At 38.5% G+C, this 121,896-nt stretch overlaps 2 protein-coding genes across 12 annotated transcripts; one reads left to right on the top strand and one right to left on the bottom strand.

Annotated features, from left to right (window-relative positions):
- The first annotated feature begins 384 nt into the window (after window positions 1-384).
- CENPJ (centromere protein J) lies at window positions 385-18,208 on the top strand. 6 transcript variants are annotated; one of them, XM_064645276.1, is made up of 16 exons: window positions 385-1,379; window positions 3,319-3,442; window positions 4,516-4,812; window positions 5,491-5,545; window positions 6,842-6,947; window positions 7,238-8,855; window positions 11,558-11,690; window positions 12,469-12,634; window positions 13,667-13,906; window positions 14,523-14,622; window positions 15,766-15,863; window positions 16,533-16,631; window positions 16,744-16,884; window positions 17,019-17,103; window positions 17,197-17,317; window positions 17,868-18,208. In XM_064645276.1, the coding sequence occupies exons 1-16, from the start codon at window positions 1,002-1,004 to the stop codon at window positions 18,058-18,060; spliced, it is 3,954 nt and encodes a 1,317-aa protein (XP_064501346.1). In that variant the 5' UTR covers window positions 385-1,001; the 3' UTR covers window positions 18,061-18,208. The 6 variants fall into 6 exon arrangements, with proteins under 6 accessions (XP_064501346.1, XP_064501347.1, XP_064501349.1 ...); XM_064645277.1 differs by having other exon boundaries at window positions 386-1,379; window positions 5,401-5,545; window positions 17,197-17,303; XM_064645279.1 differs by having other exon boundaries at window positions 386-1,379; window positions 5,401-5,545; window positions 17,197-17,295; window positions 17,868-18,009.
- A 1,144-nt stretch (window positions 18,209-19,352) lies between these two features.
- Window positions 19,353-61,054, bottom strand: RNF17 (ring finger protein 17). Of its 6 annotated transcripts, none has more exons than XM_064645268.1 (37): window positions 60,980-61,054; window positions 60,278-60,363; window positions 59,551-59,642; window positions 58,862-58,920; window positions 57,806-57,861; window positions 56,410-56,509; window positions 55,241-55,336; window positions 53,763-53,860; window positions 52,771-52,942; window positions 51,354-51,430; window positions 49,037-49,111; window positions 47,921-48,012; window positions 45,033-45,194; window positions 43,935-44,124; window positions 43,325-43,490; window positions 42,070-42,260; window positions 41,398-41,536; window positions 40,777-40,924; window positions 39,961-40,076; window positions 39,371-39,491; window positions 38,515-38,632; window positions 35,075-35,296; window positions 33,986-34,136; window positions 32,820-32,938; window positions 32,105-32,195; window positions 31,130-31,245; window positions 30,508-30,806; window positions 29,106-29,269; window positions 28,222-28,341; window positions 26,542-26,622; window positions 25,750-25,875; window positions 24,247-24,357; window positions 23,542-23,692; window positions 22,430-22,565; window positions 20,855-21,044; window positions 20,381-20,482; window positions 19,353-19,533 (listed from the first exon to the last, which is right to left on the bottom strand). In XM_064645268.1, exons 2-36 carry the CDS (start codon window positions 60,352-60,354, stop codon window positions 20,384-20,386), a joined length of 4,521 nt encoding a protein of 1,506 aa, XP_064501338.1. In that variant the 5' UTR covers window positions 60,355-60,363; window positions 60,980-61,054; the 3' UTR covers window positions 19,353-19,533; window positions 20,381-20,383. The 6 variants fall into 6 exon arrangements, with proteins under 6 accessions (XP_064501338.1, XP_064501343.1, XP_064501337.1 ...); XM_064645273.1 differs by having other exon boundaries at window positions 55,241-55,321; XM_064645267.1 differs by lacking the exon at window positions 60,980-61,054 and adding an exon at window positions 60,575-60,852.
- Between the last annotated feature and the right edge of the window lie 60,842 nt (window positions 61,055-121,896).

The raw sequence follows: 121,896 nt of genomic DNA, 5'->3' as shown, positions 1-121,896 counted from the left end.
AGGAAACTTAAGTGAGAGCTGACATGAACTGATACCTTGGGAACAAGGAAGCTTTATGGAGTTATTTCATGATCACCAGGACTGTTGAGCCTGGGCTGCTGTGGTTGCCTGTCCTTTGTCCCCTGCCCCTTCTTTCCTCTGTGTTTCCCCTGACACACCATATGCACAAGCAGAGGGTTACTTGCCCTGCGGCTAGTTTGAGATAGCAGGGCTAAGTGGCCCGGCTCCTGCTGCCACACTGTCATCGGCAGCAGTTCTGTCTCTTTTTCTTCCTAAGTGAGGAAGTCACTTTGGGTCTCCTCCCTACCTGAATTCATTCATGGTTTATGGTACTTTTAGGATATGTTGCAGTCTTCAAACTTTCTTTTGGATGGATTACAAAAAAAAAAAAAAAAGTAAGTTTTTGGGATAAAGAAGCTAACAGGCAGCATGGTTGTAGAGTTTCCATGAGAAACAAAGGAATACAAAAAAATGATAGAGTTGAATTGAAATATAGGTAGTAAAATGTTTGTATTTAGACGGGCATATTTGAAACTTTGCATTAATATGAATGTCCTGTGGGGGAAATCTTTCAACTCATTACCTGTCTTCTTTTGTTGCAAGTGTTTAAAGGAAATTCTGAATCCTTCTCTGTACTACTGAAGAGAATATTATACACAGCATTGTAATATTTGAAATTATATCAACTGCACTCAAATAAGACGATTAAGAGTTGGATTATGTTTATATTCTGTACAGAAAGTGTTTGTTACTTCTTATCCAAATGCTTTCTATTGATTGTGACGTATTTTTATAAATACACCAGATTGGTTAAAAGAGGGTAACTTACTGGGAATCTGTTATTGTAGATTTCTTATTTTGTTTATCTGCTTAATTTTTAGGTAGATAACTGTCCATACCAAGTACCTGGAACTTTGAAATTTATATTGTCCTAACCCTACATAACGTAACATTGTTATGTTAATGCTAATCAGCAAAGAAAGTGGAGTACCATTTACAAGATGCCAACTGTTGAAAATCCGAGTGGTGAACAGAACTTCATTGCACATTGGATGTTCAATAGTTCCCGTGCTGGAGTCTTGTTAGATCCTAGTTTTACAGGTTTGAACTTCAAGAAAGAAAATTTGTTACCTGGACCTGAAAATATCACAGCTTTACCTGCCGAAGTGTTGCATCTTTCAGACGCCTGTTCTGTAAGTGATGACTCCCTGTGTGAAGAGTCTGGCAGCTCTCATACACTTCAGCAATACAGCACTGGAACATCTTTTCCAGCAGCAGCATGTAATGTGGAAAGCTCTAAACCAGACTTTGTCTGTGGTGAAGTGGATGGTCAGAAAAAATCCGGTAACAGTGACCCACTCTTAAAAAGGCTTGAACAGGTAAAAGTCCTAGAATTCCTTGACGTACACCCATTAAGATTTAGTTTTTTCCTGCAGATGATTTGTCATGTCTGGAAGTAAGCAAACTCCTTGCAATGTATAGACCACAGCAAGCTTAAAGAGCAAGTCCTAAGTTACGGTTACATGCACATAAAAGTTGTTGTCCTCCTCATGATGTGCAGTTACAGAGAGTCTAACTGCCATTGTTTCCAGGTGGTGCGGGTTCCAGTTTAAAGCTAAATTGTTCTCAAAATCATTTTACCTTTAAAGGTGCACACAGTTTTACAATGTCCCATTGTTTCTTCACTTGAAACTGTGGAAATGGGGTGCTGGTCATTACAGTGGTAGTAATACCACAAGTATTCTCAATGTAGTTAAGTTGTATGTTCTTGTATCTATAGCAACATCTTTTGTTAGTTCTCAAAGTAGGTGTGAACACTGATATACCTGGTTCCGTTTAGATAAAGAGAGTTGTTAGTGTTGAATGTGCTAAAGTATCCAAGACATCAGGACAAAAAGATCTGGAATTATAATGCTGTGATGTTACTTACCTTTTTTTTCTAATGCAAGAATGTCAGGTAATCCGCTGTGTCTGTATGTGTGCTTATAGCTCTTCCCAATTACTAGATACAAATTGTGTTAGCTGAAAGTGTTCAGCAGCACTTTAATAGATCTTACTGTTAAGGATTAAGAACTCTCTTACCTCCTTGTCCACTCTGCCAGCAGCTACATCAGCACTAATCTCTGTGTCTGTTCACTTGAGAGAGAGAGAGAGAGAGAGAGAGAGAGTCTCTAGAGTAGAATTCCACAACTTTCTTGGTGCTATAAAAGTTTTGTCCTGTATTTTACATGATAGGAAAATATTTATTCACTTTTTAAATATTGTCAGCAGTATCAGTCAGTGGCTAAATGACAAATATTAGCTGGTTAATTGGTATCTTAAGTTATTGACAATCTCTAACAAAAAAATAATCTGATGCTTGTCACAGCATGAGATTTTTTTCAGTTTGGTTTTCTGAGGATATTATTATCAGAACAGGTATGATTAATTTAGTAAGTGAAGGGGATGGAGATGAGCCTTGGGTGATCTTTGGATCTTGATCACTAGCTCACAACTTCTACTTGCATAGTGCCTTCTGTTTATACTGGGACTACAAGGGAAATTCAAGGGAATTTTTTTTTCTTACCTGTTGAATGACAGTTGTGGTCCAGTTGTTGATCTGTGGAAGGAATTCATCAGACCTTTCCTTTGGAGGAGCTGGAACTAGCACATATGTATGAGTGAGAGATACAAAGATGGACACAGAGGCTCACCACCACCCATTGCTGTGGTTTGGTAGCGTACAGAATGCCCTGCCTTCATATGACCCTCAAAGTTGGTATTGAGGCAGGGCCAGGGACTCCTGCTGCACAAGAAAATGAAGATTGGATTACTGAATTTAATCAGCATTTTAATTCTTTTTTTTTTTGCAAGTAGCTTCATGAGTCTTAATGTTGCTCAGTGCTCTTTCCCCTCTCTTGTTCTTTTGTATCAGTATTGTTCACTGTAACTGAGACTTTTGAGAGAGGAAAGAAAAAAAATCCACTTTTTCTAAAGCTTTAATTATTATGAAGTATTTAATACTTTAATAAAAACACAGCATAGTAGAAGTTGACATTGAAAGAGCAGGATTGAAATGTTTTTCCCATGCAGTAGAAATGAATGTTCTGATTTCTATTTTTTGCAGATTGGTCAATTAAAGACTAGTGGAACTGTTAATCGCGCAAAGTGGAAATAGCATGTGTATTCTTAGATAGAAAAATTCTTAATTTTCTCTGTTACACTGGCCTAATGGAGCATCTTTAAAACAATAAATACCTGCTGTCTTGATGCTGCTAATCCGGTGGCACATTCTAAATAAACCTAGCCTCTAATACATTTATTTTTTTGTTTGAAAAGCTGAAGGAATTGCAACGACAGAAACAGGAACAGCTAAAGAAACAACAGATGGAGCAACTTCAATGGCTAATGGAAGAGCAGCAAAAGCTACTTAGCATGGTATCTGGCCAGACAGCAGCTCTTGGTAAGTTGAGAAAAAAAGCACATGACGTACTTCGAATAAACTGAAAAATTTAATCTCATTTTCCAGTTAAAATCTTAAAGTGTATTCTGTGTTCTTCATCTTAAGATTTGATTAGTCTTCATCTTTGACTTGATTAGTCAAAGATAAATGTTGCATTGCTTCAGTGCCTGAAAAATTGAGTGCTGCTGTCGAAGGAATACCGTCCTGTTTTTATAAAATGCCAACTGTAACTGTAACTTGATCAATATGCACTATGATGTGTAAAACAAAGTTACTTTCCTTTCTGATTAGCTGTTTTTCACAGTACTTTTGATTGCTTTAAACTTTTAATGGCCAGTCTTCGCAAGCGAAGATTTGGGAAAGGTCATAAACCCTTCGAGCCTGCGCAGTGGATTTTTTAGGTGAGACACAGCGTGCGCTGAACTGAGCCCACCCTTTAATCCTGAGGTTCATCTGCCGGGGCTGAGCAAAGCTTGGACAGTGGCAGTGAGGTCCCCAGGACGTAGCTGGATTGCCATTCAAGGCTGACGAGCTCCAGCTGCCCGGGGGGCCGGGAATTGAACCCGGGTCGCAGCGGTGCGAGTCCTGCACTCTAACCACTAGACTACCAGAGGCCCCAATGCTTTAAACTTGCAGTGTAGCCAAATGAAGTTCCCCGTCTTTGTGTTCATGCACATGGTGTTCAGGTAATGATCTGAACTAGACTAGAAAGCTGATCTGTATTTAAAAACAAACACTTGTAACTTGTATCAGTTTTCCAGTCTTGTTTGCTGTGTGCACAGAGAGGGGACAGTTCTTGGCTGGAAAAAGCTTTTAGAGTTGAGCAGTGGTATTTTCTTCTCTTGGCAGTATCAGTCCAACCTGATTTAAATGATTTTCTGAGACAATTCATTTAGGGCTTATCTTAGGACAACAAAAGCAAGATTGCCTAATCACTTATTCTTGATCAGTAATGTTAGAATGGAGGCTGGGTGATCAATCTTGTTCCTCAGTGCCATTTCTTTTCTCCTGTGGAACAGTAGTGTTGTAATACAAATACAATGACACAGCCATTTTTTTCTTCTAATTTTAAGGCTATGCTCCAACAGCTGAAAGTCAAAAGGTAAGACCTGGGCATTCATCAGGCTTAACAACTTTACACCAATTGCCATCATCTGGATATCAGAATATCTTTGAAGACAGAACTCATGCTCCGATTGTTGCTTCATATACACAAGACAATGATTCTTTACCAAAGTTAAACAACAAAGAATGCACCTCATCTTTGAAGAACAGTCTTTCAGAAGTGTCTGCCTGTGAAAAGCCAGGTCCATGTGTGCCTATGAAAAGGCCAAATTGTTTGAACAACAAGGAAGACAAATACATTACTGGTTAGTCATTTATAGAAAGATAAATTGGTGGTGGGTTATTTTCCCCTTGTAGTTACTGAGCATAATTTTATACAGCTTATTTTGAAGATCTTCTGATTTTTGTTGGTTTACTTGATTTATTGGTTGGTTTACTGACAGCTTACAAACCTCAGAGTGTTCCCGTTGTTGTCCATGGGAGCTTTGTTAAAAGCAGTATGAGACAAAAATCACATTCTTCTCAATTTATACATACATATGTGGGAAACAGAAGCTTGATAAGAGAGCTCTTCAGTAGAGCAGACATCAAAATTTGTTCACTTATTTTTTTAAGCCATACATTAACAATAGCAAAGAAGATAAACAATCAGAATGGATTATTTAAAGTCTGTGGAATTTTTTTAATGCATAATTGGATGTTCCCATAAAAAGAAAGTGCAAATTCAAATAAAAATTAATTTGGGGAAATCTTAGGACTATTTTGTGTAGGAATTAAGATGACATTGCCATGAAGCTCCCTTCTGGTTTTAATCTGACCTGAATGCTGGTTAAAGTATGTGCTGAAAACTGATTTGTTGTTGGGACAAAAAGAAAATTCTGTTACTTTCATAGGAAAAAACATGTGGTGTCCAGAAAAAAAGATGGAACTATTAATGGAGAGTGAAGATAATCACATTGATTCTTTATGTGTGGGAATTGCAGATCTCTCTGAAAATTCCAGCGGAGGTGAACATTTGCGGACTAATACAGAGGAAAGGTAATTCAGACCACGCTTACCCAGTTCTTATCAATAACACAAGTTTGGTTGAATTCTGAGTCCTGATTAGAAGATGTGATACTTGCAATTTATGTAGCTTTCTCAACCAAGGATTCAATTTTTCTGGATACTGTGGTGACCTGTAATAAGAAGGGCTCTTGCTTGAAATTGCTTGTGCTGTAAAAGATGTGATGTTGTGTATTGGAGGAAGAGGTGTGTGTGCAACCTGGGGTAATGCCAGCTTAGAAGCATGTTTTAGTATAGCTCAGTATATAAGCAGTTATAATTATTGTTCCCAGTTTATTACAACCTCCTATCCACTGTTAGGTGCTGAAAGTAGTAACATGAAGGAGGAGTGTGACTGTGACTTTTTAGTCAGGAGTTAAGATTGTTTAAAATGTTAAATGCCAGTTTGGATGGAGCCCTGAGCAACCTGGTGTAGTGAAAAGTGTCTCTGCCCATGGCAGGGGGTTGGAACTGAATGATCTTTAAGGTCCTTTCCAACTCAAACCATTTTGTGATTCTGTGAAATGTCTGTATATGGCTAAGAACTAATGACAGTGCTTGTGGCAGAAGCCTTCTCATGTATGTGGCCAGGTTTTGGTAGTGGGGGGCTAAGGGGTGGCTTCTGTGAGAAGCTGCTGGAAGCTTCCCCTATGTCTGGTAGAACCAATGCCATCTGGCTCCAGGATGGACCTGCCACTGGCCAAGGCTGAGCCCATCAAGGATGACAGTGACACCTCTGTGATAATATACTTAAGAAGAAATAAAAAGTTACTGTGCAAATGAAATTGCGGCCAGAGAAGAGTGGAGAACATGTGAACAACAGTATGAACACCAGGGCCAGTGGAGAAGGAGGGGCAGGAGGTGCTCCAGGCACCAGAGTTGAGGTTCCCCTGCAGCCCGTGGTAAAGACAATGGTGCAGCAGCTGTGCCCCTGCAGCCCATGGAGGTCCACAGGGGTGCAGAGATCCACCTACAGCCTGTGGAGGAGAACCATGCTGGAGCAGGTGGATAACTGGAGGAGGCTGTGACCCCGTGGGAGGCCCATGCTGGAGCAGGGTCCTGACAGGGACCTGCAGACCTGTAGAGAGAGGAAAAGTGAAAGAAACCCAAAACCTGCATACAATATATTTTATATATGTGTATTAAATGTTGCAGGGGTTTGATAAACTGTTTCTCAAAAGATAAACATGTAGTGCTAAAATGCATTTCTCAGATTAACCTAATGACTGAAACACCTCATGATTTGTCATCTTTTATACAATTACACTATTTTTTCTTTAATTACACTAGACCTATTAAAGCTGCAATACATGAGAAGAAACAGACCTTTGAAGAATTCTTGGAAGAACAGATACAACTAGAAGAGCAGCGTCTGGAGCAAAACCAGAAGTTGCAGGTTATTTATTAATATTTTTAAAAACTTTATTCTTCTTCCTGTTTTGTGTCAAGATGTGATAGGTGCTTAAAAATGTAAAGGGTACATGCTGGTATTGAAATCTAACATGTTGGATTCCTAAAAATAAAACAGTAAGTGTCAAATACTCCACTTGTTTAAGTCTTTAGAAATCCGGTAGAAATGTACCATCTAAATTCCTACTCTAATGTGAGGTTTATTTGAAGAAATCTTCATACTGTGTGAGGAGCTTTTTAACATTTTGTGGTTTACTTTTCTTTACTCATTTTCAGGAGACAAATGGATCAACTGTTCAAAAACCAGTGACCAAAAGACCCTTCCTGAAAAGAGGAGAAGGCTTAACAAGATTCACTAATGCCAAATCTAAAATTACAAAACTCGGAGAAAACACCTCAAAACTTCAACTAAGGGCTTCAGATGACAGAAATGTTATTAAAGTGGACAGATCACAAACACAGAAGAAAACTATGCCTCCTGGCAAAGAACTGGTTTCTGAAAATCCTTTTGCACCGTGTAAAAAATACAACCACCCCAATAAAGCAAAACATTGCCCTATTCAGAAGATGGTGGTACTCAGGAATCACAATGGAGAAAATATCTTGCCATTAGAAACAAAAATGCAATCAGGAAAAAATTATGATGGACAGATGAGAGATTATTACGCATCAGAAATTAATAACAAAACAGAAAATAAAGAGAACAGAGTAGAATTTGCTAAGTCTAATACTGGCAAAATCAAAGACAAATTGCCTGGCACAGAAAAGTCTCAGTTGTCTCAAGAGCTGGCCAGTGCCTTCTCTAATTCTAAACGTACTATAGGTCACCCTGTAAAAGATTCAGAACTATCTTTTGAAATTTCATTTCAGAATAAGCTGGAGAACTGGGAAAAAGAAAAAGAAAAAGAGACTCTAGAATTAGATGAGTTTTTGTTTCTAGAACAAGCTGCAGATGAATTATCTTTCTCAAGTAATTCCTCATTTGTGCAAAGGGTCTTGGATCGAGATCTGCAAACTTTAAAAGGCCGTAGAATGTCTTCTACCCCTATAAAGGCAAAACAGCAGCAAGTAAAGGTGCTGGCTGTCGAACTCACAAATGAGAAAAATGAAAGGGCAGACTGCATAGCACAGGAAAATATACATAATAGCCCAGTTATGCACTCAGTCTCAAATTCAGGAGCAGATTCTAGAATGAAGGATCCATTGAATAAAACAGACAATGTAATATTTTCAGCTTCTTCTGTGAAGACAGTTCCTGCTTTAAAAAGTAATCACTGGATTGTAAATGAAGATGAGGGCAGCGGCGATACTACTACAGATTCTGAGAGTAGATTTGAGGCCACATTGAAGCATGACAACAAGGATGCTAAGACATCCTTTGTGAACCATAGAGAAAGTGATCCGGAATTTTTTGATTGTGAAAGTTCTGTTACAGACATCAGCAAAGAAAGCATAAATGGAGATGCTGACCTTGGCTTGTCAGACAAAGATTGCAGTGCACTGTCAAAGCAAAAGATTAGAAGAGCTACAGACGATCACAGAAGTGTGTCATGTTTAAGGAGGAGTAAGTTTGAATTTGATGATGAAAGAACATGGAGTGATCTTGATGAAAATTATGTTAGCAGTGATTTACCTGAAAAATACACTAAAATACCTTCGCAGATGGACTTTCCCAGACAGAATGATTCACCTGTCCCAGATAAAGCAATAAAGAGAAAAGTTGCCTCAAAGAAAGCAGATGAAATGTCCAAAGAGCCTGCAGTGGAGAGTGATTCAAATGGACCTCCTGTATCAAACCTGATGATGAAACTGTTTCCTTCACTGAAACCGAAACAGAAGGCAGGCTGTCACTTGGAACGTGAAACCAAATCGAATGTGGAACAGGATCCAGGAGGTGAGAGAGCAGCAACTGGTAGGAAATGTTGAAGAGGACATATATTACAAGTCTTTCCTTCTAGCGCTTAAGCTGCAACCTGACATTGCACCAAAGGGTGTAAGTACAGACTTCTGCTGCAGGGAATGGCCCTATTCTCCCCTTACATCTCTGGTTGCATGTCTGATGCCAGGTCTGATGATTATGCAGATTGCAGAATGACTATAATTTGTGAAAACATTTTATTTTTATTTTATTATTTAGTTTTTCTTTTTTCCCCCTCTGGAGGCTATTTTTTTGTCAGATCAGCTCATTGAAGTAACTTGATCTGGAGCTGCTTGATCACTGTTTCTGAATCAAGGAAAGTGTCAAAGGCAAGCCAAAAACGAAGTGGTACCTCCCTTTCCACTACAGTGTGCATTTACACTACAGTAGGTTAATGCTATGCACTGCTAGGTTAGCTTGTTCCTCTTATAAAATACAAGGAAGTGGCAGCCCTGTCCATATTATCAAAGTGTAGTATAGTATCTAGAGAATTCATGTGGAATATGGGAAATGTGGATTCATTTCTTTGCTTTGCCCAAGTTGATTTCATCTGTATGGTTACAGTCTGTGGAGGACTGCCTCTAAAACTTCCTGTTGAAGCTGTTGTGTTTCTGCTATCATAAAACATGGAATTGTTCAGTGAAAGCATGAAGGCGCAGCCTCCTATTTAAATCTTCGGTCTGTAAGGTTGTGATCTTGGTTTCAAATGCTGCTCCAGTGAATGTTTAGGATTTTGTTTAGGTTTTTATGATAAGCCAGTTGATGTAATCTTTTTGGATTTCAGAAAAGCTTTTGATACCATCTCTCCCAGTATCCTTCTGGACAAAATGTCCAGCACACAGCTGGATAAACATGTCATGTCATGGGTGAGCAATTGGCTTATGAGACAGGCACAAAGGGTAATAGTGAATGGGGTGACATCAGACTGGAGACCTCTCACCAATGGGGTTCTACAGGGCTCCATCTTAGGTGCTGTGCTCTTCAACATCTTCATAAATTACTTGGACATAGGACTTGCAGGTACACTGAGTAAATTTGCCAATGATACTAAATTGGCAGGAACTGTTGATTCCCTCGAAGGCAGGGAGGCCCTGCTGAGAGACCTCAACAAATCAGAGGACTGGGCAATCACCAACTGTATGAATTTTAACAAGGGCAAGTGCCGGATTCTGTACCTGGGATGGGGCAACCCTGGATGTTCGTACAGACTGGGGAATGAGATGCTGGAAAGCAGTGCTGCAAAAAGGGACCTGGGGGTGCTGGTTGACAGCAAGCTGAATATGAGTCAGCAGTGCCCTGGCAGCCAGGAGGGCCAACCCTGTCCTGGGGGGCATCAGGCAAAGCATCGCCAGCTGGTTGAGGGAGGGGATTGTCCCGCTCTGCTCTGCACTGGGGCAGCCTCACCTTGAATATTGTGTGCAGTTTGGGGCACCGCAACACAAGCTATTAGAGAGTGTCCAAAGGAGAGCAACAAAGATGGTGAAGGGCACTGAAGGGAAGCCGTATGAGGAGCGGCTGAGGTCACTTGGTCTGTTCAGCCTGGAGGAGACTGGGGAGAGACCTCATTGTTGTCTACAACTTCCTTGTGAGAGGCACTGATGTCTTCTCTGCAGTGACCAGTGATAGAACCCAAGGGAATGGCCTTGAAGTTGTGTCAGGGGAGGTTTAGGTTGGATACTGGGAATAGGTTCTTCACCCAGAGGGTTGTGGGGCACTGGAACAGGCTCCGCATGGAAATGGTCACAGCACCAAGCCTGACAAAGTTCAAGAAATGTTTGGACAGTGCTCTCAGGAACATGGTGTGATTTTTTGGATTGTCCTGTGCAGGGCCAGGAGTTGGACTCAATGATCCTTGTGGGTCCCTTCCAACTCAGAATATTCTGTGATTCATAGGAAAGCTGCTACTTCTACTTATTGTTTTCTGGAGAATGGATTGTGTAGGGTTGTTTAAAGGTACCTGCTAGATGTTTGCAGGAAGAGGGGTAGGGGTTTTTTTACAGAATTTGAGAGTATTTAAGGATGAACAAGGTAACTATCTACACTGCAACATCAATATTTAGGCTCTTATGTTGCATACTCAGACTATTATAACCCTGGGATTGTTAAGTAGGGACTGAACAGCAAACTGGGATGGCAAAAAAGCCCACAAAAACCCTTCCTATTATCAGCCTCTGCAAGAGATTTCACATCAGTGTTGAGTGTGAGCAGACATTGTTGTAAGTAAAACTTGAAAAAACTTATAACCGTAAACTTTCCTATTTGATATGCCTTCATACTGGTGCATATATATAGTATGTACATGTACATGGTAAATGTGTATGTACATTCATTATACTCTTATGCCTTCATTTTATCTCTCTGGTTTGATGTGAAGCCCTTCACATCCAGTTCCAAATATATGTTAGTTCTATGAAGATGACCGATGTAATCAATACTTAAAAGTACTGTACAGGGATGATAGATCTACTCAATATTTGAGGTACTTCAGTAAATAGTACAGAATGCTCTAAAACGTTAACTTCTGTGTTATTTGAATAGTAGAAGAGTTTACAATGTTACTACTGTCTCTAAAATATTTTTATTTTTTTTTTACAATTTTTAAGCTGGTATGTAATAATTGTTTTCTTCAGTCTTACGGATGCTGCTTAGATAACGTGCATCTGGCTGTGCTTTGACAGGAAATACTGTTCCATCCCAGCTACTGAGAGAGAGACTCACTGAATTGGAAACTGAAATAGAGAGATTCCGAGCTGAAAACACAACTCTAAGTAAACTCCGTGAAGAAAGAGAGCAGGCCTTGGCAAATATCAGGTAATTTTTAAATGAAACATTTTGGTTGCATTCACTTACACAGTATGTTGCAGAGTGTCACGATGTTCAGTTACCAACAGCACAGGTAAACAATTCATGTGTATCAGTTACAGTGGAGATTGGTCAAGAGACTTAGACAGAAATTATAGTATTAAGAATCTCTGCTAGGTTAATATGTTACCATTAAAAGTTATACTTGAGAGAATTTGTGTACTTTTGTTCTGAGGGATAACACAGTCCTAAACTGGTCTTGCAGAACTGATCTTCACACTAACATGACTGATGCTTTTGCTTTGGATTGGATGTTTGTACAAACTGAGAATCTTTTAATTTGTACTGGGGCATTTATAAGCAACATACAGAGTAGAATAATTGCCTCTGATGACTTAAATGTGGCACACCTGTTCCTACCACAGCCATTTTTGTTTGGAAACAGTATTGTGTCTTTGGCTGATGTTTGATTTGTGACCTTCTGCTACTGGCAGATTCTTTTCCCTGGTACTTTTAGAGGAATGGAATATTTAGCCAAATCTTTTCTAAATTCAGGATAACTTTTGTGACTAGAAGATATAAAAATATAAATTGTTGGACTCCAAACACTGTGTGATAATTCTTACTCCTTAAATAAGTAATACCATTTATAGGTAAGTCTTCCTGGAGGTAATAGATGTTGGGTTGGAATCAATGACCACAAAATACTGAGTCTTCATTTTTTTTCTTAAAATTCAGATTTGAAGTAGATTTGGGCTAAAACAACAACTTTGTTTCATAATTATAGGAAAGAAATTGCAGACTTTGAGCAGCAGAAAGCCCAAGAACTGGCTGAAATAGAAGAATATAAAAAAAAGGAAATGAAAAAACTGCAAAAGGAGCGCAAAGTTTTTGAAAAATATACTGCAGAAGCTAGAGCAATTCCAGATAAAAAAGAACGTGATGAAATTCAGGTATAAGAACGTATTATTCTTCTAGTCCACACAGGAACATGGAAATTCAATTAAAGGCAGTCAACAACTATGTTGTAACTTAGTTGAAAGTTTACAAGTGATTCCAAGATGGGAACTGGTAGCAGATATGGGTTAGTGGTGGACTTGGCAGTGCTGGGTTTACAGTTGGATTCCATGATCTTGAAGGCTTTTTCCAATCTAAATCATTCTAATTGAGGAAGAAAACTACAGTCTTCACAAGGTTGTTTGATGGTTTTTAAGGCAAAAACTCCTAACAAGCAAATCTTTTTGTCACATTTCCATAGTAAAAACTGCTCGTGACTGTGATAGAATGATCTTCAATTTTGAAACAAAATTACCAGAGTTAAAATATTAAGTTGTAAGTTTTTATTCATGGTAGTGGATCAAAATGCAAAGTAGAACTGCACAGTTTTATTCTAACTGTTGTACAGTTGATGTAGTAATCTTCTACAATTTTTAGAGTTTCATTTTTCATCTTCTGGTATCAGATTGTTTGTTCCTTCCTTGTCAGGATGTATCACGTATGAGATGTACAGACAAGTCACATTAAGCACCACACAGGGATTTCCCTCGTCCTTCCCTACACATTTTCCTTACTTCAAAAGACTGAACTGGCTGTGCAGATTTACGTGTGTTTTGTGTTACTGTGTCCTCCCTTGTTTTTCCTGTGCCAAGATTTTTGAAGGGCCCTGTCAAGGGTAGCCTTAATGATTTAATGTTTGTCTCAAGTGTATTTGTACTGGCCAATCTATTAAGTGTAAAGGATGCCAAGAGAGCAATAAAAACAATTACTGTGATAGAAGTTGAGCTTATAAAGTTGGTAGTCTAAAGTAAATCTCTTTCAGGGAAGAAAACTTCTGTCTTTCACCCTCTGCACTACTAAGTTAACCTTACTTTTTTGCCACTCTTGTGCCTTTTTTGTGTGCTTGTATTTCTATTAGAAATTAAAAAAATATTTTGATATATTAAAAAATGAAAGCTCTTTAATTTTTAAATGTGCATTTTTCTAAGGCTTTAAAACAACAGATTGCAGAGTTACAGGAAGATTTAAAACGAAAAGAGGCAAAATGGTCAACTACCCATCGGCGCCTGAAAGATCAAATAGAAGCTTTAGTAAATGAGAATTTGGAGCTAAAAGAAGAAGTCAAAATTATGGAGAAGTTCCGTCTAGAAGCCTGGAAGAAAACAGAAGCTGCTGGAAGCAAGAGGAAAATAGAAAACTCTGCGATGGCTTTAAAAAGAGCAGAATCTGTACGTTATTAATTTTGGTGTTTTACATATATCTGTGTGTGTTTTACATATATCATGGGTTTTGTGTCATATACTTGGATTCCAATAGCTACAACTTAGCTGTTTAATTTACTAATGTGGGGACTACAGTAGTGGTGACAGAGAATTTTGCTAATGTCACATTCTTTCCAGATGTGAATGTTCACAATGTGCAACATCCCTTTCGTTGAGGAACTCATCTTAGAAATTCAAAATTATGCAGTTATAAGAGAAAAATCATTGGTGGGGTCTAACCTGTGACCTTCTGCCCCTTAAGGATCAACCACAAAAAGCAGGGAGTTCACAACTGTCTAAAGCAGTTATATTAAAGCAGTTTTTTAACTGTAACTATTATTCTGGATTGCTTGCACCAAATTAACATTCCGTAGTTGTTGGTAGTGAGGGAGCAGATGGAGGAAGAGCTCCAAAGTGCATCTTGGGCTACATCACATAAGCGTTTCTGCTGACCAAGTCTCAAAAATGTATAGTTGGTGAAAAAAGCTTCCACTGACTTTCATGTCATATGGTCAATAAATTTTGTTGATGCTGTATGAACAGTTTTATGTCACATAAACCACAGATACTCCCTTTCTTTTAGTGTCTACCAAATAGAGGCTCCAAAAGTCAAACTGCATCTCTGCTTCTTCCAGTACAGAAGTGCAGCAAAATGAATGGCAAAAGTTATTCACAGGCAAAAGGTAAAAATGTTTTTCTGATCAGAGAATTCTGTTAAGTCTTTAAAACTAATCTGAATTTTTGCTTTGTGGAGTGCATCACCACCTCAAAACTAGTAATGGGCTTGAACATAGGGTAGGATTCTGGAGAAAGCTGTGATGAGACCAATCTCAGAGTGAGAATGCTTCTGGTCATATTTGGTGGTCTGGAGCATAGCAGAAGGTGTTTTCTGTAATCCAAAATGGCATTCATCATTTGTGTTCTCCAAGCTGTTGATTAGATCACAGAATCATAGAACAGTTTGGGTTGGAAGGGACCTCAAAGATCATCTAGTTCCACCGTCTGGCCATGGGCAGGGACACCTTCCACTAGACCAGGTTGCTCAAAGCCCCATCCAACCTGGCCTTGAACACTTCCAGGGGTAGGGCATCCATAGCTTCTCTGGGCAACCTGTTCCAGTGTCTCACCACCCTCCCAGTGAAGAATTTCTTCCTAACTTCTACATGACTGTGTTGAGAGCATTGGAACTACTGTGTCTCTTCTGAATCTTCTGTTATCAGGATCTATAATCATATGGGCAATGCTGTAGCAGGTATTTGTTGTTCACATTTAGGAGTAAAGCCTGTTTGCCTTCCTAATGAATAATCAATGGAAAGTAACTGCAGGGTATTTTTTGACACTTCTGACAGCTCAGCCAACCATCGTGTTACATGTTAGAGGAGTATGTTTCAGAATTGGAGGTGTTTTTATTTTGGTAATTTGACAGGAGAGTCATGGGAAAAGTATGCTGATCAGTTCCTGTTAAAAAGGTTGTATTAATCTTATTTTATTCATTACAAGGCGTAACTAAAAATGTTGTCTAAATTCCTGGGGAGAGGGGAGGGAGTCCTGTGTAAATCTACAGAGATGAAATAGGAGAAGAAAGTGTGTTTACGCCTATTGCAATGATTCTTCAGTTGTAGATTCTTGCTGACACAAGAAGCAAGGGTAGTGACTGATTCTTTTACTGGCACATGCTGATTCTTTTAATAAATATGCTGCTTTCAGTTACTACTGCACTTAAGAAATGTAGGTGTCCTGTACAACTTGACCTCATATATAATTGTAACACTTAAACCATACTTTAATTTCAGTGTCCAATTTAACTGTTACATGTATCTGAGTAGGAAAACTTTCTAGAACACCTGCATCCGGACCTGCTAAGGACAGAAGCAACTCTGAGACAATAACAGCACTAGAAGATTCTTCTAAGACTTTTATGGTAGTAAGTCCTGATTTTTAAGGGAGAGGAAAAAGCCTAAAAGAAAATGTTATTTGTATTTAAATGAGTAGCTGGAGGGTGATGGATAAGGCTGTTGACTCACCTTCTTATGTTCAACTTTTACGGTCATACCAGAAAATGGCTAGTCAATGAAGAGTGCTTTACCTATATCTAGTAGATGCATTATTCTTTGGCTCGGGAAAGAAAATAAACTAATAATTTCTTGCTCTTTTGAATTTTGCAAAATGTTTTACCATTTAAGAAAGTTAAAAAGGATGGGTGTTTATATGCTCCATGTAGGGCAACTGTGCAAGGATCTTGTAAGTAGTTGAATTAATTCTTACATTAATTGCTGTAGGTAACATTCAGGCTTTATGGAACTTCATCATTTCATACCTTAATGTGGATCTCTTAAGGAAACTGAGCACCATGCTACAACACACCATTGAATTCCACTTTAGTTCAGACTACAGCTGACCAGGGTCAACCAATTATTGCTGAGTCTGAGTCTGTTTTACCATTTATATTATACTAGGAGTTGCTTAAACTCCAGGTTGTGGTTATGCCTTCCCACACTTGTCTTCCTCCCACAATGCTCCTTGTTTCCTAAAATACCTGTCAGCCTGGGGAAAAATGTATACAAAGCTTGATTTAGTTTTTTTGTCATCTCAGGACATCTCTCCTAACGAAGCTCATGTGTCACTACCATCTGGTCCTGCATATATGGGCAGTGAAGAGATAGAGAGAGAAACTACTTATCCTGATGGAAAGGTAAAATAAGAGCTTGGCACTTTGAAATTCAGGAAGACAGCTGTTATGAACGATGAATGACAACATAAAGTATGATGGCTCAATACTAACCTCTCTGCAACGTTTTCATTAGGTTGAGCAAGTTTTGAAAAATGGCTGTCACCTCGTATTTTTTCCCAATGGAACATGGAAAAAAGTGGGTTCTGATGGAAAGACTGTAACTATAACATTCTTCAATGGGGATGTGAAGCAGGTTATGCCTGATCAAACAGTGGTATGTATCCTGCATCTTCAGGCTTTTTCAATAAATATTTATTAAACATATATAAAGAAACACTTACTAAATACATGTACACACGTACTTAAAATTTCTTACTAGTTATGTTAAATCTGAACTGTTTTCTGCAGATTTATTATTATGCTGATGCTAAGACTACACATACTACATACTCTGATGGCTTAGAGGTCTTGCAGTTTTCAAATGGACAAATAGGTAAAGAAGACATCCAACCCACCTGTCAGAATTAGTGCCCATAGATATCTATGTATTTATGTAATAAGCATCCTGTCTCAAAATATATTTCAGAGAAGCATTATCCTGATGGCAAGAAGGAAATTACCTTCCCTGATCAAACTATTAAGAACTTATTTACAGATGGACAAGAAGAAAGTATCCTTCCAGACGGTACCATTGTTCGTGTTCAGCCGTAAGCTTTCCCTTCTGGGGTCCCCTGGCCTGGGGATGGGACAGGGGCACTATATGGTGACAGATCTAGTTCTACCAGTTTACATTTGAATGTACTGTACTGTGAACATGTACTTACTGCTTGAGTTTTGAGCTTTTCTTTTGGTAGCCTGGAGGAGACAAAGCCTGAATGCCTGAGCGTATTGTCCCGACCTGGGAGACTTTTCTGATTTGTATGTAATTCTAGAAAACACAGGAGAACAGGACTAGGAAGTGGGTCTGACTGACAGTGCTCAAAACATCCAGTTTTAATCTTTTCTTGGATTGTTGCAGCAATGGATTTAGTGCAGAGAAAGAGCAGAAGAGGCTCACAAGAAGCCATGTCAGTTTTGCAGAAACAGGTTTTTGAGTATGGCCAGCTGCGATGATATTTAACAGATTTTTCCACAAATACTGTATTTCTTAAAATTCTTACTTCATTTAGGCTTGCACAATTGCTGTTCTGAGATTCATCTTAAGCCTATGTCTGATCCTTACAAAGGATTGGTTGTTTTTTTTCCCCTTTAATGCAGAGACGGAAGCAAAACTATAGAGTTCAATAATGGCCAGAGAGAACTACATACATCACAGTTCAAGAGACGGGAATACCCAGATGGTTCTGTCAAGACTGTGTACATGAATGGACAGCAGGAAACAAAGTATGGCTCTGGGAGAGTCAGAGTAAAGGACAAGGATGGAAATATTATCATGGACACTAAGTTGTAGGCAGTGTCAAAACTGCTGAAGTGTTAAGACATCAGCAAAAATAATGTACATTTCTGTAAACAAGAAGCAAAAACCCTTTAAGCTTGTTGTGTATATATAGTGTTTATAGTTTTTACAAAATAAATTTATTTTTAAGTGAGTGCTACAACATCAGAGTTTTGCCAGTTTTTTTTCCCATTCCAACTTTTAAGGAGCAGTTTATTGATTCAGTATTCTGGCATGTGTGGTTTAAAGGCTGTTTTTTAAAATCAGCTGTCAGAGGAAATCTAACAGCTGTAGATTACCTTATTTTAGACATCTAAGAGAAGATTCCTCAATCCAAGTCATGCTGTTTTAACTCCTGCTGTGGTGAAATACAGCAGGTGGCCAGAATTAAGAGCCTGGGTGTCAGTTTACTTACTGCTTGACTTAAAAGAGTAAATGAATAGCAGCACTCCTATTCAGTCAGCCTTAGGCTATTCCTTTTCCTTCGTAATATTTTTTTTTCATCTCTCAGTTAGGAGGCAACAGCATTCACAGACCACAAAAATCTGTTCTATAAACTGCTCATCTATGTTCATAAGGCTAGGACAGGTTGAGACTGGGGGACAAGTTAATTCTCCAAGCTACTCAGAAACACCAGAAAATTAACAAAGGTCATCTCATCCAGTTCTCCCACCTCACAGATGTTTTTAAGCTGACTTGTCTTTTAAAATTCTGCAGTACTTACTCTAGAAAAGGGTTGCTGCCAGGCTGGCTGCTCCAATTCTACTTCTGTGGATGGTGAAAACTTCATTTCATTCTCTTGCACAGTAGAAGGTATTCACTTTCTTCACCTTGTCCCTTCTGCTCCCCCCCCTTTTCTCCTCAGTGAAAGCAAGCTCTGTCCTTACTTTGTCTATGCCATTTTGTACTCATGGGGAAGCAGTGAGAACTGCTTGTCCAGCCTGGTAAGCTGCCTTCACAGCACACCTGGGCACCACTGCTTAAAGTCAGCTTTGTACCCTTGCCTTCTTTCATGGGAGCTTGAGGATACAGATGTGTAAGGATATGTGTGTGTGAGCACAAACTGGAGCACAGGAGGCTCCCTCTGAACAGCAAGAGGCTTTTCTACTGTGAGGGTGACTGGGCACTGCAAGTGGTTGCCTGGAGAGGCTGTGGAGTCTTCATTGTGCATGTGTTTTCCTCCATGATCTAGACAAAACTTTCCACAGGGAGACTGAAAGGGGCTGAGCTTTGCATGTAGAAGATTTAGTACAATAGAGACATCCAAACAAACCTTACGCACTGTAGCAGTAAAGGAAAACAAGCTCTCAGATGCATGCTGAACAAACTTTATTCCCTAAACTCTGAAGTGAAAGAGGTGTAACAACAGAAACAAGAGAACAGCAACAATGCAAACATGGTTCAGAATAAAGACAGTAGTGCTCCCCCACCCAAACTGTTTGCTCCCTATACTAGACTGGTGCTGGAGATGTCTGTCATCAAATAAACCTGAAACACAAGGAGGAGTTATGTCACAATAACAGAACTATCATCTTCCCTTCAAGTCTTCTAACAAGATACTAGAACAACTGTGCCTAGCATCAGCTTTTTATCTGCTTCTTTACCACTGTACATTAGTTCTACCTACTCCTGTGAAAAGGGTATCACAGAACAATACTTAGGACTCCATGGTCAAAAAAGACTGAGATGTGAATATAAAGTTTCACTATTTCAAGATCAAAGGATGTTTGGAACATTATCTGTAAACATCTATTAGAAGAGTGCTTATTAAATGGGAGGGAAAAATACTAGATAAGAGAGTCAGCCAAGAAATCTGAAAATCCAAGTCTCCGCTGTTCTCTATGGATAACATGGTGTAAAGCTCTTAATTAAAAATATTCCATGTTTGACTAGATCTATGGACATCAATATGTCATTCATGGATGTTTGCCTGAGTAACCACTGGCACCTGCCATTGAGATCAAATGCCTAAAATAAAATTAATTTTTATCATATGGGCAGAGCACTCTGCCACACATCTGCAAATTACCTTCTTCAGTTACTGGCAGCAAAAGCTCTTTATGTTGTATCACCTTAGGGCTCTTTGTTTCAGTACTTGCTAGTTCTTAAACCTGTAACTGTGAGTTTCAGTAACAGTATGTAAGTAAAATAATTTTTTTAACAGCTTTTTGTTTTATATTAAGTACTTCATTAACAGAGTGAAAGTGGACAGAAGGGATTTTTTTAAAATAAATTCTAGTTGTCAACATTACTGGCAGTTTATACTTTGCTTTAAACTTCTGAAATCATCCTTCCAGAATAGTATGAATTTGTAGTTCATAGTCACTGTACTTACATGTCACTCATCCAACTCTGCAAGTCCCATTTCTATCAGTTTCAGATGAACTAGTTTTTTGTCATCTCCATACAAAGAAATGGTGACCTCTGGTGAAAGAGTCTGAAAGTTGACAGAGTTGACATTAACAGATTTAAATCTCAAGCTAACCAATACTGAAAGTTATTTTACTGGCTATACTCACTGCTTAAATGGAACTGTGAATATACAGAGAGTACTTAGTTTTTAAGTAAATAAAACTGGTTTTAAAACAGCAAGAATGCTCAAAAACTTTTTGACTGCATGTTTAGAAAGAGCACCACATCATTTTCTCTCTTCATTAGCCTTCCTCCAAAGTAAATGGTTCTCAGTTTTGAATTATGAGGGTAAACAGTAAAATAAATACTTAAAAATTAGAGTGCTAGTAAGAATTTTAGGCTGAGCAAGAGCTAGGAGGGGAAAAAAAAAAAGAAAAAAGAACAAAGTGATTCTCACAAGTATGGAAGCAGAGAGACGTTTTCCTTCCACGCAGTCCACCATAGCCCACAATGCATTCAGGCTCCACTCTGGGGAATAAGGAATTCTTTTCGTGTTTTTGTCATCTGAAGCAGGTTTAAATCCAGCCAAGAGAACTCGTACTGCCTGAACAGGGTACTTCAGGAGACAGTAAGGTATGTGACGCAATCTACAACAAAAAAGAGAAGTGTTTATCCACCTGTCAAGCTCAACTTTCAGTAAGGATGTAAGGATAGACTGCTGAATGGTTCATGCAGTAGGTTTACGGTGTGGAAACTGGGATCAGACTCCCTGCTCTGTGGTAAAATGCCAGCATCAGACTGAACAATTCCTCTGGCAGGCAGGCCCAGGCCTTAGCACAGTAAGGACTTAGCACAGTAACTATCACAAAGCAGTCCAGCATCCTACAGACCTCTCGGCCCACCTGGCATAAACTGCCTCCCCACCACAGCGCTTGGGGAGGAGTCTCCAGTGCCTAACAAAGACCTGAGCACAGAAATCCAAGTGCAAATCATCACAGTGCAGGTTCCACAAACCTTCATGTCATGTACAAAGTGCTTCATGCCTGAATGTGCTCTAGACACACTACTGGAAATAGGTACCTTGGGTCTGTATTATCATCTCCCCATTCTTCTATCTCTCTAACCCAGAAGCAAAGGAATGGGGAAGCAGAGCAGGAAATGCAACCCTGAAATAAAACAACACTATCTCCCACAACCCCAACAGTATGTGAAGCAGGAAACTGTTCAAATCCCATTTTGTCTTCAGCAAGGATTTGTAGATTCCCCAATGAACTCAAGAGCAAGTCAGTGTGAATAAGCAGTGTACATATAAAAAATATGTACATATGTACTATATATATGTATTATATACAGGTGTATGATAGTACTATCTACACACATACATTTATTCATTGTGAGTGTGTATACATATATACGCGTATGTGAGAGATTTAGACAAGCTTAGGGGACCCTAAAAGCCTGAGGTGGTTGATACACTCAGTTGACATCTGTGTGTCAGCACAGGAGCAGTTCTTAGTGTGGCTCAGTACCAAACAGAACAGGGATTTGAACTTCCATTTTCCACGCAAGCAGGGCAGTGTGTGTCCCACTCAGATACTCCCCTATCCTTTTATCTTATTCCCCAGCTATCTTCTGTGCAGACTGCAGTTCTCACAGGATCAGAGGATTTTTTGTGTGCACCTTGTTCTGAGTAAGCTTCTTGGGTGCAGAAGCAGATTATACTCCTGAGCCTACTCACAGGTTAAGCAGAGATAATGGAGAAATCTGATCTTATAATAATGGGTTTTTCAAAACAACCTGAGACAGAAGCAGGTGCACAACCCCACACTCTGCAGACAGAGGTTATTTAACCAGCCAACCCACCTTCTCTGCAACTGAAATCCAACGCTGAATTATAAAGAATATAATACAGTTATATAAAAATAAATAATAATAGATGTAAAATATTTATTTTCAAGTACATATTTAATAATGTAAGTGTATATATACATACACACAGACATTTTACATGCATTTTTTCTTATATACTTACCTGTTTGTTGGGGCAACTAAATAATTACCGTAGTCAACAAACTGAACCAGAATCTGAACAGGGATAAGCTGTATAATAGAGAGGAGCTTTGCCCTATACCATAAGCCATCCACATATTCTGCAAGGCAAGGCAGTTCTGTAAAAAGAAAAAAAGGAACACTGCAAAACACCCCAGAATACTCAATGCAGTACAAACTGAACTTGAAAATCCACTTTACTCTGTGACAGAGACTAAGTTTCCTTTTCTTTCTTAAATTCATGTTATGATTTTGTTCTATGCATCCTCCAATTCTCTCTGAACTCTAATTCACAATCACCAGTATGCAATTTAAGTCAAGCTTCTCTACCTCACATGGCAATGATGAAAAATAACAGCAAATTGCTTGGTAAAGATAGTGATCCAAACAGTTTAATGTTAAAACTTCTCAACTTGGACTCAGTTGCACATTTCAGTTAGTAAAAAGATAGATCTGTAAGAGAATAGACATAAGTCTGCAGGACGTGAGGCAGACACTGCTTAAAACCTGAACCAGAATTTCACTTGTTAGTAGAACCAAGTACTAGCAGTAACTTTTCTTCACCAAGGTTTAGACCCACATACTTTACGCTATTTTAGACCCAACGGTTGTGGACAAGAGAATTAAAGCCCATTTTTTGGCCTAAATGGAGAAATCCAGAATTAAAGTCATGCTCCTTAGGGTGCACGTTAACTTCTAAACCTTGGTTACATCCTTTTCCATACACAACTTTTGTCTTTGGAATATTTAATAGCAAGGTTGTCACAGTTACAGCTTCAGTGACAGGCTCCTTAAGGGAAAAGTTCCATTACTACCAATGCCATCAAAACTCAATTCATAACTTTAACAGTCATCAGAATCGAGTTCTGTCCATCGTTTTCCAGTGGATCAGAATTACACAAAAACCTCAATTTAATGACAAGTAAAAACATTATTATAGTGTATCATATGACTACAGTGCGGTGTTATTCCTTACTCTCAGAAAGTTTTATTTAAAGATGCATAGAAATATAAATATTCCGATTCTTCAAAAAGAAATTCAGGCTTTTGGTACATCCACATGAAACAACAGGGAAAATAAACACATTAATGTACCTTTTTCGAAGTTTGTCAGAAGAGGAAGAGACTCCACAATTTTATTGCACCACTTCAGGGCCGCATCAAGGCTCTCTAAGTCACTGCTGGCAGCTCCCTCTGTGGCAGACTGCTTTGTAAGGTTCTCAGAAGGATCAAGGCAAATATAAACCTACTCCAAGAAAAGGCCCTCATGTTACAATTTTTGCAAATGACTTAGAAACTTCAAATTCCATTGGTGATCAACAATTATCAAAAGATTACTTGTTCCCATGTTTGAAAGGTTCAGCACATCCTTGCTCCCTTTTCTTCTCTATTTCATCACTCAACATTCAAAGTCCACATAGGAATCCTGTGTTTGATCAACACACATTACATTCTGCCTTTTGTCTGGGAGACTACTAGAGCTACAGAAAATTATGTGGGCTTACACAAAAATCACTATTGTTCTGCCAGATTAAAATCCAATGACCTAATTTCTTATTATACAGGGTAAGTATCAGACAGAAGCACAGTAACTCTTAAAGCTCCTTTTTAGAGAAATGATTAGTATTTCTCTGCCCCCACCCATGCAGGTATTTCAATTAAGAGTTCATTCAGATCCTGCCCTGCACAACCACCTGCATCAATAACTCAGGACCATTTTGGAACTTTTCTAATGCTCTGTTAGCCATGTTCACCAGCTTGATGGGACTGCAACATATGCAAGATGTCTACAAGACTTACCTCCTTAGGAGACACCAAATGGGAAACTCTGACAGGAAAGGTATGTCCTGGAACAGGTAGTGGTGGCAACACGTATGAAGGCGAAACATGAGCGTCTCCTGCAAAGAGCACCTAGACCAAGACAGACTTCAGCTGAGCATCACGTTTAGTAACAAAATGGAAACTAGCTTTGGTATGACTTTGGGTACAAAGGAGTTACCTAAGAATGTGTATAATAATAAACAGTGTGTCCTTGATGGAAAAAATATTACTCAACTTTTCCTTTCAACACTTACGAGGCATTTTTTAAAAAGCTTTAGATAAAAGATAAGAGAGCTAGTTAATTAACAGTTTTAAAACAAAAATATATATTTGAAATTATATGAACATACTGACATGGTAACTAGATTGCTGTTAATTTAAAAATGTATTCCATTTAAAGAAAAAAAATTATAAAGAAAAACTAAAATCATAGCAATTAATTAGCATAGGTAATCCTAAATGCCATGCCCCTGTGTTCCTGCAGTTTGCCAGAGCAAGTTATCCCTTAAGAGCAAGGTGAAGAATAAATGAACTCAGCCACCACAATTATCACTCTTTCAAAAAGGCAACAGATATTGCAGAGCAGAGATACATATTTTCTCAGTAGCATAGCATCCTCTTTTAGAACCATATATTTTACAGTCTGAAATTCTACGTGTCATTAATGCATTTGGTTCACAACAAAATAAACCTTGGTGCATTAAATTATGCACATAGCTCAGCTGGATCACAGGCCATGAATGCAGCTCCTATTATGCTCCTATACAGCATAACAAAACGTACAATTTCTGCAGTGACAGCAGCGTTCTCTACTGTAAAATTATCTTCTGAAGCCAAGATGTACGTTGGAAAGAAAAATACACTGGCAGGCTTAAACAGAACTAAGAGAAAAATGAAGTAACGGTCTTAGCAATTTAAATAAACCTGATCCTCAGATTCCAAGAAAAAAATTTAAATAAAATACAGAGAAGTTACTTATGTAGGATTTAGGACAATGACGACAGGTGAAAAACTCAATCTTTCCCTAAAGAACAACAGACATCTGGAATAGAGAACCTAGGTAATTCCCTTAGAAATCACTGGGTTTATGCAGAAATACCTGATTCAATTTAGTTTGAATTATCTCCATCCTTGGATATATTTTTATGAATAACACTAATCCCTTCAAGTGATAAAAATATTAACCTATCCTAGCATTTTAGGTTTTAGAGGAACACAAAAACTAACGGGACTTTAAACAGAAATGCAAAAATTTGTTTTCATTATGGAGTCCAGGAACAAACTCTTGGCAACCCACTATCCCACACAATCTTATCCACATGTTGTATCTACACCTGTTATGCTGCAGACCTGTATATTTGTCTCACTGCTGTTTACATCACAAAACAGTACAGATCAATCCTCAAAGGTCACAAGAAACTGAGTAAGCTTTTTAATGTTGGAATAACAACAGTGAAATAGATGCACACACGCAAGTCTCACCAGCTTTTGTACATCCTGACAGTCTTCAGCAACACAGTACTTCTGGTGTGCCATGAAGGATGAAAGCGAAATCCCACCAAAATACAGCCTGATGGACAATCTGTCCCATGGGTTATCTGGTAATTTCTGTTTACACAAGACAAAATAGGTATATGATAGTAATAGTGTGACTGAGGTTTTAGAAATAGTGACCAGGAAATTCAAACCTCTCATGCTGACATGCACCATATTCATTCATCAAAGATACAAAACAAGTAAGGATGGCTACTAACGTAAGTTATGATACAAATGAGAATATATCTAGCTCTGGAATGGCAGCATCAACTACTCATTTGAACACTGAAATATTATCCCATGTTTGCTCATTCAAACCCTTCTCTTTCACTATTTATTATTAGAAATTAAACTATTTGAAATTGCTCGTTTTCAGGCAATGAAGACGATGTTTCCCTATAAAGTTAAGATAAAAATTTAAGCATGTCCCTACTTAACTATGTCAAAATTTAATCACTTAAAACAGAATTTAGAAGAATTTATGCTGTTGCATAAACTTGTTGCTGTTGCAACACAGAATATAAACAGGATGAAAAAATGTGACTATCTCTAAGGGACACATTTAAGGCCTGAAAACTATAATAAAGGTCAAGTCACAGGAGAAACAAGTTTAGTTTTATTTTTGTCTAAGAAATACATTTACTACTATGTTCCTTCATATATTATTTTTAATATCAGTTAAAAGGGAAAAAAAGTCCTGAAAAACAAGCTTCCACATCTATGAACAAAGCAAGCTACCTCAACATGTATTTCAACCTCTTCATTTGTAAGTAGTTCTTGAAGGCAACCTACTGCATCCTGCTGCCAAAAATTTCCAATCTATTTGGAGAGAAGCAAGAAACCCACACATTAAGATGCTGATAAGTAATATTCTTCCTATTCCTAAACCAGGTGAAAATACATGACTACCATTAAACAAACTTATTTGAAAATACACATCCTTAGTCTGATTTGTCTACAACCATTTAAATATTATCTGCTATTTGGTGCATTAAAACTTATGTGACAACACCAACCCACAATTTTCAGATTGTGGAATGGCTTAGAAAGATGTGGCTTGCCAAGTCTAACCTTTACTATGTACATAATAACGTAAGTGTACACGATGGCCTGAAGCATAATCCAAAGGCACAGAATTAATCTAAAATAAGAGACAGCAAAACACAATACCTGAAATACTTCCTTTAGTTCCCACAGTATCTGTTTGCTTCCCAATCCCAAATGCTTACAAGCCTGTCTTTCACAGAACCATACAATGGTTTTGGTTAGAAAGGACCTTAGAGATCATCTAGCTCCAACCCTCCTGCTGTGAGCAGGGACACCTTCCACTAGACTGGGTTGCTCCAAGCCCCATCCAACCTAGCCTTGAACACTCTGGGGACAGTGCATCTGCAACTTCTCCAGGCAACCTGTTTCAGCATCTCACCACCCTCACAGTGAAGCTTTTCTTTCTGATATCAAATCTAAACCTGCCCTCTGTCAATTTGAAGCCATCCCCCCCTTGTCCTGTCACTGCATGCCCTTGTAAGGAACCTCTTCCCAGCTCTCTTGTAGTCCCCTTTAGATACTGGAAGGTATAAGGTCTCCCTGGTGCCTTCTCATCTCCAGACTGAAGAGCCCCACCTCTCTGTCTCTCTTTATAGGAGAGGTGCTCCAGCCCTCTGATCATCTTTGTTGCCTTCCTCTGGACTTGCTCCAACAGGTGGTGCTCTTCAGATGCTCTCCTGCTGATCCTCAATCCCTCTCCAGGGTTGACAAGCCTATGACCAAAGATGCTCTTGTCCCTCTCTGACAGATGGACCCCATAGGCCTCCAGCAGACCAGGTTTCTCAAAGCAAGTGCCGCTGTGCAAGCAGTCAAACCCCTGGCTGTGGCATCAGTTCCATAACAATTTCTTAACTCACCAGATTGGATTGGCCCTTTCAAATCCCTTCCCTTTCACAGGCACGACAGATGAAAAAACTGCCAGGGCTCCTCCACAGACCTCACTACCGCTAATACCTCTGGTATTAGCTTAGATTGTTTCCTACACAGCAGAGCTCAGAATGACAGAAATACTTTTGCAGGACTTGAAGATCTATGATTTTCTGGCCACTCTGCATTAAGAAATCCAGGCCTTACTTTTTGTTGCTATTACAAAACAAACTGCCACTTCAGAGTATCACCCTGCCAACTACTGCAGTGTCCTGTCTCACAAAGGTCTAACTCCAATGATAGCTGCTTTTGAAGCATGGTCCCTTCATAAAGCCATCTGTCTGTTCCTGATAAAAGGCTGTCTTGCTGAGATGATCCTCATCGGGTCTTCTCTGCATCCGTATAGGCAAGAAAAAATACCAGCAACTAGTCTAAACCTTTCTATGATTAAACAGTGCATTGATGTGAGTAGCTACCTACTAAGACAAATCTGCCATTACTCACCGGTAATGTCTTGTAGAGCTGACATGGGATGCAAAACGGAGGAATATCAGTATAAAAAGTAGTTGGATATAGATGACACTGAGGAATGCTCTCTATGTAACCACGGTCTATGTACTGTACCTATATGAAATGCAAAGTTTAACTTAAAAAAGCAGGAATAATTTCAGTGAAGTTTAATAGGAGGAAGTGTTCATTTACAGCATCCACTTTTTTAGAGAAAAAAAATAATGGTGTGACGGTAAGTAGGTGATGTGACAAAGTGGAAATGAAGGAAAGCATTAAAAACTGGTATGGCAGATTACGAGTTCAGTTTCTAAACTTCTCTTGCAAGAATTTGTGAACTAGGACAGTGTCAAGACTTTGCAAATCTACACTCAAAAAATCATGAGCAGACTCAAGAGGTTAGGTAAGATTAACAACTAATGAGAAAAAGTAGCTCTATATCTGTGCAGCAGAAAGAATTCAAAATAAACAGAGAGCCACTACTTTCTGGGTGGGGACAGGGCAGGGGGATGCTAAACCTAATTGTTTTCAAAGCACTCTGCATGTGGTATGAACAATAAAAGAACCAAAAACTTAAAAGGGATTACTTACAGGTGACCGAAGGTAGCTTTTTACTCAAGAAAGCTTACCATTACTTGGAAAACTATGGGAAAAATGGTGACAACTTGAACAGGTAGACAGAATTCATCTTTAAAATAAATGTAAAATTCAGGAAAGTAATCACACTTTTAAGCAAAATGAGCATCTGCATTGTCAGGTCAGCTGAATGAAAAAGTGTGGGATCCTAAGTTCAGTTTAGGGGATTGGATTATTTGCCTTTTTTTTTTTAAATACATATGCACAGATTCATACACCCTCCTCCCCCATATAATCAAACTTACCTGGAGAGTACTACTGCAGACTTCTACAACTTTACCTCGATACCACATGGTATCCGATCCTCTTACAACACAAGCTTCTCCCTTTTTCCAGCAATAGGGTATCAGAAGACCAAGGCCTTTGAAGGTATTTTGTATTTCAGTCATCAATCTGCTTAGTGCAATTTCTTGGGTGAGGGGGAAATAAAAAAAAATAAATTCAAAATAGTCTATAACATTTATACAAAATATTTTCATCACTAAAACCCAGCGGATTCCGATGAGGACATATATAATCATAAAATACATATGCTGCTACAAAAAATATTTTCCAACACTGATACAATATCTACGTTCAACATCTAGTAAACGGTAACAACTTGCTAGTTAAAATGAAAAGTAAACTGCATTTCTAATTCTGAAGCCCTTAATTCTGGATTCTAATCTCAGAGAAGAAGGGTCTATAAATTTTGTATCCAACACCCTGGCAGGACTAATACAAGAGCCATACAAAAAGCACAAACAAGACAACAGACTCCCAAAGACAGCGGCAGGACACCATGAAACACCACAAAGTAGGTGTCCAGCAGAACCTCTTCTGCTGTGGGTACAGCCTACAGCACCAACTGCAGGAACAACTCAGTCCTGGGCAAGTGGGGTTCCTGTACTTTGAATCTCAAAGTTTTATGGTGTGATCTAGTAGTCAAATGTACTTGTGGAGCAAAAACCATAAATTAATGTTCTTGTATGTAAACATTTTTCTAAAGTATGATATATTATCGTGCTACTGAAGACTGACACTGCATCTGTCAGATAAAAATTAATCCATTTCCAACAGAAAACATAATGAGGTACAGAATCTATCACAATACAAATAAAGAACCCAAGGAACTTGGGTACTGAGCTCAAACTGCAGGAAAATATCCAGTAATATATGAGAACAAGGCTAATTTGTAAGAATCTTTATGACTGTATCTTGGTTACTTTAAGTAAGTTACTTCATTTACTTTAATAGTAAAATGTATCACAATTTCAACATTATAAAACAAAGCACCTGCTGCCTTACCCAATACTGCCTAGAGAAGAAAGGCAAGTAAACTGCCCATCCAAATGCTTGGGTTTTCTGGATTTCTTGGGATGGTGGGAGGACAGGAGAGCTGATTTAAGGACAGAGCAACACCTCCTGGGGATTTGGGTTTCCTCTGCTGGGAAGCTGCAGGACCTCTCCCCATGGGAGAGGGGCACCTGCCCCTCATACTCCATGCCCAAGGACACATCACCTCCCAGTAGCACCCCTCCCAATAGGAATCTTCTAGAACTGTGTTCTGATTCAGCACACGTACACTAGAACATGTATCTGGTATATTCTGATACACCAGACTGCTCAGATTCATAGACAAATGTATTTTCCTCTACGTAAACTTACCATATGATTTAGGTATTATATAAATAGTTCCATCACCTCCAATGCAACTCACTATGGCTTGAAAAACTTTTGCTTCAGGTACAACAGGAAATTTATATGTTTCATCCATTCCTGAATGAGGCAGCGTTTTGAATGGTTTTTGTTCACTCTCTGAAACAGTGATGTTCTCCTCTGGAACAGCTCTGTTTCTTGCACATGCAGGTTTGGAATTATAACCATCCAGTTGCGTGTTCTCTTGCTCTACGTATACTTTAACATGTTCCTTGGAGACTGAGCGTGCCACTCCAGCTGTATCAGTTCTAGCAGATTCAATCAAATCATATTAATATATTAACTGACAAAGAACTTGAGAAGTGCCAAAGCATAAAATAATAGAAATAAAAAAACCAAACACACAAAGGTGACAAATGCTTGTTAAAATACTGTCAACCATCTTGTCTACCAACCTAGAGAACTGAAATGTGCAATGCATACATTAAATAACATTATGCTCAAATAAGTTCACTGAAGATGGAGTTCTCTTGCTACATATCTTGTAGAGGACAATCCAAATTTTTAAATTATTTATTAGCTTATCCCAATGTGAATATCAGAGTCTGCAAGAATATAAAAGCATCCAAACCTTCTGCTTCTAAGCGCCAAACCCCGTTCAATAAGGTATTCAGAAGTATCAATCATTTTTCCTGTTTCATCTTTGTAAAGAATTTTCACAGGCAATGCACATGCCCCATCACTTTCCTGGAAAAAAAATGAGAGAGCTGGACAACATATTACAATATGCATTTCCTCTAAACTACAGGCAGATTTTTCATTTTATTGGTACTGATTGCAAATCAGACATCCTTGAACAACTGACATCCCCATCAGAAGACAAAACTTATTTAATCCATGTGACAGTTCCCAACATTTTATCAACTATTCTGAACATGGCATTAAAAAGAAAGTAACAGAATACAACCTTGCTTTTTTGCCTTGTTTTATTAGAATCAGCTGCCAGACACTTGCTTTCCTCCAGCAGGAGCCTTAAACCCACTCATAAGTAACTTCACTCATCACTGATTTTATTTCCTTACATAACGTAAAACCTCACTGGCAGCTCCAACAGACACTGAAGAAACCAAACCCTTAAATTAATACTTTTTTTTAATAGAGGGGGAAAAGAAATCAATTACTAATGACGTTGATACACCACTGGATTAATTCTTTCCGTCTTTGACGCCTGAAAACTAATATAGTAACTGCTGAAATCATTCTCACCAACAACTTGAGCATCTTGCTTATCTGTCCATAAAGGATGTCAGCACCCAGTGATTCCAAAAATACAGATATTATTCTCCAGTAACTAAATATATTTAAGACTAAGTTCTTTCCACACTAGGTAGCCAAACTGCTCTAATGCTCTGGTGAATAACACAAATAGAGCAGAAAGAAGAAAATACCTTTTCCTATAAAGAAGAATATAGCTTTTTCCCTACAGCAAACAGCTATCTAAGCAAGTTCCACTCAGGACTTTTAAGAGTAAAATATTCAGAGAAAAACTGAATTAACAGACAGCCTGGCAGAAATTTTACAAATACTACTGGTTTTGATTACAAACCTGTATGATTATTTTTACTTGTACTCCAGTTAGGAAACAGGATAAGAATTCACACACTGTTGCTGTCCACTGTGTGCTTCCACCTGTTGGTCTAACACAGAACAAATGATAGTCTCTAGTACAAGAGAAGTTGGTGTCTCCTGAGAGTAACCATAAACCCTCCCCCTTACTGAGAATTTGATTTGGTTGGGGTTTTTTTCCAAACTTCCTGAACTGTCAGGGAAAAAAACCACAATCTCCACTAATCGACAGTAAAATGAAATGATTATTCATTTCTGGATCTTTATGACAGGAAGGATAAAAGAAGTGTAACCCCAAAATTTTAAAGTGAGGAGGACAATGAGTTCCAGAAGTATGACACCTGTCTTAACAGTCTAGAAGAGACCTTCTTGCAGTTTTGTAAGATTTGATTCAACTCAAATTCTGAGCTGAGGGAAAAACAATTCAGTGAAATAAATCTGTTCACTATTTCATAATTCATCCTATAAATACTATTTATTTCTACTGCACAGTTTCTGCTTTACTGCTATGTAGTATAACCCTTAAAAAAAACAACCCAAACCTTTACAAAACAAAATCACAGCCACCAACCCATTTCTTCTTTATTCAAAAAGGAAACCACATCCAAATCTTATATAATCAGTGCTTACACAGGAAAATAAATTATATCATCATTAGTTTCTAACGCTGCAACTCAGTATAAGGGAAAGCCTACCTTATATCTGTCAATGAACACTCTATTGCTAATGTCCTAATTTTCTTCATATTTTCCTCAAGTTTTCTTAGACAGGTGATCTCCACTGTTTTTTCAGCTCCAGAATCGTAAAGTACTACCTATTACAGGCAAGAAACAAAATCAAACAGAAAAAAAGCTCTCAGAGTTATCTGTAAGGAAAGATAATTCAAAGCATGCCTGAAGAGGATAAAAAAATCTCAAACATTGCAAAAGCCATTTGTTGAATCTTGGTAATGAAGTACTTCATCACACAATACAAATGACTACCACAGCATAACAAGGAGATAAACCACACAAATGTGCTCAAAGGGGGTTAAATGAATTTACAGACCTTTTGTAAAACCAAAAATTGCTGAAATCGCTCCCCTTCAACCCCTGTTTTTTATTCTGATGTGGTTAATAGCTTTTTGAGGGCTCTTAGGCTCAGAAAGCAGATGATGCAAATCAGAAGTATAGGAATTCTCACTTCTGCTTCCTACTAAGAAGACCTCTGGGCATAACCCAATGATGGTGTAGAGAACCAATGGTAACCCAGTCCTAGATTATCTGTATGATTACAAAGTCACTCTTATTTTTGAGGCAAGTAAGTATCTAGTCGCAAAATGCTTTTTCTGATGCTCACTATTTTCAAATTGGTGCAACAAAATACGTTTAAAGCAGCACTGTGTGAGAGGTTACTGTGGAAGATGTTATACCTACATGGCCAAGTGCATCACCACCAGCAGTTTAGGGTTCAAGCAACAGCATGACTACATATGTTTCTGTGGTGTTGCACGTCGTTCAACTGGCACCATCTTTTAACAAGGATCGTTAAGTTTGAATTACTGTGATCTTCAGTTTCACACATCTTCTGGAATCTAATCTAAATTATTAAGACTATAGCTAGGGAATCTGAACCATGTTCCAAAATTTAGTGTAAACATACAGGAAGTCTACCTCCTGAGCCTTCTTCAACTACCAGGTTCCCTGCATTTGAGCTCTGATGAGACAGTCAACTTATTTGCAGCAACATACAACTTAACTCTCCAGAAAAGCAAGAGACCATATGAGAAAATATTAACACAGAAGTAAGAAGCAAAGATATGACCTTATTTTAATCAATGAATGCTTACAAGTTTAGAAATGAAAGCATGAAACCTGTTTACCTGTGCACTTGTTTCGGAGACAATCCTATTTATTTGACCTCTTTGCCACTGTCCCACATCACGTACGTAAACAGCACAGTGCATACTACTTTCCCACTTCACAGACTGTGGCTGTGATTCTTTGTAAATGGAAGCCATCTCCTCCTGTAAACTAACATTCAAAAGACACTTTTCTAGTGGTAAAATTTTACAGAATTAATAAAGGGCTTATTGAGTCAATCACTGTTTAACTAGCATACAGTAAAGTTTCAGCAGCTGTTTAACAGACACACAGTATTGTAGTTTTTCTTCATGACACAGATATACATGAAATGGGAGCTAAAAAACACATGCACCCTGATTAGAATTCTGTAAACCTACCATGTTTTCTTAAGCCATGGAATTAATCTGAGAGATCCTGACCACATTATATAGCACTATTTGAAAGATTCAGTGTTCTCTCTTGACAGTTTGAGAGTGTGGTGCTCATTTAGTGTCATGACTAATTAAATGGAACTCTAGGTAGTTAAAACCAAGAAGGTAAAAAGATAAATAAGAAAATAAGCAACTTATGGTAAGCCACAACATATCCACTTAACTGTCTTCAAACAGTAGGCACTACTACCTAAATGTTACCTAAATATCTACCAAAAGATGGCTGATACACTATGTCTAGAAATTTTCTTCAAACTTCCTAACAGTTTACTGGAATCACGATGAAAAAAATTACTACTACTATAGTAATTCTATGACTTAGGATACTGGTATTATTTAACCAGACTTCTAATGAAGGAATGGGAAAGGGAAAAGAAAGAACAAAAAGATTCAATCTTTCTGGACAGTGTTGCATTGGCCCCAATACTTACTACATTAAAACTGATTTGAAATAGAAGTTAGATCACGTACTTAATTCGGAATCAGAAGTATTAATAAACTACAACATAGCACCAACTTGTCTTTTGTTCCTATGCTTTCCTCAACAAAGTAACATAAGTAAGCAGCCTTCAAAAAGTACAGTGTCAAATGCAACTCTATTCAGAATTTGTTCTAACTATACCTCACCACTCTGTAGTAAGAACATCTTAAGAGAAGTTCTTTGAATTTTAGTACCTTTTCAGTATACTTTCTGTTGACAGCAATTGTACAAAAATTTTACTAGGAGACACAATGTGACTAATTCTCCCATGTATCTCTGTGTTAGAAATCAATCTGAAATGTCCTTCATCCACAGGTTCCATGTCTATAGGATTTAAAACTTCAGAGCTTTTAGGATTTTCTTCTAGAGGATCATCCCATATTTCATTGGGCCCTACTGCAGTACTTCTGGTGTACCTGTAAAGAGCACAAAATAATTAGAATGGAAAGTTTAAACACATTTTAAACAAAGTGAAAATCGCTTGATAATCCCATTTTGACATGACAAGAATCATAACTTTAAAAAGCAGAAAAAAATCCCAACAAAACACAAACACTTATAAATGCTATTTATGAAACTCTGACGATAGCAACATTTTTTTTCCTCCTTCGGAAGGTTTCATTGCACGTTTTCATGTCAGATGGAAACACCATGCATTCCAGGCTGCCAGTGAAAGCTGAACCCTAATGTTTATGTTTGGCTTAAAAGATATCAAATTACCAGGATCATGCTTCTCTAAAGCAATGTTGTCTCTGAGTAAAAGCTGCAACATTCAACTCCTACAATGAGTAAATATTCCTTTCAGAAGTAAGGAATATTAACATTAGCAAAACATTTAACTTTCTAGCATTCCCTAAGGATAAAAATACAACATTAACTGGTACGAGCACTTCCCTAAGTAGAGTGTTAGATGAAATACAGTCATGGCAATACCTTGACGAAAACTTGTTTAAATTGTGTGGATTGGATAAAATAAAGCCCAGCAGCAATCAAGAGTTGCCTGCTGTGTATTCTGAGCCACAGCCTACCTTAGTACAAAAGTCTGCATGGATTATGCCACCTAGAGATTGTAACAGACTGCAGTCTGAAGAAGCATCCTTTATTGCAAAAGAACTGGTTTCTTGCAAATATCACTGACTGAAGGAGACAGCAAGCCCGACTTTAACTGCTGACCATTACTGGGCCTCTGAGAGGAAATTATTTTCTCTTTTCAGAGACTTAACTACCTGTCTTCTCCTTCAGGAGAAGAAAGCGAAGTGCTCTGTCAGAGAGAAAATTCCTTTGGATTTAAGTACTGAATCATCCACTACATCGGTAGTTTACGCACATCTTCCCGATGCAGGTATTTGGAAACTGCTGGGTAAAACAGTTAACTTGCAGAACCAGGAAAGAAATGCACACCAAAGCTCAGAAATATGCTTACCTTGTGAACAACTAGTCTGAACTATGAAATGCACGGAGACAATCTGCCACAGAGAGTTCTCCCAAGTGGAATACATGTTACATGCCTTACAACCCCCTTTCTAGTAACTCCACAATGGCATTATAATTGCAGATTCATCAGGAAAAAGACTATCAATTTGGAATGGATTTCAGACTCCAAGGTTTCATTCTGGAATTCTGTATGGTCTACCTCCTATCCCAACACAAGAGTAAGGTCACTGATGTTTGCCTATCAGCAAGTCAGCTTTAACAGAGTACTGTGTTCTCCTGCTTACATTATGCTAGTTTAGAGGAGACTTGGGTATCCCTCAACTGCATTAAACATGGAAGGTAGTCATACCACAAGTGTGACTCTAAATGACCTACAGCAGGTTTACATTATCCGGTCTTGCCTTTTTGCAGACATTCATCTTCACAAATGGGAAATTCAGTGAGAAAGAGGGACAAATGATCTCTGAACAGCTAGATACCCACACACACTGGAAAACAAAGCAAGCCAGAAGTCCCTACAAACCACCCCTTTGCCCCTGCTCCCCAACAGGAACATAATTCCAACCAAAAAACATGGTGCACTGGGTGTTATGTTGGTAGCTGGGAACAGGGGCTGAAGGGGCGACCTGTGACAGGAGAGGCCATGTGCTGCTCCATGGCAGACTCAGCTCTGCAACACCCCCTCCACAGGGCAGGGCTGAGCACTTCCTCCAGTGAAGCTGATGGCACTGCTAATTTAATGAAGAGCAGAAAACACCAAGGAGAGAGAGAGAGAGGAGGAACTGAAGAGACAACATAGGGAACCCCAAGATCCTAAGAACAGAAAGTATTTTGTGAGGCAAGAGGCCCACTCCTGAGGGACAGAGGCCTGTAGAGGGTCCATGCTGCAGCACAGGACGAAAAGAAGGAAGGAGCAACACTGATAAACTGCTGTGCCCTGAACCCAACCCCCTGCACTGCTCACTGCCTCCCTGAAGAGTCTGAGTGTAACCTGAGTGTAGGAGGGGGACAAGAGGTGCTTGGAGTAAATTTGATCCAGGGGAAGGGGGGAGGGTAGGTGCTATAGATGTTTGTCTTTTGTGTACCAATGCCTGAATCAGAAATCAAACAATTATGCTAATTAGTAATAACTAGTTAAATTAATTCTGTTATGCCTGCAACAGTACTTGGTAAGCAATTTCTCTGCCTTCATTTTGACCCATGAGTTTTCTTGCTCCCGCTTCTTTCATTTTCTCCCCAGTCAAACCAAAGGAGAAGTGAGTAAGTGACGAAAAAAATCAACGTTAGTCAAGTTACCACTGTTACACAGCAACTTATGTTAAAATGATATACACTTAATTGAAGGCTGGAAGCAGCCACCTAAGTATAGATGCAACACAACAAAATACCTTAGTGACAGTGACAAAACAACTCAGCTGTTCAGGTTTAAATAAAGCTGCTTAACTTTACAAAAATCTTACTAAAAACTGTGGCTGTGACAAATACAAGAATTAAGTGTTACTACGATTCAGTTGTATTTCTGAGTTAAGAGATGAAAATCCACTTATATGCTTCCTCCTGAAAAAAGTAAATACAGGAATTTCCTTCTGGAATAAAAACTTCCTTTTGAACAATCTATTTCCATCAGTATTCAAATATTTTTAATGGAAGAATAATTGTAGATTTTCATGAATACAGCCCAGGGACTATATCTATAAAAAGCCAGCAATTTAAATGCAGTAGTGTTATATCCTTATGAGCCTCATTATCCCCAACACACTTCCCAACTCTTCCTGTCGCTACCATAGCTGAAGAAACACCTGAATGTTTTTTAGTAACAGACCTTCCAAAGAGATGACTTACCTTAGGTGCAGGTTACAAACATTTCTTTTCTTACTACAGGGGAATGGGAACCTTAACAACGAACACTTTGGGAAGATCTGGCACTTAAGGACAGTACAAGTATGATGAAAACATCTAATCTCCAACTTTTCAATCAATTACAACTTCAACACATTATGTTAGTCAAGACTTAGTTTGAGAATTCAACTATCAAGCTGCAGACTTACACTCTAACTCACACCAGATAAATGTGATTTGTAAATTCAATTATCACAAATGTGGTAAATTCCAGCCACTGGAGGTGACATACAGAGGTCAGTAATTTTGATACATAAATTCAGTATTTCCAAATACTTTAAGTCATGAACAGTGTATTTACCCAGGTATGTAGGATGCTAGGTCTTCTTCAACTAGCTGGCAGTTAATACTAAACTTTCTCCCATTATTAGCAGAGGAATTGAAGAGTTCAACAGATAAGATGCTGTTATCTAAAATTTCTGTGAATTAATAATACAAACATAGTTAGTGCCAATTAGTGACAGTATAAAAACTACTTGTCATTTTAGAGGTACAATAAATGGTACTAGAAGACAGAATTTTGTAAAATTACATTTGATATATAAAATAATTAATTCTGAACATCAACAATATGTAGAGGCTTAGCTCTGCACATATCTAAAATTCACTGAAAATACAACAATCACTACAAAATACTGTTGTACAAAGAAACCAACTGCTACATTTAATTCCATTTATGCTATGAGTTCCCAACCAACATTCCACAGGGGCTGAAAAGTAACAAGCTGCATGTGAACAATAAACAGCATTAATAAAAATCCTACTAAGGCATGTATGTTATCTGAAATTCCTTTTTTTCTGGGGGCAATGTTTTAGAGTGGCAGCATTCACACTCCCAGCTACCAATGATGTTAGGAAGTGTTAAGAATAGCTAGTACTTATGGAAACAAGCCCATCTGAATGCACTAGAATACCTTTATCACCTAATGCTGGCGAGGTGTGTAAGAGAAGACAAACAGAGCTTTTGCCAGAAGTTGTATCTGTTACATCTCCCTCAGTTAGTTCACGTTTAGACATACTCACTCCAGGGTACCTCCAGCATGTATGAACATAAGCATTTCAAATAAATACTATTTTAAATATGAAAGTGCATGTTTCTACATTTAAGTCAACTTAATAATACGTAAAGAAAGATTAATACATTCTTGATAACTTACCAATTACCGAACACAGCATAAGTTTATCTTCAGTAATTTCTTCAAATCTTCTCTTGGCTTCTCTGTTCCACTCATTTGTCCCTTTAAAAGGCTCAATACAAGCCAGCCTACACCTGACTGCCTGAGGAATAACCCAAAATTATGCATCCAATATCACATATGTATCAGGACCATCTCATTACAGCTGAATCACAGACTTTGCTTTGCACTCATACAAGACTGCATGACCTTGGCTTCTGGTTCCACGTTACCACTACATGCTTTAGTAGCGGTAACTCTTCCCAGTAGCTGAGCATGAACCTCAAATTCAGACACATGCTTGCTGAAATAGAAAGAGCTTACTTCTCCTTGCCTTATCAATGCTTACTTGCAACACGATAAAGCTGCAAAAGCAACCTCATTTCTGATACTCTTACCTACTGAATGCTTGCCTTTCCTATCCTGTGTTCATTCATGTTTCAAAGAATTCTAAATCCTTAAAAATTATTTTATTTAAAAAGCAAAGATGTACACCCAAAACATATTAAGTCAGTCACATCATAAACCCCAGCAAAATTTTGAGTGCTTAATCCAGGCAAGCACTTATTTACCTTTTCTGGAAAGCTTAGAAACTCCTCTTTTACTCTGCGTATGTCTTTATGAGGTAAGTTAGCAGTGTTGCCATAGTCAACATACTTTACTGTAACTTCTTGACAACTTGGCAGCCCTTCAAGAAAAATAACCCAAGTTACTAGAACAAAAAAATAGTTCTCTGATGCAAGTTAAAGCACCAGAATTTCAGAGCAAAACTGAAATTTCCCACTATATTATCATTCACACAGTATAATAGTTGAATATAAAATTTTCTTTAAGGGCCAGCCATTTCAGGTTCCTGAAGTGACAGTGTTGGCATTTTGGTTCCCTAACACCTAACCTCTATGAGACACTGGCACACTAAACACATGCCCAATAGACATGTAAGCATACAGACATGCCACGTTGCCCACACAGGCAACACAGAGGTCAGCATAAGCACATCCCCCCCCCCCCCATCCCCTTTGGAATTACTATAGAGAATTATTAACCAACACTACATACACTCATGGGCTTGGCTATAATAGCCAAATCTGTAGTTCAAACTGTAACAGTTAAGTGAAATATTATTTAAAATAATTATATCGTAGAATTTCAACAGTCTCTAGAAAATGAAGTACACTGCTTCTTTTTATTTAAAAAAAAAAAAGCAGATGTATAACCAGTCTATTAATAGCAAAAGAATATGAATGAATACTGCTGACTTTATGAACCTATTAGTACCAGAATCCTTAGAAAAAACAATGGCTATTTGTTACTGTTTATATTCAGTGTGTGACTCTGATTTAGCTGCACAACTGATTTTGCAACTCAGCATTAGAGTGAAAGCTCACCTACAATCTGTGCTCTGTACCAATTCCCATCCTCTTGTTTTGCAATACAAGCTTGGCCTTCAACTGGGCAGAAAATTTCTGAGTCTTCTCCACAGTCATGTTTATATAACTCCTGAATTTTCTCTGGAAAAGATTCCAGGCTCTCTCTCTAAAATAAAATAAAACCCCAAAACATATATGCATTCCCGATGTTCTTTTTTCATGGCATTTTTGCTCTTCAAAGGGATATTTTTTTTTCTAGTAGTGTACTTTCTCGTCTTCCTCACAAAATTAAAAAGTGGTTCTGAATACATGAAGTGAATTAAAGAGCCTAATAATTGCTGAGTATTGCCCTGTTCAATCACCATTCTAAACCGTAAAACACTACATACACACATAGGAATGAACCATGTAACATAGTTGGCAAAAAATGTCAACTTTCCAGGATTCTAAGAACTCCTGGAATTAACCTAGGACCAAACTAGGATTGCAGGAATTAATATTATCTGTTAATTCTAGGAATCCTAACACTGAGTGACAGAACTTAATGGAAGTTACAGCTTATTTAGTGTGGACTACAAGTAGCTCAACATTAAAATGTCTGTTTGGTTTTATTTAAAAAGACTTTATTTCTAAACTTACCAACCGGAGGTAGAAATCACTTGGACTATTAATGTGACAAACTACTACAAAGACTTCTTCTCCTTCTTGTGGAATATTAGGTGGACTGTAGTGCAAGATGGTATTATTTTCTAATTGACTGGGAAGCTGTAGTCTAAACCTAAGGTAAACAAAATGAAATCTGGAATAAATTCAGTTAAAATTAACCGAGAAGGAACCCTTTTACATTCATAAAAAAACCCACAAAATGGTCTTATAAAAGTAACTTGATTCATGTTTATATCTATAGCTTAAACTTTCCTTCTTGAAGTTGGTACAGTCCATTATCTCTATCTTGTCCCATCACAAATGTAACATATAAAAAATGATATATGATATATGGCAGCTGGCTCCTAAAAAGCATTTATTTGGGATGCAGTAGTGTACTATTTACATTGTAAAAGAAAAAAAAGTAAAAGGTGAGATTCCACTACACATTGACAAACCATTTTCTTTCAGATTTCCTTTTCCTCAAAAGAAAAAGCAATTAACTGAGGAATACAAATGCAGTAAAAAATTATCTCCCACTGCTCCAGCCATCATAACTAGTTATGCTCAAAATAAACAACGACCTTTCCCCGTGTGCTTCACTTTGCAAGCATTATTCCATTATCAATTATGGCACAGGAGCATAAACTGAAGGAAAACACGTACCTTGCCAAATCTAAGAAAACTAATGCATCCTTGAGAGACACTGGTATGTTACTGCTTGTTTCACTGAATGGAGGTTTTCTCAAATCCACAATGAGAACACCATCCTCTTCTCTAAATACGATCATTGAAACAACTTTATTATTTACCAGTTCTAAAAATTTTTTCTTTGCTTCCTCTCCCCAACCTTCACCCTGTGTTAGAAAGAAAAAGTTATGAAGATGTCAGAGAATGTTAAAACAAAAAATACAAATAGTAATTAAAAATAAAATACAAGTAAGAAGGCACAGATGAAATACTGAACAAAGTTAGACTGTCTAGTCTATAGCTAGGACAGCACTAAATAGAATTCTTTATGATGGATTAATAAGTGTATTTAACTGTATAAAACTGAGTCAGATCAAAGGCCTCCAGTTTCCAGCATGTTTCCTCCGAAGATTCAAGTTTTAATCCCCTCTGGTTGTTCTGATAGATCAACTAGAATTGTCTTATGCTCTTTCATTTCACAACTTACATTTCTACTCTCCCAATTCACGTGAAAGGTTATTATCTTCTTATGTCTTTACATAAATTTACAATATACTTTAGGCAATTTACACATTCCTCCTCTCCACAACATCCTGGGTGATACTTTGTCTACCTCAAAGCCTGTCAGAATTTATTTCTCTGGGATCAAGTTAATGCATTTCTCATTTGATACTGCAAGTCTGAGACTTTTAGGTGTGAACGAAAATAATTCTGCAATATATATCCTATTCTTTGTAATGGAATAAAGACTGACGGTACTTTACTTGTTATTATACTGAAAGAGAACAACCCCTTTTCAATAGGTGGCAAAAAATTTTAATTAAGAAAAGGACAATCCCTGAAAAGATTCTCTTAAAAATTCTGAAGCCATTTCTTCTCTGGATGATTTTTGTAAGTTACTACTTGCATACCATTATCAGACAGACATGAAATAAAAGTATCAGTTCTGGAATTTGTTTTTAAGTTTGACAAAAGAACACGTCTAAATTAAGAGTAGTGAGATTTAAGCCCAAAACATGTATTTCTAAACCCAGAGCCTTTTTAAGACAGACTGCTATAAGCTCGTTTTCTTTCCAACAAAAGCAATGCAACCCATCTATTTACATCTGTACTCTTAAATTCAATTCTGTTTATAGTGGAATAAAGTAATTTAAAATTATATATTTAAGTTCTTTAGTATAAATCTTAAGGAAAAAAAGCTCCTGAAATACTTCAAGCGGCTTGTACTTACTGTATTTTTGGGAACAACATCCTTCAATGAACACCGTACTGCCAAAGGAGGAACAGCTGCAAGTTCTGCCTCAATACGCTGATCAGACTTCCTTACAAACAGACAAATGTCATCTGTTTCAACAGTTTGCAGAGCAGCAGGATCAGGCCTTTCAGTGGGATCATATCTAATGTTCAATGGGAATAAATGCAGTATGAACTTAAAAAAAAAAAAATCAAACCCGACACCTGAAAAGCCCCAAACCAAACCTCAGATTCACAACAGAGGTCATTATTGCAGCATTTGGCATAATGTTATGTCAATGAAACAGAACTAGAAAGTCTCAATGAAATAATTTTTTTCTTTTTTAAGCATTGAGGACTCACATGCTCTCTTTTACAACACAAGCCTAAGTTAAATATTTCAATGTATGAAGGCTGGTACACTTGTGTAATTAAATACACTGTCACTTTTTCTGTGGGAAATATGTACGTAGAGGATATTAGTGTCATTTGGGTATCTGGTTATCTGTGTGAAGCTGAGGAAGGACTTGTTTCTCAGAAGAGATCTTCCTGAGTAACAACAGTTAAGAACAACAACTGTAGACAAAAACCTCTCTCTGGAAACATACCCTGAGAAAGTTAAAACTATAGAGCTTCCAACATCAATCAGGAATACTTTCAGCAATGCAACATCACACACTTTGTATCTTATTGGACCACAAGGCTTCCTCTGATTTTTACTTTCTAGGGGAATTAGTTCAGTGATAGTTCCGCGGCACCACATTCCAGTTTCCTTACTCTTAATAAAAGTTCTAGCACCTATATGGAAGCAAATAAAAAGGGCTAAATTAAGTATTTTAAAGTATTTCACACTAGAATTATTACTACAGTTATGCACAATATTCCATTGTTCCCATTCTCCACACACATAGTAAAAATGCTATTGTTAAAATAAAGACAAACAGTAAAAACCTTCTCTCAACAGCCACTAGAAATTCCCTCCACCTTCATTTACAGTGTTCATAAGGCTAGGAAGTGTTTGTCTTGTATTAAGGAGTCATTTCTGGCAAACTTTCTTTACCTCCTAGTAAAGTGGCAATAAACCATTGATATATAAGGTTATGATATACTTTTCATCAGTTTTCTAAACACATTCTAGAAGTGGGTAACATTATCAACATGTGGATTAGAAAATAATTTTAGTGATTTAGCAACGTATTATTATCTTTCATTTTTACTCCTAGAATGGTTTCTATTCAGTGAATTTAAAAAAAAAATCATATCCACTAGAAGGGAATGTTGCTTGCACGATAGAAAGCTGATTTACTGAGATAATTAAAGAATTAGGCTCATCATTACAAGCTATATACTGAAAAAGCTACCAGTTAACCATTGCCATCTAATGCTGGAAAACATGAACTTCACAGCCAGGTGTTTCAACTGCTCTGGTTACTCAACGCACTCAGTTTGTTGAGATTGAGAAGAACTGCAGGTTTTTTTAATTCTACTGGTTTTGTTTATAGGTTTCAATAAAAGCCTACTTTACCAAATCATGTGTACAATGTTTCTCTAAAACAACTAATCGTAGATTCCAGAACATATAAGGACTGCTTTACTATGTAAAGGGGCAGGGGAGAGGAGAATAAAAAAAGGAGCATGATACTAAGGAATGCATATTGCAGGGTAGTATTTTAAGCCATGAAGACCTTTAAAAATTAACCATTTACCTAGTTCCAAAATGTCTGAAGGCCAGAGATACGAACTCTTATTACAACAGAAGTTTTCCAATTTCTTCTCTAAAGCCAAAGCTTCTTTCCTCTGTGAGTACCTCCGAATATAGAAATGGCTTGGATTTATAACATGGCTTACCAACACTAATTCTGTCAAACCTGAGTAAGACATAAAATAAGTTATCAAACACCCTCCAAGTGACTCCAACAGGTATCATCAGACATACAATTTGGCTGATGTTGCATTAATCATAACAACATTACCTCAAACAGATTTTAACCTGACAAGTCTGCTCACACTTGTTTCAAACTATTAGCATGTTTCTTTTCTGATGAAATTGCTCTTTTGAACTACCTCCCTCATACTACCCTGCAAAACAAAAGGCTTCTGTCACTGCTCACAAAGTCGTAGCCTGAATTTAAGTAGGTAATTCAGAGTTTGTATTCCAACAGAGAAATAGGAAGCTTCTAGAAAGCAAATTAGAGATTAAGAGTGCTACTTTTAAGAATAGATATAGAGACTTTTGTACAGTTAATCAGTGTTAATGTATGAAGATCAGGGAATGGCCTAAAGCTAGCAAAGAGATGACCCTATGTAAGGCAGTACTTGTGACTAAGCATCCAAATCCTTTGTACTACAGGTACCTCCATCTACTGGTGATACAAAAGACAGATTTCTCTTTCTGAAGCTACTCAAAGATCAGAGGGTTAATGGGTCAAAGGGTTTTAGAAGCCAGCAACCCAATTCTTACAAGAGTATTTTATACCACAAAGCTTCCTGCAAAGGGTGGACATCATAATCTAAATTCAATGTCAGCTGCATGACTGATCAGGGCACACCAGACACATAGATCTGCAGCGTCCTCGAGCACTGCCACCTCTGTGCCTATCTCTGAACTCTTAACAAATCATGGGCAAACGACTATAAAGAGTATGGCACCTGAAACCCTCTGAGCAGGTATGAAGGACTGTGCTTCCAAGTTTAGGAAATGCAGCCTCCAGAACAGATGCAAGATCACTCCTGGGCTTTTCTACTGGATAAGATGGTATCTGAATAAAACATCTGAATTACTTCAAAGATTTCACCAACAGGTACACAAACTGTTCTGGATCACTCGTGGTCACCATCTCTGATGATGTGATGAGTCACTTATCTCGTCTTACATGTAAAATCATAGAATCATAGAATCGATTGGGTTGGAAAAGACCTCCGAGATCATCGAGTCCAACCCTTGGTCCAAATCCAGTCCATTTACTAGATCATGGCACTCAGTGCCACATCCAATCTGCGTTTAAAAATCTCCAGGGATGGTGAATCCACCACCTCTCTGGGCAGCCCATTCCAATGCCTGATCACTCTCTCTGTAAAGAATTTTCTCCTGATATCCAACTTAAATTTCCCCTGGCACAGCTTAAGCCTGTGCCCCCTTGTCCTATTGCTGAGTGCCTGAGAGAAGAGACCAACCCCCACCTGGCTAGAACTTCCCTTCAGGTAGTTATAGACGGTGATGAGGTCACCTCTGAGCCTCCTCTTCTCCAGGCTAAACAACCCCAGCTCCCTCAGCCTCTCCCTATAGGACTTATGCTCCAGTCCCTTCACCAGCCTTGTTGCTCTTCTCTGGACCCGCTCCAGCACCTCAATATCCTTTCTGAACTGAGGGGCCCAGAACTGAACACAATACTCAAGGTGTGGCCTCACCAACGCAGAGTACAGGGGAAGGATCACTTCCCTGCTCCTGCTGGCCACACTATTTTTGATACAGGACAAGATCCCATTGGCCTTCTTGGCCACCTGGGCACACTGTTGGCTCATGTTGAGCTTCCTGTCAATTAGTACCCCCAGGTCCCTTTCTGCCTGGCTGCTCTCCAGCCACTCTGTCCCCAGCCTGTAGCGCTGCAGGGGGTTGTTGTGGCCAAAGTGCAGGACCCGGCACTTGGCTTTATTGAACTTCATCCCATTGGAATCAGCCCATCTCTCAAGTCTATCCAGATCCCTCTGCAGAGCCCTCCTGCCTTCCAGCAGGTCGACACTCCCTCTCAATTTAGTGTCATCAGCAAATTTGCTGATGATACACTCAATCCCCTCATCTAAATCATCAATAAAGATGTTAAACAGGACTGGGCCCAACACTGATCCCTGGGGAACACCACTAGTGACCGGCCGCCAGCTGGATGCAGCTCCATTCACCACCACTCTCTGGGCCCGACCCTCCAGCCAGCTCCTAATCCAAATAAAATCATTATGGTTGGAAAAGACCTCTAACACCCTGAGCACCTCCCGGACACCAGCTTGGTAGGCTCTGTTGGACTCACTCTAATAGGACAGTGATTTTTCAGTACTCCAGTGTCCAATATTGGACACAGTACTCCAGATTCAGTCCCCCAAGAGCCTAACAGATGGGAAAGATCCCTCCATGGACCTGTTAGCTACACTCTAACTAGTACAGTCTGGGGAAAACCTGACAAGTTGAGGAACCTAATTGTTACTGACAGCTAACGTAGGACAATGGCCTGGGAGAAGATTCAGTAACCTGAGAGAACTGGAAAAGAATTCTCCAGGAATTCTCTGATGGAAAAGAATTCTCCAGGAGCCAATGTCAGAAACTCTGAGGGGGACTGCAACAACCACAAGTCAAAAAGAATCATCAAGGAAGATACTGGAACTCATGAGCCCTCTGAGTGAAAACTGAGCAAGTTTTCACTAAGCTAAACAGGAGGACAAAAAAAAAAAAAATAGGTGTTTGCTCAAAGGAACTGAAACAGACATCATTAAAGAATTTGTATGAGCTAAATGTAACTACAAACACACAACATAATACAAGACACAAAAATAACATCATGCTTGGCAATGGAACATTGAAAGCATCACGTATGAAGAAACTTGCCTTCCAAATCATCCTCAAGTATTTCTTCTATTATGACATCAGGCATTTCTTCTTGGTTATCGAGGATAAACGTGTCTCGCCCATTATCTTTGCTATATTTGGGAAAAATTTTATTTAAAGACAAATTAATATAATTCAGTCTGTTTCCAGAAAAGTACGAGTCAAAGCAGAGGTTTTATCAAGAACACATCGCTATGTTAAGAAAACACCTCAAAAGAGCTGCTAAGAATAAACTGCATTTAGTTTTTGAATACCAAGACAACAAAAACAGTGACATGATCTCTGAAACCTAAAAAGAATTGGCACAGACACAGCACATATTCTCAGGTACAGTTCAACTGCATGAGCTAGCCCTGTTTAGATGATCAGAAAGCACAAGTACAAATACAAACTATTTGACAAAATGTTAATAGTGTACAGATACTCTTCATCCTAATTTGTAAAACTTTCAAATATTAGAGTATGCAATAAGCCTTTCTTAACATAATCAGTTTTATCTACAACAGTCCTCTCAGCAACTCTATTTTCAAGTTTTTGTCAAGGACAAAAAAAATAAAGGGGACTAATAAAATAAAAGCAATTTAGACTGTGAATTGAAAATACCACAATTTCAGTATTTGCTGTTCATTTGAGAGATTTATTTACACTTACATGAAATAATTTTCATACGCTGAAGTGATAAACATCTCTATTACATGTATTATGAACATGTAGACATGGCACTTAGGGACATGGTTTAAGGGCTGCCTTGGCATTGCTAGGTTTACAGGTGGACTGAATGATCTCAAAGGTCTTTTCCAACCTAAGTGATTCTATGACTGTATTATTACATGCCAAGCAAAGTTGAAAATCACTCAGCATAAAAAAAATGTGGACAACTTAAGTGATACAGCAAAACATACTTGGTTGAAACACAAGAAAAAACAAAGTGGCAGAACTGAAACACAAATTGGACTAACTGGAACGCTGACCTAAGCATCTAAAGTTTCACTTTGATTCAGTATACTCTTAGAATTCCATAAGCATTTTTTTTAATTTAGTCTCCAATAAATACTTGGTCATTAGAAGAACAAGTAAGTTACTGTACCTATCCTCTTTTATAAGAAAAATACTTACTTCTCTGTCATTTCCCATTTAATCTTGCCCAAATTTTCCAGTGAAGATATCATCTCGTTACTGTTCAGGAACAGGCTCAAGAGAAGAGAACAAGTATTACAGAAGGTGACATCTAAATCACTCTGACAGTTTGAGATCTATGGTATTTTTCAGAACAGTAAGAGGTTAATTACATACTCCGTTTTATTTCTTCCACTCCTATGAACAACAGATTTGGCTGCTCATTTATCTTCACATTCATACTTCAAAATTCTCTTGCCTTTTGCATCCTCCCTCATGCACAAAGTACTGCAATATTCACTTACTGTTTTCACACTTATACTCAGTTTAGTTCAATAAATTTTACTGCACAGAGAAAAAATTTTCTTCCTGAATGAAACCATAACTAAAGTCCAAAATGTATGTTTCTGTTTATTGTTACACTAATAACTATTTTCTCGATCACTGAAAAGTGGAAAAGTCTTTACACTTACATTAAGAGAACTGTAAATATAATTTCAATTAAATCCTTAGCTTTGCTGTCCAGTTTTAAAAACTGACAGTTTATAAAAACTGAAGTGTAAACAGTATTGAACAGCCATCTGTGCTCCTCTCCCACTGCCCCTTCAGGAATGCACTGCACCTACTCTTTGTTCTACAACGTTTTACGTCTACAGAATGTGCCTCAACTTCTGTGTACCTCCTAGCTGTGATTTTTAATGCCTCTGGTGTTATTTTGGAGTGACACAAGGTATGCAAGACCTTTATATTCATCCTTCATCAGGTCCCCTGTTTGGCTGAAGTTCTTAAAAAGTTAACCAATGCAGAAAGATGGGATTTTGTAGTGTTTTAGTTTTCTTCTAAGTTGGGACAGTTTGCCATTGTGCATTTAAACAGGCTTCTGTGAAATTCTGATTCAATGACATTGTGTTCAAAGTAGTGACTTGGTAGATAAGGCCTAAGTTTGGTAAAAGACCATTTTCAAGACTGCTTTATCCATATTCTAACTGAAGAACTCAACTAATGTGACAGGAGTCATCTTAATTTTTGTCTATCATTGGAAAAACCTTCCCAGGGAAGTGGTTGAGTCACCATCCCTGGAGGCATTTTGCTGAGAGTGGGGGATCTTCAGCCTGGAGAGGAGAAGGCGTGTGGGAAGACCTTATAGCACCTTCCAGAAAGAATCACACACAGATTTTCTGATAAGGGCCGTTGCACTCAGACAAGGATAACGGTTTTAAACTAAGAGAACATAGATTCATACTAGATGTAAATTTTTTTACAGCAAGAGTGGGTCAACACCGGAACAGGTTGCCCAGAGAGGTGGTAGATGCCACATCCCTGGAAAGGCCCAAGGTCAGGAGGGATGGGGCTCTGAGCAACCTGATCTCATTCAGGATGTCCTTGCTTGCTGGAAGATGTTTGGACTACATGACCTTTAAAAGGCCTCTTCCAACCCAAATCATTGTGTGATTTAAAATTGTGTGATGCAGACCTTATACTTAGGAACACAGTAAAGGTGAACTTGGTAGTGGTTAGGTTAATGGTTGGACTCAGTGATCTTAGGTGTCTTTTCCAACCTAAATGATTCTAGGATTGTATAACTGCTCATGCATGCAAGTAATCAACTTTGAACAACATTTGCCTGCGCCAGTCAGAATCTGATGGCACACCCTCACTGTATTCCCCAGAGTGATTCCACATCCTGACTTATAACAGGATCCCAAAAATGTTCCAAACTAGTACCACCTTTATTCTTCACCGTTTGCAAATGTGGCCTTTACTGCAGCACTCTGACCAGCCTTATGATCAAAAGCTGCATAAGGTCAGGTGTACCACAGCTATGACCTATTTTCTTACTCACTTCTGGAATAGAAATATCTGTCACTTCCAATGAGGGCTGCATGGCAACTGGGATTTTCCACAAATTTCTTCAGACATCAGTACCCCAAAAAACATATAAATGTTTCCTAAAGGTCAGAAACTGAGTACTTAAAAAAAAAAATTAAGCCATTATTCCCCCAATTTATTTCTACTTATAATGGAAGGAAAAAGTTTTTTTAAAGTGGCAGAAGTCTGTCAAGAATTTTTAAAATGCATGCCTATCTGTTTAGAGGGCAGCAAATCATATGTGCTTTCTCCCTGATGCCTCAGATGAAGGCTATTGCGTATTGTTAGTTAGGAGTTTATACTGATGTCTGAAGTAGTAGCTTTTCAGTAAACTGCAACTGAAGAAGTTCAATTTCTGCTGTTTAACTGTTGCATGAACAGTTTTTGTAATTAAGGTAACTGATGCATCCTTTTGCCCCCCAATATATCTCCTGCTTCAGTCATTTACCTTGAAAATATTTTTTCCTTCAAACTCTTCACTCTTGAGAGCTCAGCCTCAACTGGCAACTTTAAGTCATAAATAACCTGAAATTATGAAATACAATCTTAGGTTCCATTACACAGAAAACAGATTACACAAATTCTCATGACCTACAACATGACAAAGCCAGAATGTGACACCTTTAATTTTATGGAAAAAAACCCAAGAGTTTAGCTGATAGCCAACTCTCCAATAGATCTTCTTACCTTGCCAAGAATTAATGGCTGGTATGCTGTAATGTTAGCATGTAAACAGAAGCAGAAATCAGACACTCCTTTTGTTTCAACAGAAGAAAGTGATTTCTAAGTAAGAAGACAGGCCTATGGGAGGACAGTGGCGGGTGCCAGTTCAAAAAAAAAAAATCACACTGGTTAAGATGGAAGAAATGACAGGGAAAAGAAAAAAAAGGAGGGATTAGACTTCTGGGTCAGGTGAGAGACTCACTTTATATAGAAAATGATGAATGGATGCAGGGCATGTGACTTTGAAAAGCACACTTCTTCAAAGAATAATGAGACCAATTATTCATTCTTTCTCTCAACACAAGAGCTATAAAGGCTGCAAATTAAATAACTGTGTGGCACATTTTGAAAGAACAGAGGGAGTTATTTTATATACACCTCATTTTAAATAGTAAAATGTGAATCTCACTGCCATGACATATGAACACATACATATAATAAAACGCATACACGAACACACCCATGCACACTGCCACAAGCTTTACAAAGGCATTCAAGGAGGTATGGCACAAGCTTATGACAGAAGGTGATGATGTTTATTCAGTGTAGTGACCCTGATGTATCCTAGTGATTCTAAGATTGCTAACCTTCAACTTCCCATACTCACTAAATGCTCGGTTTCTTAGATGCTTCCCCAAGCATCTTCTCCTCTCTGTTGTCAGAGACAGGAGACTTCACAGGATGGATCTTTGGTCTGAAACAGCATGGCAGGTAGCATGGGCTTCTATGAACAGCAGATATGATGGGGAGGAAGAATGAAAGTAAAAGCCTGGGACCAAGAAGATCAGGACAGTGTGGCTATTAATTCTGGAGTAGTTCTCTGAGAAGGTTTGAGAGCTCTGGAATGGAAAAGGTTTGAGAGACTTCTGAACTGATGAAAACATCACCCTTTCACTGATCAGTACTGTGTCAGTTTGCCTGTCCTCCCCCTCCATCTACTGTTTCAGACAGCAAGCTCTTCAAGACAAGAACCACCTTTTTTGCATCACATCAGTCACCAGATGTGTAAAAGTGGAGTAAGAATACAATACTGCAAAAACATCAGTACTAAAATCAGCAAATCCAGATCACAGACACTTTCAATCCAATTTTGAATGTATTCCTTGAAAATAAGTTATTTCACAGTACAAGAATGTAAGTACCTGAGCGAGATCACAACAGTTTCTTAGAGAATGTGAGAGTTTTAATTCCTTCACAGTCCTAATGGCACCAATCAAGTGCTTTTTCTTCTCTTCAATGACCTCTTTAGCTTTTGCAATACTTGCACTGTAGTCGTTGATGTTCTCCATCAATTCTGCAAACAATTTCCTTTTCCTGTATTAAAAACATTACTTTTCAGAATTTAATATGCACTCAGCTGTACAGATTCAAATGAACTGTAACACACAACTACCAGTCATACCACAACACAAAGTGGATACATCTCACACATAGGATCCTCTTCCCCAAACAGTGGAAAGCAGAAGCATGGCAAACACACTCCACAACTGGAGGAACAACAAAAGTTAGAGTTCACACTGAAAAGTCACTTTTCTAGAGAAATATTTCTTTATCAAATGTCAGAAGCACTCTCCCATTTAAGCCTCCTGATATTTCCAAACACACTGAGCTGAAAACTAAACAACTGGATTTTACAAATTCAGTCCATTAAGATACCAGATCCCCTGCTCGGAGGCTCTTCTTGTAACCTAAGCTTTGACATCTCTCTCTTCCTTAAATCTGAAGATACAAATATTTTTGAAAACAAAGAAATGAAGTGTCCTTAGGCTTCTATCATTTTGAAAATTTGCAGAAAGTGAACTGAAAAAACCGAAGTTATTCCTGCTGTTAAACTGATCCTCCACTGATGACAGTATTAAAAAACCTTCAAAATTGAGCTTTTTAAGAAAATTAACATCATGACTATTTTTTCTTAAAGAGTAGAGTCTGCATAAGTTAAGTGTTTTCCAACCACACAAACCAGTTCCAAGATGCCACAACGAAAGGGCAAAAAATACTGTGCAAAAATTAAACCCAGGTATTATGAAATAATGGTACAAGAGACTAAAATTTTAAGAATTCTTCTACCTGAATTAGAAACAGGTTCTTGATAAAAGTAGCTCACCCATGCCAAACGACAAAACTAGATTACTACCTTGAGAGGAGAGTAATAAGTTCATCAAGAGTTCTATCTGCAGCTTCTGTAACTTTGTCTCTTTCGTGCTTCACTTTCAACTCCAAGCATTCCAGCATCTGTTTTGTTCAATATGATAAAACATGCATTTATTATTTCATTATTCATTATTTTACTCACATGACTTTTTTTAAAATTCAGGACAGAAGCAATGAACAGTAAGATGGTGATTAATACTCCAAGAAAGAGTGACACTTCAACCACTTACAGCTCATTACAGCCCTTTGTTTTCTCTAATTTCAAGTCAGCTGGCACTGTTTGGTACCTCCTCAACTGAAGCCTTTAGGTCTATGAGGCAAGAAACAGGTAGATCTTGGGCCCACTGCCTCACTTTCCTTATTTGACATTCAAGCATAGCACCATGTACAGATAACTAGCACGCTGAGATTTCTACTGTTTTTTAAAACCCACTGTGAGCATAAAGTGAAAATAAAATAAAAAATTCCTACTCTGGCTAAACATCAGTTTTGTCACTATAGTTACATTTAAAGAAAAGACTATGGAAAAAGATATGCAACACTGCTTTGGCAATTCCGATCTTTGTTGAAAAGCTGTTGCAAGACCACTGTTGTACCCATGAGTTATTATATTAGAGCTGCTGAAATAGTACATTTTTACAAGATACTATTAGTATATCAGTATGAATTCAATATAGCTTTGCTTAACAGACAGATTGGCCACTGCAATGAAGTAAGTTAGAAAGGGAATGGAGAACAAGCTTTAATCCATGATTACTAGAACTAAGCTTTTGAATCATTAAATACTTATATACCTGTGTATCTTACAATACAAATAAAATGTAAATAAGTGGCAAACACAGAACTGCAAGTTTTGCTACAGCACATTTAAAAAGAGTTAAAGTTTAAATAATTACCATTGATGAAGCTCAAAAGTTACTCAAAATCTAGTAACAGCATTCTCTGCTATTTTAGGATTCTTCCTATGTTTTATACTCTGCATAAAAATGTATTACTTGATTTACATGTTTTTGCATATCCTGTCCATTATCTTTTTTACTCCTGTTGCCCATATAATTTCTTTTCTGCCTTTAAATCCAGAAAGAAGCACAGCAGAAGCAGAAAGCTAGCATAGTTGCTAGAGCAAAAACAAATGCTGAATTTTACCCTGATCCAAGGAAATACAAACTTAGTATTTAAAGACTGGCTTCATATGGTTCTGCTAAATATTCATATTGACGTATTAACTTTAAATTATCTTGTGTACTCCTTTACAGACTACTCCTCTAAGCTACGGCCTGGAGTTTAAGGCTGTATATTCACAGAAACAGCATGAACAGTTGAAGGACAAAAGAGATACCAAAACAAAAGCAGTAAAAGCACATTTAAATAGCATGTTAATGTGTGACTACTCGTAACAAAAACCTTCAATAAAGGATATGATTTAATATTTCATGATTTATTTAAGTGATTTTCACCCACCTTCTCTGCTTCATGGAAGTGGCCAAGATTACAAACAGCTATGCACAAAGCTTCCTCAATATCTTGTTCAGTATTGTTCTCCTGAGGAAAGATCTGCTAATGAACACAAAGTTGCTTGTATGACTAAAAGACAAGATGGTTTGTAACCATTTGCCATTCTGATAGAGGCAACTGTGAGTGTCTGGTGCGTGTTAGTACTCTGAGCAGGTCTATAGTGGCCAACAGGCCCAAAATACTTAGCTCACCTGAATTTCACTGAGAACATCTACACTGTAGTATTTATGGAACACATTCTAGAATTGTGTTTTAAAATACCCAGTTTACTTGCACACACACACACACACAAAATGACAAGTACATGAAGGAAAAGCAAAATAAAATTACTAATGCAGAGGAAAGATAACATGGAAGACTGAAGAATGGGAATACTGCAGCCTAGAAAAAAGTATAATGTTTAGGAATATCATTTGGGGAAAAAAACCCAAAAACATAGTAAGCTCCCAGTATTAGGCTGACGCAAGACAACCATTTTCAAATTTTAATGGGCACTATAACAAAACCACCTAAGAAACCATGACAGACATTTGCACACTATGATTCCTTCAAGGTCAGCATACAGGACAACCTCCATGGAAGAAAACATGACTGGCATTGGATGTATCACTTGTTTCCAATTTACTCTGTCATATTAAAATATCCACAACATTAGCTCCCCTGCCTAAAACTTCACAAACCTCATTCAGAAAGATCAGGTTAGGAAATTTAGTAGAATGTTTAAAGACAGATCCCTTTTGTTCAATAACCTTTTTGCCCTGAATTATTGCCCAAAGGAGGTAGGCGTGAGCCTTGCAGCACTAAAAAAGAAGTACCAAACCCAATACTGTAAAGCCTGGGATGTCGTAAGAAAAGCTAAACTCAAAACACATATTTTCACAGCCAGATGAGTAGAACTAATACTCTTCAGCTAGGATCCCATTCAGAGATTTGAGCTGCACTCATTTTGTCAAGTTATTTTAACACTGTAGCCACACATCAGTTCGATGGTAAGATGGAATAACAGCACATAACTATTAAAGGCTGCAGGCGTTTGTATTTTAAGAAGTACAGTATTAACCATGCATATACAAATACAACAAGTGAGAATATAAGGAAATTATGTGTTAACACACCATGTCAGTTGATGGAGTTAGAGCTGGTTCATCCTTCAGCCCACCATTTGAAGAGAACAGGTGATGAACATTTTTCTCTTCAGTATTGTGACTGAAGGGCCTGCAAACCAAAATCTTTTAAGGAAAAAACCATGCATTTTAAATAAAATATCAAACTTTCTACAAATACTTTATATATGTATTTCAAAATTTATCATTAAATGCATTCACACCTTTTTTTAGAAACAGTTGAATTCACACTGATATGCAGCAGATACCTCACTTTTCAAAAAATTTGCTTTCTACTAGAATCCTCTTAGAAGCAACTATTTCTCATTTTACAATTTTTGCAAGGCTTAACAAAACCTTAATAGTTAGCAGTGATTCTTATCCTCACTGAGTAAATGCACGTCTATTAACATTCCAGGATTAATTTTTCATTTGTTGCCCAAACCTTTTCTTTTCAGACAGTGATTGTGCTGTTAAAATCTTTAGAATACACAACAGGTGATATCAAAACCGCCTACTGGCAACCTATTAGGAAGGCTATTAAATTCAGTTGTATGATCATCCATGCTTGCTCTTCTGCAACAGCTGACAAGACTTTCACAAAAACAGAAAAGCAGCCTCATTCCAGGAAGGAAGCATTGTGTTGTTCTTCCTGTGTTCATTTTGTTCCTTTTGACAGACTAAGAAGATCTCGAGAGCACTGCTGCAGAGATCAACAACCATATATGAAATCTGGAGTTTCTATTCCACTTTGGGCAAGGTTAGCAATGCACGCTACATGTGCCAAATTCAGAAGATAAATTTCCTACATCTTCCTTCCAGAACAGGTCCTTTATGTAACAGATCTGAAAGAATTATCTGGGACTATCCTCCACTGTACAAACATTAATCTCAACAGCAACAGCAATGGAGGAAAAGACATCCAGTTTAAGACTTCTTTCAGGTTCACCTCGACTAGACAAATAAGCAAGAGAATGTAATTTAGATATGACAAAACCGCAGAACATTGATGGCATCGATCTTTATACAGCTGTGACTGGTTACCTAAGCAGAAGGTGCAGTGGGATCAGCAGGGGGAGGGGGAAGGAGACGTTTTAATGGTACAGTCCTTACTACCACAGCCCGGTATTTCTCTCCCCTCATCAATGATTTACCACGGTGCTTAAGCTTTCACACGTTCTCAAGGCAAACCAATTTGTTTCTTGTTGCCTCTCAATAAAACCGTATTTGTACTCAATGTGCTCCCACAGCACTAGACAACCATGCTAAGAACACATTAGTAAAGTTTAAAGAACACGCGCACACACAAAAAAATCAGCCCAACGAAAATGTCTGGAAACGCTTACTTGGTCAAGTCCTCTCCCGGTCTGACACGTAAATACATAAAAAGAGTTTAGTAAAAGTTTACCTTGCTGCTCTTTCTGAGTTGCCACCACACAGCCCAAATTTAAAGTAAGTTCTGGTCTAGATTCAGAGAGAAAAAGGCAGCAAGTTCAAATACAGGGTTATAGCTAAGTCCCAGGAAAAAAGATGTTCTATAAACCTGTTTTCCCATTCAGTACCCACCCCCGCCCCTCATTTCAGTTAGACCAAGCTTCAAAACAAGAGCTATTAAATAGTGAGATCTAAGAACCTCTAAGGAAAAAGCTTCCAAGCAGAAGTTCTGTAGCCATAAGTGCACCTTTGTAATAAATAAAAAACACTCCTAGTAAACGGAATACCAATTTCCTGTTTGCGCTTAGTATTTTTCTCACTACTACGCAAAATTTGTAATATTGCATTACTGGACCAGACTCTACAAATTACTTTTGCAATAAGGTTTAATTGCAGGGCTTAAATGCCAAAGATTTGACTCATCTGCAGTTTGCAATAAATACTAAATCTGAATTTCGTAAGACAAAAAAGTCTGGCAACACTCTAGCTTTTGCATAAATTTAAAGAAAAAGCACTTAATGTTTGTCCAAAATACAAATTTCTGTGAAACAAATGGCATTAGCATGTCATAACACAGACTCACATGCATTTTATTGGTAACACAGACTCACCCTACATTTTATTAAATGTAGAAACAGAAGTATGTTCATAATTCATGTATTACTGGGCAAAGTGAAATTGTATTTTTTTTTAAAATCTTTTAAGTCTTTATGTGGGAGCTGACAAAGTGTTCATATGCATCAGCTGCTTTCTTGTACATTGTGTGCAAACAAGAGGGTGGAACACAGCTGGCAACATGGGGCACTAATCAGAATTGTAAAAAACCACCTTCCTAAAGCCAGGCTTTGGACATCTCATGTGCACTACACAACAACACTGCATAATGAGAAATGCTGGGCAAGCAGGTGATCATAAAGTGCAGACCCTTAGCTCAGAGGGCACCTGAGCTGACTTTAATCACACTCAAGATCCTGTAACATCAGTATTCCAACTACATTGACTAGTGAACAGAAAGCTTTAGATAACTTACTTCTGTAGAAGAGAAACAAAAAAAGTCAGTGTCTTCATCCTTCACGTCACCATGCAATGCTGTAAAAGCAAGCACAGAAAACTTCTGTAGGGCATCCTAACCCATGAGACAAGAGGAATATACGATCACAGGAGTCTTCTAGATAGCATTCATCAAGTCAACACAAGCACTGACTGTTTTACTGACAGAATGTGAAAGCCAGGAATAAAAGTCCAGATAAATAGATAGAGAAGTTATCTGGGAATCACAAGGTTGAGTTGCATGTAATGATCAGGGTATTATCTGCATCATTCACTGTATTATGTTGCTACTGCATTCAGGAGAGGATAAACACGTATGAGGCAAAAAGACAAAAGCAACCACACATTCAAAAAATTGTTTCATAAAGAACCCGTAAATACTATGCATTCAACAAAATCTTGGAGAAAAGCTACTTATGCAGAAAATCCCACAAAAATGAGGGTTTTTTTAGAACAAATTTGTCAATAGTTTTGTCAAGAAAAACAGCAGGAGAGGAAGCAAAAGGTATTGATTGTTCTCCCTAACTACTGGAAATACATCAAATAACCAATGTGTTATTCAAAGGTGGCAGTACATCTACTACCCTTAACAGACCATATAAAATGCAAAATAATAGTGAAGAGTGTATACAAAAAACCTGCTGGAAATAAAAGATCCAAAAGCCTCACCTTCCACATTCAGAGCCTTTGACATATGACACAAATCACTGTTTCTCTGATTTGGTTCTGTAAAATCCTCTTCTAATAGCTTAGGAGATTGCCTTCAAAGGTAAAAGTAAAGATTTAAGAGCATCAGGGATATCAATAAAAAATAAATTCTGACTTTCAGCTCTCTTAGAACTAAGCTTGCCCACTTTACCAAATGACATTATGAAGAAGGTGCAGTTAACCAAACACACACACATACCACACAACAAAAAAATCTGCTATCCTCTTAACTGGAGAGGTACTTTAGCTCTACGATACTGAATACATCATACATAAAAGTAGTACTACAGCTTCTCTGTATGCAGTATTTCAGGTAACTAGAAACAGCACTAATAAATTATTATATAATCAATTTTAATTACAATAATTCTAGTTATTTAACTAAAAACACACTGAATAGATGAACAGTGATTTAATTACTTGTAAAAGTACATTCAGATCAGTATAATGTATAAGTAGCCTAATAAGTCGTTATTCAATAAGTTGCAACTAAAATGTCTTTTTCCGTGGACCTACTACAAATGCTAAAGCTTTTCACAAACTGTGTATTTTTACTCATACATTAAAAAACGGACTCACTTGCAATTTTGCAGAATACAACCGTTATTTTCTACATTTTCTCAATTCTATTTCCTGATAAACATACTGTCAGAACTTTTAAAGCCACTAATCTCAAAAACTCACATACCTCACAGCTTTCATTTTTCTTCTGTTAAGTTCTTTATTACTGTCATCCAACAAGTAGAATTCTTTTTTTCTATTCATGGCGTCTGACTTCGGGGGAAAGAGAAATGACAAATTCTCTACAACATAACCCAGTTCATCACTTAAGACAACATTACAGATTCACATCACTTTGCAAGAGAGACGGACACAACAATCACAAAGGCTAGTTTTTCCTTGAGAAGCAAATCTTTCAAACGCAACAGTGCAACAGAAGGGTGGTCTGCTTTGCACTACCCAAGCTCCTCCACCCCAACCTTACCACTCCTGGTGTTCAAGCCTCCTTCCCCAGCACGTATGCTCCAAAAGATAACTTCTTACTGCGGTATCTCCATGCTGTAGAATCACACCCTGCTCGCAATCCACCACGTCTGCTAACCCCGACTCCTTTCCTTAAGGACTGCTATCTGGCCACCTGGGCTTCCCTTCTAGATTTACTTATACCCGGCAACTTCACTGTCTTCACCTGCCCTGTTCTCTTGTCCTACCCTCTTTTCCTTCTTTCACACCCTTTCCGCTTTTTTTTTTTTTTTCTCGTTTTGTTTTGTTTTTGTTTGGTTGTTTTTTTTTTTTTTTCTTTGCTACTCCGCGAGAGGTGCTCTTTCCCGCTCCCGGTTCAGGCGCCCAGCGGAGCGCTCCCGCAGGTGCCCGGCGGAGCAGGACGTACCGCGCCAGGACGCTCCGGGCCGGGGCTGCGCTGCTCCCGGCTGAGCGCAGGCAGCGAACGGGCGACCCCGCCCCTCACGCTGCCTCACGGAACCCCCCGCGCGCCAAAGCAGCCGCCCAATCGGGAGCCTTTTCAGCGCCGCCGCAGCCAATCAGGGCCGGGCGAGAGGGGAAGCGCGGCTCTTAATGGAGGCGCTGCCGGGCCTGGTCGCTCGGTGGTGTGCTGTGGGAGCAGAGGGTTTCCCTTAGAGGGAGTGTGTTTCTCGGGTGCAGCGGTATAAGTGCCGCCAGCAACCTAGTGCCACGCACTCCACCGCCAGAGGGATCGAGTAGAGAATCGGGAGGGGGAAAACGAGAAAACTCGTGCGTTTATATGCAGTTTAACAGGGAAAGCAAAACACGTGCGCACAAGCAAGGCAAGGAATTAATTCAGTGCTTCCCATGGGCAGGCAGGTGTTCAGCCATCTCCAGGAGAGCAGGGCCTCGTGACAGGCAGAGTTTGCTTAGGGAGACAAATGCCAGCACTCCAAACGATCATCCTTCTTTTTTCCACTTTAAATGCTGAGTGTAATGTCATACGGTGTGGAATATCCCTTTGGTCAATTGGGGTCATCTGTTCTTGCTGTGTCTCCTCCCCAGTCTCCTTGCCAGCGTGGCAATACAAAAAGCACAAAAGGCCTCAGCTCTGTCTAAGCACTGCTCAGCCATAACAAAAATATTTCTATATTATTAACTGCTCGGTTCAGCACAAATCCAAAACAGCCCCATGCCAGCCATACTGGTGAAGGAAATCAACTCTACCTCAGCCCAAACCAGCACACTGGGCTAAAAGCCATTAAGTTCATGCTTTGGGCTTACTTTATTCTATGTGCATTTCCATTACTTGCAGAATAAGTAAGAGATGTTTTTGGAGTGTTTTACCACTTGTGTTTTAGTTGTTGTAAATGTAGCATGATACTTTTTAGCTATCTCTTTAATCACTTAGTAGAAAACGGCTAAGTTTTAAAACTAGAAATACGTGGATTTTCCCCTGTTGATATCCAGGTGTTAGAAAGATAAATTTCTTGTCGGTAGAATTGCCTCGTTAAGGCTGAGGGTTTGACACACTTCAAGGATCTCAGACCCAGGAGAAGGTTAACAAAGCTTGGGGAGAAGGATGTACCACTGACAAGTGGACACAGGGAATGCAGACTTCACAAGCCACAAGGACATTTGGCAGAACTCCCCAAAAAAGGAAGAAACTAATAAAGCCAACTCAGCAATTGTGCAGGAATCAGCTGCAACTGGGAAAAGCATAAGTCCAGTAGGGGGAGATTTTGACCATGACTCAGTGCCCACCAACTCAGCAAACCCACCAACTCAAGAGAAGAGAGTGACTGAGCATGCGAACTAATGGGCATGAGAAGAGAGAGAATGATTTAACCAGTAGAAGGTAGAATGCTAATCAGTAACAATGATGTAGCTTGAAGCCGATAAACCCTGATTTCTTTCTTTGCTGAAATGTATAAATGATGTAAAGTTTTTATGATTGGCAGCCTTTTGTGGGCTACCACTCAGTTTCCTGCTTTGCACAGACTAAAATAAAGAAATAGAAATACCTCATCTTGGTGTGTAAATTGTTGCTACGCTTCAGGCAGCAAGCCCATATTTAGACACACTGCAACCTTTAGACCCGTGCCAACTCATGAACTAGACCAGCTTTCCAAGAAACAAGTTTACTAACAAAACCCGGTTTATTCATGTTTTTGCACTTTTTACGCAGTAATGCTAGGGTCTTCTTTGCATCTATAATTTTAAATGTACTGAGTGAGTGTTTATTACATGTTTATTGACTCAGATAACAAGGTAGAGTTTGACAGGTTACACAAACCCTGCTTAAGGTTTTTTTAATAGCAGGGAGTACTGTAGTTGGTGTGGCCAAGGCAAACAGTCACTGCGAAGAAAAGAGCCAAAAGAGGAGAGTCTTGTCTGCTGAAAAGGCAGGAGAAGAATTTCAGGCGTAACGGGTAAGAAAGCATAAAGAAAATAGGAGTAAAGTTTAAAAATTATGCAATTTTATGGAGCTAGGCCCTCATCTACTTTTTGGTAAAACACCCAAATCAGACAAACTTGCATTGGTTTTGTTTATCTACACTTGAATGTGCCTGCTTTGTTTGTGAGGGCTGGAACTTTCCAGACCTTATCCTCATACTGATTCAGCGTGTAAATAATGTACCTCAGAAAGGAGCAAATGAACCATCTCTCTCTGTCCTATAAGAGCTAAACCTCCTTCTCCTTATTCTGTTAATATCAGTCATCTTTCCTCTCAGATTCTCCAACCAGTTTTTGCAATGAAGAGGTTTTTTTCAAAATGTATTTAGCTTTGGAAATTGCTTCTTTTACTTCCAAGTTGAGGAAAGGCTTATGCATCCAAAATTTTGTCTTAATCTTCCTTATTCTGTGTTAATTCCCCCATAAAATTCAACTCATAAACAGTTTCTTAGGAACATAATGAGTACAGCTGAGGGGTAGAATGTGGGGTGGTTGACGGCAGACCTGTTGTGGATGTAGCAGGGAAAGGGAAATGATAGGAAGGTTTGTCTCGGTTAGAGTTCTGAATGTAATTTTGAACGTTACCGATGTTTCTTAATTTTATCTGGTGCTGTTCGGAGTGCAAGGCTCCGTGAAAGTCGGTGTGTCTCACGTGAGTCCCCACGCGGTGGCAGCATGGCCTAACCCTGGGTGGGCTCAGCCGCGGCACCAGCTTTGGACGTGGTATAAAACCGGCGTTTGAAAGATACTGCTGAACAGAGGGGTGTCTTTTGTGTGAGCGCTGCCGTTATATTTTAAAATCGTGGTCAAATGCGGTTTGAAAACATGTGTTGGATTACAACGACCCCACGCAGCGCTACAGGCTGGGGGAAGAGTGGCTGAAAAGCTGCTCGGAGGAAAATGACCTGGGAGTGCTGAACATGAGCCAGCAGTGCCCAGGTGGCCAAGAAAGACAATGACATCCTGGCCAGTATCAGCAATAGGGTGGCCAGCAGGACCAGGGCAGTGATTGTTCCTCTGTACTCGACCCCGGTGAGGCCACACCTTGAATCCTGTGTTCGATTGTGGGCCCCTCATGACAAGGAAGACATCGAGATGCTGGAGCGTATCCAGAGAAGGGCAGCAGAGCTGGGGAAGGGTCTGGAGCACAAGTTTTATGAGGAGTGGCTGAGGGAGCTGGGGGTGTTTGTCCTGGAGAAAAGGAGGTTCAGGGGGCACCTCACTGCTCTCTGCAACTACCTGAAAGGAGGTTGTAGCCAGGTGCGGTTGATGATCTTAGAGGTCCTTTCCAATCTAAAAGGTTCTGTGATTCTAGTCTATGATTCCATATTTTCTTGATACTCTTTCCAGACAGCTCTTATTTCTTCAAATGCGTAATGCATCCTCATTTCTCATTGTCTGTATCTTGTCTTTTATTAGCAAGAATTTCTGCTTTCAAAATTCAGTTACTAAATGCACTAAAACTGGCCAGGTGTGGGTTTGGTTTTTGTTTGTTTTGGTTTTGGTTTTTTTTTTTTTTTTTTAATTTAGATGATGGATTCTCCAAATGTATATCTTGGTTATTTGATATGTCATCACTATTGGATTTTTTTTTCCTGTAGTAGGGCTGTGCTAAGCAGAAAAAGGGTTTTCCCTGAAATGCTGCGTGAGGGCTTACGTGTGTGTTTGGAAAAGGAAGGATACCTGTTATGTTACTGCGGGTGGGGCCAAATGCTACAATTCACAAAAGTTTGTAGGCGAGGGTTATGCAGATGTATTGGAAGTATGATTCCATTAATTACATGGCATTAACAACTGGAGGTTTACATGTTAGACAAGTAATTTCAAGACTGTGGTGGTCTAAAAGAGAGACACTGATACCTGAGGGAAATGTGCTTAATCTGCTCGCCCACAGTTTCTGGCTCATAATACTTATAATTATTTTCTGAAGTATCACAGATTTAGGTTACTTACACTATGAAAGAGATTAAACTTCAAGATGATCAGGTTTTTTGTTAGCCAGGATGTACATGTTTGTGATTTCTAGAGTTACCCAATGTGCAAAATTTCTGCTCTAGCACTACAGCTGGTATTTTCTTCAGCAAAATTTCTATCATTATAAATAGTTAATTTTTACAGCTGTAGTAAATGGCAACACACTCAAAAATTGAAAGTTATTGCTTACTCATCTTCAGTTAATACATTGCTTTTATCACTGTGGCTAAAATGACTTTTTATGACCAGTTAAAGTTGATCTAAACCAGTGCTGTTGCTGAAAGGGTAGGTTTTGCTTTTTTCTCATCCCAGGTGTGTGTTCACCCTTTTCTTATATTGCCACTAGTGTTTCTGGTATCATACAGTGAGCTGGATGTATAGGTTGCTGTTGAGTAACCACTTAGTTCCCTCATAATTCATACTGAGAGCCTTCGACCCTTGCATTTAACAATGCAGTCAGTGGCTGTTCTTACATAGGCTTAGTAGTACCAGTACCCAAAAACCATTTAGTAGTGGTTATTGGGTGCTTATATTCAGTAGCTATTGTTTATCTAGTTTTCTATGAATGAAATTATTTGCAAAGTACGCCGGATACTTTCTTCTCATCCGCCCTGTTGGTTAAAACAAACAAAAAAATCTGTAAATGTAATGGTGGACAGTTTTGGTCCTAGGTACTTCTGTGGCACTGGTACTGAACTCACACTGATTCTTATCTCTAGAGAATCTTTTTTTTTCTCTCTTAGGCACAGTGTAGGAAATCTGCTGAGTCTGTTTTCAGATATGTTAATAGTAAAAATATGACATGAAAATTCATAGGGATAAGAGTGTTTAGTTGAAAGTATTATTGTGACTTTTGATAAGACACCTTTAATGCTTGAATCAAACTTTCATCCTTTAAAATTCCCCCCCAAGTTTTTTACTGTAAGCATAACACAGTACTTTTTGATCTAAATTCCATCCCCATTTATCATGTAGGGAAGTAGCAGTCAGAGTTAGCCTTCTCCATTGTGCTCAGCTGCTGAATCTGGAAGCCTGAGAGAAGTGAGACTGTAGAAGCACCATCTCTCCAGGTCCAGTAGTGAGGTGTGTGTATCCCCAATTTTAATTTACTCTTGAAAAGACTACAGTGCACCTTGGTTACATAGTATAAGTAGGGATCTCTGGAAATAAAAACTTATTAAACAAACAGAAAATCTTTTCCTGAACTTAGCTTTCAACCTCTGGAACTCAGTATGTCTGTAGCAAGGCACAGATTTGGGCTCCAGTGCAGAAAAGAGTATCAGATAGAGAGATTGCTGTATCCTGTGGGATCTGACTGAAGCCTCTGTGTGGGCACTGAAGTTTGTTTGGGGGTCTTTCAGTTACATTTGTGTGTATGGAGAGGTATAAAAGATGTTGAAATTTTTTCGCCCATCAGCCACTGCTAAGTCTCACTGAAGATGAAATTCTGTCTCTAGGCAAACCAAGCTTTTTCTTTTGTTCTTTAGATCTTTAAGAGGCTTAGTTTCACGGCAAAAATCCTGTCTGAAATTATTGATGAATTATTCTTTCCTGTCTAAATTTTTGGAGCATAAATTATTGCTTAGTTGGTATAATGGGGGAGGGAGGGGGCAGGGGAAGTCTAGGTTTTTAGGGTCTAGACACATAGCTAAGAGGAACATGCTGGTGAGCAGGCTTGTTATTTGTTTTTAGCCTATCGTATAATGTAACTTTAGGGTCATCCTTTATTGCTTAAGCAATTTCAAAACACAGCTTCAAAAATATTAAAGGTTCATGGAGCCTTCAGGAGACTAGCAGTATTTGAATAACATGTGAACCCAACATTGACAAATGGTAAGCGATGCTTTTTGGAAGGCAGTATTTCAGCTGCATACATGCTTGTGTAGTCCAGAATTACTATAAACTTTCCAGGAAAAAACCAGAATGGCTCTCTGTGCCACTGCTTTCAGAAGCCGAATGAGATGATAGGCAAAGTTTATAGTGATTCCATAGTCTGTGGAATATAACATTGCAGAAAATAATGAAATACACTACGCTGCCAAGGCTGCATGTAGTTTTGACCGCTGTATTTCTGCTCATGAATAGAAAGAGCTGCTCCAGCTATGTTTATGGAGTTGGTTTGCAAGAGAGTGAAGACATGGTAACCTGGGGAACCAGGCTCCTTGGTAAACTTTACAGTGCACACTGACACTCATGGTGCCATCTTCTCCTGTTAATGCTGTCAGAACTATTTGAATCCAAGGTAGTTATGTGCGTATTGCATCTGCATCCTTCGTTGTAGTATGTCTATTATTGAGAGACAAAGATGAAAATTTGCCTGTCACAAGTGGAGGTGGTGGAAGCAAAGGCTTAGGAAGAGCATAACCACTCTGGAAAACAGGCATGACCTCTTGTATCTATAGAGAGTGCATATGGAAAACGTGCTGAAGGAATGTTTGGTTAATCACCTACATTGAGCCTTTGAATGCAAAGGTTATGGGTAGTCAGAATGTCTCACCTGAAATGGACATTTCTTCTCTCAGTTCTCCTGTGGGGTATTTCTAAGCCAACAGCTATGCACTGTAGGCCCTGCTGGAAGGTGGGATAAATGCAGTGATCTTTTCCTATGATAAAGAGTACTCCCATCAAATTATGTTTTTGTTAAGAAACAAATTTATTAGAAGATTTTTTTTTTAATCGCCTATGTGAGATGAAAGTGAAGAGATCAGCAGTATTCTTTCAGTGCCTGTACACAAAGTTTCAGCAGTTCAAGATGCAAATATGCAATGAGGTTCCCTTCACAGCAGAGTGTTGCAAATATGATTTCCCATGTGTGTCTGTATAAACCTCCCAGCATCCTCCCGAACGGCTCAGGTTTGGTGTCCCTTACTGGACCTCTGTGTAAGACACAACCACTAGCTTCTTCATTTTTTATAACCAATATGTAAGAAAATTGTTGATTTCTTAAGAAGGCATTTAGAGGACTTACTAGTTAGAATTCATAATGCATTGAAAATGGATATTGATGAAGGAAGAGTATGGATTATTTCTGCAGTTCATAAGGCTTTGTGTGATGCTTATGAGCTTGGATATTGAGACCGCTGAAATGACAATTTAGTACCATATTCCTCCACTAACTCCTTGTATGATCTTGAGCTAGTTAGTTACTTGATCATCAATTCCCCTTGTCTACTTTGGTTATTTTGTAATGTTTTCTCCAAAACTGAAGACAAAGGAGTTGGAAAAGCTATTAGGATGAAAAATATCACATACTATTGGTTCTGAATTATGTTGCTTTACCGATAAAAGTGATGCTATCTATAAAGAACAGGATTACCACCCTGTGGCACATGCATTCCAATACCTGTCATTGTAATTACTATCAAATTAATTCTACCTATTCTGGGAAAAATAAAGTATTTTACTGGAAGGTACTCTGTGTCTTAAGGTTTTTGTGTTATTCATGCATAAAGAAAAAGGAATTAAATCAGTGACAAATGGAGAATCTAAATTTGAAGTGACTGCTAAGTGAATGGGGCACATTCTCAGGACTGTGAGTGTTCTAATTTTCAGTCTACACAAGGTATAATATTAAAAGTCCAAGAAACACTGTATTTGTGGTTTCATGGAAAGATATGATTGTATGCCTCTTCTACCTGCTGTTCCTAGAAATTATCTTTGTATTGTTCATTTTTTTTGGGGTGTACATCTGCTATTTGAGAGAGTGTGAAGCATTGCTGCTGTCTATATAGTACATGACCATCAATATACCCAGAGCTTTTGTGGAGTAAAAACCCACAAAAAACCCCCGCTGTATTTTAAGTCTCACTTCCTTTGAAAATACAAGAAAATGTAATGAACAGAAAGTCTTTTTGTTTACTTTGGCTGGTATAGCTGTCTGCTTCATGTTTCGTGTACTTATCTGTTTTTCTGATTTTTTTTTTTCTGGGATACTAATGGAAATGTCTGTTTAAAAACTTCTATTGATGAAAAAGCTATTTTTTAGTACATTCATATAATACTGAGCATAAAATTGAAGTTGATAAGGAAAAAGTTGAAGTTGAAGAAGGAAAAATTGCTCCAAATCACTTCCAGAAGAATACACATTTGTTCTTTGTGTTTGAAGGTAAAAATCACTGTGAATAATTAGAAATACACAGAGATTTCTGTAAGAAAAGGCTATAACTCTTAGAATGGGTGTCACTGATGGACAGAGTACAGGATAGAGTATTCTGTAAGAACATTTGTTCTTACCTGTAAGAACAGGCACAATTGTTCATTTCTTCTAAGAAACATAAGAGCCAGAAGGCACCTGATGAAATGATAAAATGACAGACATATTAAGCAAGAAGCACTTTTGAAAACAATCCATAATTTAACACTAAAAACTACTTACTACAGAATTATAAATGTATTAAAATATGATCAGTCAATTTTATGGTCCATGAATTAGACTCTAAATTAGTAGTTAAATTAGTAGTTAAAAAGTGGTTAACAAGGATGGTGCATGGTCTATTAGTCTAGACTCTGTTAGTCTTTCAGGACTCACAGCAAGAGACTTTACTAGGGAAGCACCATTCCATACTGGCCTATTTTTATATGTTTGCTCTAAACACCCACTTATGGCCACATCTGGAATTGTCTCTTTGTATGGACCAGTATATTTTTGCTTTTGTTTCCATGCTGGTGGATTCTGACCCCAAGAATCTAATAAAGGTTTAATACAGAGTTAATATTACGTAGTAATGCTGTGATTTTGGAGAATCAAATTCAGCCATGGCACAAGATGATTAAGTATACAAACAATAAAATTTTAACATACATATACTTATTTCAGGTGTGTGGTTAGTTTTGAATACATAGCTTAAAGGCATTTGTGACTAGTGCATTTGTGCATTTGTGTTAGCAGTGACTAAGTAGTTATACATCATCTGTTTGATAGCATCACTAAAATACATTTTGAGCTTTGGTGTATTGCCTGGTTGGGTAAACATTCCAATGAACATATTGGCTAATACATTGACTTTAGCAAAGATGACGCTATTTGAGTTGAGAATGGGAAAAATCTTCTTTCACATGAAGATGTAATCTTTCCAATACAGGCTGTTGGCTTGCTGATGGAATGCAGTGGGGAATCATGAAGACCAATATGGTAGTTGTTCTGGCACCTTATTTAATTCAGACAAGAACTTTTTTGTGAATACTTAAAATGTGCCTCAAGTTTGTAGCATTTTAGAGAACATATAATGAAAATTTATGACATATTCTCGATCAAGGGATAAAAAAACTTGAGCATTTTCCAGTGTCTGTCTTCTGTGAAGGAAAGGCTTTGCTGGATTTTCTCTCCATGTTATTTTCTCAGTTTTTTAAGTCACACTTGTCAGGCTGAAACAATGCGTGGAAGCTCTTCCCTGTAAGTTGCCTATATTCCAGGAATCCCTGGAGTTCTAAATGGAAAATGTGAAACCTGTTCTTCTAAACTGAACAGCATAGACAGCCAGATTGGAGTGGTAGAGCAGTGACTGGAACGTGGAGAAAAACAAATCCAAAGTTTTCAAGCAGACTTCAGTTAAAATAATGGAAAATTCTAGGATAGACTCAGAAATGCTAGAAATTCTTCAGAGTATATTTCCATGTATTTATGAAGTGGAGCTAAGTCACATTCCAGGCAAAGTTGATCAGTTCATCTGTGGTCACTTGTTTGCAGTCTTTCCAAGCAGGTCATAGGTCTAAAAGTTCTGGACACATGTTTACAATCCCAAATCAAGTTGTTCTTATTCTGGACTTGCTAATGAGTCCAGAAAAGAGCCTACACATTGGTTTGAAAGTGTAGTTGGTTGGTTTTGGGTTTTTTGTTTGGTTTTTTGTGTGTGGTTTTTTTGTTTCTTTGGGGTTTTGTTTGTTTGTTTTTGTCAGGTGCTTTTAAAAAAAAATCTATCTCAGGTGGGGTTTTGCATGGAGTTTGCAGTTGAGGAATATCATTAGGTAAGACAGGTTGGCTCAGCAGCTTCTGGATGAGGACTTGGAGGGAGATTACTTGAGAATGTAAAAGATCTATGGTGTTTGTGATGGTGTAGGTGGGAAGAAAGGACTTAAGGAGAGAAAGCTTGATAAAAAGTGTATTCATCCCTGCCGAAATAAGTCTACTCAAAATATTACCTAGTTTTATTTGCCTTGTTTTTTGTTTTCTTCTGATGTAGCAGTAGAAACTCTTCTTAGGACTAATAAGAGCTTCTGCGTTTTAATAATTTTTGAAGCTAATAAGAGTATTGTATTTTCCAGGCTTCCTGTAGTAGTATTTAAAGGTATAGCTTCAAAAGGAGTTCCAAAGCTTATACAGAATACTGTTAGGCTAGTGTTGCTTTCCATTATAATGGTTATTTTGATAAGACTGGGAAGAAATGAAGATGGCAAAAGAGGAGCATGACTTCACTGGATTCTTTCTGGAAGATTCTTGAAGACATCACAAGGAAAGGTTTGAAAGCATGTTGTGTCTGGCTTACTTACTCCCCCTTGTCACCCAGCTGAGACCCTCTGAAGAAAACCAGGACCATAAGAATTCTGAGCAGAAATGACCATGCAGAATAATGTTTTCCAAATGGGGCTGGTTCCCTGCAAGGACTCCACGAGTGCAGTTTCAGCCCTTTTTGAGTCCTACTTATGTATAAACTGACTTGCCTAACCATTAGTTGTGAGTAAGCTGACAAGAATGACATGGGACCCAGAGAAGTGGAGAATACCAGTTCTCTGCTAATTGTGATGAAGAATTATTGTGTCTGCAGCCGTAATAGGCATTCTCTATGTCACCTCAAAGGTCAGTTTATAAGCATGTGGATTCCTAAATCTGTGCAACCTGGACATGATTCATCTGACCACCCTCTTGTATTAGTTAAGAAGAGAAGACACTTTTAGAAAACCGGTCTTTGCATTCTCAGGGAGATGTCTAAAGCAGGACCGATGAATCACGCTTAAAAGTTGCTGCTTTTCTCTACTGACTGTAAAGGTAACTTAGAGAGACAGCCGAGACACCTACCATACAACCTTTCGCTGAGATGAATTCTGTCCAAATGGTTCTGCTATCTAATAATGTGTCTGGAAAAGTTTTTTCTGCAGTCTGTACAAGTTCTTTTGCATCCTGTCCATGCACATTAGCCATGTCCTGGGTATGGGATTTATAAATGCTTTCAAGCGTGACTGAGAAAAGACCAAAGTGCAACTGGTTACTACAGACAAAATTTTGAAGCAGTGTGCAGAAGTACCGAGGGTGCCTGAAATCTCAATCGCTACAAAAAAAAGGAAAGGTTTCATTTTATGCTCATCCAGCAGCTGACTTTTCAGAGTTGAATTAATTTAACCCAAATGGTAAAATAATCTGACCACAGGGAGCACACTTACAGGGTATCTTTCTTTTAGCAGAGTAGCTAAAAGAGCATTTTTCAGTCTGCTGTATTAAGGAGACCATCTTCATGCTCCACAAATCATGTGTTTTTATCCACTCTGATGGCAGGCTTCAGAATTATTGTTCTGGTATGAGAATTTAAAGAACATTATTTTAAAAAATATTCACCTTATAGCTTTTTTTTTTTTTTCCAAAAAATAAAAGGAATTGTGACACTATTACTGATTTCTCTCTTTTGAGTTTAAAAAATAGGATCTATACTGTAAATTTATTTGCAAGTTGTAATTTGGATTAATATAACAGCAGTTCTAGAAGCATTCAATTAAATTAATAACATTAACTGGAATTACGTGTCAGCTTTTTGCCATGTTTTGCAAAGATAATAGAAATTAGTTCAGTCAGCTTGGCTTTTACTTATTTTCTTTGTTTCTTTGTTTCATTGTGTTTTCTATTTGTAATTATTGCTGTAATTAGTTGATAAAGGTTTATGGCAAACAATTAATAAAAAGCCATGGACACGGAAAGCTTGTTTGTGTTTTTCTAATAAGATATAGCACTTGCTTTCAGATGATTCAAGTGGCAGGTTATGTAAACATTTCTATTTCTGATCCTTCTAAGGCTTTTGTCTCTTGTCTATTAAGTGTTTTGTGGGGGAAAACATGATCATGAAGTCGGCAATCTGCCTAGGATTTCAGAGTGGTATGAAAATAAATAATTACACATGATGAAAACATTTAGGATATTACATTGTGATCATTTCATGTCACTGGCAGACGCATTTCAGGAAGAAAAACAAAATTACATAAAGTCTAGTGGTACAGTAAACAAGGGGATTTAAAGACTGATGGATATCCCTGTTTGTTCTCTCCTTAGGATAAAGTATCCACTGTAAGACTTTAAAATTAGGTTTTCTTTTTTTTTTTTTTTTGTCCACAACAGAGAAATCTGCAGGTGACTGATAAATAGCAAGAGTTTGACAGTCTGTAATAACTCTTCCTTGGAACAGAAGACCTAATTTCATAGAAGGATTTCCCTCCAAGATTACCTGAATTTGTAAACATCTTACCTTGGTCACCTACCTAATCATTAAGAGGAACAAAGCTGCTCAGTTCCAGGTTCCAGGCCTGAATAGTACAGTGTCTTTGAAATATTCATAATTCCCTTCAGAATCCAAATGTATCTGATATTTCCCTTTATTTATGTCTTTTATCCTTGCTCTGACTACTGCAGTGCTAATACTCATCGGAGCTTCTGCTCAGAAGGAAAGTTTGAGTTCTGTACTGCATCAGAGGAGAAAATGAAAATGCTCATTAAAGGACAAGGTGACCTAATTTAATGTAATTAATCTACTGTGTTAAAAATAGCTTAGATGTGTCTGGTTTTGAGAAGTATTGCACTTCCAGAAGACTAGTAGAAGACAGTGGCATTAGCACTTTAATGAAACAATTCCCATGCCCATATGTGTATGGAAACAGAAGCTTTTGACAGTTCCTATGTAGCTAAATATGTTAACTTTTAAATATTTATCTTTCCCTCTGACCTTATAAACTTGAAGACTTTTTTTAACAAAGTTCAAGAAATGTTGTTACCTCCTTGGTTTTGGTCAGCCTTTGTGCTTAGAAACCCTTGGAGTCAGGAGTGCTGCTTTCACTTGTCTTTTAGTGTGAACCTGCTTTAGTATCATTGGAGTCCCCTTGGTTTCTCCCATTTGGGAAACTGCATACTACTGAGTGAGAGATATAGGATCTCTGCTTCACATTGATCTTACCCTGAATTAGTCAGCTTTTGGCCAGAGAAAGTAGAGTGACTGAACACATTTTCTCTTTGAAAGAAACAGAGGAGCTGCCCCATCAGTAAGGAGTCATGGAAAAAACCAGGTTATTCATAATGAGAAGTTGTTTGCACTAATTTGTGACAAACACGTGAGGACATACAGATTTCATTTACAGGGGTGGCTCTTGTGGGCTTTATCTTCAACAATAACAAGGAAGATAATAGGTATTGGACACTATGTTCATGCAAAGTGATGCAGTTAGATTCACTTCAGAGAAAGGCAGGAAGTCTTCAGGGTTGGGTGCTTAATGGTTGCAATAGGTTTCTGGGAAAGACAAATACTTTGCTGTATAGAAGTAACATTTCCTCTCCTGCCTGTGCCATATCTCCTCTGTGACCTACCTGTTCTCCAGGTAGCAGCCTTTTTCAGATGTTGTCGTGTCCCAAGACCATTAGTGGATGTCCTCAACTAAGATGTAAACTGTGTCTGTAGATGTTCTGTGAAAGATTTTGAAATTATGCAGTTTAGAAATCACAAAGTAAATAGGAGTTCATAATAGTGCATTATTGTGAGCAAGGCAAGTATCATCTGAAAGATCCATGGTGTACTTTTTCTGTTTGGCAGATCTCACTGCTCTTTTATGCCAGTTTTGGGGAAGAACGTGAAGAAAAAGATGGACTGGTTGGATGGTGTGCCAGGGAAAGCAGCCAGACTTGTCAGGGGACAGGAAATGACAGCTAATGAAAAGAAAATGAAAGGAACACAAATAACAGTGAAAATTTAGACTTTAGCTGAAGCACAGACTAGTTAGGTTAAATACTGTGGAAAAGTTCAAATGTTAAGGAGAGATAAGCACTTAATGAGATAATTGATATTTGAAACTACTGCACACCTTAAGAATATATTAAAACCACATTTCCAGGAACAATATTTGACCCTAGTTTAGAGCAAGGTGTTGGACCATAACCTTTTAATATTTTTTCTCTACATATTGCCTATGATTTTATGGCAACTACCTACAACACTGAGCAAAAGGCAAAAACTCAGAGCACCACTTCATAACAGTAGCTGTACTGGTTTTGGCTGGGATAGAGTTAAATTGCTTCATAGTAGCTGATATGGGCTGTGTTTTGGATTTATGCTGGAAATAGTGTTGATAACACAGGGATGTTTTTGTTATTGCTGAGCTGGCCTTACACAAAGCCAAGGCCTTTTCTGCCTCTCACCTCATCCCACTAGTGAGTGGTCGGGGGTGCACAAGGAGTTGGGAAAGGACGCAGCCAGGATGGCTGACCCCAATTGACCAAAGGGAGGTTCCAGACCATGTGGTGTCATGGTCAGCAGTAAAACTAGAGGGGGAGATTGGCCAGGGGGGTTGCTTCTCTGGGACTGGCAGGGTCAGTAGGTGGTGAGGAACTGTTTTCATTTGCATCACTTGTCTGTCTTGGGATTTATTTTTTTTATTTTTTGTTTTTTCCTTACAGTTATGATTACTGTTGTTATTAATTTTCAGCTACTAAGCTGTCTTTATCTCAACCTACACGTTTTCTCACTTTTACCCTTCTGATTCCCTCCTCTATTCCACCAGCAGGAGAGAGTGAGCGAGTGTTAAACCAAAAACTGCATCTTTACAGGATCAGACCAAAGATAGAACTAAGCTGCTAAATCAGCATGACCAAGTACCTTTCTGGAGTGCCTGTATGTTAGTGCAAGCTCCGTGGGGAGCAAACAGGGGGAGTTATAGCACTGCATCTACCTGCAGGGTTAAATCTCCTTGTGACCACGGCAACATGGTGGGATAGCTGCAGTGGATTGGAAAAACAAGCTAGGAAGACCAGAAGGAAGAGTACAAGAATCTGATGGACAAACTAGAACACGTCCACAAAGGGCCATGAAGATGATTAAGCACTTGAAGCATCTTCCATATGAGGAGAGGCTTAGAGAGTTACAACTTTTTATCCTGGAGAAGACTCAGGGTTCTTAATCAGTGTTTATATCCGATGGGAGGGAATAAGGATGGTGGAGCTAGAGGCTTCTCAGTGGTTTACAGTGACAAGAGGTAATGCGCACAAGTGGAAAAATTGGGAATTCTGTTTGAACGTAACAAAAAGCTTTCTTACTGTAAAGTGGTCAAACATTAGAAAAGGTTGCTCAGAGACTGTAAAGTCACCCTCCTTGAAGATATTCAAAACCCAGATGTGCACAACCTGTTCTAGGTGACCTTGCTTTGAGCAGGTATGTTGGAGTAGATACCTCCAGAGGTCCCTTCCAACATATCCCAATCTGCGATTCTGTCAAGTAGTGGTAAATAGTGGGTGCATAGAGAAACATCAGAGGTACACACTGCACCTTTTCCTGGTTTGTCCTTTTAGCTTCTGGAATCAGTAGGTTAAACATTAATAATGTTTAATAGTCATTGATAGATCTTCTGTGCATAAATCTGTTTCATTATTTTAAACCCATTTATGCATATAATGTCTCTGGCATGTCGTGATAATGAATGCCACAATTTGATTATGCAAAACATAATTCATGCAGCCAGAACTATTAAACCAGGCCAGTGAATTCCCCAAAGCACTAAGTTCTTAGCCATTGGTATTGGTAGGAAGGTTGCATGGGAATCAGATGGAGAATGTGTCTTTCTGTACTAACTAAACACTTAGGTCCTTTTAATATTCAGTGCCTTTTGTTTGCAGTTGCAAATCACTGAGAAAATCTGGTCTGCTGCTGTATTTTCTTCACTTTTATCTCTCTGCTCCTTCTTTCCCTTCACTGTCTTTTAAAGGCTTCTGTCTTGTTTTTGTAGCATTTCCCTCCATGGTGTAACTCTGAACTGCTAATGGAGCTATTTTCACTCCAGTACATACCCTTCCTGAACCACTAATATGACTGCTTTTGATGAGAGAGTTTTTATTCCAGATGACTTTCATGTACTTTAAAGATGATATTCCAGCAAAGGAGGAGTTAGGACTGTGGGAAAATAATGTTGGATGAACTTGCCTCGTGTCCGTGAGGCTTTCTGCAACCATGTAAAATGCTAACACATAAAAAAAAAGGTTATAGGTGGATTTCTAGAGATCTTGATATTTATCTATGGCTACGTATATATATTGTGCCATCTCACACATTGGAAAGCCTTTCTGTAAAGCCACGTGAATTTAAGGGAATACAGTGCAAAGACTAATATTAGAATGTGTTTATACTTTGACAACACCATCTAATTCATATATTGAGTTACAATCTTATACAACTGCTCTTAAAGCTTTCCTCTAACAATACAAAATGAATAACTAATGAATTTTCAATAATGTAAAAAATAAACTATGCTTCTAAAAATGATTGAAATGCCATTTAAATTACTAAAGCTGTTTTTTTACTGCTACAGTTACTGCGATCACTACCAAAAATAACAAAGCTTTGTAACTGGTCCTGATCCAGTTGAAGTAAAGATTGTTTTTGCGTGAAAGAACCTGGGTAAGGATTAACTTGAGTTGTATTGGATGCAATCCATATTGTTTTTCAAAATGAGCTATCATTATGAACTTTAATTTCTTGCATTTCTTTTCACTAGTTTGGAACATTATTGTTTTGTTTAACTTAATGTATTAGGAAGTATTCCAGCTCTTTTTGTCCAATTTTTAAAATTACCTGAATTTTAGAAAAAAATTAGAAAAATAAGAAACAAATGTGTGAAATAGAGCAAGACAGAAATTATATTAGAAAGGCTGGACTCTGTCAAAGTTCCATGCATTATGTAGGAGGTGCATGGCTGGCTGTGGAAGTTAAGTCTACTCATTTGGCCTTTAGCTTGGGCTCAGCTCTGTAGCCCCAGCTCTCGTGGGCCTGTGTAATTCAAGCCATTATGTTCTGTATGAAATTGTAGGTTTCCCTGTCTGTCCCCACATGACTGTCTTAGTTGGCTGTTTATGGTGCCACAAGTTGGGCTGCAGGTGTGCTACCCAGTCTGATTCACTTCTGTCCTTGTTACACCCAGATCTGCTAGTTCTGCTCACATTGAGGCCAATGGAAAGAAAGGCAGAAGGGCCCATATGAGAGAATTTATGTGTGAGAGCCTGTGATGGGGCATTTGTTTCAAGGACTGCACTTCAACATTAGTGTAGTCCTTTCAGCAAAATTGAAGTGTCTATAGAGGCAGCTTTGGAGAAAAAGGTTTCACTAGGATAAACTAAAAAATTAGAGGGACTGGGATTAGGAATATTTCCTTTGAAAATCTTTCCCTTCATTGCACTAACAAGGTGAGGTACATGCACAACAGCCAAAAGCAGACACAGAGGTGGTAACCCAATGTCCTACAGAGCCACAAAGCACTAATAGCATTACCTTCACACGTTTCCTTTTCCTCTGGCCCTTCGTGAGTCTGCTGATTTGTGAATTTCAAGATGGCAAGTGTGCAGGGAGCACTGCTTTCCCAGAGTTGAAGCAGATGGATATTTTCAGCCTAAGGGACAAGGGGGGGCTGGAGTAAGTATCCTGCTTTGTCTATATGGAGAAGGTCAGAAAGCATCTCTCAGCATTTCCACCATCAAAATCTTCCTGGTGGGAGCTCTGTTGCATGGACGGAGCAAGAAAGCTGGCCTGCTGTGCTGGAGAGATGAGGAGAGCATGCACAAGTCCAACAACGTGCTAGTACTGGCTGTCAGAGCTGATAGGGCTTGCATAGAAGCCACTCAGTATGCTCTCGTAGCTCAGGACAGTGCACTGCATACCCCAAGAATACTGCTGTGCATAAGACCCTGGAGAAGACCTTTGTGAAGAAACTGGGAGGTAGAATAGGTTAGGAGGGACAAGCATTGGGAATTAATCCAATTTTTTTTTCTCTAAAAGCTTTATTTTTAAAAAACTAGGAAAAGAAGGCATTCCACTACATCTCTGTGGAGAAACAAAAGACACAATCTTTTTGAAACAATTGTCCCTTTGGCAACCTTTCCTCTCAGAGCTAGTTTAAACACTGTTATGTTGCTGTACACTGTGGCTTCCAGCACTCAGCTTGTTGCAGGACAGAGAACCAACACGCAAGGGGATGGATTTTCATAAATGCATCCTACCACTTATAAATACACATAAGAAATTTAGCAGCTAGCAAAATCTAATCTAAATCTAATCTAATCTAATCTAATGTTTAGCATGGATTTTTCATTTAAAAAATAGGAAGAAGAAAATTACCTTTACTGTCACAATATCAGGCATCAAAGATTGGACTGGGTAAGGAGAAGATCACTGTTATTGCCCAAAAGTTTTGGATTAATTTTTCTTGTTCTACTAAGAGATTTACTATATTTTTATTCTCTGTGATATCTTTTTTCATCTTACATAACTCATGTGAATCTGTTTTATTCATGGTGAAATATGAACACAGGGAGGAGAGAGAAAGTTCAGGAAGAAAAGTAAATAAACAGAAGATTCCATATAAACCCTTGTAATATCAGGCAGGCCATATTAAGCAGTAACTGTAAAAGCATAAAGAAAATAATTCCAAGTGGAGTAGCATACTTCTTATTGCATGAAGGTGAAAAAGTTCTCGAAATACTGAGTCTGCCAGAGACTACCAGCCACTCAGGAACTAACTGCCCTTTAGAAAAGTGAACAATGCACAAAGATGTACAAAATATTGTCAGATCAATCCTGTACCAGACGATCCATTGGGAGCAGGTTTTTGTCCTGTTAATGTAAAATTGCCTGTCTGTAAGGCAGCAGGGAGTTTTTCTCCAGCAGTTTAGGTATAGCTGTCTCCAGCAGACTTGTGAAGAGCACAGGATTCATGTGCGGAGTTGAGGGATCTTATAGGAGCTTTCTCAGTGGGCTGCTGTCTGCGGTCTCACTACTCCTACAATCTTAATATGTAACATCTTGAAAGCATTCCCCAGATACTTGAGGATTTAGAACAAAACATTTGATCAAAATGATAAATTTGGTAAATTTTGATAAATCTGGTTGAGTGTCAGAATCAACAATGAAGACAGTCTAATAAGGGAGTTTTACTGAATACATACACAGCTATATGCAGTCTAGTTTATTGTTAGCTGTGCAGCGATCAAACTGGTTTTGCAAACTAAACTGGATCTGCAGTTTTGCCATTTGGTATGAGCGACGGTTCCTCCCAGGGTGCTGAAATGGGTATCTTAAAAATTATGAGAGAAATGAAGAGTGTGGGAAATAGAAAGAGTGTGAGAAAAAAACCACCTTTATGCAGTTAAAGCTGATCTTTAAGCTTCAAGGCATTGTATGTTCCTGTCTCCTTTTTACTAAAAAGTCATGAAGAAGGGATTTCTGTAAAACTATACGAGGCTACTTATTTGCTAGTGATCCAAACACTTCAAAATAATACCATTAAGATCTAAATGGCTGTTAGAAAATATTTATTAAAGCATTTTACTAAATATTGTACTTACCAGTTCTTTTTATTTCTGTATTTTTATTTCTGTGTCCATCACTGTATGTTGAATTGCAGATATGAGTAACATAATATTTGTAAAGAAAAAAAATTGAAGGCCAAAAATTATGATATTTACAAGATAAAAAACAGGTAATGCTTTTATTTTGATACTAGGCTAAAAAAAGGCATCATCTACCAGAACTACCATTTACTCCAAGCAGAACTAATTTAAACAGATCAGGTTCAGTGTACAAGAGCAATGCACATTATTTACGGAAGCATACTGCTCACAGTTGTTACTTTTCTGGTGGTGAGATCTCAGTGTGCCTGAACCCTCATACCTGTGCATCCTGATGAGGTGTGTCCAGCTGTTGGATAGGTGAAGTGTTTTATCGGACCAGGATTAACTTGGTTGGAGTTTCTTCCTCTTCTTCTTTGCTCCATTTGTCCCATCTGAGAATGGACATTTTCTTGTTACTTGTTCTCTGTAATAATGTGAGTACTTAATTTCTATTGCTAGTGGTTATCATCAACAGAGAAAACACATTTGAGCAGTTGTGGAAATACGCTTGCAATGTGTGATTTTCTTGAACATGTGAGAAGCCAATGGCTTTGAGAGAGTGGTCAGCTGGAAGTCAAACTGTCCCAAATATGTTCTACGTCAACACGTTTAGCCGTAAGACTGTAGTTTTGAAATTCCTTACAATTCCTTACCAATTATGGCAAGCATGATTTAAATGTGCTGAATTAAATAGATTAGTTATTTACAAAAAATCCCCCTCTTACTATTCTTTGCTGTCTTTTGTGCTAGCTTTTAATTGCTGTGAGTGTTAAAAGCTTTTAGAACTGCACCTAGGTTTGTTTTAAATACTGTAAATTAAAGAAAACTCATCACACTTATAAGAAAGCTTTTAAATTCTTTGTTAACAGTTTCCACTTATTTTTAGGCCAAAGTCTCCAGTTTCCATATCTACATACTGAATCTCATGATGTCTTTGTGAACTTAAAGATCTGTCTACTTTCAGGAGTTTCTCTGCTGTATAGATACCTACAGACCGAGCAAGCTCTGTGTTTGCTTTCCATTAGAGAAATGGAACAGATCATGCTTTTAATTCTTTAACAACAAAGCTGTATCTGGATGTGCCAGTGTCATTTGAACAGCTTTCTAAACGTTTGTCTGTATGACATGAATAACAGACAACATGCTATGTACTGAATTATTACCACTTCACCACTTACAACTATGTGGTGTCTCTTAATGCACTGTGAGGTTGCATTTTGCTCTCAACTAAAATTAAGTTGCCCTCAACTAAAATGAAATCACTTTCAGCTCATATTCAGTTGGTTACTCCGTCACACTCTTGTAGTTTTCTCTGCTTTCTCATCTGCCAAATTGCACGAATTTGATTTTCCACTCAAGTTTGCAGACACACAGGTTTGTCAAAGTTACATAGTTAGTTAGTTAGTTAGTTATACCTTTGAAAAGGTACTCAAGTAAAAAATATCATTATGAGAGTTATTGTTATGACAGTATGGGGTGATGGTGTGGGAACAAGCAGAAATCCAAAGTTTTAGTGCTCCTTTCTTATTCCTTGTTCTTGTACTGCAGGTTTTGAATCTAATAGTGTGATGTGCCAAAGATAAGTAAAGGTGGGGAGCCAGAGACTGTGTTAGCTTCACTAAGGGGTTTTCATGTGCACCAAAAAGTGGTGTGAGAGATGGTCTTAGCAGTATAGTTCCTCTAACTGTCCATGTACCCATACTTGTCTGATATTTTTAAATAAGTATTCTGAGCTAAAAGGCTAAAGTTTCTGAATTGAGTGGGCTGAAGGGCTGAAGGGGGTTGAATCAATATTTTGGGGTTGTTTCTTTTTTTTTGGTTTGCTCTTTCCATTTTCTGCTTACCAGTTTGTAACTGTCCTTCTGCAAGTCTGGTTCAAATTTTCAGGGTCATTTACAGAGGCACAAAGCACCGGGGAAAGTGTCAGTTTTGGTTTACATCTGAGAACAGCCCCAGACATTGTACTGTCTGAAATATTGGAGAATGGCTGAGTTGATTTCTTCCTCAAATATAATCGTCTTTACAACTGTCCAAGATATTTAACTTAGAGAAATGTTTCCCACGGAAATTCGGAAATCATTATTTGCTCCATCCCACTGCTGTATTCCTCTTTTAAACATTTTTTAAAATTTATTTCTTATTTTACAATTTTGTTAATGTAAAGGAAGTCAAACTGGTACGAAATGGCTGTGAGGGAATGGAAGAGCAGATCCTCTCTGAGTGCGCTGATATATTGTGACTGGAGTACTCTGTTCTGACATTTAGAGAAGATAATGTAACTGTGAAAATGTCATGTTCATTATCAAGATCTGAATGTCATCATCCTTTGACCTGAGTTCTATAAAGATTGTTATCTTAAAAAAAAAGTTGTTGTGTTTTCCTTCCCATTTGTCTTCTGAGTAGAGTTTCTGCTGCTTTGGGAACAACACTGACATTTGTTTGAGAACTTAGTGGCAGGCACAAAATCACATCCTGAAAACAAACATATAGAAACTTGTTGAGACATGCTGACAGCTAGATAATTTCAACTGTGCTGCTTTTCAGATCTCCACAGGCAGATGTTTTGTAGAAAATGAGGATCACAGAAAAGGTGTGAGCAATATAGCTAATACTGACTTCTTGATGCTCACGAAATACTTGACTTCTGATAGATTCTGCTCTGAGCCTCGGCAGGAGCGAATGTGAGAAAGATGATGGGTTCTTTGTATGGTAGCTTGTCTGGCAAGTGACTGACTTGCACAACCCCTAGGAAAAAACACTGTTTTGTAAATGCTAATGCAGTCTGTGACCTTTGCATAATAACAACATTGATAACAGATTTTCCAGTGGTGCACTCATTAAAAAAGTGGAGGAAATGGGACTACTTTGACAGGTGTGTGGCAGATAGAATTAGTCACTGTCTGTAATCATCTCATCTTGATGACTGAACTGCTTTACACATATTTATCTTGGAGGCATGGGCTGGAATCACACATCAGATCTCTACAACCTCATTAATATCCAAGTAAAGATTAATATGCTTTTCAACATGATGCTAGACACCTTTCTACCTGGCCTGATGTCTGAGAGGCCAAAGGTGCTGAAGTCTAATACTGATAGGATATACTTAATAAGGTATCCACTTTCCAATGAGGAGGAAGGGTTATGCATTACAAATATTTTCTAGAATGGTCCAGTTTTAGAAGTCACTGACAACAATGTCCATTTAGAGTAGGACACGAATTAATTAATTTTCATTGAACTGCTCTGCCAATGATCTGCTAATTTGTACTGAATCTTCCTGGCAAGAAGCAGACTATCATCTCTGTCTTCACCTCTCAAGGAAGTCACTCTGCTGCTGGGAACCATGCTGTCATGCTTTCCAGGAAGAAGGTAAAACATGCTCCTCAAGGAATATGGGAGATAGCATGTATTTAGGCAGGACTTAGAAGCATTAGCGGTATATTAGTACTGTATATACTGTGTACAACAAAATCCTTTCTTGGCTGAGTTAACCTGGAGGAGAGCATTGGACCATGCAAGGATTGAGCAAGATCCAAAACAGAAGGCAGTAAATGAAGGAAACACATTCTGCGATCAGCATACATAAGTATCCTTTGTATAGATGAGAATGAGGCCATTGCTAGGGGCATTTCGAATCCCACTGGTATCACAGAAATAGCCCAAGAAAGTAAATATTAAAGCACTGAAGAGGAATTTATTCCAACTGTATTAATGCGTGAGAAGGCTGAATGCAGCCACACTGCTTTTGTTAAAAGTCATTTGATGCTGGTTTTGAAATATGAATCTGAGATCCTTGGTGAAGTCCTCTGGTCTCATAGTCACTTAATTTCTTACTTCAGTACAGACTTATTTTTGTGACTCTTTAGTGCAACAATGCATTACAATAGAAGACTTTACAGTCACTTAGATGTTTCCTGCAAGAGGTTAGTTTTAGACCAAAATTAAGCACAGGAGTGGACTGTGTAATTAGCTAAGACTGGGGATGTTGATAGTGATCTCTTTGTTGACAATGTGGGAAGGTGTAATTATTATTTTTTGAAATTAGTTTAGACACTGTCAATTTGTTGCCAGCATGGCATATACAATATTCTAACAAAATAAATGTTGCCATGGACACATATTAAAAATAGGTATTACCTGTCAAACCTCTAAAGACTGAAATACAATCTGCAATTAGGAAAAGGGTCCAAAGTAAAGAATAAAGAACTGCACAAGGGATTTTAGATGGTGTAGTATCTGCTCTGAATTTCTCCAAGTAACACCTATTACCTCAGCTTCATGTTTTGAATATCTCTAACAGAGAGAGAAGTAAGAGTACTGAAAAATCTCTATTTTTTTGAAATACAGCTGTCAAAAAATAAAAAAAATAAAATGATGAACAAGAGGCCTGTTTTCTAAAACCCATGTCTGTTATGTGTTCCCATGGTCCCACTCCCCAAGCATCTGTTATGCCTTGCTCTGAGAGTGTGCTTGACAACATCATTGTCAACTGTGAGTGACTGAAAACAGGAACAGATTGCCCAGAGCTTGTGAAGTCTCCCTCACTGGAGATATTCAAGAACTGCCTGGACACAATCCTGTGCAATGTGCTCTAGGAAGACACTGCTTGAGCAGGGAGGTTGGACCAGATGACTCACTGTGGTCCCTTCCAACCTGGCCCACTCTGTGATTCTGTGTTCATGAGCTGTTTACTTTGAGCATCAGATCCAAAACACCCAGGCTTGCCCTTTAGCCCGTGTTTACGACCTTCATCCAATGGGTACGTATGTATGGCATATCCCCCTGCTCTGATACCACAGTGGGATATCTGAGGTGATATAGAGTTGCCACATGGGCCAGATGTGCCTAGTGACTAGCCAGATCGGAGCCCATAGTGGTCCCAGGATATTTGGATAGCCTTTTTCAGTACTGTGCATATTTATATGAAGTGGTTTGGTCTTTTGGCTTCTATTGTATATAGTTTTACCAGGGTGTACTTAAATCTTTTGCCCCTTTCTTGTCGGATAGCAAAAGTTGTCCCAGGCAGCTACTGCCCTGCAAAGAGACACCAGCATCATCCTTACTCCGTATACATGTAACAAACATGCAGATAGCATGCCAGGAGGAGGAGCCAGAGTAGCTGTCTCCCTCTGGACACACAGTGTTGTCATGCTTCCCTATTGCTGCAGCCCTGCCTCTTCTTCTCCTACTTGAGCTACATTTCCAGATGCTGCTGAAGGAAACAATAGTGCAGGCTCCATATCACTCACCCAGGCCAGTGTGAGGTCCTAGTGTTTAACCTGGCACAACCTATTATGGTGTTTAAATACATGTGCCCTTCATGGCCATGAGTTGTCCTTGGGAATGGACAGCACAGAAGTTAGTCCACCTCCTTTCATCATCTGTAAAAATACTAAACCCTAAATGCCTTGTCCTGAGTTCATTTACATTCACACTTGGATTTCTCTGTTGAAGTGAGAGGAAAAGCCCAGTCTGGGTGTTCTTCAGATCAAAATCTTAAAGAGATGGGAACGCACATTACTCCTGCCACGGTGTTCTTGAGGAGAAGGAACTACTAAGGCTTTTGGGGGCATGTAGTCAGACCGAGGAAAAAAATTTACCAATTCCCTCTAAAACAAAGACTGTACCTCCAAAGCCAGCTTCCTATAAGTGCAGTTCTGAGAGGGTTTTGGGGCTTGCATCTTGCAGGTAGTGCCTGGGCAATGTGACTGCTGAGAAAAGACCCAGGCTTTAGGTGACTGAGAAAAGACCCAGACCTCCCCAAGGGAGAATTGGTGATGCTGTTTCATGTTGAAATGTTGAGTTTATAGGGTGCTGGCCTTCCTTTTTCTGTCTCAGTTAGCTGAGTTGCCAGAGTAGACACTCCCCTGTCCAGATTTTGGCAAGCAGCTTTTTTGTCGTTTCTGTTCTTCATGAAGTTTATCAGAGGATTCTGAAGGGTCTGAAGTGCAGAGTGGTAGCCTTCCCTCCATGAGGCAGCCTTTTGAAGGGGACTCACAGGTGTGTCTAAAAGCTGAAAGAGAAGATCATGACATCAAGAAAAACAGCTGGCCATTTAAATTTTTTATATCCTTGCCGCTGGCATGCACACTTTCCTTCTGTTGTTAAACTTATTTAAATTCTCCCTAGCGTGACTGTCAGGGAATAAACCATTTCCACCCTCCATTGCAAATTTCAGGCAGCAACACGTCTCAAAGGTATCTTCTCGTACGTATGTAGCATCCCCTGGTTCTTCAGCACATCTCACCTGAAGACTTTCCTGAAGTGTTTAGGGAAATACAAGCTGGAAGGCTGTCTTCATCCTATCAGCAGATTCCCTTCTCCATGGAGAAAGTCAATTGCTGCTAACATCACCTGAAAGCACTGGCCTCTGCAGGAACTCTGTGGTGCTCTGGTGGACCTTTCTGTCCCTATGCTTCTCTAAAACATCAAAATATGGCATTAAGAGCATCTTGTCTAGTCAAGGTTCTGGCAGCTTCTACAATTAATATATATGAATCAGATTTTTCTGTGCTTATTTGGTAGTAAAGAGGAGATATATTTAGTCACCCCCTATTCTTACATATTTTCCTTAAGTTTTACTTATGACATCCCAAAGTGTCCAATTAAGATACTGCTTTCCATTAGAGACACACAAGAGAAAATAATACAGTTCATTATTAAACATTCTAATTGTATTTAGGAGAAATTCAGACTATTAAGAATTATACTAACTGATTATTTGTGAAATAATAGGATATACTTTGTTTCAGAGAACTGAGTGGATGTAGTGATCAGATTGCAGCTCTGGTACATAGTATCCTGAAAAACACTTACTTAATTTTTTTCCTAAAACAATTCAAGTTCTTCCTCCACTTGCATCTACAGGCCTCTGGCTTATTATCAAGAAGGGTCATTCCCTTCCAAAAGGTAATTTTGATTGACTCAAGATTCCCATTTCCGGGTGGGTGTTTATAATTTTCACAGATGTTTTTACCACACACAAGGGTTGGAAATTACTGTGACACAACCCCTGGGATATGACATGAGCTATATTAACCATCAAAAAATGTCTCTTAGTTATGATTTTCCTCCTTTGTGTAATTTTAGATTTAATTGTACCAAACTTGATCTGTCATTTTCTTCCTCAATCGCTTAGTGGTAACACCCTTCTGCATTTCTGCAGTCAGTTGGCAGCTGTATTACCTTGCACAGCTTGATATTGTTACCAAACATTGATGACCCTTACACATATTATCTGTCTCTTTAGAGACATGGTGACCAGTGTGACCCTAAGCCACAGAGCCCAGAGCTTCATAGTGACTTGCCACATCATGAAAACTGAGTAAATATTCCTACCCTTTGTTTTCTGGTCATGTAGCCATTTGAGGAGCTTTCCTCTTGTCCATTTTAGTTTGCTTTTATAGGAGTATCTCATAGTAAGCCAGGCCAAATGTGTTTTGGAAATGAAACTAGATTATATCAAATGTATCTTCTTTGTCCACACATTTACTAAAGTATAATCAGAAAATTCTGACAGATTTGTGATGCTTGACCTCTGTGAAGACTGTGTTGATCTTCTCCTCATTGTACCTGCTAATACTATTCCATAGAAGAGTTGCTACTAATTTCCTCAGTGTAATGTCGAGGTTATTTGCTTATAGTTCCTCAAATCTTTTTTGGAAATCTTTGTAAAAACTGTTGGTACTTTCTGGATGTGAGGGAGTTTTAAAGGATTTTGTGGTTTGGCTTTTTTCTCCTTGAGAGTACCTTTAAAAAACGCAAGTTCCCATTGTCTTGTCCCATCCAGTTGTTACCCCTCTTTCTTTTTTTCACTCCATAACTACTGCTATTGACACCTTGGGTTGAGACAGATCTTCCATGTGATTAGCATAAAAAAGTTTTCTGATCCTCTCCTCAACCCCTGCCCTTTCCCCAGCAAATGCAGTTAAGAAATACACTTAGCTTTTATGCTATGATTACTTTTTTTTTCTGAGTCTTTCTGTTGTAGCTTCATCACCTATTGTCTCTGCAGGGTCTCTAATACGTTTTTTGTTCTTACTGTGTTTGAAAATTTGTGGTGTTTTTATTCCTTGCCTTGTTTTAGTTCCGGTTATTTCACTTCTTCTCTCTGTGTACCTGAACTCTGACGAAGTATTGCAGCTATCATCACAAGAACTATTGTTTGTGTAAATTTCTGCTTTTCATTCTTTTCTTCTTTACAACAGGCCAAGCTAAGAACAACACTAAAATCGGTAGAGTTGATAAGTGATCTTTTTAAGGGAAAAAAGATTTACAAACCTCCAATTCGCAAAGCATTTCTGTTACCTTTGAATCCAAGAATCCTGCATCTGTTGGTCTAGCAACCCCAGGATGTAGTCCTACCTCAGTCTCTAGTGAAGAAATAATGATACATAAAATTTCAGCCCAATTCCCCTTTTTGATCCCTTTCTTGATTCAAAACATAACAAATGCCTGACACATGTTCAAGGCCACAGTACAAGACTTGGCATCTCTAAGACTTTGTACCCAAATGCTTACTTACCCCTCCTCCATGCCCCTGAAGCCAAGTGAGGGGACTGTGCACCCTTTGGCAAGGAAGCTGTGATCCAGATAGTCACTTGTACCAACTAGAGTCCAATCAGTTCTGTTGTTTTAGACACATAATTTTATGAAAAACCCCCACTCTTTAGCTTTTGAGTGTCTTGTTTTCTGCTAAGGTCATCCAGATGACTTCCAAAATATGGGGCACAAAATTACCAAAAGCATTTGAAATTTTAGGCTTGTACTCTTGCTTTCATCTGGAGGAATACTGGAAAGCATAATAGTACTGAAAACAATGGGAACGTATCCAAATACATCGCATGATGTACATAGCAAAGTGTCTTCGTGTTCTTCAGGCAATACTGGCATTTCAGGCTTTTCCTTTTTAAGGCTCATCCATGAACATGATATGAGCTGGCTAATCAAGTTTGAAAGGCTGCAGCACCCATTGTTTGCTTATAAGCTTTTACTGGAAGTCCATCAGTTGAACAGAGTATGTTAAATTTCAAACATCAAAACAAAGATTTGAGGAACCTTTTTGTTCCTTGTCTCACCTTTCTGACCTCTGGTAGTATTCCATCCAGTCTGGATCACCTATGTAATCATTTAATGAGGAAAATGTGAGAATATATATAAGCTGTGTGGATATAAACAATTCAGAAATACAGTTTATGAATCTTTTCAGACTCTATCGCTGTCAAAATTTACGATTAGTGAAGTAAAAAACAAAAGCAGGTTGCTATTGAGCAGACTGGTTTCCCAGATCGTCTCAGGTGAGTGACAGTGAGCTCTGATGTTTGAACTACAGTGAGGGAAATAAACTCTTCTCTCCCCTCAATTTTTTGAATTAGTTTGGGAAAATTTTCTGCTTCTGCACTATAGAAAGAAAGTGGGTGTGAGTAAGAGATAACCAGACGATACCTGATGTGCCTATATTAAAATGTAATACCATAATATCAATTTTTAGGAATTAGAATTGCCATATCTAATTGTACTAATGAAATATCTGCTTATAAGATATATTGCCTTTGATTAAATTCTTCAGAATTACATGCCTATAAAAGATGCAGAAGATAATGTATTTAATCTTGGCCCCAAGGAGATGCATCTTTGCTGCTTTACATGGATGTTTTGGAGATACATTATCTCAGCTGTATATTTAGGAGTCTGGTTTTGTTCCCACTTTCTCCCCTGACTCTTCTTCACCAAAACACAATGGAGACTTTTCCAGTTTATTTATCTGACAATTACAGGAATATCTCCTTCAGTGAAGGAATCTGATTGTAGCCTTGGGCTGTGTAGCTTGCTGGAGTCCTATGACTCCTTCTCACTAGCCAGAACCGTTAAATCAGCAGTACTCAGAACAGTTGGGGTGCTGTTCATGGTGGGTGAGACGGTTCCCACTATGAAAAAGAAAGTTCTCATTACTAGTGTAGCTCCACACTGGAATCTTGTTTAGAAATGCTGGATAGGTAAATTCAGAGCCCAGTGTCTTATTAACTTTGGCAACGAGGGAAGGACTACAGCTTTCCTTCCTCTGAGAGTCAGCTATATAATACAGAATAGTCAAAACTTCTCTGAAGTAAGCAACAAATGAGATTATGTCAAAGGTCATCCTCAATGCTCACATGATATGAAGAAATGCTTTGTGGGAATGAGAACTGTTAGGTTACAGAATCACTTCTGAAAGGAAGCAGGAGGAACAAAGAGACTTGCAACACTGAAAACTGGCAGGCTGTAAAATGTACTTCAACTGTAAATAAGAAAATGTAAATGCAATCCTGTAGTTATGAGGAGACATATTTTGTTGCCCACTTAGTGTTCTTCCTCCCTGACTTCACAGAATCATTTACTCCAACCATTAACCTAGCTCTGCCAAATCCAAATGTTGTTGCCTAAGTTATTACTCTCCCTGATATTCATGACCTCAGGATTCATTCAGAAACTGGAAACAGGTGACATCAAGTCAGAGGATGAGCATAAATAATGGCAATATGAAGATAAGATTTTTTTTAAGAAATGGGTTAAGCTTGCTCCAGTCTCATTTGACTGTTAGCAGATGGCACTGCACTCCCTTTCTTGGCAAATTCTTTTAGCAGGCTCTCTGAGCAAATGCATGTGGGGGTGGAAGTTATGATGCCTTTCTAAAATAGAAAAATAACTTATAACTCAAGTTTTATATATTTTAAGCTATTATGAGCAGCTGTGAAAACACTTATTTATTTTGACTATTTGCCTTAGCTTCAAAATTTGTAATTGGAATGAGAAATCACAGGGTGTTCCCTTTCTATTTCCTTTTTTAAGGATTTGTGTGCAGGGCTTCTTTGCCCCTGTGGATTCCAGAGCTGTAAGTAATGCAATAAAAGCCTGATCCAAATCTCACTGAAATTGGCAAGTGGCTTTCCGTGGGCTTTATGGGGCTTTCTGATGGACCTCCTCTAGCTTTGGACCAAGCCAGATGCTTTACTGCTTTCAAATCTACATGAAAAGCTTTGCTTATTTAGAGGGTCCTGCTAAGAAGCTGGGGCACGACTTACCTCAGTTTCAGGCTCTGACATGCCTGCAGAAGTTGCACATCTGCAACTTCGCACAGTTACAACTCTGTCTACCGGCGTTTAAATGGAAGTAGAAATGACAGCATGAGGGCCCTACTGTCTGGTCTGGAATGGGCTTAAGGAAGATACCGAGCTCTTGCACTGTGCTATCAGGGTATGAACGAAAACACAGTGTGCAAGAGAACTTGTGGTCCCACCCATCCAACTGGGAAGTTTTGGCAATGATAAGGTAGAGCCTTCTGACTTGGTTCTTGGTTTTGGAGACATACGCTTCCTCCACAATTCCAGTGTGAACGCTTCTACATCTTGCTATTTTTGTATTTTCCTCATATAGTCTACCATCTGTTTCACCCACTTCATTTAGCCACTGACTGAAAAAGTTGTTTTAAAATCCAAATAGGGACTGTAGAGTGATTCTTGACCAGGTATAATAGGAATAGTTCAAACAAAAGTCATTTGAGGTTTTTTTTAAATTTTGAGACTGCCTTTCCAGAACGTACAGGAACTTGTAAATTCAGATGATCAGAAGAAATTCATTTCATAAAACCCAAGGAACCATAGATTGAAATGTAATAATGAGTGGTTCCATGTAATTGACTTCATTATCTACACATGAAAAATGGAAAGTTATTCTTCTCCTGTGGAGCTACATAATGATGTACCTAAATGTGGCTGCTTTGAGAGTTACAGGTGTCACACTCATTTACTCTGTAAGACATTTACTTGTATTAAATGAGAACACCATCTCAGAGAAATACATAGATTCAAAAACTTTCACATTGCCAGTGGTAAAAATTTCACATACAAGAATTTCTAGGCTCTTAGGATTTAATTTTTGATGTTGCCACTTGGTGTTTCACAATTAAGAGTTTTTATTTGTTCTCCCATATCAATCTTATCAAATTGTTACCAGATGAATTCAGCTAATACTTCATCTTCTCCACCTGTACATTTTTTTATAGCCAAGTGGACAAAATTCTGCATTTGTAATACTTTAAATTTGACTTTATCAGGATTCATGAGCTGGATCCTTCTGATATTTTTTCTGATTTTTGTTTGTTTTTTTTTCCAAATAAAAATATGGTTAAACTTTTCATGACATAAATAAATTGAAAAAGTTGCTTAATACCTCCATGTTCCATAAATACTGTCAGCACTCTTGTGAAAATTCTCTCCTATTATCAAAGTTTGTTCAGTAATAGGAAACATTTTAATTTTTCAAATGTAATCCTTGAAAATAGTTTCTGTTGAAGCTCAAGCATACTTTGCACATTTTTTTTATGATCTCGAAATAGATAGTTTAGTGTTTTGAGATCAAGATTAAAAATAGCAGAACATATGAAGCCCGTGGGTTACTGTGGATAACAGAGTTATGGATAATTCTGCTCAGTGGAGGATTGCCATAATGTTACCTTTTCCAAAATCTGAGTAAACACTTGCATATGACCGAGTTGTCTCATACTTTTATTCATCAGCATCACTGAATACTATGAACTCCCTTTTCCAGAAGTATCTCGAGCTAGTTATTTTCAGTGCTCTTCATATTCTTTTTTACAATTTTCAGTCATTTGTTATTTTTTATAATTTTTGGTCTTAAATGTTTTGTTTAGTGTCCATGTGTGAATTGCCATATGAATGCCCAGTTACTTTTTCATTTGAGTAAGATTCCACAAGTATCTCAGATTTGGTTCACCATTTGTAAGGAAATATGTGAGGTTTGATGTAACAAAATAATTTTCAGACATTAAGTTCACAAACATATTTGATTTTGTTGTTTGTGGAGCGTAGGTAGTCTTTTAATACAGTGTGATAGGGATATTTAACTGCAATTGTCAATATTGCCTCAGAACTCTGTCATCTAAATGAAGTAAAGCTTAGTTCTCTTTGCCCAAACTATCTCTTAGTGGATTTGTTATGTCATATCTCAATGGGCTCATTCTTTTTTAGCTGTATCCTGCTGCATATTTTGATGAATTCAATTCTTTTAGACCTATGTTTTCAAGAATGACATAGCAGAAGACAATATAGTTTCTTTTATGCATTCCTTGTCAGATGGGAGCTTTTCATATTGAACAATAGAACATTCTATCTGATAATTTATTAAATAGTAAAGTCAGGTTTAGTCTTTGTTGATGTGCATCACATTAAAGTGGATTAGGAGCTTTGAAAAGAATTACAAGTTAATTAATAAAATGAACTCACGCTTCTTCTAAAATACTGTAATATCACATTACTTCAGTCAAACATGTTATTTCCTAGGCATGCTACTCAAGTAATAAGAATTCTTCCATTTTTGAAAACCAGTTTTTTTCCTGACACCTTTCAAAATGGCATATAACAATAAGCCTTCTAAAAAATGTTTTCTTTTTAATAATGCTCTTTCATTCAGTCACTATGTGCTTGAGTATTTATCATCTTTGAAAACATCTCCCGGCACTTGGTTTTCCTTTCTTATCTCTAGGCTTCACCATTATGAAGCCAAACAACTTAAGAATCATGGTGTATGTATATGTTATGCCATTCTAGCAGAGTCTTCATTCCTTCTCTTCAGAAAGGTTGCATGTGGGGAAGCCTTGTGTGGGTGTGTCATGAAATAAATCCTTTTATAATCAGAAGTGCTGCAGATACTGGTGTGTAATACTGGTGCCTACCCAAATCTCTCTCAGGGCCCGTGGTGCTTGTGTTTCATTACTACCAGCTTCGATGGCATCTGCAGAGAGAGAGTGTCTGCAGTGTTAGCACTGTTTTAGCACTGAAGTGAGGTGTCTGAAAGAGATGTACAAAAGCTGCCCTGTCCTCTCAGGTTTATTTCAGTTCCATCTGCCTCATTTTCTTTATAGTGCATTTGGTTCTTATTTTTCATGTAGTTTCTGGTGATGTTCTTTCCATCCTTTGAACACTTATCTCTACACCACCTTAAATGTCATCCTAGGTCTACAGTCCTCTTGCCCAACCATCTTTACTTCTCTCAAAATAAACTCTTCGGGTCATTTAAGTAAAACATTGCTAACAACCATCTTATTTTTATGTGTTCATCTTTACAAAACTTGAGTCTTCAAGTAAGTATAAAGAGATAAATCAGAATGCAAATAAATACAGATTGAGCAAATGACAGTTCCTGGAATTAAATATATAGTATTGAGCTTGCAAATAATTAGCCTACAAGTTTTTGGGTTGTTATATTGGTGTAATTCTAGCTAAATTCCCCTACTTTAAATAGTGAATGATGTAAATCTAACTAACTAGCCTCAGGAATTCCTCAGAGCTGATGTCAGCAAGGGACTTTCAGTAATTTCAGAGGGGAGATATTTGTAAGCAGAAAAAATGTTTTTATTGTGTTTATTTTTAGGATTAAGATAAATAGACCTGTTATCCCAAAGCCTCTTTTAAAAAGTAGTTGCACAGTATTAGGACAAAATTGAAGGGAACTTCTGTGAGGTAACGGAAACTCCAAACGTACGCTTTTCCAAAGACAAGTTTGACTCTAATACCTAAAGGACAACTCCCTTGGGCTGTTTTCTATGATGGCAGAAGAAGATTTTTCATTCTTACACCTTACAGTATACAGATGGCCTGTGTCAATGCAATCACCTTTCTTGCTTAGCAGAGAAGAGAACAGATGATAGAAGTTAAATTAGAAACGTGAAAGTGCCAAGTAAGAAAGTGTGAGAGAGAGATCTGTTCCTTTCTCTCACCTCCAAGTCTGCGGCAGCCCCTGGGGACAAGAAGTGGAGGCCTGTGGTCTGCAGAACCACTGGGGGATGGCCGTTGGATGGAGGCTATGAAAAGGCAAGCTGGAAGCGACTGACTTCAAACGGTCCTCTATATGTCAAACAGGAAAAAGAGGATATTCTTCAAAAGTGCAGTAATAGAAAAGGGGAAAAAAAGGGCAATAATACATAGCACATACCTGTGTAGCTAGGAAGTAATAGAAAAGTATCTTCTGCAGTAATGTAGGAATTCGTCACTAAGAAAGACCTGACTAAAAAAAAAGAGCTGTGTTATTAAGAGCTGGATGTAATTAGCAGCAACCATGTGACCAGTATGAACAATAATTGTGTTACAGCCTTGAAATACACAATTTCCTTCTCATGATGAACAAAGCAAGATGTTTCCATTGGATATAATCTCTCCAACAAGTGCTCCCCTGGAGTGTTACTCTCTGCTGTGAATGCTCAAGGAGTTAATTGCAGAGGAGCAGACACAGGGAAGAGCTGTTTGCGCGATAGATGGAATAGGGGAGATGTTCCTGGAGAGAAATAAAAAGATCTTAGTTTCTTCTAGTGAACTGAAGTTAGAAACTGGGCATTATTGCTTTCCATAATTTAACTGGAGGTGGCTGAAAGGAGAGGAGGACATGACCTCGTCTTGCCTTGAAAAATCACAGAGACAAAATTATGAGGGTCCTTTAGGCAATAATTTAGTTTTGCAGTATTAGCAGAGTAGATGCCCCAGAAGATCAGGTAAAGATGGGCACCAGGAGACCTCAGGGGAGGTGCTGGGCTTCTGTAGTGGGTCAGGGGAGGTGGGGGGAGGGCTGGCCACTTCTTGTGGGGCTGTGGGAGGTAGGGCTAAAAAAGTTTTAGGGGAAACTTTCAGTCAGATAATAGGCCAGTGTCTCTCTAGGGTTTTAAGTTGTGTGACTGGGAGAGCTGGCCATAGCTTGATGGGGAATTTTAGATCTGGGTAAGGTGATGGAAGACATTGATTTCTATGTGCTGGGGAAGGCTCTGTATGTAGATGGGAAGTTTTTTGCTGTTTTCCTCCTGTGCTCTTCAGGAGAAAGGAAAGCCTTAGCCCACCTTACCAAGGTTTAACAGACCCTCTCCTACCTCTTCAGTTGCCAGTCTACTCCTTACCCTGCTACAGGAATATGGTTAAGTGGGAAATGAGAAGAATATTTTTTGCCATAATGGAAAGAAGACTAGAACAAGAACAGTGGAGCCAAAAGACATAGCAAATTTAAAGGTGAAACTAATTCACTTCATGAAGGTCTTTACAGAACATTTACTGCAGAGCAAGACAGACCTAGTGACCCTGGACATCCTTTCCAGTCGTGCACTTCTATGGAAAGAATACTCTTTAAGTTTTGTCTTCTGTTGCTTTAAAGAAATGTTTTATGCTCAAAGAAACAAGACAATGAAAGCACTGCTAATGTCTATACACATCAGTGGTTTCTACAGAAAAATCACAAGGCTTGGACAGCCAAAGGGGTGCCCTGGAAATTAAAGCACTTTTATGAGGATATCTGACTGACTCTGTGACTCTCTCTTCTCTCTTGCTTTACTACAGATCTGACTTATAGCATACTGGACCCTTTCTCTATAAGTTTAGGCAGGAATAGAGAAAACTGAATAAACTGAATAAAGTGATGCTACCTTAAGCTCGGTTTTCTGTTCATACTGTAGCAAAGAATTGAAGGGCCAGCCTTCACCAAATCACTTCAAAATATCACAAGGATTTTATTCCCTTTAAGATGAAGAAATATGGGGGAAAAAAGCCTTTAAATTCAAATCTCTGTAATTTTCATTACACAGAAACTATGAAGTGCTGTGAATTCAGGACTATTTTGTAAAATGAAGGTAAATATTAACAGCATGAAACTGAACAACAGCTATCAGTCAAGTCTGTCATCTTTATCTGCATCATTAAAGAAAATGCTTTTTGTCAGAAAGAAGGTTTTGGCTGAGTGGTCATGATTAAAGCTTTTGACATCTATTCTAATGAATAGCTACCCTGAATTTTCAAGAGATGGCTCTTCTGTCAGACATAATTCTTCCAGAAACAACAAATATGCTTTGAGTTTATATTGTTGAGAGAGGTCAGCTGTGATGTGAACTAGCAAACTCTGCTAGTGCTGGACTTGACTTCCCTCTGTCATGCCAAAAATAGAGGTTTATCATCTACAACCTTCGGAACAGGCTCTTACAGGCTTTGGGTTTTTTTTCTTAAGGAGGTCTTCTCCCGTTTCTCAGCAAGATCTCCTACTCCATTTAAAGTACCTACCCAAGTGTAAATTAAATGTCTCTTAAGAAAGAAGAGGAAAAGCTGTGATGGGTGTTGAAGCATTCAGTGCTTCCTAAGCCAGAAAGCTTTCCACAAGGCAATTGGTGTTGGCAAGGAATGCAGCCTCCACCCCAAAGCTATTCCTTGCACAATTAAACAAGGTATTGGACTGTTTTCCAGGCAGCATATAAGATTTCACTTGGAAAGAGAAAATCGAGGTCAATCCATCAATACTATTAGCAATCAATCACAGATTTTGCAGAAGGGAGATGGGCTGGGTGGTTACAGTGCAGTACCCCAACCAACAAACCTTACAGTGGTGAGGTCAACAGAATTGTTTTATTTTGCCTTTTTTTTTTTTAAATGAAGAGGGAGGATAAAGGTCATGCAGAAACCCCAGCTCTTCCTTCTTGTTTATGAATGCAATCAGTAGATCTGCTTTAAGTTAAGGAACCACTCCTGCCTTTCTGCTGTCAAGGATTAATGTCAGCATTAATGAGGCCAGCTTCTCTTTGGAAGAAAAGGTCTCTCCCAGATCAACCACTGAGTTGTGGATCAAACCAGTGATACTTTGAACTCTGGTGACATTCTTTACCTTTTTTTTTTTGAACACTGGAAAAAACCAATCTGATTATTTGTTACACATCAAGACACACATATTCAGATGCAAATAAAGATGTCGTATGGCCAGTATGGGACTGGTTTTCAAAAGGGTGAAGCATCCATAGCAGAGACTCAGGTCAATGTGAAACAGTGATGCTCAACACCTCTGAAGAAACCAAGGCCAAGTTATTTTCAACTAAGTGTCTTTCCACATGAATGAAATTCATGAAAAGCAATGTTTAGTTTGAAAATGTGTCAGTTACTGATTTTCCCACGAACACATTGAACCTAATAAAGTATTTGAAATGCCAGAAGCAATTTAGTTTGTCTAACATTGTAAATTTCTCCCAGTCTTCTTTATTTTCTCTCTGTTTCTCATAGGCGCAATTTTTAATCATTCCTTCTGAGAAAAATTTAAGCACGAGGGCAGTGCCATAAAGGTATTTTTGCTTCCGAGGTATCTTGGTAATATTAGCAGGAGATATATTGTGTAGTTGTTAAAGCATACAGGATAGCACAGCATGTGTATACACTCCCATGACCATTGCCACCTGTGCACAAGATTTTTCTGCTAAACAATCTGGATTAAATTTGTATTGTGTAGGTCAAAATTACAGTGTACAACACGAGTGACATCCAGCATCAAGAAGTGATACATGAAGATTAGCCTTTAAAAGAAAAAGCCAACCACTTTCTGTTTTCTTACATTGCAAGGGGCACAGCAAGGCAATGAAGGTGGGTGAACAGCTTGTGCTGTTATATGACAGGGCCCACTGTTGTCTGTGGGTAGACGGTAAGAGCAAAAAGATACTTGTTTGTTTGCATAGCTGCAGAAGTGCTGAAATACAGCCATGAAAACATTCTTTACTTTTCTGGATGACAAAGGCTTTGCAGAGATTTTCCTATTATGCGACACCAGATCTTCTCATAAACCTTGCTGTCAGTCTGTGCTCTTTACTGTGGTCCGTATGACAGAAGCCACAGGTGCAGGTCAGGAATGTGTACTGAGTTTTCGTATTTCAGTATGAAAAGTGTATGCAGGTGGTATGCTCACCTGCACCAGAAGTTGAGCCCCTGGAATGGCTATCTTGGTGCAAATCTTGGTGCAGACCCAACTTGCAGTACTGCTGAACAAGTCATTCAGTGCTGGCATGGACCTGCTCACCTGAGAGAATGGCATCAGCACAGGTGCACCAGTGGAAAATGTGCTCCTGAGCAAGAAGTGGGTTACAGACGTGAATTACCTCCATTTGAGGAGTTGCAAGCTTTCAAAAAATGGGTTTTGTGCTGGCTGGGACATCTGCAGCGTGGGATTCCTGCACATCGCACATTAATACCCGATCAGAGAGCATTAGCCTCTTTCATCTTAATGACTGTAGGTATCCGTGGTTATCATGAAACAACTGCATGGCACAGTCTGTGTGAAGTGCGTCCCCTCCCGCTGCCCGCTGGTTCTGCCATCCCCACTGAACCGTACCCCTGTCTCGGCTGGCAGCCTTCCGTGCACTGGGTGCCCTGCTTTCAGGGGCCACTGCTGCTCTCTCATAATTCTGTGTAGGCATCTTTATCTGGCACAGTGTGCTGTAAAGCTCATTATGCATTAACTTGCACCACACTCCCTCAATCAGCAGTGCTTGAGACAAAGAAACATATGGGCCTCTATCGCTGTCATTACTGTAATGATGATTACCCAGGGAAAAGGGAAGATAGTTGAGAGCAAAATCTAAATGACAAGATTCTTATATTAACATGTCATTCTAATCAAGTAATCTTGTTTAAGTAATTGCATTATGATTACTCAGAGGGTATTCATTTTAAGATCCAGAAATCTAAATGTATATAAGGCCAAAGCCCTGTAGCATCTGTGTTATTACTGCAATGCATATATCGTTGTCTGGACTAGATATGGGAAGACTTTTCTAGAATATTTGCTTTGCAGTGAAAGTGGGTATCTTTACCATGTATAAATAACTTAAATCAATCCCTTCTTCTAAATTAAGAATTTTCTTTTCTTCTTTTAAGATTCTAAAGACAAGTGCATTTAAATGTCTATGGTAAATTTCTCTAATTTCTTCTGTGTTAAGAGGAAGACAGGAACAACTTCCATATGAATGTGCAGCAGTTAATGATATCCAATATTTTGCCAAATATACTGATATCTATGTAAATAATAAAAATTAGCTAAGGAATTTCCCTTTTATGCTTAAATTATGTGTAACATTGCACAATAGCTGAATAAATCTAATTTAGTGTTGCTCTGCTGTTTTTGAAATACCTATTTACTAGCAGTTTGTCATGTATTTCTAATAACAGTCATAGTAAATTTAGACTGTTTTGTTCTGTTACTATCTCATCTAATTTGTTTAAGCATATGGCAAAGAACAGAACCCACAGATAGCAGTAGACTCAAGATACAGTTCTGGGTTCACAGCTGCTTAATTAACGTCACTTACTGCTGCAAAAATGCATGTATGGTTCACCTGCCTATATTAGTTTATGTTAGATGGATTATATGAAAAGTTATTTCTCTTTAATTTTTCTCTGCTTCATCAGGAACCTTGTTTCAAGGATGTCCTGACAGCTTGATCTGCTGAGAGCAGCCCTCATTCCCAGTGATATACCTTTCAAGAAGTGTTTGGTAATGATACAAGGTCAGACCATAGATTTGGGCTTCCTGCTAAGCTTAAATGAACCTTTTCCTTCACTTTTATGCAGGGGCTGTTCCCTAGCTGTTGTCTTTCTGTCTATGATTTTCTGTAGTGACTGCCTTCAAGGCTGTATCTATTTCCTCTTTAGTGTCCAGTTCTTTGCCATTCTTTTTCACTTCTCTCAGACTCTGCTATTTTCCCCTGTAGCTGCATATTTACTTCTGTAAAGCCTTTTGGAAACAATTTACATATGAAATGTTAGAAAAAAAAAGGCCATATTGCATGAATTTTGGACTTATTCTGCATACACAGCTGTTAGTAATAGAAAAACTGAAACATTATCAAGTTGATTGTGATACTGCTTGAATAAAGGGCTGTGATTTCATCTAGAGTCTCCATTTTTTTCTTAATGGAAAGCTCTAACATGTCCTTCTCTGCAATTTCATTAAAAAAGCACATACTTCAGTTTTGTTTGGCAGGAAACAATGGGCACTAACAGCCCAATGACCAGCATTTGGCAAGTACGCTGTCCAGAACACGTATTTGCTGGGTCAACAAGTTATATGGAGTTGGGAAACTGCTGATTTGATGGTGCAAAGACTATGAATATCTTCTCATGTAGAAAGCATGCGGTCCCTTTCTCATAAACCCTACAGGTAGAGTATGTGTCATTCTCTAACGCTGCTATGGGGAAAATTGCAAAATGGAAAAAATACTAATAAGCTTTTCCAGACGGCAATATAAAAACATTATTGCTTCTGCTACCATGTCTGCTATTTATTATATCTCCTGTTTCCCAAGCATAGCTTAACTCTATCATAGGTTTCCCTCAGTTCAGTTCTGTTGGAAATGCCTAGAAAAGAAATATGGAGAACTTCTGCTGAACCTAGCTTAATTTTTATAGTTTTTTATTTTAAGTCAGTTTATCTGGTTCTGAGATTTGCAACTTTTTTTTTTTTCATTTGATTCTGATTCCTGTATTTTGCAATTCCTTTAGTTTTGACATCAATTAGGGAAGGCCACAAAACATCAATACATGGAAATACTTTTAAAGTTGTGGTTTAGCTGAACTGTTGGGCTCAGGTCTTTGGTTGTTGTAACAAGAGGTGATGCCATTGCGTGTATGCCATGAGCCAGCACATACACAGTTTCTTAACAGGAGATACACACAGGACAGTTTCTTAACGCTCAGCAGTAAGCCAGGGACTCTAAGGGAAAAGGCACTTTCCCTGGGCAGTCACATTGAAAGCCATTGCAGAAGAAGGATTGATGCCCAGTGAAGGCTTTGAGAGAAGTAGAGGCCCCCAGGCAGTTTGCAGGCTCCATCCAGCCTGCAGGAGGGATTATCTGTATCTCCAGAAGCCTGCAACCTCCTGCCAGCTTTCCCGGTAGCCCAGTCACATCTTCTCTAATACCTGGAAGTATATTCACTACATGACATGCCCTGCTGCATGGTAGGGGCTCCATGTTAAGGACTATGTGAACATATTACAGCTGTCAATAGTGGCCTAACCAGGCTAATTGTTCCTCCCATAACAAGATGCTGACCTGGACCAGTATTATCCAGAGAAGGGGCATCGGTTTGCTGGAAAATACATGAATCAAATGAATTGGAGAAGTCAGAGAAATCCTATAGAGACATTTTGGATTCACACCAAGGAATTAAGCTTGAATTGCTGTGGTTTTTTTTCTAGAGCCATGTTATCACTGGAGAAGGATTTACTTGCCAAATGTTGGAATGGAAACAGCTAAACAAGCACTGAATATATGGTAACAGGGTACTGTTTCAGAAGTCAAGGTTAAAATCAGAGCTGCCATTTTGCCAAGCAAGAGACTTATAAGGTGAGCAGCCTAAGAGACTAGATACAATTTTCCATTGTGGACTCTTCCTCCAGAAGAAAGTGTTGGGAAGGCTGAGGAGTCAGAGACTAGTGCCATGTAGCTCCCAGGAGGGATGAAGTTGTTGCTCACGCTGCACAGAATGAGCTAAAGCATGCTGGCTGAAATGAATAGGATCACTAAGCAAGGATTTTGGGACATCAAAAAGGCATTTGCCTGTAGGTGTTAATGTCCTGTAATCTGCAAGGTCAGTTGTTGATCCACCTATTTTAGAAGATCTCTGTTACACAATAGTAGAAACAATATCTCGAGCAAGGTTTGTAAATTTTTCTCCCCTCTGGTATTAACAAATACATGTCATTAAAAAAAACTGCCTGGAATCCTTTTCCCCCAGATTTATGGGGATTTGATTTTATGCTGATGTTATATGCATCTGGCATAAATAATTTTGAATTGAGTCATTACTGAGTCTGAGAGCCGGCTCATCAGCATGTTGCTGGCTTGCATGCTCTTAAACTTAATGGATTGCTGGGTTGGATTTTGAGAGTTTCTGGGAGAACAGCTTCTAGGAAATCTAGTCCTTGATCTGTCCCAGGGCAGATGGATGTCTGTAATTTCTAGTAACCCTCTTCCCTTAATGGCCTGAAGTCTATGTGCTCCTAGGCCAGTCAATTGCCTCCTGTTGTCTCCTGCATGCAGCAGTGCCATAATCCCTTGAGACAGCAATCAGATGGTGTAGTAATGACATATCTAATAGAGAGGGGTTAGATACTGATATCTAGAAATCTATTAATTAAAGAGTTAAGTGTGAAAAGAAAGATAGCTTTAATTTGATGAGGAAGAAGGAAATTAATCTGTGAACGGTGTGTGGCATTTGTGTCCGTGAGCATAAAGGAAGCTGGAATTAACTGGTGACCCACTGCTGAGCAGTCTGAGTTAGTCCTACTTCAGCTGAAATGGTAAAAAACTTTAAATAGACATTGTTAATATTGAAGACGAAAATGACCCCCTTTATCCTACTTCTCAGCTGAAATACCTGGGTTAGAGAAGGAGCTAAGTGAGGCTGTCTCTGTCTGTGAAGTCCAGATGAATTTCCTATGCACCCCTCAAAGATGCAGGTTACAAACTATTTTGGACTGGGACCTGATGATGTTGGGTAGACTCTGCCATTTTCTTGGTTTGTTTATGTAGAAAAAATAAGCCTGTTTAAATAGTTTTTCCTTCCCACACTATGCAAACTGTCTTGACTAAAATGCTGAAGGACTTTTCCTTAACCTGTATGTGGACTGTCTTAAACCCCTGGCATTTTAAAGAAATCAAAAAAATTACCTTGAGAATCTATTTAGCTTATCTTTCGTCCCTCAGACAGGATTAACTTGTGTCTATATAATTTGTGATTCCTAATTATTCAACATTTTCTTGAAAGCTCTGATTGTAGAGATTCCACAGTCTTCTCAGCTGTCCTCTTCCAGTGCCTCACTATGCCCCCAAATATAGAGTTTCTTCCAGTCTACTCTTTTCTAATTTCCCAGGGATGACTATTTCTTCATGTACAGTGCCCAAACCTGGACATGGTGCTCCAATCAAAGTTGCACCAAAACTCTTGATATATCACAACTTACAGTCCATAGAATCACACAGAATCATTTAGGTTTGAAAAGACCTCCAAGATCATTGAATCAAACCTTTTACCCCCTTGTCAACTAGACCACAGCACTACATGCCACGTAGTGATGGTGACTGCAACACCTCCCTCGACAGCCAATGTCTACTGTTTGAAAAAAACTACATATTTATATGCTTTCTTTGTATTTCAGATTAAAAAGAACATTTCATCCTTCTGTGGGTTAATGATTTACTAATACTCAGTCAAACACTGGAGTTATATTTAGCTGATCCTGAGAATGTTCAGCACATTATGCCTCCAACTGGCTGACCCCAAGGGATATTTTCAAAGCTGTGGAGTTCTGATAATGGCATCGTGGCAGGTAGGTTCAAAAATCATTCTTGAGTTGAAGATTAAGAAATCCTTGTGAGGGGAAGGATTTGAATCCAAATAACTCTTTTCGTCTGGCCTGGGTTCTAAAAGCCAACTCTTCCTCTGTGGAAGCAATCTGATGACATAATAGAAATAAGATCCCCATTCATTTGATTGCAAAGCCTATGAATAACACTAAAGAGAATATGGAAGAAACACACTGAACTGCCAGTCCAAACTGCTCTGTATTTTCATGTGACGCTTCTGTAAATGTCAGTGAAAGTGATGATCCCAAATTTCTATTGTTACAAAAGTTTCCTTCCTTCTTTATGATAATCAGAACTCCTGTGGTCCCTAAGCAGATTAACTACTTTGCAATAACGTATATATCGAGAGCCTCATCTGTGTTCCTGATGGCATTGCAGAACACTGGGCGCTGGGACAGAATTTGCAAAGAAGATGTGAAGGAATCTGAGTTATGTTCCTATAATAATTCTTCTTTGTTTAGCTGGTAAGGTCATTGCAGATGGATGACTGTGCTGTGTCCCTCCATAGAAAGAAATACTTCTGAGATGGGGTAACAAGAAATAGACAAAAGGTGATAATAATAGGAAATAAAAGTAATTTTAAGGAGTAACTCATGAGACAACTTTTTATCCTGGTGTGATTTCCCACTGACATTAAATCAGTTACGTATTTTGCTTTCTGCCGTATTTATGTCCTGAAGCAGGCAAAACTTTCAGAAAAATTGAAATTAAGAATTTTGGAAAGCTCAGAAGCTGGAAAACAAGCTGCTTTTGACCTGCTTTTCCCCCATGGCCTTCAGAGTCACAAACACCAAGAGCGTTTGTTTCTTTTTTGATGTGTTTAATGGCTTATTCTTTCAATGTGCTCCATGCACTGGTCAAGAATTGGCAAGCGATAAAATGTTATTCCGTAGCTTATCAGAGCCACTGCCAAAACATGTGATTGGCAGCCCTTGAGATAAGTAACTAAGTGGCTGTCCCTGCCGCTTGGGGAGGACTTCAGCATTTCTTCCTCATCAACTTTGACTTTTCAGAATAAGCTGCCGGCATGGTTCTTGCTGAGTCCTCACTGGGCGGAATGATCTCTGCCTCTTTCCAGGCGCTTCATTAGAATTATCTGAGACAAGGAAACTGCCGGAGCACTGGCTGTCACTGCTACTGCCCTGCTGGCTTTACTAGATGCTGATCTGTACCATGGCAACAGTAATGTTGTCTCTATTGCTTTCAGCCTTTTCATATTCTTGCTATGCTTTCTTTTGATTTTCTGACACATGCTGTCACTTAGTAATAATAAAGCTGTCAATGGTATCAACAACTTATCTTTTAATATGGGATCAAAAAGACTGACAAGAGCAAAGGGGATGCCAGATTTCTAGTGGCAGGTTAATTTATTCAAAGAACTCCCAAAATTATTTTGGTTCCTGTTATATGCAGACGATGCCCAGCAAGGCCAGGGCCTGCAAGATGGGGTGCAGGCTGCAGAAGGATTCAGTGTGCAGGAATTCTGTTGAATAAATAATTTAGCTACAAGCTGAGCTAATAACTAAAAGCTGTTTGCTAAATATCCTGAGGCAGAGCCTGTAGGAATAAGTTGGAATTGCTATTTATTTGAATAGGCTACGAATCACATTTTCAATTCCTCGTCCATATTCCTAGGTGGTCTCAGCAAATAGATAAGCTGTTTCAGAGGAGCCCAGCACAGCGGGAGGCTTTCCTGGGAGGACTTATTTCCAGAGGATGCTAGGTGCTGTTTTGTGCTGAAGAACATGACTACTTGTTTTAAGGAGTACTTTTCCAATCTTCTATAAGCATATCTGTTGGTAAGCGCCACCCAGGAAACAGTACAGTGGAGAGAAATAATTTGCTTCAGTACATTAGAAGTGTAGCTGTAATCTTTGTTGTTTTTTTTGTTTTTGGTTTTTTTTTTTTTAATTGTATATTTATTTTAAAGTTCTTATCAATTTTGAGCCTGTCTTTTGTGTTCAGCAAACACGTACAGCATCTAGTTTATAGAGGGGAGAAGTCATTGCTTTCTGAAAAGGAGGTATCTTTAGATATCTCCAAAATGAGGCATTGAAGTCCACTAGCCACTTAAAATGTCTAGAAAGGCATGCTTATGGGATGCTACACAGTTTGAAAATATTTTATATATCACTTCAAGGAGATTTTTCCTGGTACTGGATTGCAGTCACCAAAAAAATAAAGTAGTTATCTGTAATTTACAGAGGAAGACCTGAGTAGCCCTCACTGGTGTTTCAATATTCCTTTACCCAGTTTTCTTTCTTGCCAAGGAGGACAAACAGAGTGGAGAGCAATGGTTTTCAAGTGAAAGGCAAAACATAGATTACATTTTTAAATATAGTAAATTTTGTTAATTTCTGTAAATTTTTAAGAGCCAAGAGGGTAGAAGAGATCAAGAATAATATGGAAGATTAAGCCATCCACAAACAAATTGGATGAGTTAAAAAAAAGTTAGTAATCTTTATGCTTCAATGCATAGGCCAGTGACAGGCCACAGAAAGACTTTTTCATCATTCTGTTTACTCTGACAAGCATCAAGTAGATAATTGAATTGGACTGATTTTTTCCACTGTGTCAATCTCTGTGTTCATGTGACAGATAAAGACTGTGCATAGCAAATCATGCATTTAAAAATCAACTTCATGATCTAAACCTAATAATTTTCACCCTTTAGTCTCTTCTACCCTCTCACGACTCTCCTAATACAGGCATTCTTAACAATGTCAAGCACTTCCCAGGATTTTCTCCATGACCTGGTCCTTCCAAGATACATTTCGGTGTCTTGGCTCAGGTCAGCTGCAGGCTGTGCCGTGCCGTGTCTCAGGAATGGATCTGGAGATCCAGTGCTGTGGCAGCACTGGTGAGTCTGGCTTCAGCTCTGCTCATCCTGACATCCTGACCTTTCTTTATGCTGTATCTTACCAGGCAGAATGACTGCTTGTTTCTGGTTCCTCCTAGTGCCTTTTAACATTCAGAGGGCCGTGGGTAGGGTAGGCAGCAGCAGACCTCAGGCTGTGCTGTCTGACCCTGTACATTTCTGAGTATGCTTTTCCCATCTACCTACCAGACTGTTTCATGTCCTAGCTCTTATCCTACCAAATCCCAGCTGACATTGGTTTACATGACTGTTGGCACGGACAGGATTATTTTTGTTCTGTTTACAACAGTGAACAATTCTGCCTTTGATTACATTGATTTTTGAGGATATTCACAGTTAACTTCTCTTTTCACTTCAGGCTGAAATCTGAGTTAAAACAGTAGTACAAGGAGAAGATGCAGATCCATACCCTGGTCTCCTTTTCTACCAGAGGAAACACTCAAGCAGGTAATGCACCTTCTCCCAGCAATCTGACATCAGTTTACTACTCTGAGCATATTTATTAGAGGACCAGCATTCCCCCTGGTGTGAGAAGGCATTGATTTTGATAAATCCTGTAAATTCTGACTTGTCACAACATAGTATTGCAAGCTGACAGCTTCTTCTTTGCACCCTTTCTTCTTCCATTGTCAAAAACTCATCATATGTAATCCACAGGACCATATAAATGATTTTTTCCATGAAAAAGAATGTTACAGATTATTTAAAAGAAAACCCCAAACCCTCAAAGTTCAGTTTTTCAGAGGTGGTCCAGGACTGTGACATTTGACTGATACTTTTGAAAAGTGTGTGCATCACAACTAAGGGAAAATGACCAGACAAGTGGTTTACTATTAGCAATATTTTTTTGATTTTGTTTAGCTTTTTTTTGGTTTAAGAACTGACAGATGGCAGTACCTGAGGAAGAACAAGTCCTTTGAACAAACTTGAAGAAGATCACTGAAGTCCCATTGTCAAATAATCATGGAAGGCAATAATATTGGTTAGTTAAAGAAGGTGTTAAAGGGTTTAAACTGGTAGATATTTCCAAATTTACATGAGTACTTGTGTTGTTCAGAGCACACATGTTAAAATCTACTGAATTCAGCAAGAATCCCCAAGGCTGTAATATGACAGACAGGAATTTATCATGAATTTTTGGTGACCTTTATGGTTTCTCCTGGTGATGTGCAGAGACGATGACAGAACAAATCTTTCAGAAGAGATGAAGAGTAGCACATGGAGGTGGGGCTTCTGGGAATTGATATTTGATTTGTTTCTTCAAGATCAGACTTTCATGCCATATATAAGCAAAGTGCTATTGAAAAAGAGTAATCTGTAATTACACTAAGTTATTAAACTAAAGTGAAAAATTATGCTTTATTTAAGTGCTTCTATGAGTTTATGCTGCATTCATTCAAGGTAATTTTCCTATCATCTCCTTTATCCAGGAAAAGATCTCTTCAAAATAGAAGGATAGTTAATCTGAAAGAGAAGTGATCAAAGCATTCCTTTTAATTGCTTTAAGTGGGTATTAGAAAACAATGAGGCTATTCCTCCTCTGCCTTATTCTTTTAACCTGTCATTTTAAGCATTTCTGTACACTGTTTTCTAGCTGATAATAGCCAGAAAGTTCAGTTCATAATTATAATAATATCTGGCAATCATGAGGAGACCTCTGTACTGTATACCTACTGTTGGGTTCATCTCTACTATTATCTAGCCACCTGAAAGGTGTGATGTGGTTTAAGGTAGTCATCAAGGCTTTCTCATTCCCTGTTCTGGAGAGAGACAGGCACCTCCAAGGAGTGAACCATCCCATAGAAAGACAGGTCTTTGATTTTACTTGATCTCATTTTTCTTTTAATTTTCCACAAAAGATAATGGCACTTCAGCAGATGTGTCAGGTTGGTTGGTTCAGGAGAGCTCCTACCTCAAAACGCAGGAGGCTGCATTAGGGTCATGAACCCAGGTTTCCTGGGATATCTGGGAATCAGAATCTGCCTTAGGAACTGTGGCAAATGTAAGCAGATTTCTAACTTGTTTCCACTGGAACAGAACTGAAATCCAGCCCTCCTTGTGAGTGTTTTCAGTGCAACACAATGACAAAATCTGAAGAAAATTGTTCCACTGGGAGTTTTTTAAAGTGTAGCTTCAGAGACATGAATAGATTTGAATTCAGGAGATTTGGATTCATCTTTCAGTTTTGTGGATGTGTGACTGGATGAGTAACATTGCCTCTGTGTCTTGTTGATCTTTCAGTTCCTTATCTGTTGTCCCCTCTCTGGTGACCTCTTCCGCTGTACTTGCATGAGGTACCATCACAGTAAAAACAATAATAATATGCATTTATTAAGTCTGCTTCCACATTGTATCATTTGTTATGCAGGCTGATAAATACTTCTCCATTTCACACTTAATGAGGCATTCATTTAAAATAAACTTCAGTGTAATTCAATACAATATTTCTTCATTGAAGGAAAGCTATCTGTTTTATCTGATTAGTTATCTGAGTACTTAATCTAGACTTGCTTTTCCTACAGTAACATGTACATTTGCATGAGCAACATTAGAATACCTAGAGATCATTATACATCCTCTATAATTTGAAATTATAGCCAAACTCTAAAGCACAGTAGTTGCTGGTGAAGTAAGTGGAACTGTGTTTATCTATTAACAGCAGACAAAGAATTAACTTGGTGGCCTGCTGTCTGGAAAGCAACTTGTCAGGCAACCTGACTGGACATATACCTGAGCAACCTGCTGTAGGTGACCCTGCTCTGAACGTGGTAGACTAGGTGGCCTGCAGACATCCCTTCCAACCTCACTTATTCTGTGAGTCTGTGATTCTTAGGAACTCATCCTCTATAAATACAGCTGAAAAATGGTGTGAAAGCATTATTATATGGTTGTTATGTTCACCTCTGGCTGAGAATCCTAAAGTATCTGCCCACATTGATTTTAATTCAGTAACAGCCATAAGCAAATACTTTTCAGAAGTTTTTATTTTGAAGTTTTTCTCCAGGCTAAGGCTCAATAACAACCTAAAAGGTACATGCAGAAGAAATGAAATCTAATTATTTATTTGTAGTTAATATGACCTTCTCCCATTAAGCCCTTGAAACACTTAAAAGCCCAAGTAGAGATGAAATTCCTCTGCTGCAATAGAAGCCAGGAAACATAGTCAGCTGTAAGAACTGATGCCATTGTTAGCACAGTGCCTTGGAGATAATAATTGCTATTAATTCTTTTTCTCATATTTCACTTGCCTTGTACATGATTGCTTCACTAAAATATGCTAATTCTGTCTTCTCATGTGTGGGTCTCACTGCTTTCTCCCATGACTTCACACTAGAATAATTCCACTGCTAATATGGATTCACACAGACAAAAGGAAATATAGGCCCCCTTTCTGAATGTCAGGCAATAGTCATGATACTGTTCTTTCCTTTAGCTTTAAGAGATATTTAATTTTTCTTCAGGAGTCAAAAACCTGTGCTTTGTTCCATATGTGCAGCTCTCACTGCAATGACAGGGCTTTCAGCCACATAAAATGTAGTCCGAGGTATGTTCTGACACCAGGAGGTAACATCTTTTCATTTTCACAGTAACGTGCTACCTATTGCAAGGTGAAATACTTCTGAGAATTTCTTTGAATGAAGCAAGGATATATTTTGAATTCTATTTAGCAGTGGACTTAGCATTTCTTATATCCCACTTTGGGGTTCAAATAAAGAACAAATAAGTTTTGCATAGCTTTGGACACAAGATTAAATTTCATGTGGTCTGATGGTCCGTCAACTCATCTTTGTCCCTGGATTACTCCTGTATTGAAACAGAAATGATTTCTCTTCATACCCTTGTGAGAATCCTCCCTGTTAACATCATTACCTGTCTCATAGGTGAGAATGTGCCCTTTTACCACTGATTTTGTTCATGCTCCTTTAATGCTCTACTTGTGTAAAAATGCATGTATTTATCTGCATATATATTTTATAACTTCAAAATTGCAAGCCAAACCCATAGTTCTGTTGCAAATTAAAGAAAGATAAGGATAATCATGGAATCATAGAATGATGGGATGATTTGTGTTGGAAGGAATCTTAAAGATCATCTCGTTCCAACCCCCCTGCCATGGGCAGGGACACCTTCCACTAGACCAGGTTGCTCAGAGCTCCATCCAACCTGGCCTTGAACACTTCCAGGGATGGCATATCCACAGCTTCTCAGGGCAACCTGTTCTAGTAATTGCTGCTGTCTGATCCAGGCTATTTCTCTGTGAGACCTGCCCTCCTGGAGAGTCCAGGGGACATCAGGAACTATGTGCAGACGCATGAAGCTGTCTGATGAATCCACACCTTTTCTTGCTGGAACTCATGGCAATGCAGCAAACCTGATGATCAGGGCAGATAGATTATCAGTTGCTTAATCTTGCCTTCACTGAAGCCAGCACCAAAATTCATTTAGATAATTTTTCCCTTATCTGTGTTTCTGTTTAGGGATCCACATACACTGTTCGGGTTTACCCCAGCATGTGTTCTGACATCAATAATGTATAAATTAAGGCCAGATGGGGCCATCCTTTAGTCCAAGTTTTTCATACCACAAGATATAGGATTTTGCTGACTTAATGTATGCCTGATCTAGAGCAACATTTTTGGAAATTTTCAAATATGCATAGAGGAGGACTCCACTGTAAGTCCTGGGAAGCCATTCCTATGGGTAATTGCTCATGCATTTAACTTCCACTTCCACCTATTGGATCCTTATTACTTTTGTTTTTTCAGCATAATGAAGAAAAATAGAAGTAGCTGTCAAAGAATCCCATTATGACATTTTCTGAAATATTAAAAAATGATGATCAAATCTCTCTAAAATATTCTTCTTGGAAAATTGAGAGATTTTGTTGGTTTGGCAGCCTTTAGTCCACATAATACATGCCATGTTGATGTTGTGTGGTTATATTTTGTTTAAAATGTCATGCAGTCTTAAGTCAACTTGTTTACTTAAGTTTGCTGTTATTACATCAACACTAGTCTTTTTATCATCCAAATATTTAAATCCATGAAAAAATTTCATTCAGCTGTTTCACCAAATCTGTTTTCTATAAATCCACACAGATATTCAAGGACTGCATTAATTTCTGTCATTCTGTATTAACTGAGTGTATGTCACATGCATTCCTACTTTTCTGGGGATCAGTGTCAAGCTAACAAGCTTGTTAGTGCACTGGCCACACTATTTCTCTGAATGTCAAGGCTTTTTAAAAGGCACCAGGTCTTTTAACATCCACATTTCTTAAGGAATAACTCAAAAATCTCAGCATGAATAAGCCAGAGAACTCCTGGGCTGGCTTTAAACTCTCATGTGGAGTTTAGACAGATACGCTTAAATAAATATTTAACTTTTTAACTGCTGATTGACATTGTCACTTGTTGCTCTGTTGAAATAAAAATATTTTGTCATCCTTTGATATCAATGTATTTTTTTACCCAAAGAAGAATGGAAACATTTATTGACCACTTCTGCCTACTTTTCATAATTGGCCAAGACTAACATTTATATACAGCACAAAAATTCAATTGTTTTAAAAGTTTGTATTGTACTTGAGATGCTTAAAGCCCAGAATGTTGTTCATAAGTCTGAAGGCCATGGAAGTGTATTTCTGGCTTCATTTTCCTTTCTAATTTTCTTAAATTTCTGGGATTTAATGTGGATGTGCTTATTTGCATTGCTATCATGATCCCTGTTTTACTTTCTCTTTTCTTTTTCTTTCTTTTCCTCTAGCTGGTTTGCTAATTAGCCTTATTTTTCATTGGGACATTGGCCATTTGGGCACTTCAGGAAGTGTTCTAAATTCCTGTCAATGGTCATTCATGTCTTTTTAATTCATTCTCAAAACTGATTTAGTGCATAACAGTCTTAGGCTATGTGCCATGTTTAGTGGCCAAAACATTTGCTATACGAACTATAGTCAATGCACAAGCACTTCTGGAACAGCCATTCCAATTGGAGTAACTTTTCTATAATCACCTTTATTTTCTGTGTCAAGATGAAGCCTAATATAGATTTTTTTTTTTTCTGTATGAGTTAGGAAGGTGAGAGATATATTTTCAGAAATCTTAGGCAGCACTTACTACTGGCAGCATAAAAAATTGAGTACATGTCACTTAAAGTGACTATCAGAACACTTTTCTTCCTGCTGTATGAGTTATAATATTTTTTAAGGAGCTGTTTTGTAGCAGATATCAGCAATTGTTCTTGACAATAATAGTCGAATCCTCAGCCCGTGCCCTTTTTTCTGGGAAATGGACTGTTTTTAAGTAGAATTAATTAACTAACTCTATCTGAGATTTCTGTGCGGAGAAGTCAATTTACAGTTTTTCTTTGCTAACCAACTTGAGACAGAGAGTTTGCCTCTTCTAATTGTCTTCCATGGTAAAATAATTGCTTCATTAGGAGGGGGTCCCTATGTGAAGCTAGCTGGTTTGCAGAACAGAGCTGGGTGGGATGTGTCTGCTTTCTCCACTAGGAAAAGGGACAAGGAGGTGTCCCTGCCATCAGGAAAACCAACGCTGTGGATGTGAAGTGTCAGTATAACTGAGAGAGGATCCTTTCCAATTAACAGATAGGTGATCACTCATTTCTGTGGGCTTTATAGTCAACATTTGATGAGCATTTTAGGGTTTGAAAGGCCCCCAAAATCTGTACCTTGACTTCGTTTGATTAAGAAGTTTTAAGTGAGTTTCTCTTCTCTGTAGCTGAGTAAATCTACTAAATGTACCCAGAGACACACAGTACTTTTTACACAATGCTCTATTCGATGTGGTTAAAAACTGTGCTTGCTTTCATACCTGTTACTTTCCTTTTGCTGAATTGGCTATCCAATGGTACAAGGCTATGATTTTGCTTCTCGAGTCACTCCAGCCTTTCCATTGCTCAAAGGGCATTTTCTTTTCCTAATTCTTTTGTGTGTTGTGCTTTTCAATGCATTGCATGGTTATCTGCAGTGCTTGTGCTTCAAAGCACACAAGTCATACAAGTGAAAAAGTCCTGCTGTTAATTGTCAAAACCAAAGTTACAGTTAATCTTAATATTGCAGCTTCCCATAGCAGCTGTTACCAGACAATAAAATCCCTCTTGTTCCTCTCACCTACTCTGACAAAGCAGGCTTTCATGTCACACCCAGAGTGCTAAGTGGGTTAGACTTGCCTTCCAAAATCCACAGCCCTGTAGATGGATTCTTTCTAAAGACTTTGATCTTTGTGGAGCACCACTATGACATGGTACAGTCTGCTCCTTACAGACTATTAGAGATAATAAATAATTCAAGGAGAGCTCAGGGCCTACAGTTATACTAACTTTACTTTATATCCCACTGAAATTAGTGAGGCTGCTGACTGGAGGAAAGTTTGCTTCCTTTGGCCAACCACGGTGACTTTGAATTCCTCCCCTGCCATATTCCTAGTCTCCATTTACAGCTGACTTCTTATCTGGATCCTTGTACTATGTTCCTTGAACCCTGTGCTGTAATTCCTGCCTTACTTATTTTCCCTTCATCTCATTCTTGCCCCATACTTTGAATTCTCCTTCTGGAATCTTGTGATGGTCAGTCCCATATCTGCTTCTCCTTGCCTTGTGCAAGAAGCCTAAGAGATGGGAGAGCCACATTATGTGACTATGATGAAGAAATGGAGTCAAAGGGGGACAAGAGGAACTTTAAACAAATGATACATCTAAGATGTGAGGGTGTAACTTATAAAATTCGACCCAGCAGGTAAATGTTTCACTCAGCAACTGTGTATGCTCTGAAGGAAAGCATGACACTGTGCAGTGCAGGAAGAGCCAAAGAGGGCAAAGCCTCCAGCTCTGTGCTTGCTTGTATCTGCTACGTTGTACTGGTGGGGAATGACAGAGCTTGATGTGCAGGAATTAGTCAATAACGTGTTCCTCAGAACAGCGTTCCATGGCCAACATTTTGTTGATAAAGAAAAGTTATTTTTTACCTGCTTTCATGGTCAGTTTGGCAGCAACTGCCAGTATAGTCTCAAGAAACCCATAAAAATTGAATGACAAATTTGCTGTGGATGAGTAATAACTTACTAATGTCTAGTTCTTACATAATTTTGTTTCTTACTAGGTTGAAAGTGCTTTACAGAAATGGTCATTTAAATCCATTTACAGGGAAGAGATCCAGGACACAGAGGAGTGAAGTGAATTTTTTTGAGCTAGCAAGCTGTCCTAGAGGAAAGCCACATCTGTAGGCTCTCAGCTCAGCATCCTGCTCACATTGCTTTCCCTTGTAGCTCATCTTTATTTCTCTGGCAATCTTAGCAGACCTTTTTATGTTTTGCTGTATGTCACTATAATACTGGGTGTTTTCTTACCTTTAATGTTGCCCATGCTGCTGCAGCCCATGAAGTCCAATTAAAACAGAGTTGAAAGCGACTTCTCATGGCTTTCCATATCATTGTCATCACTTCCCTGCCTTCCCAAACAGGGAACTGAAGGAAATGGCTTTAGGTGTCCTATTCTTAGCAGCTATTAAAAAATGTCATGAGCACCACTGAGCTGTCTATAACAGGCTTCTTACACCAGCCCACATACAGGGAACTTTTCAGTGCTGTGCTTTCTGTAAGAGTGTAGATCTTTAAGCAAATATCTCAGCAAAACTAACCTGACCTGTGCAAAATAACATTTTACAAAGGTAATAGCTCCAGTGATAACTGTACTAATATTTAATCTGAAAACTTTCATTTTCCTCAAATTCAAGGCTGATGCAGTTGAACAGATAAATAATAATCTTCCTTCACATAAACAAGGAATCTATTTTTAATGCAAGTGTATTTGTATTTTACCAGTACTTGGATTTAAAAAATTTGTCAGTATTTCATAAATATTTCATAAATATAGCATTAAAACTCATGCCATTGTCACTGACATAGACAAGGCATAGTAAGAAGGGCAGTTTGTTTCCTTAATGAATTCACTTTTCGAGTAGAACTCCCCTGTTGTAGCTAGTGCATGGCAGTTTAAGATAGAATGTGAAAATAAATAGATTGTAGGTATATGCAGGGAGGATCTGAGCTGGATAATTTCTCTGAATTGAGTTGAAATCAGCCAAACACCACCCTACCTTGCTTTCTTTGCTATAATATGCTGTGCTAAGCTAATTTCTCAACATCACAGTACTTTCTAGCAGTGAATGCTTTGGCATTAACTAATTATAGTGTGTTTTTTTCTGTTTCTTTCCACTGAAGAAAAATTTCCAGGTGGTAGTTTAATTTTGAATAAATTAAACTTCTTAAACTTTTTTAAATAAAGAAGATATATGGATATGCATAGGTGTGGCTCTTTTTAGAAGACACAGGGTCGAAGAAATGTGCTCTGTCCTGGGAGTAGCAGACCGGGGGGCTGGGGACTACCTTTAGTTTCAGTGCAAGCGCACCTCAATATTCAGTGATGTCTTCTGAGAAGGTACAGTGCTTTTCCCCCCTGTGCAGAGAAGGTTTTATTCTTGCCTTAGTAAATTCTGTTGTGCTGAAGACATGAATTTGCATCTGGAGACTTGATGTAGAAGTAGGTGCAGGCTGCAGTGTGCCTTAGAGACCCATGTGGGATCTTGATTTCAGATTTATTGCTCTGGAAACCTGTGAGAGAGAGTGGGCTAGAGTGAGAGCAGTTTTGCTTTGTTTCTTAGAGCTAGTGTGGCTGAGGATATCTGGGATGTGTAGCTTGTGTGCTGACTCTGATCTTTCAAATCCTAAGAGTCACATCCAGCACATTGTTTATTTAACGTGCCTCATCAACTACATTGTTAACATCATTACTATTATATTGCAATGCAACAAAGAGATAACAAAGCTGTAGAAGGCAATGGCCAGATCATAGTTTTCAGGGAATGGAATCCTCTAACCAACCATAGAAAATTAAGTGATTTTGGGGCCTCTGACACTTTCTTGTTATCAGAAAGTGAAGTTTTCATTTCTTGCAGTACAATACAATCATATTGAGTTCCAGAAAAGTTGAGAATGGAATGTATTTTAATTTTGGCAAGGCATTTACTATTGATATTACATGGTTTTCACCACAGAAACTGGAAAAATATGAACTGGATAGAACAAAAGAATGAATTATCCTTAAAATTTCATTGAGAAAATACTTTATGTGTATCAAATAGCTTTGCTACTTGAATGGAGGTAAACAACTGCTTAAAGAAGTGTTAGTAGAAACCAGAAATCCAGAACAACAGTCATACCATTCTTACTGGTACAAGTGCTACCTTTGCAGCACGTGGTAGGACTGGAGAATTTGGCACAGACTGTGCGAAAGAATGTATGTGGAAACATATCCCAGAGAGTAAAGTTTCGAGCAGCACGCTTAGCTCATGTTAAAAATTTCACATTTCCCATTACTGCAGTGAGTTTAAACTCTCAGAGCTGAAAATGCTGCTCAAGCAGTATGCAGAATAATTTCCTCTGAAAGATGAAAGGCAACATTCAGGTTTGGGAAATTTCTGGAATTAGCTTAAGTAGTTTTGAAAGCTGAAATTATGAAATTCCAAAAGGCTCTGCAGCAGTTAGATCAAACTTAATCTTTCTGATAAAATACAGTGTCTAACTTTCACTGACAGGGACAGATAGTAGAGATGAAAATGTTTTGTTATGATGGCTTAATCTATCAGATTGTCTTGTCTGTCGCAGAGCTTTCTAAGAGCTTTCATCCAAATGTATATTCAGTGCTACAAGAGAAAGATCTTCTGTAAGTTTTTCTGACATGCTGTTCCAGTGTAATGAACTTTCCAGTTAGCTAATAGTTGCTAATATTCAGGCTCCTTTTTCTTTCAAATTCCATATGGTGACAATCCCAGCTTTATGACCTTCAGTCTAAGCTTACTTAGAACTTCAGAACTATTAATAGAACTGGTCAAAATGCAGAATTCCCATCCATTGAGCTTTTTCTCACTGTAGTATTTGTTTTTGTTCTGCACTTGGAATTGCAGAAATTTTGAACATACCTTATTATACAGAACATAAAATATTAAAATAATTCTGCATGGTTTTGAAGCATTTTTCTCTGTAAATCATGTGGTTTTCCCCTTCATATTTTAATGAAATGTGCTATATTCTGGATGAGAAAAAAGGATAAGCACTGTGTAGTATCAAGAGGTGCAATTGTTTACAGTAATGATGTCTTGGAGCATTTTCATCTATATTGAAAACATTTGATCCTAGCACACAATATGGGGCTAAATAAATGAGATTGCAGAAACAAATTTGGTTTCTTCAAAACATTTTATTTTTTTCTGGGACAAGCCTGTTTTAACCAGAACTTGTGATGGCCAGAATTAGAATTCAGATCTCTCCACTAAGCAAATCAAGTGTAAACTGTCAGGCTATACAAACATTATCAAGGTTTCTTCACCAGAAATTGTGAATTCGAAGACACTTCAGCAGCACTGTTTTTGCACATATTTTTCCATCTACAGCTCTCAATCGGTATGTAATCATAGCAGAAAATTGAAGCTAGCTCTGATTCCTCTCTGACTTATGCTGCTGTTAATGACTAATAACTTAAGTCAATGCAGTTGTAAACAGAAGTGATTGGTAAGTTAAGGACCCATAGGTCTGATATCTACATCTGTGAAAGGCTGCTGGGGATGATGGAAGTTTAATTGTCGATTTCAGCTAAAAGGATAAGTCTGTTACATTGAAATTCTGTATTTATATATTCTAGAGTGTGCATATAAATACATACTATATTTTTTCTAAGATATCTTATGTTGAAAGCATATTGTTCATCCCGTTTAACTAAATTCCAGTAGGTTAAACAATCTTCTAACATTGTCTCTAGAGAGTCTGATTACAATAAAAACCTGTTTGGTCTATATGGGTGACCAAAGGGAAGATCATTTCCAGTTCAGCAGACAGCATATTAGTCAGCATTTTAAAATCCATGATGATACATAGGATGAGCAGAATGAATACCACCTGTATCACATCTTTGCTTTCTGCTGTCTGAGAGCTGCCCACTGATTGATGGTCAGCATAGCAGCTCAGGAGCTGTATCATCTGTCTATGAAGTGAGAGAAACATCATCAGTGTTCAAGTAGTGATACACAATCTTTAAAGATTTTTAAAATAGCAAAGAAAATTATCTGTGTCTAGAGACATACTCAATAATATTCCTGTAGTTAAGCTCATATTAAAGGGAAAAGAGAATCCTCACAGTCATTCCTCTGAAGGGAGAACCAAATATTCTTCCCTCTGCATTCAGTGACATTTTCACAATGGATGTTAGTAAGACCAGGACTGACACTCATAGTCATTTGTATGGAAAACATCTACCTGTGAGGCCAGGCTGATGTAGCGTGCAATGAACTCCCCAAGTCCCCTTTTAATTAATGAGTCCAACATTCATATGGAGATAATTGCATGTAACACGTTATTTGTGTTCCATTAAATTAGATGGAGCCATTTCCATCTGAGAACAGGTTCCAAACATCTGCTTCTAAAAAGCAGTATTATTGTTTGTTTGTACAGGACTAACCATGTGCCAGCTGCTTTACCAGCAGAGAGGAGCCAGGTCCTCACTTCAAAAAGTTTGCAAACTAAATAGATTGCTTGAGAACTAAGAGGGAGGAAGGTGAATGAAAGACAGCAGCACTGTTGAGAGAAAGAGTTTCCCTTGATCCCATCAGAGCTCCGATTTTTGCAATGATAGTAAAAGACGTCATTCATTGAATATATACTATTCCTACACAGGATGAAGAATCCTCATCCACATCCAAATTTAGCCACTTGAAGGAGAATCTAAGCATGTTTGGTCTCTAATCACTGGAGAGAGACAGGCACTTCCAAGGAATGATCCATCCTATCCTGAAACAGGGCAGGAAGGATACGTTCAGGTTCCTCCTCTGGTTTTCTCTCTCCATTAGCATAGCAGGATCCCAACAGCCAGCTTGAATTAAACTCCTAACTTTCATATGGCTGAAGTTGGAGGAAACAAACCTTACCTGCGAGCAGTCCTCTTGCTCAGTCCAGTCACTGCTGTGTGTGCTTAAATGGCTCCACTATTCGAAATCAGAGGCTGGAAGAGATCCTGTTGGGAATGACCAGCAGAGCCCATGACCCAGCACACAGCACTTGTATCACTGAGAGTCTATTCACTGGCTCCACACATGCTCCACATTGTGCTACCATGCTCAGCCTGGCCAGAGAGGGAGGTCCCAGAGAGGAGTTCAATTTGCATTCCACTTGCAGCAATATGGATCTCTGCAGCCTCCTATGTCTCCCTGAGCAGCTGTCTCTGACATATCTAGTGTGTGAGCTTCTCCTCGTACATGAACATGTAATGGAAGTGTGCCTCTGGCATCCACTGGTACTCACACAGAGGAAGCACAGCTCTCACTTCACTGCAACACATGGCAAAAAATATCATGTGGCGAGAACATTATAATTAACACACTGGGGAGAAAACAGCAGCAAGTCCCATCAACAGCAATGGCTAATGGCAGCCTGGGTGGTATGAACAGGAACAGTGCCAGAGGTTGAGGAGAGTCATTATCCCCCTCCACTCGGTACTTATTAGGCTACATCTACACACCCGGTACAGGACAGACACCATTCAACCAGCTGCTGTTCGGGGGAGGCCCCTGAGCTGGTGGGTCTGGAGCATGGACCCTTTGAGGAGAGGCTGAGGAGAGGAAGTGGGACAACTGGGCTTGTTCAGTCTGAGGCAGAGATGGCTTTGGGGAGACAGTGGACCGTACAGGAGACCCCAGTGCCCCTGAGAAGGTGCATCACTGAAGAGATGGCACAGGGCAGAAGGATGTGTCCCCACAAGGACAATCAGAGAGGAGCACAGGTTGTCCAAAGAGGCTGTCCAGTCTCTGTCCAGTCTTTCAAGACTCAACTGGTTGAAGCCCTCATCAGCCTGACCTGACCTCAAGCTGACCAGCTGCGAGCAGGAGGTTGGACCAGAGGCTGACCAGCCCAAGCTGTGATCATACTGTGTCAGAGTTGATGGCCTTGAGTGACTGCTGAGCACAGAGCCATGATCTGTCCCAATGCACATAGCACCCTGTGGCCACGTGTCTGCCTGAGACTCAGAAGGCTTGTTTGGGACAAATATCAAACAGTTAACTGCAGGACAGGAGAAGTGGAGGACCAGCACATTGTTTTTTGAAGTCTTATTTTCTGCCAAGGACCAGTAATACTCCTGTCTGAAGTCACTGTGATCATGGGG

The sequence above is a fragment of the Pseudopipra pipra genome, chromosome 2, assembly GCF_036250125.1.
Source record: "Pseudopipra pipra isolate bDixPip1 chromosome 2, bDixPip1.hap1, whole genome shotgun sequence".
In the NCBI taxonomy this organism is placed as follows: domain Eukaryota; kingdom Metazoa; phylum Chordata; class Aves; order Passeriformes; family Pipridae; genus Pseudopipra; species Pseudopipra pipra.
The sequence above is the reverse complement of the archived record's forward strand: the minus strand, read 5'-3'. Positions and strand labels throughout refer to the sequence as shown.

Bases quoted from the DNA above. Each gene is read 5' to 3' on its own strand.
- CENPJ (XM_064645274.1), top strand. From the start codon at position 1,002: ATGCCAACTGTTGAAAATCCGAGTGGTGAACAGAACTTCATTGCACAT. The intron at 3,443-4,515 runs GTAAGTTGAGAA...TCTAATTTTAAG, and splicing joins TGGCCAGACAGCAGCTCTTG to GCTATGCTCCAACAGCTGAA. The intron at 16,885-17,018 runs GTATGTATCCTG...TGTTTTCTGCAG, and splicing joins TTATGCCTGATCAAACAGTG to ATTTATTATTATGCTGATGC.
- RNF17 (XM_064645268.1), bottom strand. From the start codon at position 60,354: ATGAATAGAAAAAAAGAATTCTACTTGTTGGATGACAGTAATAAAGAA. The intron at 55,337-56,409 runs GTGTGTTAACAC...TGTGTTCATTAG, and splicing joins TAACTCCATCAACTGACATG to CAGATCTTTCCTCAGGAGAA. The intron at 23,693-24,246 runs GTAAGTCTTGTA...TTCTTGGAGTAG, and splicing joins ATTTGGTGTCTCCTAAGGAG to GTTTATATTTGCCTTGATCC.